The sequence below is a fragment of the Haliotis asinina genome, chromosome 7 (assembly GCF_037392515.1).
Source record: "Haliotis asinina isolate JCU_RB_2024 chromosome 7, JCU_Hal_asi_v2, whole genome shotgun sequence".
Taxonomy (NCBI): domain Eukaryota; kingdom Metazoa; phylum Mollusca; class Gastropoda; order Lepetellida; family Haliotidae; genus Haliotis; species Haliotis asinina.
Genome location: NC_090286.1, coordinates 53,738,724 through 53,877,879, shown reverse-complemented (window position 1 = coordinate 53,877,879; position 139,156 = coordinate 53,738,724). Strand labels below are relative to the sequence as shown.

General features: G+C 40.6%; 6 protein-coding genes across 7 annotated transcripts; 2 read left to right on the top strand and 4 right to left on the bottom strand.

The window, feature by feature from the left end:
- Positions 1-41,103: 41,103 nt before the first annotated feature.
- LOC137290301 (uncharacterized) lies at positions 41,104-59,583 on the bottom strand. Its single transcript, XM_067821108.1, has 2 exons — positions 58,942-59,583; positions 41,104-44,544 (listed from the first exon to the last, which is right to left on the bottom strand). Exons 1-2 carry the CDS (start codon positions 59,249-59,251, stop codon positions 43,514-43,516), a joined length of 1,341 nt encoding a protein of 446 aa, XP_067677209.1. The 5' UTR covers positions 59,252-59,583; the 3' UTR covers positions 41,104-43,513.
- Positions 59,584-67,608: 8,025 nt separating this feature from the next.
- LOC137290302 ((3R)-3-[(carboxymethyl)amino]fatty acid oxygenase/decarboxylase-like) lies at positions 67,609-73,974 on the top strand. Its single transcript, XM_067821109.1, has 4 exons — positions 67,609-68,290; positions 69,183-69,322; positions 70,588-70,743; positions 72,621-73,974. Exons 1-4 carry the CDS (start codon positions 67,684-67,686, stop codon positions 72,762-72,764), a joined length of 1,047 nt encoding a protein of 348 aa, XP_067677210.1. The 5' UTR covers positions 67,609-67,683; the 3' UTR covers positions 72,765-73,974.
- Positions 73,975-93,267, bottom strand: LOC137290299 (serine/threonine-protein kinase Nek8-like). Of its 2 annotated transcripts, none has more exons than XM_067821105.1 (17): positions 93,092-93,267; positions 88,877-89,082; positions 88,189-88,244; positions 87,058-87,234; positions 86,490-86,539; positions 85,462-85,543; positions 84,538-84,746; positions 83,705-83,781; positions 81,654-81,826; positions 80,309-80,453; positions 79,586-79,662; positions 79,367-79,484; positions 77,713-77,863; positions 76,621-76,763; positions 75,842-76,000; positions 75,489-75,647; positions 73,975-75,057 (listed from the first exon to the last, which is right to left on the bottom strand). In XM_067821105.1, the coding sequence occupies exons 1-17, from the start codon at positions 93,136-93,138 to the stop codon at positions 75,026-75,028; spliced, it is 2,061 nt and encodes a 686-aa protein (XP_067677206.1). In that variant the 5' UTR covers positions 93,139-93,267; the 3' UTR covers positions 73,975-75,025. The 2 variants fall into 2 exon arrangements, with proteins under 2 accessions (XP_067677206.1, XP_067677207.1); XM_067821106.1 differs by having other exon boundaries at positions 81,654-81,823; positions 93,092-93,226.
- On the top strand, positions 93,259-110,163 carry LOC137290300 (lipoamide acyltransferase component of branched-chain alpha-keto acid dehydrogenase complex, mitochondrial-like). Its single transcript, XM_067821107.1, has 11 exons — positions 93,259-93,336; positions 94,398-94,530; positions 94,961-95,033; positions 99,095-99,276; positions 100,307-100,446; positions 101,305-101,401; positions 101,707-102,008; positions 102,335-102,412; positions 103,070-103,261; positions 103,717-103,788; positions 104,607-110,163. Exons 1-11 carry the CDS (start codon positions 93,280-93,282, stop codon positions 104,772-104,774), a joined length of 1,494 nt encoding a protein of 497 aa, XP_067677208.1. The 5' UTR covers positions 93,259-93,279; the 3' UTR covers positions 104,775-110,163.
- A 4,731-nt stretch (positions 110,164-114,894) lies between these two features.
- LOC137291849 (uncharacterized) lies at positions 114,895-126,665 on the bottom strand. The gene is made up of 6 exons (XM_067823395.1): positions 126,618-126,665; positions 125,980-126,035; positions 118,360-118,434; positions 115,950-116,034; positions 115,504-115,652; positions 114,895-115,094 (listed from the first exon to the last, which is right to left on the bottom strand). Exons 1-6 carry the CDS (start codon positions 126,638-126,640, stop codon positions 114,895-114,897), a joined length of 588 nt encoding a protein of 195 aa, XP_067679496.1. The 5' UTR covers positions 126,641-126,665.
- A 7,127-nt stretch (positions 126,666-133,792) lies between these two features.
- LOC137292072 (uncharacterized) lies at positions 133,793-134,695 on the bottom strand. The gene has a single exon (XM_067823616.1). It carries the CDS (start codon positions 134,693-134,695, stop codon positions 133,793-133,795), a length of 903 nt encoding a protein of 300 aa, XP_067679717.1.
- Positions 134,696-139,156: the final 4,461 nt, after the last annotated feature.

The following is a 139,156-nucleotide window of genomic DNA, read 5'->3' as shown; positions in this document are numbered from 1 at the left end:
TAACACTAGGACCATTTCATGGCAGGACTGACCAATCTCAGGCATCTTTAAACCCATGGGGACTAATGTAACGTGATTTTATCGACAGACGCCCTCGGGGGTGCGCACCCCCATTTTGTCCTGGAATTCTTAATTGAAACTTCCCCTTTTCTCAAGGTGTATCCGCCCCTGTTCAACATACCAAGATAACAGTTCGGATGTAGAATTCGAATCTAAGGTCAGTCGATCCTGACAACTCTTCACCGCCATGCAAAACCGTCTACCCGCGTTTCCATGGTTATGGAATGAGTGAGTATTGTTTAACGCCGCTTTTTGCAATCTGCCAGCAATATCACGACAGGGGAACCAGAAATGGGCTTCACACATTGTGACCATGTGAGGAATCAAACCCGGGTCTTCGAAGTGATGAGTCAACGCTTTAACCACTAGGCCACCCCCATCGGCGATGCTGGTTGTGTCATACAAACACAACCTCCGAATAGGTAAATTCTGACAATAAATTTAGAGCGACACATCCTGATCTTACTGAAAATCTGTGTGAACTGGAAACATGCATATCCTACCCACACACTTCGAACAACTTCGTTTATGTAATGTCGTGGCAACTGTTTTCACAATGGTCTGCAGAAACAGGGACGCCAATGAATGGTGGTTCGTATTTTGCCACAGGGGTAATCTCCCGAGCCACTGGAATGCATTATGTGAATAGCATGCATCTTTTATACGACGGCGGCATTAGTCAGATATGGATCCGGCAGAGAGCTGTATGAGGTTGAATCCACGCCGCCAGATATGCTGACGGAAACGTTATTTCTTTGCGGATTTGTCTGGTGAGTTAGAAATAGGGTCGTCCTGACTGACTAAAGATCAGATAGACCACAGGACGCATACTCCTCGTGACGGCTGTGCAGGGGTTTGAGTGAGTGAGTGAGTATGGTTGTGCACCGCTATTAGCAATATATTCCTGTAATATCGCTGCAGTTCAATAAGAAGATACACACCTCTCCCCGCCCATCCTCCATTCTTACGGGGCGGTGGGGTATCCTAGTGGCGTCTATGACCCGGGTTCAATTTCCTCCTTTGGTACTATGTGCGAAGCCTATTTCTGGTGCCCTCCACCGTGATATAGCTGGAATATTGCTAAACACGGTGTGAAACCACGCTCGCTCACACTCCACCCTCTCAACACTCTCCCCTCCACTTGTACCCCTATTCCTGAATAACATCTGTGCCTCCCCATAAACTGTTTAGGTTTGCATAAGATTTCATATTTACTTTTCATAATACAGCATTCGTAACTCATCGGAGGAACATCTGAGGAAAGCAACAATTTCCATATGAAGATTACGGATTTCACTGTTAGAGGAATTGCTTGCAGTGCTCCACGAAATGTCTGTATTCTACCAAAGCACTTGGTTCAGGAAATGAAAATGGTCAGCATATGATATAGTGAGTGTGTTCAAATAAATGTATTTGGTTTCTAAAGCATTTTTTTTTTCATTTTTAGTGAAATGCCTGGGGTTAAATTAAGAGCACAATAACTATCTTAGAAATGTCTGGATAATCTGATCTCAAATTACATAATACATAATGGGTCATTTTTCATAACCGCCTGATTCCTTACGCAGGCCGTATTATATACTGAAGTCATTTGACGGCTGATTTTGGAAACTTCAAAACAAAAATCCGATTTGTGTTCGTTTGATGTGAGAATTATGGTAGGTGTCCTAAAGAAGGCCAAAGTATTTTATACAAAGTGTCTCTTTCATCATTTGAAACCCGATCAGGTGTTTTTGAAACCATCACAGCAACAGGAGAACACCGGTAGGTTTGTGTGGTATTAGCGGGCACTGTCTGCAGACTAAGTGTAACCAATGGAAGCCGAAATTATCCGACTGTTTTCCAGGAAAATCGATGAGAACCCATGTTGTGGAGATTAGGTCTAGCGATTTTAAGAGCTGCATCCAAAGACGACCAAAATAGGACTCGAGGGGAGATCTGCTATTTCTCCAGGTTGGTCGTGTCAGGGCTTGCTGCACGTGCCCCTCATGTTCCGCCATCTTCCCGCGGTCTGCTAATTTACATCTTGATGAGCCTCCAAATACTGGTGCTAAAATTGAGATTGATCTGTGATCTGCTCTTTCTAAAACTGTTGTTCGGCATGCGAGCATCGGATCTGTTCGTGGCATCGGTTGTAGCAATTCCGCCGTTTCTTTTTTCCAGTTAGAATAACATTCATTGTAATTAGCCGTCGATCATGTGAAAGCGTTTTAGACAGACGAAACTCGTCTAATGGGTAAAAAAACGTTAAGAAGAAGTTGATGCCTTTCTACGTGAATGTTGCAATGATATTATAAGAACAAATATGAGGATTTGGTGGAACATAATTCTTCGAACATTAAAACGAATTAAAGGCATTATTTACGAAGTCATGGTCGATTTCAATGAAAATCGATTATATGTTTTATAAATTCGCTTTAAAGACGCAGATGCTATTGAAGATACTCAACGAAACTGCAGATATTAAATGTAGTAAGGGAAGTTGGGAGACTGAAACAGACACCGCCGGCGGTAGACACGCAAGCAAAATGCTATACTGTTTGAATTCCTAGACAAAATGAATGTCGAAGCCGAAAATCTATTTTTTAAAAGTTCCGCAGTCAGTCAGTTCCCGTGGCTTCCACTGGGGAAATATTGTCTTGGATGTTGTTGACAAATGTAAATCTCAGGATTTATTGTTGAATGACCGAGGTAGTCGAATAATCAGCCTAAAGGGCACTTACATCTGGTATCTATAAATTTATTTAACGATGCGTGATATGTCATATCACGCTTACAGGAAATTGCATAATTCGTTTGTTTCACCAGTTATCACTTACTGAACATCTGTTTTTGGGAACTACAGAATATTTTTACATATTTAAAGCCAAAATGCAGAATATTGCCTGTACGTACTTTGTAGGAGCTAGCGAGTACACGCATGTTTGTCATGCTTGTTTTACAATGGTTCAGTCTATTTCAGTTTTATTTCAGTAGCGAAGAACATTGGCAGTATAAAGGAACAAGTATATTTTATGCCGTGCAAACTGTATATTTACAATATGACAGAATTAGACTCAATTCTGCTTTTCACTGTACAATATATAGCTGAAATATGCAATGGTCGTTGTTTTGTTTATCCGTGTCAAAAGCCCATGTTTGTCGTGAAATGCGACTGATGTCATCATGTCTCAATTGCGAAGATAGATGCTCATGACTTCAAATAGCTGGAATGTCGACCAGTATTTTTATTAATTGAAAATACAAAATTCTGCCCCAAATATTTCCACTTTGTTTGTATTCTTCTAGTATGAGTAAGGTAGGGCTCCATTGCAAAAGCTTTTTTATCAATGTATACATGTCCAAGGAGGAGCTGTTGTTAGTATCAGTACAATCGAAGTATTACAATTTCATATTCTCAGAAAAGTAAACAGTCCTTTGAAGTCCAGAATGTGGGCTCTTCTAAAACTACACGTGTAGGAGTGAGTGAACAGTGGGCGTCACGTTTTCTGACTAGGCTTTATCGACACAAATATGTAACGCCATCGCTTGAACCACGAGGATTGCCTCGAGATTATTTCCCCAGATATTGCACAAGAAATTTACAGTGAAAGACAAAGGACGAAGAAGGTAGCGGTTTCGTTTTCATCGTCCATTGGGGATGGTAATGTACCTCGAATTCAAGGCCAGATATGTCGAAGACAAATTGCCTCTTTGATTTATGCGTCATGACCACACATTAATTGCGGTAGTCAATTTGTCTACTGACCGCTGTGGCCCTTCTAATTGCAAGATGGGACTGGCTTCTAGAGCCATGCCCATTAATTAGGCTCTTGTTCTTGATGAGGTATACGATTATTGGTATGTGGGTGGCGTCACCTAGGCTACCAGAGTGCAACACTGGCTAGATAATACAATTCGGTGATACATCTGGCCCCCTTGGTTGTTCATGTTGTGGTAGTTCCATTGTTCGAGGAACGTTTTGAGGTAGCGGACAACTGATAATGATACAATAGATTCCGATAGCGATTCGTTTTGATTATTCTCCATATGTACCGGGCAAAGAACGCATGTACTTTATAATTGGACTGAACCCACCAATTGCCAACGTTATAAGGTTGAAAACATTCGCTGCAAATCTAACGTCTGAAACTACAAAAAACAATATATGCGTGTCATTATTTATGGTTTTCAATAACATTGCAAAAGTGACATGCAGCATTCGGGCTGTCTTCCATCACCTAACTGCAAAAATCATCATTCAACTTCAGCGTTGACACAGATTACTCACTCCATCTAACTTAAATCGACAGTCATATCCCTAGGCCTTTGACAAAGCGGTTTGTAGCATCAGCTACACACAGTCTCCATACCTTCCAACGTGGGCAATATATAACGCTGGAGAGGTGATGATACTATCTTCATCAAGGAATAAAGGGATCTGGTTAAAGTAATGTTTAATATATGTAAAAGCTTCTTTTCTGATGATGGGTAATCCCACTGGAATACTGATTTGGTCAGAATAGAGTGGAACCGCTGTGTCAGGACAGATATGAGACGAGGCAAAGCCGACAGACAGACATACCAGATTTGTACAAGGGACGATCTGTTTGTTTGAAATCGACTCAATAAAATCAGCTGAACACGGCCGTTGATTGAGAGAGATGGCTTTAGGCCAGCTTTAGTGGGTCTCTAGGAGCTAGCCATCGACACGATCTGACACTTGGGGCCGCAACAATATTATTCCGATGGACGACAGGCGCCTCACCTAATCTGTTAAGTGCTAAACTCTGTCTGCCAAGTCCAGCGTTGCGTTTCACCAGCTGGCAGATGGTCTGCGAGAGTTCTGGCCTAGCGGGTACCAGACACTGTCGGGAGTGATAGAACAGCAGGGAAGGATGTGTTCTTAGTGTGGCGTTGGCTGAACCTTGTTAACATTGGTATTACATACTCTGTAACCTCGTTAGCCCAGACGTCGTGAGTGAGAGAGTGAGTTGGGTTTTACGCCGCTTTCAGCAGCATTCCTGCAACATCACGGCGGTAATAGTTGACTCGCTTACTCAGATCCTTAAAAAAATCAGGTTCCCGTTCGTACTATTTGACAGCCACATTCAACGTATATCGTGAAGATCAGTTACAAGTGATTTTTGTGTTCATGCTGATGTTCGACAAATGATTTCTGAGCAAACTACATTTGTGACGTGGGCTAAAGGTGTCTGCTAAAGAGTTTTGAAAACACCATTTACACATCTAGGTCAGTGGCGAGGACGATTAAGGTCTTCACATGCCCTTGATCTCTGAGAGCCTACGGCGTCCATGACTGGTATTCAGCTGGCATTGATCATTGAGAGTCTGCAACGTCTATGGCGAGTCTTCACATTGCGTTGATCTGTGATAGTCTGTAGCGTCTATAACGGGACTTAATGTGGCGTTGATCTGCCAGAGACTGCGGTGTCTATGACGTGGTTTCACATGGTGTTGATCTATGAGACTCTGCGGCGTCTATGACGAGACTTCACATTGCGTTGATCTTTGATAATCTGCGGCGTCTATGACGGGACTTCACATGGCATTGATCATTGAGAGTCTACGACGTCTATGACGGGACTTCACATTGTGTTGATCTATGAGAGTTCGGTGAGTGGAAGGTTGCAGCATTTACCAACTCATGATCTCCGGAAGTAAAACTGATGAAATTGAAAACTTTCGTGAAATTGATTTTTCTCATTTTATACGACTGCAACCATTCTCTGTATCAACAATGGAATTAATGAAACATATCAAATACAAGGGATTTCCGTGTTTCTGTGTTCGTGATTACAGGGCGACCGTGTTCATTCGGACACACTGCAATCTCTGATTAACGCTTGCCTGCAAGGCAGAGATTTCTAAACAGTCTATTGGAAGTATAATTATTGATTTTGTGAATTTTGTGTTATATAAGCGTGACATCCCATTTTCAGTATAAGGGATGAATAAGGGATTTGATTATCTTTATCCGTCATTTGACTTAACCAATTTACATTTTGTTCGCGTGATTGAGAAACATCTTAAACTGATTCTAAGCATCAATAACTGAAAAACTGTGAGGTGGGTCTATCGATCAACGTATTTCCATTTCTTACATGTACTCTTACAGGGTTCAATTCTAAATCAGTTTTCCTTTAAAACTGCATTAATAATAAGCTTTTTTATATCATCGTTACATCGCGATGTACTCACACAATAACCGTACGTTAACGTTTATTAGACATGACTGCAGGAGACAAACAGCTCCCGGGAAACACGGTTTCATACATACAATAGTGCGGACTTGTGCAGTTCAAACAAACTCAAAGGTGTTAGTTGCTGTCATTTGTCGAGAACACTGTCCTTTTTTACTGTTAGGGCAAAAATCCTGCAAAAATCTCACAGAGTTTTTATGATCTTCTGAGCATGATCAGCGTTTCATTGAGTATGTTATGTTTATTAGTTTTCGAGCGAGATTGCAATTCATCGGTCCGCATCTGAGCCAAACGGACTATAGTTACATTAAAATTTTCGTTTTGTGTCCACTGAATATTTCGATTTTTTCAATAATTTTCCATCTTGTAAAACCATCGACAAAACTGACTAGTACATAACTACTTAGTCTCCCTGACACTGATGCTTGCTATGTTATTTGCCCAGTCCGCAATACGTTGATTCGTGGCAGTAGAGACAGACAGAACATGACGTACTTCTACTTGTAGCCCGTCAGTGCCAGCCACCGATACAAATCCCCTCAGTCGGAATGTGAAATGATTCTCCACATTATAACACACGCTACCTCAAGATGCATTTGGCAAATAAATAAAACCTTCGGTAGCCTCGTGGCCCGTCTATAACGGCCAGGCAGATTTCGTGAATGACATGGCTTGACGTTCATGTCGTCCACTTTCTGAGTTTGATGGGATATGAGGAGGAGAATGATGTGGAACTAATGAGAAGATTCTACAATAACAATTCCACAGACGAGTTATTGATGTGATTTCTTCTGGTATAAAACATCCTTGTACTGTTGGAGCCTTTACCGTATTTACTGTTAAAAATGCATCAGTGAAATACGTGCAAAGTTACACCCATAAACTCTCACTCAGGGAATTTCAAGCTTTTTTGCGTAATGTCCTGAACTATCACTAACGAGGTATTACATGTTTTATAGGGTCATGAAGACTGCGGTGTTGGTCGCTGTTTGATCAATGATGTATTTTCCATGGAAATTACGTGTGTAAATAGGCTTACATTGACGTCACTGACTGTCTTGATCATAAAAAATGTGGATATATTCATGCTTTTATTCACAATAGTTAGTGATTAAGTCTGATCATATTTACATACTCGAGTGTGCTGCATGATGTATTGGTATTTAGAATTATTTTCTGCACATTTGCATCACAAATATAATTGTTTCAGAAGAAGGTCAACGATGACGATGCTTGAGGCGGTATCTCCTCAGTGTGTATATTGGTGATATCTTTATATCTATGTTGCTTCCTGAACAAGAGTAATTAATTCGTTATTCATTATGAAATTAAATCAAGTGTGACAAAACTACACATGCATACAGAAGAAAGAAACCAATATTTTGTATTGAACTTATTCGTCTCCGGCGAAGTATAACTGATTACTCCTATAAAAACGCACTTTTCTGTTAGGAATATGCTTCACATCACAACGTTTTCTTGTTGCAGTTGTCTTCCATTATGGCAACTAGAATTGGTGAACAAACATTTGCCATCCACTAGCAGAATGTTTCAAATGGAATCTTTCATCATGAATGATGGCATATTGTTTTTTCCGTTTTATTCATGGATTGAATACCAGTGCTGGAAGAACTACCCGGAAGATTAAAAGGTTGGCTCTTCATGGCGTTCATTAGGAAAAAGAAAACATCAATTTAACAATCAAACTAATCATTTAGATAGCGTCAGTTTCCTGTCTGAGAAAGTCGGCTCAATGGCGCGTAGAGAAGCTATGCCACAAATATTTCAGTTGTATGCCATTTCGAAGAAGTGAGCTTTCAAACTGACTTAAAGTTGCTTAGTGTCTGAATGTTCCGGGAGTTGTCTTGGTTTAAATTCCACACAACAGGGTCACCCTTGGAAAAGCTTATATCATCATAACAACGGGTGCTTGTTTTTGGAACATACGGGAGATTCTTCGAACCTAAATATAAAGATCGAGATGGAATATGATCTTTAACAAGATCGCATATGTATGGTGTTTTAATTTCAAGACCGAAGTCAGAATCTTGAACTGAACTCTGAAACACACCTGCAACCAGTTGAGTTTGAAAGTAATGTGGTCACACATCTGTACGACTGACAACCGCATTCTGAGCTCTTTGAAGCTTTAGAAATATGTTTTGAGGTAGTTTCCCAAGTCAATGAGTAGCAGCACTCCAGCTGGGATAAAGCATATGCTTGGACATGTGTAGCCGATGTTGTTTTACAGATCAGATGACGTATAATGTTGATACTCTTGATGTGAAAGAAAGCTCCCTTGCAAAACGTATCATTATTTTAAATTTCATAATAGCTTTCACTGATGGTCAGAGTATTCAAATTGAATTGATGGAAATCTTAGCTAGAATTTCTTCTAGACGCACTAAGAAAGTGAAATCCCAAATACGGCATGTTGTACACTGTTGAAGTTGGTCTCTCCTCGCTGCGGAGCGAACGACGAGACTACATTAACAATTCCCATCCCGCTGGCCTCAAGGCAGCAAGATATCACAGGACTTCATCTTTAATGTACCAGTCGACTACACAGATACCAGGTAGTAGTAAGCCCACTTAGCTTGTGACTGGCTGTACGTCAATGTTGATTCCTTTGCTTCCAGACACTGATTCACACAATTTTCACAGTGGATAAACCATCATGTGCCACGGATGGCACTAAACAACATTCAGACATTCACATATTTTATCCATCAGTGACTTTGCAATCTGAATACTAAGCACTTACATGCATGTATGAAATCCGTGTACACAAAGCATGGAGAATTCTAGAAACATGGCGTGGGAGTGAGTGAGTTTAGTTTTATGGCGCTTCCAGCAATATCACTACTAGGCTACTCCATTGGGCTCGTCTCATAGGACCCCCTAGAAACAACACATGTGAAATCCCTGACTAAAACCTAGGACGCTGTAAATGGGAAAGAGGAAACCCTAGACTCATTTGATTGGAAACCAAAGACACATGTGAGGACGTCTTGACATCGAGTCTAAACTGACACTGTTTTTAAGTCTTTAAGGGTATTCATTTATCCTTTGAAGTCAACAACAAACAAACAGCACACAATGTGAGCATGATGATTCGTACATACCCACGTCTCGGTCTAGGATATTTTATGAAGCAAGGTTCCATTACTGTCGGAAAATAAACCCAAACGTTTTCAGTGTTTAAAGATACTTTCAAAATATTAAAAACATATTGTAAAAGTTGGTTTCTCAGATCTTCTGATCCAGTATTTCTTGCTGATTCAGCAAGAGTCAAGTTTGGCGGTCTGTTTGATGTACATGGGCAATCCCGTATATTTCACAGTAGACTAGGTCTGGAGAACGTCAGTGCTTGATCCACATCGGAAATCAATGGCGATTTCATCCAAGACTAGCACGATGTTTTTTAGATATGATTATGAAGACAGTGAAGTGTGCATGGGTTCTATCAGTCTGATGGTAGCATTGCCTGGATGGGCCGCCTTCTGGTTGGGAATGACACCGTTACCGTGATTCCGGAAGATCAAATGAAGAAAATTTGCATTAAGTAGCGGATTGAATTTCTCTGGCTGACCCAGTGATCATGAGAAGCCTTTTACATACATTGTCCTCAACCGTTTGGTTTGACCTTGTTCTCAGACTAATTTGTATGATGCATGCATTTGCAAGTAAACAGTTTAATTGCTCATATGAGGCCATGAGTAGATTATGTTTCTAGTATGTTGTTATATTTTACTGTTAGCCTTCATAAAGTTAATACACGGTCAAACTCTTTGCCTTTGCTACGGTTTATAGAGCTACACAGTCCTCATTCTTTCATTCCGCTGAAACAGAAATCGGCACCAGGTGATGACGCCGACGAATAAAATGTTATCAGAACAATATTTCGATTCGTTGACTCAGCTTTTAAGTCCTTCAGCTTTCAGTTGCGGCAAAACATAATTGCAGCTTGATTACCATTTTGACTCGAAGGGCAAGATCTGCTGATTGTCCACGTTTGCCGATGAATTGGTTTGGTTGATGGGTCAATTTGTCGGTAACTGTGACACATTCCCGTTTGCTGACAGAATCCCTCTTGGATGCCTTGTCAAATGTTAATTCATCTTAATGGCACCCCCAAATGGGCAGCACTGGGCCTTCTTCCTGGACGCCTCCGGTACAATTATGTTTTGCAACAATCGTTTTTAACACAAGCAATGAGTTTGGGGACAGGTCGCGCAGCAGAATTTCTGCAAAATAAGAACACATTGTAATCGTGCTATCAAACTACTACTAAAGCGTATTAGGGCCACGGTGAAAATGTTTTTTAGTCTCATCATCTCCTACGACGGACTTATTATCACCAACTCAGGGCTTACTATCTCCTACGTATGATTTAGTATCTCCTACGTATGATTTAGTATCTCCTACGTATGATTTAGTATCTCCTACGTATGATTTAGTATCTCCTACGTAGGACTTAGTATCTCCTATGTAGGACTTAGTATCTCCTGTTGGAGATGCTCGATATATGTTAATATACATTAATCCGAAATGGTCAACTTAGTTCACCCAGAAACGGAAACCATTTCCTTTTGACTGTTTCAGTCACTGGTTTAGAGTTTACAGCCATGTGTTTCATTTACATTTAGGTTCTACAGATCTGTGTTATATATACCATTGAAGTCTACTATCATATGTTTCATTTACTCTAAGAGTCTACTGTTTCCTTCACCATTAGACGCTTGTGTTCAACTATACTACCCATCAAAAGTTTAGGCTCACTAGTGTACGCTTAGCCGCATACTTCAATCAACTGTTCTAAACTACATTTTGTAAAGTATTCCATACTGTTTACACATGAACTGACATATAATAAAACAAATTCGTAACGTTGACAAGATTAGTGTCATGCGTTCAACAAATGATTAAACTCGGTGAAAATGGCAAATTCTTATCAAAACTTTACACCAAAACACAGCAGTTCACATACACGATGTTTGCATATGCAATTGGATGAATCATCCTCGTGTAATCTACATAAGGTATGCAGTTGGTTCCCCCAAGATGGTGGAGATATTCATCTTCGTTGTAACCATGTATACATATATAACATATAGTGGGTGTTTTAAGTGAGTCTAGACTTTTGATGGGTGGTATACTTGTTGCATATTACTTTCATGTGTTGGACCGACTGTTGTACTTTACTGCCTCGCGTTCAGTTTGCCCTATTGTTAAGCGTTGCAGTTAATTCACTGTTACATGTTGCACCTCGTTACATTTTTCTATTATGCCCTGGATATTTCAGAGGTCGTTGCATATCAGTCATAATCTGCGTGCACAGACGTGTCCGTCGGTGGCAATCTATGCATACTTCTATCCTTATACTTATGCAAACAACTCTTTTGCCTTTTCACTTCCGTATTGCTTTACGCCGCATTCAACAACTTTTCCACCTTAGTCAAGTCAACTTGTAGGCAATTACGAAAAAACAAACAGCAAAGGAGCGTTATATCTGATCCAACCTAGCCTCATATGAAGACAAGCAAAACTTCTGGAGGAATTCATATCAGAAACGTTTCTAAGTCCTACGTAGGAAATAGTGACACCCCAAAAATATTTCACCGTGGCTCTATCTTCCGTAGATAATTTATGTCACAGTCACTTTTCATACAGAAATCGTGAAGTATGTGATTGTTTGCTTGCAATCATATAACATGCAAGATTGTCTTGGTAATGGCCAGTTTCAGCTCAAGGTTGGTACACATTGTGGCCCTTGATAGCACAAGGAAAGTGCTATCTTTATTATTAAGATGTTAAGGGATACACATGATCTGAAAATAAAATAAAAAATGTATATTAAGAAAGACTAAGCAGCACTATCCTGATATGCAGTGATAGTTCCGTCCTTCACAATTGCAGGACAAGAAATATACTGCTGTCTCCAAGGTATCAGTGACTACAAAGCATCTAAACGTAGGTAAACTTTATAAAAGAAATTAAACTAACCTAAAATACTTCCTCCAGTCACCTCCTAGAGCCGTTTTAATAGCACATGTCCACTGATAAAGATGGCACTATGGGGAGGAAGATTTACCACTCAAGGGCAAACTGATATCCGTGGTTTCATTATTATAGAAAAATAGTGGTTCAAGTAAACTGGCTTCTCTCCGGAGATATACTTTCCCTTTAATTTTGTAGGCACATTAGTCGCTTATGTAAAAACATCTTACTCCTATTTATCCCAGTGAAATAATATGAAATAATGTATTTTTGACACAAGGAGATTCGTCAGGAATTCGAGGTCTATGTTTTACCACTGACCTCTACAGGATGTATTTTCCACCCGGGAGAAATTCGAAAGTAAATATTGACCAATAGCAATATCTAGTATGACGTCAGTGTCCACGTGGGTTATGGAATACACGCGGGAGAAAATCTTGACAAGTCAAAACGAGGTATTAAACGCAACTCACCCATTAATCATAACCAGGTCAGTTTCACGATCATGTGACCGGCCTCTTATACAATTAGAGATCCACATTGAGTGAATGTCTTGTAAACCTCACTTTTAAAGCTATAACTGTCTTCAGTGTTACTGCTCCTAGTAATATAACTTTATATTCCAGTGTCCGTCTTCCATGCCCACTGAGGGAATTTGGATTGTATCCGTCACTTGAGACAACTCTGTATTATTCAGCAAAGAGAGAAGACTGAGTCAAACAGTTTTCAAAAACATTACTCCCACTAATGTGCGAGTTTCCCACGGGTCACCATGTGGTGCTGACTGGTGAGAGTCTGACGAGGAGAAGGCTACAACATCCCCAACCTATGACCTCCGGAACCCAACATTGCCCAAGGAACATTCTCAGTTAAACTGATTTTCTCGAAATTGCATGTCTTTTTCCAATATTCCCTGACTGCAAACATTCTCTGTATCAACAACAGAACTAATGTAACAGATTAAATACAAGGGACTTTCGTGTTCCTATAACCGTGATTACAGAGAGGTGGTCTTCATCTGGGCACATTGCAATCTCTGGTTAACGCTAGCCGTAGGGGAAGCGTGTTTTAAAGATTCTTTTGCGAGTACATTTATTGATTTTGCGAATTTCGTGTGATGCAAGCATGCCATTCCATTTACAGTGGAACTGGGATCAGAAATATTATCACATTTTAGACATTTAATAATTGAAACTCATAAACAGATTTAATGCATTTCCTAATTCTCTCGCGTGATCGCACTCATTAATTCATTGTCTCTTCAAATCATACTGAAAGGGTTTTACAAATAATGATTTTGTAAAATCTTGTTATTCTAGAACTAAAATCAAATGGTGGCCATAATTAGACAGGATTCATAACGATATCCGAAACAAGACGTTGAAAAAATTAACAGCTTCTCATGTTTTAATCCTAAAGGTTTTTTTCAGTATACAAGCTCCCGTACGCTAATATACTGTGTATAAATGGTTTGGGATCAAAATAGAAATTTTGAAATAATGAATAATGATCTGTCTATTCATTGACACACTGATAAAATATCTATGATAAAAATGTCAATATCCCTTACTTATTTTGTCCAGTATGTATATGCGCAAGGAAGTTAGCTGTGATCGACACGTTGTCAAGCTATATGCCGAAACCACTGTCCTGACTAGTCAGATCTGGCTATACGAGGGCTGGTCAAAATGTTCTAAGCCTATTTTCTAGTCTGGTGACACCAGCTAATCTTAGGAGTGTTGTTGGACAGTGTTCTTCGTCAGCATTTCCAGTTATGTTACTCAAGTAGATCAACTAGTAACAGGCCCTTGAAGCATACTGGGGTATACATACGGGTACAGCAGATTTGAGCTCGTCATTACCGGCATAGCGTTTTCCACGGAGATGTTCCTTCAATTCTGTAAATAGGTGAAGGTCGCTTGGTCGCCAGGTCAGGTGAGTATGGAGGTTGAGGATGTTTTTCGAAGCCACATTGATGTACTGCAGACTTTGACAATCGAGAGGTGTGAGACGAAGCAAGGTCATGTAAAATCAGAAAAAATGCCCCCTTTCCATGGATAGAGCGACTCGTGTGCACATCTTGGACATCGCGTGGCAGGTGGGTTTCCATATTGACAATTTGAATTAGAAATGTGCCATTAGAACAGAATGTATCGGATATTAAAGAACGTGATAATATCATCTCAACAGCTAGATCTGTTTTTCCATACTGTTACGATAGTTTGTAAATATTTACAATATCAGTACAGGCACAAGTGTCACTTAAAACCAGTGTCCTATATGAGGGATGTATGCAGTAAAGAGACCCCACTTTCATGCGTTCAATCAACGATACTGTCTATATCCCGAGAGCTACTTTTCTTGTAGCACGCCCGTGCCAGGCACCGATACAAAATCCCCCAGACAGAATATGAAATGATTCTCCACATTAAAGCACACGCTACCTCAAGATGCATTTGGCAAGTAGTTAAGCCTGTTGTTAGCCTCGTTCCCTGTGTGTAACCGCCAGCCTCATGTCGTGAATGGCATGGCTTGACGTTCATGTCATCCACGTTCTGAGTCTGATGGGAGATGAGGAGGAGAATGATGTGGAACTAATGAGTAGATTCTACAATAACAATTCCACAGACGAGTTACTGATGTGATTTCTTCTGGTATAAAACGCTGAAACATCCTTGTGCTGTTGGAGCCCTTACCGTATTTACTGTGGAAATTGCATCAGTGAAATACGTGCAAATTTACATCCATAAACTCTCACTCAGGGAATTTCAAGCTTTTTGCGTAATGCCCTGAACTATCACTAACGAGGTATTACATGTTTTATAGGTTAATGAAGACTGCGATATTCGATCAATGATGTATTTTCCATGGAAATTACGTGTGTAAAATAGGTTTAAATCGATGTGACTGATTGTCGTGATCATAAAAAATGTGGAATTATTCATGCTGCGAGCCAAGTGTTTTCAGACCTTCAGTCATTTCAAGGACACACTTTGAGAAACTGTTCATTTCCAAATTTATTGTCTGCAATTTGCATAAATACTCAACAATATAAATTCAAGTCAGTGACTAAGTTGAAGAAATTCACAAACTCGAAATTTGAGCTGCATTATGACGAGGATTCTGTTCTGGCCATTTACATATTAGATATACACTTCCCAAGAAGAAGCTCATAGATGTATTTTCACGAATTACATCTTTAAGTGGCAAACGTCAAAGGTTAAAGCACTCGCGGCATAAAGATATTCATTACTTCGCTAAAAAGTTGCCAGTGACTGCCGTAAATCAAAACTACCTTATATTGGCCATGTTATACTCACAATTCTTCAGAAATTCCTCGCTATTGCGAACCACTTTTTCACCAGAAGATTTCATCCAGGACCTGCATGACGCTTTCCAGCATTATAATGGCGAAATCTTGACAATCAAGCACTAACTAGTAGTTACTTTATCGAATCACTCAATTGGTATATTTAGAATTGAACTTGTTTTGAGAACTGATGTAGTTCCATTCTCAAGTCACCGTCTCTTTTTAGTTTGGAACCGAGCACTTCTACTTTCTACTTTTGTTATGATAGTCTCATTGATTAAATGACCTGTTCGTCAAGGAACATCATGGCACCAGTCTGGGTTCTTGGACGTCAAAGTCGTCACTAAAAGCATCTGATTTCAAACGTACCGTATTTGCTAAATTAGGCGGTTGGAAATCTGTTGGGCGGGGTTTGTCCGCCATCCGGTTGGGAATGGCACCATTTTCGTGATTCTTAAGAAAATTAAGGAAAGTCGCTCTTTCTCTACCTTCTTGACATGTTCAACACATGCATGCCAGCGTGCAATGTCAGTGTCACATATATCAGTGTTGACAATCTACTTGACATCATTCAACTTGAATGACTGATTTTTACGGCCACTGTACTTTTCATTCCACTGGGTTGAGATCACAGTGGTACGGTGGTAATCGCAAGACCGTATGACCGTGTTGGCGTAGTATGTTGGCAATGATATATGTGGGTGGAGGCTTTAAACAAAGAGTACAACTGTGGCTTAGTGGCCTTAATTGAAATTGTATATTGTTATTTTATAGTCATTGCTGCATATCTGACTTCTTTGTATTGGAAGTTGGGCATCTATTGTTGGGATCTTGAACACTGTGATAGGGAGCGTTGTCCATGACAACAAGACCTTTGTCAGGCAGAGCTAGCAACAATTGTTCCTCAACACACTTTGTGAAAACCGTTGAGTTCATTTCTGCATGATAGTCCCTACCATCTGTGCTCTACCTAAATACCAGTTCACACCAAGATCACACATAACAAGTTTCTGGTTTGCTACCTTCTCGTACTTGTATTTGAGCAGTAGTTTGCTTAGTATAAACCTGGAAACATTAATGTCGTGATCCTCTGCAAGGATGTGTTTTAACTTTCTTGTGGACAGCTGTTCATTACTGGCAAATAGCCGGCGAATGACAGCTCTGATGACCCTGATGCCAAAAGAATCTAACTTTTGATGGCCACCTTTTTCGTACAAGGTTTTGTTTATTGGTTGTTGGTGCATTTCTGACAATTTTTCCACGATGTTCGTTTTCATGCCAACAGCAAAAATTGTACGTTTCATGTAATCCGACACCTTATAAATCGGTTTGGTGCGTTTAAACACCTTTCTAATTAAACGTTCACTATCACCTGAATAAGCCTTCATGATGACAGCTGGAAGTAGTCAGTGTGAATGATCCAAACGGTCTATCACTGTGCAGTGAACAGGTAACCATCATGAACTTCACGTGCATTTCCCATTTCCCAACACTGCAGCTGTTACAGGTTACAGGTTGCACAAACAATCGATTATTTAACACGTGGGATTCTTTAGCTCCGTTAATTATACGTGAGGACAATTTCAATCCTGAGCTCTGTAAAGTGGATCTAAAATGGTGAGCCGCGCTTCACACAAATAAAATCCTTTGTGTGTGAATGGGCACCAGGTGGGTGTAGGTGTTTTTAAACGGACCTCCTAGAATTTGGTATTTGTTTTTTCTGAGACATTGAAGTTTTTTTTTCATGGAAACGATTTCCAGTTAGTAATGTCTAAACACTTTAAAGAGATAATTCAGATCCTGCATTCCACTGACCTTGGTATTCCCAAGAGCAGAATTTTCAGAACGTTACCTTACAACCCACTATCGCAGACTTCACTGAGGTCCAGCACTTGAAATCAACCATGCACCTCTTTGAGTGTGGTGAGTTAGTGAGTGAATGAGATCTCTCAACTCTGCTTCCTTAGGTACTAACGTGGCATGACTCCTCTACTTTATTAGTAATCCGTTTAAAAGAAATCCTTGATTCCTTTTACTTAGGTAATCCCAATCGGAGGCCAGGTGCTAGAAATCAACCGTCCGTTTCTTTGAGTGAGTGAGTCAGTCAGTGAGTTCTGGGTGGATGAGTGAGTGAGTGAAACCTCTGAACTGTGCCTCTTCGGTACGTGACTACGAACGTGACATGATTCATCCAAACGTCTCTTGAGTTTAAAACAATGCGATTGAGGAAGCATAAATGGGTGATTTGAACGACATGTATCATGGAACGGCAGACAGAAAACGATGCAGAGTCATAAACAGAAAACGACGCAGAGTCATAAACAGAAAACGATGCAGAGTCATAAACAGAAAACGATGTAGAGTCATAAACAGAAAACGATGTAGAGTCATAAACAGAAAACGACGCAGAGTCATGAACAGAAAACGATGCAGAGTCATAAACAGAAAACGACGCAGAGTCATAAACAGAAAACGATGCAGAGTCATAAACAGAAAACGACGCAGAGTCATAAACAGAAAACGACGCAGAGTCATAAACAGAAAACGACGCAGAGTCATAAACAGAAAACGACGCAGAGTCATGAACAGAAAACGACGCAAAGTCAGACGATGCAGAGTCATAAACAGAAAACGATGCAGAGTCATAAACAGAAAACGACGCAAAGTCAGACGATGCAGAGTCATAAACAGAAAACGACGCAGAGTCATAAACAGAAAAAGACGCCGAGTCATAAACAGAAAACGACGCTGAGTCATAACATTACCTCGAACATTTCTCACACACTTTAACGATTGCAAATCACCGACATCGCCTTTTGCAAGTTAACCCCAATCGCGAAACAGAGATAATATTTCAACAGAAAATACAAGAGATATCTTGGTTTTTGTTCGTCATTTGAGAGAAAGAGAGAAAATTGATTCAAATGAGTCAAATAGTTTAAAACATTACTCCCACTAATGTGCGAGTTTCCCACGGGTCACCATGTGGTGCTGACTGGTGAGAGTCTGACGAGGAGAAGGCTACAACATCCCCAACCTATGACCTCCGGAACCAAAATTGCCCAAGGAACATCCTAAGTTAAACTGATTTTCTCGAAATTGCATGTCTTTTTCCAATATTCCCTGACTGCAAACATTCTCTGTATCAACAACAGAACTAATGTAACAGACTAAATATAGGGACGTCCGTGTTTCTATATTCCTGATAACAGAGAGGCTTTCATCGCTAACTGTAGGGGGCCAGAGTTTTAAAGATTCTTTGATTTTACGAATTTCGTGTGATGCAACCGTGTCATTCCATTTACAGTGGAACTGAGATCAGATTTATGATCATCTGTCTACTTATTTAGCAATTAAAACTCACACACATATTTAATGTAATTCATAATTCTCTCATAAATCCATTGTCTTTTTAAATCTTTTCCAAAGTATTTTCAAATAATGACTTTGTAATATCTTGGTATTCTAAAACTAGGACTAACACCAAATGGTAGCCATCACTAGACTAGACTCCTGACGCTATCCAAAACAGGACAGTCAAATAACAACTGCCTGTCGATATCACGGTTTTTATCCTAAACGCGTCTTGTAGTACAAAAGTTCCAGGATGCTGATATGTGGGTTCAACGAGGCTAGCTGTGGCCGACATGCTGTCAAGCTACACACGAAATCACAGTTCTCATGAGACGGTATTGACCGCCAGTCAGAACATAAAATAGACATAAAGGCGCCTGTGTAAAAATCCTTTGGAGAACGGCGTTTCCACTGAGTATTACTGACTTTTACACAGATGTTTCGAAAATCCATCACCAAAGTATACAAGACGTCTTTGATAAAGGGTCAAATGATATATAGCACATGTGAAGAAAAAGTTCTCAGAAATATTAGAACTGAAGACTGTCACCGGTATGATTAATGTATTGACAAACCTGACACATCGTGACTTACAGATAAAAGGTTCAAGCAGTTCAATCAAAATATCATTTTTATAAACCATTCAATATCTTGTGTACCCTCTGGCGCTTCCAAGATACAAGCACACCTTGTTCTCATGCTCTTTATCAAGTTCATAAAGGAAGCTGAAGAAACGCATTCCATTTCTATACTAGAACTCTGCGAAGTCCTGTGAGATTCACTGGTGCTGGGTGACGAGTGTACACATGTCGACCGAGTTCAGTCCAGGTGTGCTCAATTGGATTGAGGTCTGGTGAACATGCGTGGCCACTCCATGGTGGAATTATAATATCAGTAATTTGAAGGACACACTTGTATCACTTGTACCAAATGTATCGTTTGCAATTAGCATAAACGCACAACAATATAAAGTCAGCGACTAAGTTGGAACAAATTCACACGCTCGAGATTTGAGCTGATGAGGATTCTATTCTGGTCAGTATTAAATATACTCTTCCAAAAAGAAGAATCTTTAAAGTGAGACAAAACATGTAATTCTGGATCAGTTTTACTGGAAATTTTAGACTATTTCTAGACTTCCTTGATATATTACCACGTACAGCTAAAAGAAGTGCAATAGGTGAAGGAGGCTGTTCCTAGTAAGACGTTGTCTTCAATATCTGCCACCATTTACCCCAAAAACTGCTCGGCACCATCTCGGCATGGACTGAATGCGTCTTTGTGGGCTTGTCCCACAAATGCCTTTCTGGTACGAAGTCCAGCTTTACGGATCGTTTGCGCCGACACTCCAAACCAGGCACTGCACTTGCTGTTCCAGTTGCTGTGACAGTTCGAATCCTCGAAATGGAGTCCCCGGATGTACCTTTTATGCGCTACAGGGATAAAGCGAGGCCAGTCTTGCGTAGATATTGGTTTGTTGATATTCTCCCGTTAACGACTGATTATTGTCTGATGAACAGTGGTGACGTGCAAAGGCACATTGAGACTCCCAGGTGTCCTGGCATAATGATATTCTTTATTTAGATAAATAATGCCAATGACCAGTCTAAAGCAAACAATACTGACCAATACCTCAGAACTATACAGGCATAATGCGAAGCAATTTTTCTCCAGGACACATTTTCATGCAAGTTGACACTTTCTGTGTACACAAGCCAGCTTTGTAACAGCGAAATCTTGACAATCAAGCGGTAACTATTAGTTACTTCATCGAATCACTCAAGACTGGTCAAAATACACCACGGTCTGTTCGCTGACGATTGGTCTGTGAATTACCGAGGGCGTAGATGCTCTAGAAAAGCCACATGGGAAACCCTAGAAACAAACAAGTAATAATACATGGGAAAATTCGGGGCAAAACACAGTACAGGGAAATTCTTGATGGCAGACTTAAGCTGTACCCCCTTTTAAACCAGTGTGTAAGTAAGAGTTATACGCCGCGGTTAGCAATGCTTCAGAAACATCACGTTGAAGCCAACTTGAATAGACTTCACACACTGCATCCATGTTGGGAATCGAAACCGAGTCTGAGGCGTGACGAGTGGACACTTTAACCACTAGGCTATTCCAATGTCAGAGTAACGAGATCAACGAGCAATGATTGAGAGTAACTTGACCCTCAAGGAAGAGTAGCTTGACTTGTTGCGTGATGTGTGACGGTCACAACAATAGGCTCCTAGATAAGTATGACGTCACTGTTGGCCGCATGAGTGATGGTCTAGGTCAGAGACGAGCTGTTAAGGAGATAGATAGAAGGGTTGACGAAAAGCGAGGTTGATGAAAACAACGTACACACTTGTATCGTCTTCTATCTGAGAATAATGTAGTTTGCATAAACCAGTGAACTATAGGCCATTGGTGATAGAACTATTTATTAACACAACGAACCGCAAAATCACACGAACGAGAGGAAAGAACGCTCGTTGGTCATGCTCATCTTATAGAGGAAACCATTTGTCATATATCTGTTGACACGGAAACCGTCGTTGTCTGGTATGTTTCATGAAGGAGTTCATTTGTCTGATCCTGATCCGAGTGGTGGGCATTTGGAAGAATCGTCAGGTCGTCTGACTGAAATTTTCTATTTGGAACCCAGTGCTTTAGCAGTGAGCGAATTCTTCAGTAACACGGTAATCTAATGAAGACTCGCTCTGTGCACTTCGTGTATCATTCGGCACACATCGACCCCAGCTGCTGTCACCGCGTCTTCCCATTCATCAGTCAATGTCAGTTTTATATATGTCTGAACTGGAGCTACTGGTCGCTCTGTCTCAACAAATAGTCTGTGCTATTGGAAGTGTTTTTGTGTAAAAACTGAATAACAGATTTTATACGACAGTGATCCCCATGGCGCGATGCAAAGTTAAAATTAGCACCAAAATACAGTTGCATTATCGTGTTAAGACTAACATAATCCCAGATTACGAAAGACCAACTTATTATTTTATTGAGAGCATTGTGAAAAACAACAACAACAACAACAACAATGAAACGAACAGTCAGTTTCGAAGCGGAGTGGACAACAATATGATCTGATATGAATAATGTTTCAGATGTTAGGCTATATTTTTATTCAGCGAGACTCCGGTCTGTCGATAGTCTGTCATGGAATTACGATTGTGTCATCACTCATATCACCTGTGCAGCAAGGTTTTGTTTCTTTCAGCATACATAAACTGAATATTTCAAATGGGTCTTGACATGCCTTGAAGTTGATTTCCCCGATCCTCCGAGTCAATGACTTCCACGGAATTCTGTCCGAGTCAAGTGGGTCTGCGAGTTTGATGTACAAGGACAGTTTGGTATATTTAGAATCGAACTTGTTTGGGAAACAGATGGAGTTCCGTTCTAAAGTCGCGCCTCTTTTTAGTTTGGAACCGAGCACTTCTACTTTTGTTATGATAGTCTGAATGATGAAATGACCTGTTCGTCAAGGAACATCATGGCACCAGTCTGGGTTCTTGGACGTCAAAGACGTCACTAAAAGAATCTGATTTCAAACGTACCGTATTTGCCATATTAGGTGCTTGGACATCTATTAAGTTCACGCCAGTTGTTGATTCGGCGTTTGATATATACCCAGCTTTTAACAGAAAGAATGCGGTATAAACTTCTGATGGGTTATCAACAAGCAGTTTTTATGAATCTATATGCATGCTAATAACTTCCTCCTGATTCAGCAAGAGTCAAGTTTGGCTGTCTGTTTGATGTACATGGGCAATCCCGTATATTACACAGTAGACTGGGTCTGGAGAACTTCACTGCTTGATCCACATCGGAAATCAATGGCGATTTCACCCATGACTGGCACGATGGTTTTCAGATATGATTGTGAAGACAGTGAAGCGTGCATGGGTTCTATCAGTTTGATGGTAGCATTGCCTGGTTGGGCCGCCTTCTGGTTGGGAATGACACCATTACCATAATTAGGGGAGGAAAAAAACAAAGAAAATTTACATTAAGTAGAGAAGCAATGATGTACAGTTGACCCAGTGGTCCTCAGAATGCATCTGCATGAATTGTTCCCTGCTGTTCTGAATACTGTAATAACCGGTATTATTTCGTATATGAAGTCAGAAGTAGTGTGTGAATTGCGTTAACGCTGCGTGGCACAATATTTCTGTATTACAAGTTTTGTTCACCCAATGAACCCTAATATGACCAAGGATCATATTATGTGGGATTCGAAGCAAGACTTAGCGGATCCTGGTGGAGCAGGCAACTAACTTAATTGTAAATGAAGCGGAAAATGTAATGGAATCTGAAATTGTCAGAATAGTCTGAAAGTCAGAATATACCCAGTGGTATGGTACAGAAAACAGCTATTATAGCAGAATATATTGTGTGTCACAATGTTAGTGTTAAAACTAATGATTTGGTTTTCTTTTCTTAAGCCGGTTTCATAGTGTTATATCGACATTTCATTGTATGAAAAACTGGCTCTAAATAATGACACACAAACACAGACTGTGCTTTTAAATGAACCATTTTTCAGTGTTCACAGAAAATCAGCTGATTGTCGTTTTGTCTCTCCAGGGATGATCTGCCGCGACTATTGACATCTGTCGATGAACTGGTTTAATTTACGAGTCGGTTTGTCAAACTTGTGGTGCATTCATTTCCGACAGAATCACTGACGGAAGGAAACCCTCTCAAATGTTAATTCACCTCAAATGTAACTCCCAAACGAGAACCCTTAACCCTATTTCTTTGATGCCGCACGAGCCAAATAAGTTTCACAATGAGTGCTTGTCATTTACGACAAACATGGGGTTTGATGTCTAATTTTGTCCTTTTGCGTCAAGGTTTGTACACTCAGTAATTCAACAGTAGCGCGCTTTATGTGACGGCACAATCCTACGGTAGAGACGTTTCCGTCAAGTCCTTTTAGTCTTCCTGGATGGTTCCTGGGTTGGATGTGTATTTTTCTAGTCCTTGTTCATTGAAGTCTGAATCGAAAACCCGCAGTTTATACTTTTGTGGCAATCCCCTATGCTGATGGTTCACCAAGTTTTTCACCCGCATCCGTTCATCAACCAGTTCGTCCTGAACGACTTAGTGTATTTCAGGACAGAATGGTAAGTGAAAGTTGTAAACGCTGCAGTAGGAGCCAGCAGTGACATCTCTGAAACATTTCCCACGTCGTAAAACACAATTCACATTTTCTTATTTAATGAAGAACGTCTGAAGGAGACGTTCCCAGCCTCATTCCATGCACTTGATACAATCTACTCCAGATCGCACCTCTTGATAGTGTCTCATAATTCTGTCTACAGAAAATCTATGAACCCTCGGGAATATAAACGCTGTGAAAAATCTATCCTCAATATTATCCCCATTTTTCATTGCGTCAAGGACCTCGATAACTAAAGCCATTAATCTGTAACAGGTCACAAAGACGGCGTAACGGCATTACTGCGCTATTAACTGACCACTCCGTGGTGTCTCAGGAGACGGCGGGGCTACACAAACAATCGATTTTTTAACACGTGGGATTGTTTAACGCTGTTAATTATACGTGAGGACAATTTCAATCCTGAGCTCCGTCATGTGGATCTCAAACGGTGAGCCGTGCTTCACACAAATGAGAGCCTTTGTGCGCGAATGGGAACCAGGTGGGTGTGTTGAAGGTGTTGAAGGTGTTGAAGTTCTTAAACGGCCCTCCTGGAGTATGGTATTTGTTTTTTCTGAGTCACTTAACTTTTTTCATGTGAACAATTTCCAATTAGTAATGTTTAAAACGCCTTAAATAAATAATTCTATTTACTTTGGTAATCGCAAGAGCAGAGTTTTCATAACGTTGCCTGGCAATTCACTAATGCAGACTTCACCGAAGTTCAGCACTATACCAGACCGCGAGGTGTCTCATGAACGTGATGAGAACCTATTAATACCAAAAATACAGGATGTGCTTAATTAAGTTCTCTGCGTATAGTTCCAACTTGTGGTTGCGTCTCTTTTATGAGTGAGTGAGTGAGTGAGTGAGTGAGTGAGTGAGACCTCTGAAATGGCAAACAGGAACGACATGGATCATGTGCTGACAAACAGAAATTCGAGTGTGAATTCGTTCATTGTACTGACACTATTAATGTTTGGATCATTATACCTTGCACATCACCTTGAATTATTAAGCTCATCTCATTGGTGGCTGAAATCAACACTAGTTTACACATATGTTATAAATACAGCATGAGCATTTCAGTATTTTAGCTATATGAGATGTGTCCGCTCAGTTTGGAAGGATGGCCCACAGAGGCATGGCGAAACCCTTGACCATAAGATATGGCGCTGACAAAAGATGAATCATAATCACCGTGAATGGCGCTGAAAAGAGAGGAACCATAGTCACCGCGATTCCAACCTGCAAATGAGAGGGTTCCCTCAAGCCAAACGTCGATGTACTAGTGGGCTTCCTGTGTCACTGTGCGGTAAATGAACGAGTTCAATTTGTTAAAATTATTGGAACAATATTACACCCAGCTACTGGAACTTTTAATGGATTCATTTGGAACCATGGAACTGGTACTTTTAAGTCGCTTTCAGCAGAATTCCAGGCACAGAATTCCAGGTGCGAGGTGTTTGGCTGCATTTTTCTTGGCTGATCGTACCATATACTGCGAGTATCTATTGGCTCTCTAATCGTATCATTTTGCTTTCAGTGTTGTACTTGAAACGTTAACTGAAATGAGTGGCGTCACAGGCTACTGACAGGGTAAATGAGTGCACATAATTTGCCAGAAGTATTGGAACAATATTACACCCAGTTACTGGAACTATTAATGGATTCTTGGCTGTGATACATCGTACCAATCATACTGCAGTCTAGGCGAATACCTATTGGCTCTCCTACCGTACCATTTCGACTGAGTCATAGTTTTCAAAACATTAAGCCAACTTGTGTGCGAGTTTCTGACAGATCACCATGTGGTGCTGGTCGATGCGAGTCTGACGAGAAGGCTGCAAAATCTCAAACTCATGATCTCCGGAACCATTACTGCCCAAGGAACATTCTACGTTGAACTGATCATCTCGAAATTGCATGCCTTTTTGTTACTACTCTCTCACAGACATTCCCTGCATCAACAATGGGACTAATCTAACAGATTAAAGGCAAGGGACTTCCGCGTTTCTATATCCGTGACTACAGGAAGGCCGTCTTCATCTGAGCACACTGCAATCTCTGGTTAACTCTAATTATATTTAATTCTTCTGCGATGACATTTATAGATTTTGCGAATTTCCCGTGATGTAAGCACATCTTTCCATTTACTGTGGAACTGTGATCAGAATTATGATCACATTTTAGTAATTTAGTAATTCAAACTCATAAACAGATTTAATGCAGTTCTTAATTCTCACGCGTGACCATACTCATGAATTCATTGTCTCTTCAAATCGTATTGAAACGTATTTGCAAATAATGACTTTGTAATATCTTGGCGTTCTAGAACTATAACCAAATGGTAGCCTAAGAGTGTCATCATAATGTTTCATGTGTTGACACTTCGTGACATAGAACCACAAAGTTGAAACAGCAGCAGCAAACATCAGTAACTGTTGTATAGACCATTCAATATCCTGTGTACCCACCTCTTGCTTCCAAGATACAGGTGCACTTTGTTCTCATGCTCTTTATCAGGTTCACAAAGGAAGCCGACGAGTGTACACATGTCGACCAGCCCAGGTATTCTCAGTTGGGTTGAAGGCTGGCTTGACATTAAGCGGCAAGTGGATTATCATATTGATAATATGAATGCGTCATTTGCTACAGAAGGTACTGGACGTCAAGAAACGTAATAATGGCATTTCCACGGACTGGCGTATTTTACCATACTGTGAAAAAGGTTTGTAAAACATTCAGATATATTGTAAACGAAAATCGAGGATATCACTACTTTTAAGAAACAGTGTTTCTAACAGCGTAACCCTGCTTTAATAACGCCGAGCATGTAACAGTAATTTTCCTGACTGGGGTCATTGGTTTATTTCTTGCCCAGAGTTTGGATTGCTGTATTAGAGTCAGAAAAGTTGGTAAAAGTGGATGTGATCTTCACGGTGTGTTACTCGGGTGAACATTTAACAATCAAAGATCTGGTAACGTTTTAGAGACTGAAGATATTTACAACTGGTACATGTACTGCTGTCACAGTAGGGTCCCAAATGATAAAGAGACCTCGCTATCATGTGTTCAATCAATGATATTGACTGTATCTGAAGCGCTACATCTCTTGTAGTCCGTCAGTGCCACGCACAGATGCAAATCCCCTCAGACGGAATATAAAATGATTCTCCACATTAGAACACACGCTACCTCAAGATGCAGTTGGCAAATGGTTAAGCCCGTTGTTTGCCTCGTGCCCTGTGTGAAATGACCAGTGAGATGTCGTAAATGGCATGGCTTGACGTTCATCGTCCACGTTCTGAGATTGGTGGGGGGTGAGGAGGAGAATGATGTGGAACAAATGAGAAGATTCTACAATAACAACTCAACAGATGTGTTATTGATGTGATTTCTTCTGCTATAAAATGCAGAAACCCTCTTGTGCTGTTGAAGTACCGTATTTACTGTGGAAATAACATCGGTGGAATCCGTGCAAATTTACATCCTTAAAACTCGCACTGAGGGAGTTTCAGGCTTTTTCAGTAATGATCTAAACGATTCCTCACAAGAAAATGCATGCTTTAGAGGGTAATGAAAACTGTGATGTTGGTTGCCGTTCGATCAATGATGTATTTTCCATGGAAATTACGTGTGTAAAAAGGTTTAAATTGACGTCACTGGTTGTCGTGATTATAAAAAATGTGGAATTATTCATGCTGGGAACCAAGTCTTTCCAGACTTTCAGCAGTTTCAAGGACACACTTTGAGAAACTGACCATTTCCAAATTTATCGCCTGCAGTTTGCATAAACACACAACAATATAATTGAAGTCAGTGACGAAGTTGGAATATATTTGCAAACTTGAGACTTGAACTGCATCGTGATGAAGATTCTGTTCTACCCATTTACACATTAAGTTATGTACTTCCAAAAAAGAAGTGCATAGATGTATTTTCACGAACTAGATCCTTAAAGTGAGATAATAATTCATGCATTTCTGGATCAGTTACAGGAAATGTTGCAGCATCAAATATTGTTAATATGCACAGTTAATAAAACGTACAATAGGTGAAGGAGTTCGTTGTCTTCAATATCTGATGTGGCCACTATGACACCCCCAAACTGCTCAGCACCGTCTGGGCATTGACTGAATATGTCTTTTATTTCGTCCTTGTGGAACTGTGGCACATACCCGGCGTACGTCATAGGTAAATATGACGTCACTGCTGACCTCATGAGCAACGATCTAGGTCACAACCGAGTTGTCAAGGAGACAGAAGGAAGAAGGATAGGGGCAAGAAGTGAGGTTGAAAAAGCATCGTCCACACTTCTATCGTCTTCAACCTGAGAATAATGTAGATTCTATAAACCAGTGAACTATGGGCCACTGGTAACCAGTCATTAACACACGCACAGCCAAATAACATGAGAGGAAAGAACGCTCGTTCGTTATGTTCATGTTATAGAGGAAACCATTCGTAGTATATCTGTGTGACATGGAAACCGTGGATGTCAGGTATGTTTGATGAAGAGGTTCATATGTCTGAACCTGATCCAAGTGTCGGGCATTTTAAAGAAAAAAATAGTATGTTGAAATTTCAGGTCGTCTGACTGTAGAATCTATACCTTTACACATGGAATGTGGAACCGAGTGCTTTGCCAGTTATTGAATTCTACAGTGTCACGGTAGCCTAATTTAGGCTCGCTCGGAATACTTCGTCCATCATTTGGCACAACCCGGCCCCAGTTGATGTCACTGCAGCTTCCCATTCATCAATTAATGTCAGTTTTCTACATGTCTGAACTGGAGTTGTTCGTCGTCCCGTCTCAACAAAAGACTGTCAGTGTGAACTGTGATAACTTAGACTGCCTGCAGTATGGTCTTTTTCCATCATCAAAGCAAATACATTCTGTTTATAACACATACATGTTTCAGAAACAGGGAGTAAAACTACACGAACTACAGGCCTTAAGGGTGGGCGAAACGCTTTTCCCCATCGTTGAATTGAAAGGGGGTCCATCTAACGAACGTGGATTCTGAAATATGTTGTCTGTGCTACAGAAAGTAAGCTGTAAAATGAAAATAAACCATTTTATCTAAAAGAGGTCACCTCGGCTGTATCCAAAGTTAAAATTAGCACCTGACAATACATGTGCTTTTTCGTGTGCAGAAAGATGTAGATCCGTTCTATAGGGATGCCTCTTTTTAGTTTGGAACCGAGCACGTTTGTAATGGTAGTCTCAATGCGGAAATGACCTGTTCGTCAAGGAACATCATCAGACTGGGTTCTTGGGACATCAAAGTGATCACTAAAAGAATCTGATTTCAAATGTACCGTATTTGCTATATTAAACGGTTGGACATCTATTAAGTTCACGAAAGTAGTTGATTCAACGTTTGTTAGATACCCAGCGTCTAAAAGAGAGAATGGTATAAACTTCTGATGGGTTATCGACAGGCAGTTTTCTAATGTATCGATATGCATGCTAATAATTTCCTCCTTATTCAGCAAGAGTCAAGTTTGGCTGTCTGTTTGATGCACATGGGCAATCCCGTATATTACACAGTAGACTGGGTCTGGAGAACTTCACTGCTTGATCCACATCGGAAATCAATGGCGATTTCACCCATGACTGGCACGATGATTTTCAGATATGATTATGAAGACAGTGAAGTGTACATGGGTTCTATCAGTTTGATGGTAGCATTGCCTGGTTGGGCCGCCTTCTGGTTGGAATTGACACCATCACCATAATTGGGGAGACAAAAGTGAAGAAAGTTTACACTAAGTAGAGGAGTAATGTTGTACAGTTGACCCAGTGGTCCTCAGAATGCTTCTGTAGGTATTGCCCCTGGCTGTTCTGGATTCTGTAGAAAGTTGAATATTTTCTCATATAAGGCCATGAGTGGCGAGTGAACTGAGTTTATTTATTATTCCATTATTTTTGTATTATCAGCCTTGTTGAACCGATGAACTCATAAGACCAAGGGTCACGAATGTGGGATTTGACGTTAGAATCAGCGACTCCTGGCGGAGCAGGCAAATAACGTAATTGTAAATGAAGCGGAATAGATGATGGAAATTAAAATGGCTGAAATACAGAATATACACAATGACAGGACACAGAAAACAGCTTTAACAGAATATGTGATGTTGTTAATTGATTTTGTTCTTTAAAGTCCCTCATTTTTCAGTTCTCACAAAAAATATCAGCTGATTGTCGTTTTGTCTTTTTTGAGATGGTCGGCCGCAACTATTGTCGATTCTCGATGAAGTAGTTGAATTTAGGGGTCAGTTTGTCAAATCTGTGTTGCATTCATTTCCGATAGAATCACTGACGGAAGGAAACCCTCTCAAATGTTAATTCACCTCAATGTTGCCCCCAAACGAGAACCCTTAACCCTATTGTGTTACACGATCCAATTAAGTTTCACAATGTGAGCTTGTCATTTACAACAAACATGGGGTTTGATGTCCAGTTATGTCGCAGAATTTCTGCAAGCATGAAGACTCTTGAATAGAGCAAAGGCTCAAGTTCGTTATCTAGACATCAACATCAGACTGAGAGTATAATGGTTTTCTAGTGAACAGTTACGATTTTTTTAAAAGTCCAAGTGTGCAGACTGTCTGTCATTTGAAAGTGCCTGATATCTTTGTCCCGGCTGATCACAATCCAATTGCAATTTCGTCTCTCGATGGGTAGGGTGGCCTAGTGGTTAAAGTGTTCGCTCGTCATGTAGAAACCTCAGGATCGATTACCCACATGGGTACAATGTGTGAAGCATATTTCCGGTGTTCTCAGAAATGATATGGCTGAAATATTGCTAAACGCGGAACACAACTAAACTTCCCCACTCACTCTGTGGCCTCCTGCCTTGACTTACAAGCCGTACAGACTTTGTTAAACACCACCATCCGTTTGTCTCAAGGTTTGTCTAGTAATTCAACGGTAACCTGCTTTATGTGACGCCACAATATGTAATCCTAAAACAGGGACTTTCACTAACTAAAACATTTTAGTCTTCCTTGGTATGTGTAATTGTTTCTGGTTAAACTGATATCATTGTTTTTGTTTATAAAATATGGTAATGATTGACTGTTTATTTATTCTAGTCTTTGTGTATGGACAGCAGTTTTACTTTTGTGGCAATCCCCTATGCTGATGGTTCACCAGGGTTTGTGGACCAAGTTTTTACCCACATCAGTGCATCAGCCAGTTCATTGTCTCTCCAGGGATGATCTGCCGCGACTGTTGACATCTGTCGATGAACTGGTTCAATTTACGAGTCGGTTTGTCAAACTTGTGGTGCATTCATTTCCGATAGAATCACTGACGGAAGGAAACCCTCTCAAATGTTAATTCACCTCAAATGTAACTCCCAAACGAGAACCCTTAACCCTATTTCTTTGATGCCGCACGAGCCAAATAAGTTTCACAATGAGTGCTTGTCATTTACGACAAACATGGGGTTTGATGTCTAATTTTGTCCGTTTGCGTCAAGGTTTGTACACTCAGTAATTCAACAGTAGCGCGCTTTATGTGACGGCACAATCCTACGGTAGAGACGTTTCCGTCAAGTCCTTTTAGTCTTCCTGGATGGTTCCTGGGTTGGATGTGTATTTTTCTAGTCCTTGTTCATTGAAGTCTGAATCGAAAACCCCTTAGTTTATACTTTTGTGGCAATCCCCTATGCTGATGGTTCACCAAGTTTTTCACCCGCATCCGTTCATCAACCAGTTCGTCCTGAACGACTTAGTGTATTTCAGGACAGAATGGTAAGTGAAAGTTGTAAACGCTGCAGTAGGAGCCAGCAGTGACATCTCTGAAACATTTCCCACGTCGTAAAACACAATTCACATTTTCTTATTTAATGAAGAACGTCTGAAGGAGACGTTCCCAGCCTCATTCCATGCACTTGATACAATCTACTCCAGATCGCACCTCTTGATAGTGTCTCATAATTCTGTCTACAGAAAATCTATGAACCCTCGGGAATATAAACGCTGTGAAAAATCTATCCTCAATATTATCCCCATTTTTCATTGCGTCAAGGACCTCGATAACTAAAGCCATTAATCTGTAACAGGTCACAAAGACGGCGTAACGGCATTACTGCGCTATTAACTGACCACTCCGTGGTGTCTCAGGAGACGGCGGGGCTACACAAACAATCGATTTTTTAACACGTGGGATTGTTTAACGCTGTTAATTATACGTGAGGACAATTTCAATCCTGAGCTCCGTCATGTGGATCTCAAACGGTGAGCCGTGCTTCACACAAATGAGAGCCTTTGTGCGCGAATGGGAACCAGGTGGGTGTGTTGAAGGTGTTGAAGGTGTTGAAGTTCTTAAACGGCCCTCCTGGAGTATGGTATTTGTTTTTTCTGAGTCACTTAACTTTTTTCATGTGAACAATTTCCAATTAGTAATGTTTAAAACGCCTTAAAGAAATAATTCTATTTACTTTGGTAATCGCAAGAGCAGAGTTTTCATAACGTTGCCTGGCAATTCACTAATGCAGACTTCACCGAAGTTCAGCACTATACCAGACCGCGAGGTGTCTCATGAACGTGATGAGAACCTATTAATACCAAAAATACAGGATGTGCTTAATTAAGTTCTCTGCGTATAGTTCCAACTTGTGGTTGCGTCTCTTTTATGAGTGAGTGAGTGAGTGAGTGAGTGAGTGAGTGAGACCTCTGAAATGGCAAACAGGAACGACATGGATCATGTGCTGACAAACAGAAATTCGAGTGTGAATTCGTTCATTGTACTGACACTATTAATGTTTGGATCATTATACCTTGCACATCACCTTGAATTATTAAGCTCATCTCATTGGTGGCTGAAATCAACACTAGTTTACACATATGTTATAAATACAGCATGAGCATTTCAGTATTTTAGCTATATGAGATGTGTCCGCTCAGTTTGGAAGGATGGCCCACAGAGGCATGGCGAAACCCTTGACCATAAGATATGGCGCTGACAAAAGATGAATCATAATCACCGTGAATGGCGCTGAAAAGAGAGGAACCATAGTCACCGCGATTCCAACCTGCAAATGAGAGGGTTCCCTCAAGCCAAACGTCGATGTACTAGTGGGCTTCCTGTGTCACACGCGGTAAATGAACGAGTTCAATTTGTTAAAATTATTGGAACAATATTACACCCAGCTACTGGAACTTTTAATGGATTCATTTGGAACCATGGAACTGGTACTTTTAAGTCGCTTTCAGCAGAATTCCAGGCACAGAATTCCAGGTGCGAGGTGTTTGGCTGCATTTTTCTTGGCTGATCGTACCATAATACTGCGAGTATCTATTGGCTCTCTAATCGTATCATTTTGCTTTCAGTGTTGTACTTGAAACGTTAACTGAAATGAGTGGCGTCACAGGCTACTGACAGGGTAAATGAGTGCACATAATTTGCCAGAAGTATTGGAACAATATTACACCCAGTTACTGGAACTATTAATGGATTCTTGGCTGTGATACATCGTACCAATCATACTGCAGTCTAGGCGAATACCTATTGGCTCTCCTACCGTACCATTTCGACTGAGTCATAGTTTTCAAAACATTAAGCCAACTTGTGTGCGAGTTTCTGACAGATCACCATGTGGTGCTGGTCGATGCGAGTCTGACGAGAAGGCTGCAAAATCTCAAACTCATGATCTCCGGAACCATTACTGCCCAAGGAACATTCTACGTTGAACTGATCATCTCGAAATTGCATGCCTTTTTGTTACTACTCTCTCACAGACATTCCCTGCATCAACAATGGGACTAACCTAACAGATTAAAGGCATGGGACTTCCGCGTTTCTATATCCGTGACTACAGGAAGGCCGTCTTCATCTGAGCACACTGCAATCTCTGGTTAACTCTAATTATATTTAATTCTTCTGCGATGACATTTATAGATTTTGCGAATTTCCCGTGATGTAAGCACATCTTTCCATTTACTGTGGAACTGTGATCAGAATTATGATCACATTTTAGTAATTTAGTAATTCAAACTCATAAACAGATTTAATGCAGTTCTTAATTCTCACGCGTGACCATACTCATGAATTCATTGTCTCTTCAAATCGTATTGAAACGTATTTGCAAATAATGACTTTGTAATATCTTGGCGTTCTAGAACTATAACCAAATGGTAGCCTAAGAGTGTCATCATAATGTTTCATGTGTTGACACTTCGTGACATAGAACCACAAAGTTGAAACAGCAGCAGCAAACATCAGTAACTGTTGTATAGACCATTCAATATCCTGTGTACCCACCTCTTGCTTCCAAGATACAGGTGCACTTTGTTCTCATGCTCTTTATCAGGTTCACAAAGGAAGCCGACGAGTGTACACATGTCGACCAGCCCAGGTATTCTCAGTTGGGTTGAAGGCTGGCAAACATGCGTGACCACTCCATTCCGTGACAATTCTGGCCCTCTTCGGACCAACGTTGCCGTCTTGCATAAAAGAGCGTCGATCATAACAGCCATGCATAACTTGCAGGAATGGTGCTGCTAAAGTTGCCAGAATGTCTACGATGCCTTCTCCATCTCAGGCACGACTGCCTGTGACGTGGTGTTGGTGGTGTACAAACTGCAAGTCGCCTACAGCGGAGTCCAGCTGCCCCTAAACGTCGACGAACGGTGCTCCCATATACCCTTATAATGTTAACATTGATGTGTTCTGTCTGAAGATCTGTTGCTGAGTTTGTTACGTAATGTTAATCAATGCTAATCATGTGCCTATCATCTCGGACTGTTGTGACTCGGGGGCAACCTGGTCAACGTGCACCACGGACCCATTGGCTTGAAATCTCTGCTACAGTCTACCAGTAACGCTCTGACTCATATTAAAGCGGACAGAAACCTGCCGCTAAGTTTCACCATTTCCAAAAGGCCCATAACCTAACCCCTTTTACCAAGTCTCAAAAACAGCCTCAGTTTAAGCTGTGATTTCAGTGAAAAAGCATCAGCGCATGTGTATTGTGCTCCACTTTCCATTGACATTAAGCGGCAAGTGGATTATCATATTGATAATATGAATGCGTCATTTGCTACAGAAGGTACTGGACGTCAAGAAACGTAATAATGGCATTTCCACGGACTGGCGTATTTTACCATACTGTGAAAAAGGTTTGTAAAACATTCAGATATATTGTAAACGAAAATCGAGGATATCACTACTTTTAAGAAACAGTGTTTCTAACAGCGTAACCCTGCATTAATAACGCCGAGCATGTAACAGTAATTTTCCTGACTGGGGTCATTGGTTTATTTCTTGCCCAGAGTTTGGATTGCTGTATTAGAGTCAGAAAAGTTGGTAAAAGTGGATGTGATCTTCACGGTGTGTTACTCGGGTGAACATTTAACAATCAAAGATCTGGTAACGTTTTAGAGACTGAAGATATTTACAACTGGTACATGTACTGCTGTCACAGTAGGGTCCCAAATGATAAAGAGACCTCGCTATCATGTGTTCAATCAATGATATTGACTGTATCTGAAGCGCTACATCTCTTGTAGTCCGTCAGTGCCACGCACAGATGCAAATCCCCTCGTGCCCTGTGTGAAATGACCAGTGAGATGTCGTAAATGGCATGGCTTGACGTTCATCGTCCACGTTCTGAGATTGGTGGGGGGTGAGGAGGAGAATGATGTGGAACAAATGAGAAGATTCTACAATAACAACTCAACAGATGTGTTATTGATGTGATTTCTTCTGCTATAAAATGCAGAAACCCTCTTGTGCTGTTGAAGTACCGTATTTACTGTGGAAATAACATCGGTGGAATCCGTGCAAATTTACATCCTTAAAACTCGCACTGAGGGAGTTTCAGGCTTTTTCAGTAATGATCTAAACGATTCCTCACAAGAAAATGCATGCTTTAGAGGGTAATGAAAACTGTGATGTTGGTTGCCGTTCGATCAATGATGTATTTTCCATGGAAATTACGTGTGTAAAAAGGTTTAAATTGACGTCACTGGTTGTCGTGATTATAAAAAATGTGGAATTATTCATGCTGGGAACCAAGTCTTTCCAGACTTTCAGCAGTTTCAAGGACACACTTTGAGAAACTGACCATTTCCAAATTTATCGCCTGCAGTTTGCATAAACACACAACAATATAATTGAAGTCAGTGACGAAGTTGGAATATATTTGCAAACTTGAGACTTGAACTGCATCGTGATGAAGATTCTGTTCTACCCATTTACACATTAAGTTATGTACTTCCAAAAAAGAAGTGCATAGATGTATTTTCACGAACTAGATCCTTAAAGTGAGATAATAATTCATGCATTTCTGGATCAGTTACAGGAAATGTTGCAGCATCAAATATTGTTAATATGCACAGTTAATAAAACGTACAATAGGTGAAGGAGTTCGTTGTCTTCAATATCTGATGTGGCCACTATGACACCCCCCAAACTGCTCAGCACCGTCTGGGCATTGACTGAATATGTCTTTTATTTCGTCCTTGTGGAACTGTGGCACATACCCGGCGTACGTCATAGGTAAATATGACGTCACTGCTGACCTCATGAGCAACGATCTAGGTCACAACCGAGTTGTCAAGGAGACAGAAGGAAGAAGGATAGGGGCAAGAAGTGAGGTTGAAAAAGCATCGTCCACACTTCTATCGTCTTCAACCTGAGAATAATGTAGATTCTATAAACCAGTGAACTATGGGCCACTGGTAACCAGTCATTAACACACGCACAGCCAAATAACATGAGAGGAAAGAACGCTCGTTCGTTATGTTCATGTTATAGAGGAAACCATTCGTAGTATATCTGTGTGACATGGAAACCGTGGATGTCAGGTATGTTTGATGAAGAGGTTCATATGTCTGAACCTGATCCAAGTGTCGGGCATTTTAAAGAAAAAAATAGTATGTTGAAATTTCAGGTCGTCTGACTGTAGAATCTATACCTTTACACATGGAATGTGGAACCGAGTGCTTTGCCAGTTATTGAATTCTACAGTGTCACGGTAGCCTAATTTAGGCTCGCTCGGAATACTTCGTCCATCATTTGGCACAACCCGGCCCCAGTTGATGTCACTGCAGCTTCCCATTCATCAATTAATGTCAGTTTTCTACATGTCTGAACTGGAGTTGTTCGTCGTCCCGTCTCAACAAAAGACTGTCAGTGTGAACTGTGATAACTTAGACTGCCTGCAGTATGGTCTTTTTCCATCATCAAAGCAAATACATTCTGTTTATAACACATACATGTTTCAGAAACAGGGAGTAAAACTACACGAACTACAGGCCTTAAGGGTGGGCGAAACGCTTTTCCCCATCGTTGAATTGAAAGGGGGTCCATCTAACGAACGTGGATTCTGAAATATGTTGTCTGTGCTACAGAAAGTAAGCTGTAAAATGAAAATAAACCATTTTATCTAAAAGAGGTCACCTCGGCTGTATCCAAAGTTAAAATTAGCACCTGACAATACATGTGCTTTTTCGTGTGCAGAAAGATGTAGATCCGTTCTAAAGGGATGCCTCTTTTTAGTTTGGAACCGAGCACGTTTGTAATGGTAGTCTCAATGCGGAAATGACCTGTTCGTCAAGGAACATCATCACACTGGGTTCTTGGGACATCAAAGTGATCACTAAAAGAATCTGATTTCAAATGTACCGTATTTGCTATATTAAACGGTTGGACATCTATTAAGTTCACGAAAGTAGTTGATTCAACGTTTGTTAGATACCCAGCGTCTAAAAGAGAGAATGGTATAAACTTCTGATGGGTTATCGACAGGCTTTTTTCTAATGTATCGATATGCATGCTAATAATTTCCTCCTTATTCAGCAAGAGTCAAGTTTGGCTGTCTGTTTGATGTACATGGGCAATCCCGTATATTACACAGTAGACTGGGTCTGGAGAACTTCACTGCTTGATCCACATCGGAAATCAATGGCGATTTCACCCATGACTGGCACGATGGTTTTCAGATATGATTATGAAGACAGTGAAGTGTACATGGATTCTATCAGTTTGATGGTAGCATTGCCTGGTTGGGCCGCCTTCTGGTTGGAAATGACACCATCACCATAATTAGGAGAGACAAAAGTGAAGAAAGTTTACACTAAGTAGAGGAGTAATGTTGTACAGTTGACCCAGTGGTCCTCAGAATGCTTCTGTAGGTATTGCCCCTGGCTGTTCTGGATTCTGTAGAAAGTTGAATATTTTCTCATATAAGGCCATGAGTGGCGAGTGAACTGAGTTTATTTATTATTCCATTATTTTTGTATTATCAGCCTTGTTGAACCGATGAACTCATAAGACCAAGGGTCACGAATGTGGGATTTGACGTTAGAATCAGCGACTCCTGGCGGAGCAGGCAAATAACGTAATTGTAAATGAAGCGGAATAGATGATGGAAATTAAAATGGCTGAAATACAGAATATACACAATGACAGGACACAGAAAACAGCTTTAACAGAATATATGATGTTGTTAATTGATTTTGTTCTTTAAAGTCCCTCATTTTTCAGTTCTCACAAAAAATATCAGCTGATTGTCGTTTTGTCTTTTTTGAGATGGTCGGCCGCAACTATTGTCGATTCTCGATGAAGTAGTTGAATTTAGGGGTCAGTTTGTCAAATCTGTGTTGCATTCATTTCCGATAGAATCACTGACGGAAGGAAACCCTCTCAAATGTTAATTCACCTCAATGTTGCCCCCAAACGAGAACCCTTAACCCTATTGTGTTACACGATCCAATTAAGTTTCACAATGTGAGCTTGTCATTTACAACAAACATGGGGTTTGATGTCCAGTTATGTCGCAGAATTTCTGCAAGCATGAAGACTCTTGAATAGAGCAAAGGCTCAAGTTCGTTATCTAGACATCAACATCAGACTGAGAGTATAATGGTTTTCTAGTGAACAGTTACGATTTTTTTAAAAGTCCAAGTGTGCAGACTGTCTGTCATTTGAAAGTGCCTGATATCTTTGTCCCGGCTGATCACAATCCAATTGCAATTTCGTCTCTCGATGGGTAGGGTGGCCTAGTGGTTAAAGTGTTCGCTCGTCATGTAGAAACCTCAGGATCGATTACCCACATGGGTACAATGTGTGAAGCATATTTCCGGTGTTCTCAGAAATGATATGGCTGAAATATTGCTAAACGCGGAACACAACTAAACTTCCCCACTCACTCTGTGGCCTCCTGCCTTGACTTACAAGCCGTACAGACTTTGTTAAACACCACCTTCCGTTTGTCTCAAGGTTTGTCTAGTAATTCAACGGTAACCTGCTTTATGTGACGCCACAATATGTAATCCTAAAACAGGGACTTTCACTAACTAAAACATTTTAGTCTTCCTTGGTATGTGTAATTGTTTCTGGTTAAACTGATATCATTGTTTTTGTTTATAAAATATGGTAATGATTGACTGTTTATTTATTCTAGTCTTTGTGTATGGACAGCAGTTTTACTTTTGTGGCAATCCCCTATGCTGATGGTTCACCAGGGTTTGTGGACCAAGTTTTTACCCACATCAGTGCATCAGCCAGTTCATTGTCTCTCCAGGGATGATCTGCCGCGACTGTTGACATCTGTCGATGAACTGGTTCAATTTACGAGTCGGTTTGTCAAACTTGTGGTGCATTCATTTCCGATAGAATCACTGACGGAAGGAAACCCTCTCAAATGTTAATTCACCTCAAATGTAACTCCCGAACGAGAACCCTTAACCCTATTTCTTTGATGTCGCACGAGCCAAATAAGTTTCACAATGAGTGCTTGTCATTTACGACAAACATGGGGTTTGATGTCTAATTTTGTCCGTTTGCGTCAAGGTTTGTACACTCAGTAATTCAACAGTAGCGCGCTTTATGTGACGGCACAATCCTACGGTAGAGACGTTTCCGACAAGTCCTTTTAGTCTTCCTGGGTGGTTCCTGGGTTGGATGTGTATTTTTCTAGTCCTTGTTCATTGAAGTCTGAATCGAAAACCCGCAGTTTATACTTTTGTGGCAATCCCCTATGCTGATGGTTCACCAAGTTTTTCACCCGCATCCGTTCATCAACCAGTTCGTCCTGAACGACTTAGTGTATTTCAGGACAGAATGGTAAGTGAAAGTTGTAAACGCTGCAGTAGGAGCCAGCAGTGACATCTCTGAAATATTTCCCACGTCGTAAAACACAATTCACATTTTCTTATTTAATGAAGAACGTCTGAAGGAGACGTTCCCAGCCTCATTCCATGCACTTGATAAAATCTACTTCAGATCGCACCTCTTGATAGTGTCTCATAATTCTGTCTACAGGAAATCTATGAACCCTCGGGAATATAAATGCTGTGAAAAATCTATCCTCAATATTATCCCCATTTTTCATTGCGTCAAGGACCTCGATAACTAAAGCCATTAATCTGTAACAGGTCACAAGGACGGCGTAACGGCATTACTGCGCTATTAACCGAGAGCTCCGTGGTGTCTCAGGAGACGGCGGGGCTACACAAACAATCGATTTTTTAACACGTGGAATTCTTTAACGCTGTTGATTATACGTGAGAACAATTTCAATCCCGAGTTCTGTAATATGGATCTAAAATAGGGAGCCGTGCTTCACACAAATGAGATCCTTTGGTGCGAATGGGCACCAGGTGGGTGTGTTATAAGTGTTGAAGTTCTTAAACGGCCCTCCTGAAATTTGGTATTTGGTTTTTCTGAGACACTGGAGTCTCTTTCATTTGAAACGATTTCCAATTAGTAATGTTTAAAATGCTTTAAAAACATATTCAGATCCTTAATTCCACTCACATCGGTATTCCCAGGAGCGTTACCTTGCAACCCACTATCGCAGACTTCACTAAACTCCAGCACTAGAAATCGAAAGCGCACCTCTGGCATGTGAGTTAGTGGGCGAGTGAGTGAGACCTCTGAACTGTGCCTACTCGGGTACAGTAGCAATGCGGCTGAGGAGCACAAATTGCAAACAGGAACGACATGGATAATGGAACAACAGACAGAAAACATCGCCGAGTGTGAATTCGTAAATTTTATTGACTCTGTATATATGTTTTGTTCATTGACCACATAACCAACATGAATAAAGACATATCAATGTTAGTAGCAATTATACCTTGCACATTACCTTGAATTATGCTCAGGCAATTTGTGGGTGTGAAATCAACACTAGTTTACCCATACGTTATATAACATGAAGAGCTACACTTTGTGGCTCACTGTGAGTGAGGGAGTGGAGTTAAGGCTTGCTATTAACATTAGTACTTCAGCTATACAAGACGTGTCAGTTTGCGGGGATGGTCCGCAGATGGAAAACTTTGAGCATAAGATATGGCGCTAACAATAGAGGAATCATAATCAGCGCGAATCTGGTATTCGAACCTGCAATGAAAGGGTTCCATCAAGCCAAAGTTCGCACATCCATGTGTGGCGTCAGAGGCTACTGGGCGCTAAATGAGTGTGGACAATTTGCCAAAGGTATTGGTACAATATTACTCCCAGCCACTGGAACTATTAATGGATTCTTGACTGCCATACATCGTACCAAACATTGCAGGCTAGGCGAATACCTGTTGGCTTTTCTACTGTACCATTTCGCATGGAGAGTTGCATTTGAAACCTTAGCTCGAATGTTTCTCACACGGTTTAACGAGTGCAAATCACCGACATCGCCTTCTTTAAGCGAACCTCCATTATAGCACACCGAGAGCAGTATCGGGACCTGGACCTGGTATTTCAACAGAAAATAAAACAGCACAATAATTAATCTTCAGATACCATACACAGAGAACTTAGTTAAGCACCCCCGACATCTCTCACGACTGAGTAGCCACGGATCTTAATCCTTTGGTGTATATCTGGGACATTATAATTTGTTCACTGGCCACGAGGCGGTGAGTGTGTTGATGTACCGTCGATGTTTGTTTATGTTTCCTGAGCCCAAACACCTCCATGTTAAGTTTGAACACTTTTTTAATCATGTGTATCGTACTCTTCACCCAGTCTGTGTGAATCAAACGATTCGAATCTTGCATCTTGCTGTTTCTCGCACGGGTATTGTCTTAGTAATTCCCCTTCTTAATATTTACAGTGACAGCATTTGAACGTTTTGTCCAAATTTATTTAGGCGTGGCAAATCTTTTTGTAGCCATCGCAAGATTTTGCAGACGGCACAAGAAGAACAAATTTAGAGTTATCTCCCTTCCGTCGACTTGTATTCGCAAAACAAGCGTAATAAAATGTTATTCGAGACAAAGAAGTACTACCTCGAAGTACCAAACGAGTTGCCATTGGCAGCGGGGTGCATTGCTATGTACCTCGCATGTAAGAGGGGTACATTGAAAATAATAGAAGAGCGCTTAGCCAGTCAGAAAAGAAAATTTATGTATGAGGTAAGATAAGATTGGTTCTCACGTGCAACAAGTTCTCCTGTACAGAGCCAGGCCCAATCAGAACCTGCCTTACAAGAGAAATGGGGAAGACCGGTCCTTCACAGGATAAGGAGACTGACTGGGTGTATAAGGAGGAGAGTGTTCACGTGGAGGTTACACTCAGTATTGACTTTGAATCGTGTAAGATAAGCCAAATGACATTTTGAATGTGCACATTAAACAATAATTCAACACTAAACATAACACGTCCATACTTGCTCATACATGGTTTTGTATGAAAACCAGTGTTTTCTGATTTGTGATAGCAATCATCATTATAAAATCATCATGGATTTCAAACATTTTGTCTTTGAATGAGTCAAAGGAAGATACGGATCGGAGAACCTTGTCTTTTTTCCATCGTGGTCACCACGAGAAGTTTTATGTACGTGTTGAAAACCTATCATTGTAGGAAATACAGGGGTGATTAATTAAGTTCTTTGCGCATTGTTCCCAGTAGTAGATTAGATAATTTTCACATCCTTATCTTAAGACAAACACCAATATTTAGGCGTGTACATGTATATATAACTTAAAAGCACCGCTTATTACTTTCAAAATTACATCCTGTATCAATTCATTGACGAAATACAGTTGTTTTCTAAATGATACACATTTATGTACAAACAGAAAATCACAAGTGGCTAAGTGGTAATGACTTTTAGTGTTCTGTGGCAACAGGCAAACAGGCAAACGACGATCTTGCTTCAGTCAGCACTTGTGACCAACTTGAGACTGAGACATTTCATCAGGTATTGAATGAATCGAAGTTAGATCAATGTTTCATGTATATAATTAAAAACAACATTCATGAAAGTTACTAATACATGGAATCAGGTAAGCATGACATTTTTACAGGCAAAGGTAGTCTGTAGATCGGTTTACAAGAAATAAAGTCATGCGTAGTCTATTTGATTCCTTGCTGTTCATTTGGCATGTGGGTAATCACGCTCGGAAATTATTGCACTCATACACGTTGGGTAAAATCCTGCTCACTCACACGATCTCTTCTCGCATGCCGTCCAAGGAAACAGTGTTTTTCAATCCACTATCAATTATAAACATGTCGGTTTTACGAGAACGCGTCTCATGTGTCTGTAACTGTTGCGGTTCTCTTGGCTGTTCATTTCTGTCCGCAAGAACAACATCAGGTTTTGGAGGCGGGCGTAGTACTCCCTCCGTCTTTTCCGCCAAATTAACCACACTGTTTGTCCTGTCGGGATCCCAGTCTATCTCAAATTCAGACTTTGCGTCCACATCCTCAACATCCTCTGTGTCACTTCCGGCTTCTGACATTGACCAATCAAGTGGATCCAGTGGTACCATTTCTGGTTGCAAGGTGAAGGAAGCTTTCATTCCAGTGAGATATTTATCTCCAAGCTCCTCACATGCACTAAAGGCATCGTTGTAATCGCTTGTCCGTTTGATGTCTGCCTCATTTAATGCAATAGTAAACCTCACCATGGAATCTGTTTTAATTTCAAGTGGGAATGGTGCTTCTTTGTCAAGGGTGGACGCAAGAACGCTGTCTTCATAAAACACCCTCTCCAGTCTCAAGTCTCCCGTGAAACAATACGAAACCGCTGGCAGTTCACCGAACATGTGACGTAAAACTGTCGGAAATAAGGCCTCCCCAGTATCAATCACGTGTCTAATGCTGACCAATCCGCCTGAAGTAGGTGACGTTTCGTCAGACACTTCAAACATCTTGGCTCTGTGATTGAACGGTATTATCAGTTCGTCATTTTTCTCATCCGTGCACCGTAAACACGGTTTTCCTTTCTTCAACATCTCCATGACTTCCGCCATGGCCTCGTCGCTCTCACAAATACCGGTCTTGCGCAGTACCCCTCCTGGCATGACGTCACTCTCCACGTACTGGGCCTCGCCGTCATAGCCCGGTGTATGGATAAGTACCGGGAGCTGCGTGCCCACCAAGAAGCGCTCAGAGGGACACCCTGCGATTGTTTCTATCCGAGTGTGCCGAGGCAGGGTGTCTGACCCCGAGTTGACAACGGTGAACCAACCTGTAAGACAAAAAGAGAGCCGATAAGTTTGTAAGGTCACATGTATTGGGATTTAGATATGTTGCACTTATGTATCATTCATATGTGTGTTTGGTGAGGTGACGGGGCTTGAGGAAAGAAGCGAGGTAGGGGGAGAGGGAGGGAGCAGGCGGGGGCTGCTGGTCATACCCAAGATATAAGAGGTTTAATCGTGCTAGACAGAACACCGTCCTTGTTTTATCTTCGTAATGTCAAGCGCCAGCCATGACAGCAACAAGCATAATCTTTTCCGTACAGTTAACTATGTTAGTAAGAAACAGGCTTAGAGCGAACTGACATATATGAAGAACTGTGTTTTTGTCCCGATGAATTAAACAGTATTCACTCATATCACTCGTAACTGCTTAATGGAAGGAATGCTCGGAATGCAGGCAAAGGGAAACATTACTATGGCTGAGGCTTGCTGCTTCAGCTTTGATCTTGATTTTCACTCCGGTGACTAAGGCAATGTAGGTTTCGATCTGACGACTAGGGTATCCTAGCCTGAATACTGTCAAGACTGAATAAAACCTGTACAAATTTAAGTAAAAAATTCAGCTAACATCAACGTCATCTCGACCAGCATTGTTGGGTACCTACTAGGGGCAGCCATGACCTCATGTAAATACTGATAGATATCGACAGGACTTCCGTAACTCTTTTCACGACAAAATTTTTTCTCAAAACCGGCGTCACTGCACTTGTTGGTTGAAGGATGGGTATTCGCTTTGAAGGCATGCACTCTCGCTACTCCACCGTATTATGTAAGTAACAGAATTAGACGTCTGAACTTGAATTAATTCAGTATCACACACTTGGAAAACCTCCCAGATATCTGGCGGCGATGATCTATATATTCTGCGGCCTGACTGGTCGTGATTCCCATGAACAATGTGAGGGGCACATAAATTCCATCAGCTTACTGGGTCTGTGAAGTCACAGACCTGGTGTATGTTTTCGACCTATCTACAACATCAATCTACATACAGCGCGTCGTCGAGGGTCGGAGAGGACGGCGTTACTTGCTAATGGAATTCATCTTTTCTGAAGCGAGGTTTCGCATTCGTTTCAACGTAATAGTGATCTGGGTGGCGTGGGGCGTGTTGTTATTCCATCGGGTTGTGCATAACATACACAGGAACAGTTCCATAGTGCCCACATGAGACTCCTTGGTAGGGACAAGATCGCACATCTTTCAGGCAGTTCCTTAAACAAATGCTGCAAGTGAGTGAATGCTAACAAACGCTGCAGGCAATGGTATTTCAGGTTTATCGCTACGGTTTGAACCCTGGACGAGACAAACCAGTGATTTAAAGGATGGGAGTCGGTACAAGCTATTGGGGAAAGATGACAAAACAGATCAAATGCCAGTATAAAAATACCATTAAAAACATCATTTGAGTATGATCTATAAAATACTACCAACCCAACGAGCATGAGAAGCTTGGATCGCAAGGGATATCAAGGAAGAACAAACCACAAAACCATCAGCTTATCAAAACACCAGACCGGAAATTACATACTGCGCGATTACGCCGTGACTTTAACGGTGACCAAAGTGTATGTCACACAAACATTTACAGACTTATTGAACTGTCTACACACAAGTATCATCTGTGTAAAGACCGACTAAACGTTTTACTTTGCATTACATTCCGTTACAATACACTGTACCATGACTGTACCATACAAACCAGTGACTGAGATACGGTATGCATGGGACACTGGAGAGAAAGCACAACTAGAATGGCAACGCCGATGGTGTTCATATTACATTCCATTGCTAAAGCCCAATAGGTAGTACATTTGGCAACCATTTCGATCAATATATCAGACTGTACAACTTAAGCCCAGATGATGGAGAAAATACACACTAAAGTGGACACGATGTGATCTCTTACTCCCGTAAAGCCATTCTTCCTGTCCATGCAGCTTAAACGTTTATCAACCACCCTCCGTGCTAAATTGTTTCAGGAGAAGACTCAATACCTCATAAATATCTACTTTATCATGCAAAGTGACATTAGAATATGTATTTCGCGTCCTAGGAGTGACTGGGATGATCGATCCGGCCTCAGCTAAAACCTTGCCTAATGGACGTTCCGCCCACGTGTCTTTGTGGAGCGAGGGTCCTTAGTGTACGTCATGCTAGGTCAAGTTGACCCAGCCGTTGTCCCGGGCCACAAGGCTCCCTCTGAGACTGTCTAGGTCAAGGCAGGGACCATATAATCTATTATGGTCCCTGGTCAAGGTACAGGGCGAGGGACGTAATTTGAACGGTGCTACACTTTAGAGGGTGATTCGAATGACTTAAAATCAAATAATCTGTTCCTGAAAGTCCTCCTGGAAAATTGCCCTGAGGTTTGATAAAGCTATAACTCGAACTATGGACACGCTGAACATGTATTAGGAACAATCACGAGTGGTGGGCTAAAACTGCCTCATTTCATTGCGTATTTGACGGGCTGGGTGAAAAATCGTGCCCCTTGGGAGAAGAAATGGGCGAAATTAGAATATGTAGACAACACTTTGGTATTTATTTCAGATTGCTCAGGGGTTTGCAAAAGGTTGAGTGTGTTATTGTAAAAAGACCAGTAAAATAACCTGAGCCAACTTTGAAACCATTTTTACCTTATACATGTAAAATGACGAAAAAAGAGAATGGGTGTGGAATTTTTTCGTGTAGATGAGTAGACCATTAGGATTGCTGATCCAAGCATTTCTGATGTATATCTTACACATGGGAGTAATTAACACACTGGAAGTGACACAGGAATACACATTCTATACCATCTGTATGAGGATAGGAGACAAAGGATGCACACTTGTATACTGTACCATCTGAATGAGGACACGTGATCAAGGATGCACACTTTTATACTGTACCATCTGTATGAGGACACGTGGCCAAGGATGCACATGTGTGCAACGCGTACAACGTCTGATATAGCTGTACCGATTACGACAACGACAATGTGATCGGAATCAGTTGAAGTTTCAGACACGACGACATTGTTTCAGAAAAGCCACAGTCATGAATCTTTATCGTGTAGGAACCTATCTCTAGTAGCATTGTCACTCAGCTCCTCTCGACAGCGTCAGTGCACTTAGCGTATGTGTGGGATATGCGCTGAGAGCTGCATCCAGGCAACAAATGGATATATCCTCCCACCAACCTGTCGTCTAGCTTCTGATTTCAACCTCACAAACATGTCAGTCAGTGTTATTGATTTGGTGTCCAAAATACCTCGCCATCTCGTCAATAAACAGCCAAGTTTTCCGGAGTCTGTAAATCATCCTTCTTTTGAAGCCCCTGAGGAAACGTTTTCGTTTTTAAAGTCATACATGTACGGCTGCCAATTTCAGAAAGTGCCGTGATGAAATGCACAGAGACCGAGGAAAGCACGGACACGACGTTAGTGACAAATGTCTGACATATTCAATAATGAACATAAGACGTATGGATAACAGCTTCTTTATTGCATAGATCGACGTTCCTCTGCTCAATGGAATAAACAAAGAGTTGTTATCCTTGGAGTCCTATGCTGCGTTATCGACTCACCAACTTCTAGAATGCTGATAAAACAATTAGGGTCCCTTCATATGTTAACCTCACCAAATGAGATGCTCCGTATGTATTGTTAACGTCACCACCTGCACCTGCAGTGCTCTGTTTGTGTCTATTAACCCCCGTACATGCAGTACATATATATAAACTAATGCTCAAAAGAAAGTATACACCTAAACAAGTACATAAAAACTTTGCAAAGTGAAAACTTAAGACATTATCCATACTGAGCCATGTTACCGATGTAAATATCCATCCTTTCAGAGAACAAACTAAACTAAAAAATTACGATTCGCATAAACGCAGCATAAAATCGAAAAACGGCATTTTCGTGTGTAACACGAAATGCACGTGCATTGTGGCGGTATAAATCAGTCGATGGAACACGTTCGGGACACAGTGATCAACAAACACAAGAGGTATGCCACGTTTGAGCCAAGTTCAACGCGAGAGAGCCGTCGGAATGGTGGAGCAAGGAGCGACCAACACTGCCATCGCCAGAACCGTTTGGATGCGCAAGACCGATACAGGCAGGCAGACAGGCAGCACATCTGACAGGCCTGGAAGCGGTCGACCACGCGTGACCAAAGCCCCCATTCCCCGACGAGAGCAGGTTTTGCCTCTACAGAAATGACGGTCGGTCTTGGGTACAAAGACGTGTAGGAGTACGGTTGGCGCCAAATTGTGTTCAGCAGGTTCGAGAATTTGGAAGTGGTAGTGTGATGGTGTGGGGAGGCATCTGCGGCGATCTGATGACGAGGCTGGCGGTGATTCATGGGAACCTCAATGCTCCCAGAAACAGGGATGAAGTGTTACGGCCGGTTGCAGTACCATTCATCAACCAACGGTCAAAAGGAATTTTGTTCCAACATGATAATGCAAGACCTCATACTGCACGACGGATGAACAACTTTCTGCAGAACCCAACATTGGCCAGCATGTTCTCCAGACCTCAATCCAATTGAGCACTGGTGGGATTACCTGGATAGACAAGTCAGAAGACTGCCAGCGCCACCTGTGACCGTACAACAGCTGGAACAATGTCTCCAACAGGAATGGCAATGAATCACACCTGACGTCATTCGTCGCCTGACGTCATCCATGCGGCGACGTGTTGTGGCCTGCATCAACGCCAATGGTGGCCATACACGCTATTGAGCTTGATTTCAATGACATTTCCAGAGAGACACATGTTTTTATCTGACTTTTGGTAATGTGTAAATATTCTTTTGACAACTCTTTCACTGACCATCAAACCAAACCTTCACCATTTCATGCACTGCATGTATGAACGTTTGATGTGCAATTGAATTCTCTTCTTGAATTCAAAATAATTTCAATGATATTTGTTTCCGTTTTGATTTAGTATCTCATCAAAGAGGTGTATACTTTCTTTTGAGCATTAGTTCATATGAACCTCGTTACGTGGAGTTCCCTGCATATACGTTAACCTCCGCACGTGCAGTGCTTCGTATATATGTTAACCTCACCGCAGACTATGCTTGCCGTAAGAGGCAACTAACGGGATGGGATGGTCGGGGTCGCTGACTTGGTTGACACAGGTCATCGGTTCCCAATTGCGCAGATCGATGCTCATGTTGTTGATCACTGGATCGTCTGGTCCAGACTCGATTATTTACAGACCGCTCCCCTATAGCTGGAATATTGCTGAGTGCGGCGTATAACTAAACTCACTCACGCACTAACCTCACCGCATGCTACGCTCCACACGTGCATTGCTCGTATGCTGCTGTTAACCTAACCAAGTGCAGTGCTCTAAATATATCTCTTAGCTTCCCCACCTACAGGGCTCCGTATCTAACAGTAGACCTATCTCATATCATGAAGATCATTTCGTACAAGCATAGTCACTAAACACTGTGGGAAAGTTTTACTTAAAATCACAATGTCAAACATGCGTCAAACACAAAAAGCAGATTTAACGCCCCATAAACAGCACACAAAGCTTCATGGAAACACCGGTACCACAGACAAAACACAACAGTCCCTTTAACAGAACTCAGAACCGTCCCACAAAGCAAGCTGTGTTCTGATGCTGTCGTGTCGACCTTTCTTTAAATAAGGCGTAACAGTGAGTTTTTGTTTAACAAATTACCAAATCAGACGATCCGTTCGATTGTTACGGCTGTATAAAAGTGAATATCTGAGATATTGATGAAGAAATGGCTTCCCTTTGTTACCAATGTCGCATTAAATCGACTGGTGATTAGTAGTGTAAACAACCAGATGGTCTATAAATCAGGAATTACACTTTCTCAGCATCATTATAATTTATTATCCGATGTCACCGCTGAACGCAAACCGAAATATCCACAGCAATCGAAAAGCCTCAACACATCCGCCCCAACTAAATCCCAAATCACCCACGCAGCCCAATGCAATCCAAACTTCGAATTTCAAGCCGAAACATCCAAGGACAATTTGACACAGTGCGACACTATATCCACCAGGGGCTACTTTATGAAAGTCATTCGATTCGTGGAAAATTTCATATTTGCGGTCTCTCCAAGAGATGTCGACGGTTCGCAGAGGACGGGTTCTACTGGGTGCATTTGTACCGAGATGCATTATTAAATGTGAACCCTACATCCGTGAAAAACACATCTACGAGAAAAAAATAAACAAAAACACAATTTTGTCCAGTGCAAGAATAAAACATACACCGGTCTATGCCAAAGAACTCTGTCGAAAGAAACATTCTCCTAACAGAGTTTTCAAAGAACCAAATTACGGCTTCGGCCTCGGAGGCGCCGTTTCTTTCGCTATCTATCATTACATGGCCGGCTTTCAATGCAGGGGTGCCTTGATTGCTGTACGGCTTTAGAGCAATTTGAGTGTTACAAATTGCTGGAATGAACTCAAACCTCTTAAAGCTAATTCGGGGTTCCCTTCCATGTCAAAGGACATTGAATCAAAATTTAAGTCCGGGCTTTCGTTGAATGGAAGAATTTATTTGAGTTTGATCGATGGCAATGGTCAACGACGTAGAGAGTTGTGTAAACAGGTTAGTGGGGTAAGCGGGAAGTCGAAAACACGTTTCAATTCTGATCGTCCTTCTTGAAGTAATGGATCCTCTCTGATTAGGATTTGGGAATATTGATTGGGAAAGTCGAACATAGTTGGATCATGACGTGGAAAATGTGTAAATTGTTGTGTCCAAGAATGAAGCATGTGTTTTGATTAGACATAACGTCGTCATTTTTTACGCGAACCTTGCTTACGATTTAATGTAGTTCCATTTCACAGAGCATGTGTTCAGATCACAAACGAATTATACTGGCAAGGTGTGCGACTGAGTGTTGTCTCTTTCGGAGCGAGCTTGCTTGTTTTCACGCGTTGCTTATCCTGATGGACTCATGGGTCCCATGTTCTCCTTGAATTTGGATGTTTGGTTTTCAAAACCACATTCGTACTCGTGGAATCACATAGGGTAAACATCCATAATCAACACCACGTTCCTCAAAAACTGAGTGGAGATTGGGTAGCCAAGCTCGTCTGACCAAGGGTCTGGGTTTGATTTCCCAAATGTGTACGTGTGAATCACATTTCTGGTGTCCCCAGCGTTGATATTGCTTGAATATTACTAAAAGCGGCTAAAAGCTAGCCCACTCTTATTAAATGACCCGCCAAAACTGTAACATGTAAGAGTATGTTTAACCCTTTGGGTAGTCCGGGTACTAGGATGATATAAAATGTTAATCTGTACGTCTGGGACTACATTTCAGTACCCAAATGTTTTCTAGCTAACTATTTGATAACGCATCGTCGTGAATTCTACTCGAAAATCCCTGTCTGGCTCACTCGCACCAACTCTCTCCACTAATATGACTCACAAATTCTTGCCAAAACAGACAAATTGTGCGGAATATCAAGCGACAGGTGGTTTGGAGACTCCTTTTGGAGCGTCGGTAGACCAAACAAATTTGCCAGTATAGATCTAGAATAGATTCCAGAAGCCAATAATTTTTAATCCAGGCACGTCGATGCAAATGAACCACAACGCGGTGAAACTTCGTATAGCCGAACTCAGTTATGTCGACTATCGTGTGAGGGATAATGAGAAATTCAACCCAAACACAGCTGTCCGATATCAGTATTCGACCTACGGAGAGCGCAGCATTAATTCGACCGTCTCCCACGACTTCGACTTAACATGATTCATTTTACACCAATCTAGAAGCCCAGAATCAGGTCAGGACGACGATTGATGGGTCAGGTCGACGATTGATGGGTAGTTATATCTTTATCAAACAACTTCAAAACCATTCAAGACTGTCCTCATTCCTCCTTATAACGAGGGCAGGAGGGTATAGTGACATCGCGAGCACACCCGGACCACGCGGGTCTGTAACCATAAGTGGCGATATTGTTGCTTCACAAGTGATGGTAGGCGTGCTTATGGAATTTGTATCCTACCGTTGAATAATTGTTGTCTGTATGTAGGTCAAATGTAGGGACCCTCACTCAGCGTCGAAGATGGGTGGGGGAGATTGACACACATCCTAAACCATCAAGCACGCAACTCAACTATACATTGACGTTCTTACAGCTCTTTGTCAATATCGATGTACATTCTTGGCGTGCCTGAGACGGTGTGTCGTGACATTGTCAGTGAGACGTGGACGATTGCTTTCTGACTTACATGAACTGCCGATAATGAGTCATGAATATGTTGCCCTACTGGACACTCTGACCATTCACAGAGGATTTGCCACTCAACGACGAGGCGGCCAACTACGTGGAATCCCAAATATTGTCTGTTCGGCTCTGAATGCAATACACAAACGTTAACATATTCCTTTCTTGCATTGCTGGAGAGACCGTTGGAACACCCTTGTCAGTTGATAGTACTGACAATCATTTGATTAAATTCGGTAACACGATCCGGTTAGAATTGGTTTTCAGCAACCCATGCTCGTCCTAAGAAGCATCTGACGGGATCAGATAATCAGACTCTCAGACTTGGACGACACGTCATCTTATCTCATGTGCGTTAATCGATGATAAATGAAATTAATCACTGGATGGTCTAGTCCAGATTCGATCACTTACTGACCGCCGCCACATAGCTGGAATATTGCTGAGTGTGGCGTTAAACAACAGACTACGTAGTATAAGCAATTGATCAGCTACCATCTGAGTGAGTGAGTATGGTTTTACCGTTACTTGTAATCCAGCAATATCAACAAACAATAAGTGAGTGAATTTAGTTTTACGCCGCACTCACCAATATTCCAGCTATAATGGAGTCTGGACCAGACAATCCAGTGATCAACAGCATGAGCATTGATCTGCAAAATTGGGAACAGATGACCTGTCAACCAAGTCAGCAAGTCTGACCACCCGATCCCGTTAGTCGCCTCTTCTGATAAGCATAGTCGCCTTTTACGGCAAGCATGGGTTGCTGAAGGCCTATTCTACCCCGGACCTTCACGGGTCATCAACAAACAAGCAAACTTCGGTGGCACTTATTTTAATGTTAACATTATTTCAGGTATTTATGTACACAGCGTGTTATCTGGACGTGGGAATACAATCCCAAACGATGCAGGTCCTCATGGGCTGTAATGATGCTGCCGAACCATGTAACTGAGATACGACCGACGCAACTTAGCAAATGGCCACACCTTATACTGCTTTGTTATCCGTGCCTCCGACAAGAATGTCGATTAGAATTACATACGGAATATATAATCGTAAAATATCAACATCTAGTGGTCGGGACGAGTGGGTAAGTGTATATTTCTTGAAGACTCTTTTTACCTAGGGAAGGAGCCTTCAGCAACCCATGCTTGCCATAAAAGGCGACCATGCTTGTCGTATGAGGCAACTAACGGGATCGGGTGGTCAGGCTCGCTGACTTTGTTGACATATGTCGTCGGTTCCCAATTGCGCAGATCGATGCTCATATTGTTGGTCACTGGATTGTCTCGCCCAGACTCGATTATTTCCAGACCGCCGCCATATAGCTGGAATATTGCTGAGTGCGGCGTAAAACTAAACTCACTCAGTCACCTATGGAAGGACGTCAGGAGTAGGTCAGACACTTTGTACCTGGAAGATAAGTGTATGTCTGGCGTGAAATCAACACCGTAGGGTGAGCCGCCTTCACCTCATCAAAGACATCTGAACTGACCAATAAACCAAAATCAAGTGTCTGCCAAGTTGGTATATATTTAATCACCTACACAGCTGCATAGCAAGATACACATCTCATTGGGACCAAAGTCGCTGGTACACACAATGACATATTGTTCACTGGGCGTGACACAATTTGATATTTACAGCCTTATAACTCAATGACTGGTTAAACCGGAACAGTTTAACCCAGGAGAGAATTCACTTGTTTTGTTTATCGCCATTATCCACTCACCGTCTGGTGCCAAGGCATACTGTTGATAGGATCACCCCCGGGCAGGGAGCGTATTGTTGAAATATATCCACGTTTACGATCTTTACGAGGAATTCACCTCCATGTGCTTTTAAAGACCGTAACCATTCTTCCGTGGATGCGTTCCATTATAAGTTAATGTCGAGTCACCATACCACGTTTTATGAGATTCAGATCCAGCTTATCTATTTTGTGATTTCACTGGAAAACTAGCCATGCGTGTGCATTTGTGTCTTCTGATACCATTTGTAATTCCTATATTCGGAGAAGAATGAGCAACCATACTGTCTTCTGAAGAAAGCGTGTTGCCGTGTCGAATGAGCTTATCTGTTCAATGTATGGTCATGTTAATATAAACTCAGCCAGCTAGTTATAAATAAAATGACAAATAAAATGAGTATATTATGTTGAATAGTGGGTCGGGGTGGAATTCGACAGAGTTGTGTCGACCTGTAGCACGAAGCAATCTCAGCACAAGACTAAAGCAAGACATTATTATTATTTGGTCCTCTTGGTGCTAAGAGCAATTTGTACAGTGTGCCTCTAAGGCGATCTTAGCGCTTGAACACCACATCTCTATCACCGACAAGCACCTGTATGATCGTATGGCGAAACTGGCAAGTCACGGGACATGTTCCTCATACTGATCACTGCCCAATGTTTGATTAAATTATGTTAGTATGGAAATACAAGAACAGCGGTCAAAGCTGTCGATCCTGTGGTGGAGATGTGGTAGACTCACTAGCATCCGGTGTTAAACCCACATCACTCATCACCCACTCTGCCAAAAGTGAGTGATCATGTATCGCTTCATCCTGACAGTTCTTCAAAAGTTCAAGGGAACTCTGTATTCCCTTCTACCATAATTATCACCTGCATGCCAGAGAGTATTGGTTTCTGCCGCCGCGGCAGTGGTCAAGCAGTGTCACGGCGAGAAACGGGGGATTGAGTTCCACATACTTCTACAGGGAATCGAACTTGGGCCTTCTTGGGCGAGGTTTTAATCCCTAGACTACCCAAGCACCCCAGTGTAGCGAATGGCCAATTGCTTTCATACAGATTTCGTGCTCAACAAGAGATCGGTTTCAGTGTATAATCTATTCATGTGACTCTGTGCATTCCTTAACTTCAATCACTGCTGTCAAGTGTCAGAATTCTAGCACACACATAGATTTCTAAATACACAATAATATGAATGTGTTTCCTTTATCGTGGATGGCACATTAACACATTCCATGGAATGCGCGACGGAGAATTTTTAATCCACTAGAAATGAAGAAGTCGTCTTTAAGGAAAGTCTTAAGGAGAAACATGAGAAGATAATGGCGTTCCAGAAGTCACGGCTGAAACACAGTTGGTTCCGTCACAGCCATTAAAACAGAACACACAAACAAATCAGCCACCCAATCTACACAAGAGCAAACCGTATCATGTTGCCCGCCAGTCATGCAGTACAGGGCGGGGACATAAAGATAGTACACAGGGCAGGTCATGGAATTCTACACTAAATATACAAGCTATTACGGAATGTCTCGGGTCTTTCATTTGCTTGCAGTAAATCCTGCGAACCCTTTTTAATATTTTAGCCTGTTTGGGGTGGTGGGGGTAGCCTAGTGGTTAAAGCGTTCACTCTTCAAGCCGAAGACGCAGAGCTTATTCCCTACATCGGTAGCATATGTGAAGCCAGTTCCTGGAGGCTCCAGTCTGTAATATTATTGGAAGTTTGCTAAAAGCGGAGTAAAACCTCACTCACTTGAATTATTAAAGTACATTATAAGTAGCCGTCCAATCAAATACTACTAACGTGCGAGTGACATTCTGTGCAGAGTCACGAGAAACAGGTAAGATGATGTCACATATTGTTCTAGGATATCTATAACACTGAGAAATCATCGTGAGTAACAGAGAATAGCAGAGAGAATGTTTGACAAACTGCGAGTTTATATCCACCGAATGACCGTCGTTTTAGTCTATTTAATCAGCCTTGTTACACGAACGATTGTGTGGAATGTATGGCCATGCTTTTGATCACTGGATTGTCTTGCCCATATTTACAGACCATAGCCATTCAGGTGCAATTTGCCTGAAAACGGTTAAACAATAAACAACTGTGACACGAACAGGTATCTTCTTCGCCTGGCTATCTGGCAGCAAAGAGTATGGAGGTGCAACAGGAAGACAGCTGAGTTATGTAAACGATCAATATTTGATCAGTATGTCCACAGTCTTCGAATATTCGTATTACACAGCAGCGATCGTTTTCGGAATTATGGAAATGTGCCGAAATGCAGGAGAAATAATTAAAGCATGCCGCTACATGCAAAGAAGATATGGTTGTATCGTCATTGTTCAGAAATCTTAGTGAATGAATGATTTTTGCCGGTTTCCGCCTCCTTTGACCCTATTCCAACAATATCACCTCTTGGGTCATGATAAGTGAGTGAGTTGGGTTTTAAGCCGCTTTTAACAATATTCCAGCAATATCACGTCTGGGGACACCCAAAATGCACTTCACACATTGTATCCACGTGGGGAATTGAACCCGGGTTATCAGCGTGACGAGCCAACGCTTTAACCGCAAGGCTAACCCACTGTCTCTACTAATGACGAAAACCACATTAACCGGACTACCAATATCTCATAGTATCAACCAGGAAACACACACCCCCCTTCCCCCCCCCCCCCCCACCCCCACCCCCCCCCCCACACACACACACAATATACTCTAAAGAGATGTATGCAATTAAAGGTGCTCGAGATATTGATTCGTATGACTGTGCTCAATATTGTCTCATGAAAAACTTTGACCTTTGAAACCCGGTAGTCGAAACTAAAGAAAATGTTATCGATGGTTCTTAACTCCTGTGTTGACTCTGTCACTTCTTGGTGGGATACCTGTGACTGGATGTAGGTGTGTGACATGGTAATTACAGTATGTATTGATACGCGGAGTCATGACAGACCTGCCCTTCCATTGCAGACACTGCTGAAGCGGATACATTTCGTAGTTAGAAATGGACAATTTAAAACATGAAATGTAATCTCTTTCAGGCGCCTCCCTTAAACTGAATAATGTAGAGAGTTTTAATAGACTCGATTCTTTCAACAACTCAGTCATACTTGACTGGGTTTTTGCGCTTGACGACGTCGCTTTCGATGTAGTAGGTCAATAAACTGTGTTTCCTCGTGTGCACGGCCCTACAAACATTGCGCCTCAGTAGGTTTCCTATCACGGCCACAAAGGAAATACCATGTGAACAGATTTGGGTTGGCGATCTTACACTGATGGGGACATACAGAAATGTTCCCAATACCCAACTGCTAACTGCGGCGTGAAACTATACTCACTCACTCTTTACCGCCCCACTAAACAATAATCTTGTTATATGTCTGCGGTCTGTAAATAATCGTGTCTGGACCACGCAAACCAGTGACTGACATTATGGGTATCGATCTAAGCTATGAGGCACGATAACATCGACAATCACAACCTTTAAGTATGTTTTAATTTATTGTAGTTTATTGTAATATATTGTAATTTATTATCGTTTATCCTTTAACGCCCAAATCAAATAATACGAAAAACATCAAAACACCCAGCACGAGCATTTAATGAATAAATAACTCTACAGCATGTTGACTTCTAAATCTATCCTATCTCAATGTGTATGACGCCCCTGTGTTGTATCTACCCCACTGTTAAACATCTAAAGGAACAAAACGCTGCTTTCTCTTGTCAGTCTGCCCCTATTGTGGGACTCTCGATACTGCTCTGTGCACACAATGGCTGTCTCGTGTTATCATGCTGCGGGCGACAGCTGCCACTGATTTACATGTATTGAGCTATTTGTAACAGAACCAGACGGCAACAAGCTTCAATGAACGCATGTTCTGTTCAATTAAGAGGTGTCTTTGGAGTATTAAGGCTCTTTGTTTCTACATCCAGTTCACCATTCCCCGATTTCAAGCAATACCAAATTCTGACCGACAAAATTTAGCATAAATAGAAGATAACTTTTATCTTATAAAATTATTTAACAATAAAATATATTGTACAATGTAAACTAATATGCATGTCTCGCATTATCTAATATTTCTATTTGAAAATAAAAAATTGTAACTCATCCAACAATAATTAGTGCATTCAGCAGGATTATTTAACAAACGCTAAGTTAAGTCAATAATCTAAGAATTGCACGTATATTTGTCAAAACGCATCCTTCACAACTGTATTAAAGTTTTCGAGGTTTCTCAAGTTTCAATACTGTGATGGAAGACCCAACACAAGTGGTTGTTGATTTCAATGATCAACGTCGTAACTACACCCCTAAGACCCGTCTCCCTCTTCAGTGGTGAGAGTTCATTATACGGAGAAGTAAAGTTTTAACATTCCACTTACCATCGTAGTCCTCTGGGATGATGACGGGGGGACCCGACTCCATCATCTCCTGCGACGTCTCGTCATACTTGAGATTCCGGGCGTAGGCTTTACGTATATACCGCTTGCTGTAGATTAGTAATGGTTGCTGTAGATCGAACTGAAACTCGGACAACTGTACTGAACACTGAGACGCACACCGGACAACCCTGGGTATCTTGAACTTGTTCACAATCTCCCTCAGAGTGTAACTCTGGCTACTCCATTGATACTCCACATCAGTCAGAGGCTCGGGTTTTGAGGAGCCTCCAAGTTTGCGCGACAGGCCCATAATCAACACGAAGTCTTTAACGTTTCCACCCGATCATGACCCCGTTCTGTAGCCACCATCCTCCCAGGGCGTTGAATGAGGAAAATCTTGCCTCCCTGTCGCTGTTATTTCTATCCTGCTTCAAACATGGCTGCGGGTACGTAACAGATCGTGACTTAAGCGGATAGTGTTTAGTTACGTCTCTCTAGGTCACTGCTTACGCTTCACAAAAGAGAGAGGAGTCTTCCTTGTTTTGAAGAGCCACATTCCCGTCTCGTTACTGATTTCACCACCCTGAACCCACCCGTCCATGAAGGATTACCTCCCTTGCACTCACCTGGGCAGGTGTGAGTAACGCGAGGCTCCAGTTAGGGGGTCTCTGTTGACCTTTTCCAGCATAGGCGTGTTTATGACTTTATTTGCTCTACGGCACATATTTGACTGTCATCGTTTGCAGAATTCATTTTGTATTTGAATTTCAAGAGATAAAATAACGCCAAGTAGACCATATAACGTAGACTAGTCAACCTTTTGGAACATTAATCTTTTCGTAATCACAAAAAAAGTGAGAGAGTGAGTTTAATTTTACGCCGCTTTTAGCAATATTCCAGCGATATCACGGCGGGGGACACCAGAAAATCGGCTTCACACATTGTGCCCATGTGGGGAATCGAACCCGGGACTTCGGCGTGACGAGCGAACGCTTTATCCACTAGGATACCCCACCTATACAATACAAACAAGAAGGTGTATAAATATGTAGGGGAATGTGAATCTTGTAACGTGTAGGAATAATGTTTCCATTCATTATCAGATTTACTTGTGATTTTCAGACGCTGAATCCATAGATCAGTATCAAGATATCTAATGTATATCGTATATGATGATGATGATGATGATGATCATCATCATCATCATCATCATCATCATCATCACCATGATATTCATCCCAAACGCTTACAAAGGCTGTAACATTTAACAGATCAATAAGAGAGTTTAAAGGACGCTCTCTAAAACATTCCGTTTGTGGACAAAATAGAAGTAGGTTTTACAATGTCATTAGCATATACATCCTCGATATCTCCAGGGTATACGTTCCGATAAGTCTCCACTATACCCTGGACGCATCTACGGCTCTGCAAGATAAATTTATTACCTCCCTTGACTGTCTTTTCATCCAGTCAGGTGTCTACGCTGGGATGTTGAGCGAACCAATCACAACTCACTTTCGTTTTTTGAATTATCTAACCGATTATACTTGGCAACAGAAACCATGCAGAGGTTCTCTGGAAGAGGTAGAAGGCGTTCTTGCATATGTTATTTTAAAGTTTCGGACCTGTCAATTTGTTTGTATGATTTCCCTAAAATCTGGGACGCACTGTGGGCAAACCTTCGCAGTTGCGACCGCTACCTTTGTTGACACTGGCAAGCTCTGTTATAACGGCGGCCTAGCTGATTGGCTACTGTGAGAAGGCGGAGCCAGCAAAGGGAGGTAATAAATTTATCTGGCAGAGCCGTAGATGCGTCCAGGGTATAGTGGAGACTTATCGGAGCGTATACCCTGGAGATATCGAGGATGTAGCATATATGTCACACAAGCATTCTTTATATTGCATTTTAAAAAAGTACTGACACGGATAAGATAGGATGTGTCATAGAAATAATCTCAATAACTAAGATTTTTTAACCAAAAAGCTTGATACTAGCAGCTGGATTGCGTAAACGAGAGTAACTCTGGAGATTGACTCTGTAGTTAAGTTCAGACGTAACGACGCATGTTCAAACTTTGAGGCTTTATCTTTTACAAGATTTGACCATTGATTATTATTAACAGATGCGGATGAGTTTCGGTAAATGTCAACATGCTCAGTAAGATCATATTTAGAAGTAAGATATAACATATAGTGTAAAGGAGAGGATTTACACTTCAGCATGTTTCGCATACTACCAGTGACACCATGTTGAGCTAATCCATAGTGAAGAGTCCGTTTGAAAATGAAACTAACATCAGTGTTAAGCAGTCTTCCCAGGAACAATAAGGCTCTCTGGTCAATATACGCACGGAGTGAGAGAAGTTCAAGACAATCTCTGACAATGACCACGCAGGTGTGTGTTTAAAGAACCCTTGCACCTTTTTACACTTTTGCACACATTCAAGCATATCGTATACCTTTGTTGATATTACAGGCAGATACCCCACAGGGTAGTACAATGAATTCCACATGCATACAGTACGCATTGGGTGAAGACCAGCTAAATACAATCCATGACTGTGGTTAACATTGACCAGCTTTCTAAGCTTTTCACATATTATAAACAGTAAGTTTATGATAATCACCAAACAATAGGAGGGCACCTTCGGTTGTCCAGCTTTCTATTCTATATAAAAGCAATATTTCAAAAAGTCTACGTAACACTTGAGTAAGTGTACGTCGAGAGGACACTTCTTGACCACTTTGACCCATTCCAAGCCGAGTGCCAGGCAAGTATCATTAAGTAACATAATTTCATGGTATTTTGGTATGACGAAACCATGGTTTCAGACCTGCAACCTTCTGCTAAATGATCTCACTGAACAAGGACAAATTAAAAAAGAACCAGAGACGCATGTGAAAGTTCTGGTAACTAGTTTTCAAACAGAAATCATTTTCCAATAATTTGACTGAAAATTCACTGCAATGTGGTCTTGCATTTGCTGCTTTTCCTTAGAAAAGAGTCTAGCAGACAAATTAAAAATTCATTTAAAAGTACATAGAGTCACATGACACAGGATTTAGGGGCACGTCATCAATAGCGAGTGTGTCCACCACGTCTCCCCATCGTCAGTTGTAGGAATGAGTCAGGAGGAATCCTGGCTAGCTATTCTCGAAACTTTCGTAGCCCTACGAACTTCTTAAGCCCATTCTTAACACATTGGCTACCATCAAAGATAGAATTCTTAGGGCTACGAACGCTTTGAGAATAAGTCCAAGAGAGTCTGCCCAAACTAGCGGCAGGTGGTCTCAGCTGGCGGTGTTAGGCCTTGAGTTGTTGTGATGCAAATGTGCTCCTGTTTGCTGTTGTCGAATAGAGAGCACCACCAAATGTTTCAGCAATTCATCCCTGTAACTTTATGAATGCATATTTCCTCGATTCATGGCCACAAATGCCGCCCCGTCATCGAACGGATGAATTTCTGGAACACAGTTTGGCGCATGTCATGGAAAAACTCGAACTATGCCAACGTGTCTGAACAGACTTTCATTTGCAAACATCGCTCTCCTTGTCGCGTCGCTGCCACGAGCCTTAAATGAAGCAAGTCTAGATTTCCTCAGGTTCAGGAATCAGGTCCTGAATCAATCTCTGGTCTCCCAGTCGCTCCTTTTCAATTTATATGGGTCAGTTTGTTATTACCAAAATTACATATATTCAGAGACTAAGCATTAGTCTATTGCCGCCGCCATGACTATGTTTAGGAGATGGATCTGCCAGATGTAGCTTCTTCGGCCGGTGTCGTGACTCTTGGTATTCCCAGTCTTGGACGATCTTGGGTCTGGCCTGTTTGCTGGTAACAGTTTATGGATTTGCTGATGATGGCCTGCCTGCAGTTAAAGGCTCTTGCCAGCTGACGTTGCAGAGCATCCATACTGGCCATACCGATCATCTTGTCAGTTGCTCTTGCCCAAGTCTTGGCATATTCATGGTGTTTTTTTCGGTTACCGCTTGGTTGCTCTGTCCAGCATCGGCATTTATGCCACAACCACGTACGTGCATTTGGACCAATGTCCCGCAATTAAGTTTAGGATAATGCACTATTCGTACGAAGTTTTCGCACACCTGCGTTGTCATCGGGTTGCGATTTGGTGAATGTTATCTGCTTGGGTCCAAACCTGTACCAGCCTTTTTGTTTCTTGTACAGTTATTTTAAAAGTGATCAATTTCTTTTGTCTGGTAGATGAAAATAGTGATAGAAGTTCGAAAAAACATATGTTAATCCCCGAGCAATTCAAGCAATATCGATTCAAAAGATGTGATCCAAGCAATATCGATTAAAAAAATGTGATCCAAGCAATATCGATTCAAAAAATGTGATCCAAGCAATATCGATTCAAAAGATGTGATCCAAGCAATATCGAGTGAATGAGTGAGTTTACTTTTACGCCGCACTCATTAATATTCCAGCCATATGGCGGAGGTCTGTAAATATTCGAGTCTGGACTAGACATTCCAGTGATCAACAGCATGAGCATCGATCTGCGCAATTGGGAACCGATGGCATGTGTCAACCAAGTGAGCGAACCTGACCACCCGATCCTGTTAGTCGCCTCTTACGACAAGCAGAGTCGCCTTTTGTGGCAAGCATGGGTTGTTGAAGGCCTATTCTACCCCTGACCCTCACGGGTCTCTTCTTTAAATGTACCATATGAACATCAGTGAACGAATGAAGGACCCAGTGTGTATAATACTACAGAGTATGGCAAATCCCTAAATTCTGATAGTCACATATAAACTTAAATATGGTGAGGCCATTTTTTGTGTGCTTAATGGGCACTTTAAACAGCATCTTAGAACATGCAAGAAGTAATTGTTTCAATATTTCTGCACCATGTTTGATTCAAACGCCTTCACACAACAGCCTAGTGCATGTAGAAGACAGACTTCCTATGCAGCTTGTGACAACTGGGCACTGGCAGTTGTGAATCGGTCCCAAAGGGCTTAGAGCACAACATATCGGCCATCTGCCCTTGATGTTTGTCTGGGTCTCCTTGAGAAAAGCCTGTCCCTAGTCTAAGAATGACAGAGAGAGACACCCGAGCAACACCTCTGATCGATTCACCATCCTGTTACCATGCAATGGCCGGTCGTGAGCCCTTAACGGTCTGAGCTGTGGGACGATGAATACCTTGAAAGCTTTCAATGTCTGTAGCTGTTTTCACGGAAACGTTCCCACAAGCTGCATGGGAACGTCATCACACGCACTAGGCTGTTGTGTCTGGGCATTGGATTCAGTCATGGTGCTAGTGTTTCACGTTTCTCGACAATGTTTCATTTCACTCAAACTAAACAAATATTGAATAGGCTGCTTCACTGCGTGTTCTAACGCTTAAAGCAAGTGACGCTTAAAGTGCCAACTAAGCACAGAAAAAGTTGCATCTACCCGCGAATATGAATTACCTCATCATGTTTATATTTACGCATGACTATCAAATTTCAGGGTGTTCAGATACTTTTTGTTTGTAGTATATTTTCAACAATACAAGCCCCTGTGCTCACCAGTATACACAACTAGTTGGTGAATCGTGTGGGAGAGTCTGGTTTTACGCCATTGTTAAGAACATTCCAGCAACGCCAGACACGGAGGACCCCAGAAATGGGTTTCACACACTGAACCCACGTATGGGAGTCGATCCGCATATCTGGTGTGACGAGCAAATTCTCTAACTTCTACACCACCCCATATATCGCCTAAATGTGATATATCAGAGTCCAAATGACCATTCGGGTCCTTTATGCAAAATTGAAGATACCTCCATCCTTCAGTCCGTGCCCTCGGCGAGACTGCATGGTGAGCACTAAACTACCGTGCCTACGCCAGATGGGTTACAACTAGTTGACTGTTCAAGTCAAGAAGTACAGCTTAAACCACTCCTCGGGAGCCCCGCGGTCGTTCCACTTGGCTAGGCGCGGTTTGTTGTTGAAATATGAAAGTTATTATTATTCAAAGCGCGTGGCAAGGTTCGCCTGGGAACCTATAAAAACTGAACGCAACGCGGCTCGCTGTTGTGTCGGTCATCCGGGGCCGCTGCTCCAGACGAGGTGGCAATTACGTCTGTGGTTGCAGTGCTCCGTGCACGACGGCCAGCTTGCTTGGTCTTCGGGGATTGCTGAATCAGAAGAAGTCGAAGGAGAGAGAACATTATGTGTAGCTTGGGGATGCAGAACACATTCAATAACCATTTCATGAAAATTGGGAGCACTTTCCCAGACGCACTCCGATAAAATGCACAGATTACTACTGGCTCGATATTCAAGTTATCTAATCCATCTATCCCCCGTACAATTACCAACTGACGTGGTCAGTCGTCCTTTGCTTTCAGTTGGCACTTTCTATCAACGCCAACGTGTCACCTTTCGTTGAGATGTCTCAAGTGCACAGCCGCTGACATATCTCTGAAGACCGAAATGGGCTTTGCTGTCATCTGCTCGTGCAGCACGTGAAACACGACTGTCATTTGTCACGTGGGGATTAGACTTTGGTTCAGGATGTAGTTGGGATCACTGCCACCTGGTGATCCATAGTTGTGTGTCATCTCTAATGTAGGTCTACAGCTCTTAGCCATGTTTACAGCACCACAAGACGCAGGTGTGCAGTGGTTGATTCGTGCCAGACATACAACATGGAAAATGTCACCGTGGATACCGACCTTGCGATGTGATGATGAGGACTAACTGTCTACAAATATAACCTTATCACCACCATCAATTTTGCATATGACTCCCTTGTTTAGTGCAACTATATTGCGTCACCAGGAATATACTACACCATGTGAATATCCTAGCCTCATTCAGAGCCACAATACCACAAACACATGCATTATCATATATTATCCCATGCATGGTGGCACTATGACATATCCTTCCATCCGGGGGCGGTGGGGTAGTCTAGTGGTTAAAGCGTTTGCTCGTCACGCCGAAGACCCGGGTTCGATTCCCCACATGGGTACAATGTGTGAGGCCCATTTTCTGGAGTCCCCCGCCGTGATATCGCTGGAATATTTAGTCCCATGCCATTATACTATTGCCGCTACGAGCGTATTGTCCCATATTACCTCATACATAGTGCAACTTTATATACTTTAGAGTTGCATGAAATGTATTCTAAAATTACGAGGTTACAATTCAGTAGAAATTAATGTTTTCACGTGCCGATTTCCAACTTGAAACAGAACCAAACGATAAATCAGTTCGGTGTGAAACCAACAGCTAGGAAAATGTTGTGCATTTGGCTGCTGTGTGTCAATACCCAGTGGAAGTAAAATATTCATGCTAAAATATAGTGCCTTTTGTTACCATGGTAACTGAAAAGCGCAGATGTCATAACGATATCACTGTTTATGTTATTTTAACAACAATTATGATAAATGTATGGCTTCTTGAAGTCGCGATAAATGCACTACAATATGGAACGCGGTCTACGCTGACGTTAACAGTCAAAATTTAAATATTTCGCAGACACTTTCGCCGAACCTTTCGCTTGTCGCTGAAATCTGCGGTAAAAGGACCGTCAACTCTCAGCAGTTACCATGAAAGTTCGTGAGAGTCAGTTTACGCTTGAATATGGTATGTAAAGTTTTGTGACAGGAGCGTCAAATATCTTTGCCAAGAAAGTATTTTAAATATTAAAACGTTCTTCCCATGTAGGAAAATCAAGCTCATGGAGAAATACAATTCACCGCAAACCGTCCGGGCTAACAGGCTCACGGAATAACGTGTCTGAGGAAAGAGTAGTATGTCCCAGTCTTCCGGAACGTGGAGTGTCAGTGTTATATACAGATACATATGCAAGAAAGGGAGTGAGTGAGTGAGTTGGGTTTTTACCTACATGGGCAATCGAACCCAGGTCTTATAACGTTCGAGAGCAACATTTATTGCCCGATGCAATAGGTGTTATACGCTTTGAGAGTGACTAGTCAGCGTGGAAAATACAAACTGAGTGTTGTTATTGTTTAAGATGATGTGCCTTTCCTTCTAGACTGTTGATGAAACTAAATCCAGCTATTTGGTACACATGCTGCTTTATATCTTCCTGATCTTAATATCATTTAGAAAGTGGTCAAATATAAGATATGTTATATCAGGGATTATCTACAACATATATGGAAGCTCCCTGGTTACATATTTGGGATTACACTGTCATAGTGAAGTACAGATTCCACAGTAGTACTTTAGTTGGGTTGAGTCCCATCTGGACCAAGGCCAGCACACATAAACGCCTAGTTTTCCGTCGGATGAGCGGTCTTGGCGACTGTCCTTGTGTGCTGGCGATTATAGGTGCCAGACTCTGATGGTGTATAGGTTCGAATCCCAGATGGGACTCTACCCAACAAAAGTCCTAGAATTTTTACTTTACTGTGAAGGTTTAATCCAAAATATTACACATGTTACATCTGTTCCTCCGTAAGGAAGTTGTTAATCCATAATGTTTGTCCTAAAAAGATAAGATAGTATACATATATATTTTTTCTGTTCATTACCTAGATCAATGTTGGTTGTAAATTCTATCAAAAGCTCATTGGATATCAAATATTCCACCCAAATTAGTTTTAATTGCATACCGGTATTCATAATCAATAATAATTGTGAAGGCAGTTCGGAGAGGTTCGGAAGATTTGCGGAACATACCGAAGTTGTCCAAAGGGAGATCACTCTAATGTTCCATCAGCGGCTGTCAGGTGAAAGTGCCTAAGAACTTCATGAGTTTCTGTTTTCAGATTTTGCGTTTATTTAAGCGGAAACGTTACTTGATCTATATACAGATAATTTCAAGTTTGACGGAGGGTGGAATTACACGACAAACACACTCGAACTTGCATTGTATCAATGTAAACGACATCAGACAACTTATTGAAAACCAAACCTGTGCGAAGTCAACAACAACAAATCATCTACTACACAGAATCCATTTAGATTCTAGTCATTATAAAATGGCGTACGATGTAAAAGAAGCTGCCATCGGAGTAGAAATAAGAGGAATAAATCTGAATGATCCAGTGTCGGATGATTTGATTAAGCGGTTCAAAGAGGACGTTCATAAACATAGACTTCTAATCTTCAAGGACCAAGGGGTTGTGGCAGCGGATCGACATGTCGAAATAAGCCGCTGGTTTGGAGAGTTGGAATCAACGTTCTACAAGCATCCTCGATCCACACATCCTGACGTGTTTCGAGTGTCAAACGATGAGCGAGAAGGATGTCGGAACGTAGGACGGACTGGCTGGCATATAGATGGGAGCTTCATGAGGGCACCATTTGCGTTTGCCTTGTATCACATGGTTTCAGTGCCCAAGAGTGGCAATACGGGTATGTAGGAATGGAGTGAGTCAGTTTAGTTTTATGCCACACTCAGCAATATTCCAGCTATATGGCAGCGGTCTGGAAATAATTGAGTCAGGACCACACAAGCCAGTGATCAACAGCATGAGCATCAATTTGCGCAATTGGTATCCCATGACCTGATCCTGTTAGTTGCTTCTTACGACAAGCGTAGTCGCCTTTTATGGCAAGCATGTTTTGTTGAAGGTCTATATTCTACCCCGAACCTTCATGGGTCATGGGGAAAAGCAGTAAGAGTCATAGTCACTTGGATGTTAAGTGAGTTTAGTTTTACCCCTCACTCAACAATATTCCTCTCCATGGGGGAGATGTTAAGGAAAAGATCTGCAATTTCCGTGATGTCTTTGTTTTGGGTGAATATATCATGACATGTAAGCAAAGGTTATCAGTTATCCAGCATCCTACGTTCGTCTTGATCTGTGTTGGTATTAAATAGTGTAACTTTCATAGTGTAGCAAACCTTTGTTTCTGGCTTACAGTGTCCCATTGTCAGCCTCTGAAATTTGAAAACAATAGAAATTTTCATAAAAAGAAACAGGAACAGCTGTAGATATTGACAAGATGATATTCATTGGAACCAGAATGCTGACACATTGGTTTTCAACGGCTTTCCACTCAGGTAGCAGTGCAGCATCCCTTAGCATGCTAAAGCCTGTCTGTGACCTAAGAATTTGGGTTTGAATCCAAGATTCACTCAGATTATTTCATGGTTTGCCAACACCATGCATGTGCTTAAATGGGACTCAGCCAAGTACCAAACATCTCACACCTGCACATCATTATGTATGGCTTGTCTCCCACATCAAGTGGACAGATGTTCAGACCATGTCAAAGTTAATGTTAAAGCATTTCTATGTAGATTTCGTCCCGCTGAAGGAGCTTGTGGAGAGTTTAAGCTCAGAGACACGGCAGCGGTGGGAGCGACTGTGGATGGTCAGCGACCGTCGTAGTAATCTTGTCCATCCTCTCATCTATCCCCATCCTGTTACCAGGCATCCAGTAAGTCTAGCTGCAGAAAGCACTGAGGGAATGGGTAGTGTAGTGAATGTAGAGAGTGAACATTGAATCTATATCAGTATTAAGTTGTTGTGACTACTTATGCAAAGACATGTAGTGTAAGAGTATATAAATAAGTGTACAGAGATATTTTAATTTTATTTATGCTACTGGACAAGTCATTTCAGCTTTTAAGGTGGTTTAAGTTATTATGTTCACAATAGTTTGTTTCCAGTATAAATATGTTTCAATTACCTCATATATTGGTATAGATAAATCTTTTCTTATTGTCAGGTAATACCTGATAATAGTTTAGGGCAGATACTATCAGCTATTGAGAAATGATTTCCTTCCATCCATAATCGTTTTCAAGTTGCAATTTCACATCAGAGGATGCAAAGTTCCAAGGTAATATCTTTCAACATAAATGTATATTCTATCATTTCATGCCACCTGGTTACTGGGATGCTTCTACTTTTGTGGTTAATGTGACATCAATGTATTAAGAATGAAGAGTGAAAAACAGTTTTGTGAACTTCTGTTGGACATACTTATCCTCTCAAACACTTGTGTTATCATTTATTTTCATATGGGCTGTCATAGTATTTTCAGCGGCAGTTTATCAAGACAGAATATCTTCAGGCATTAAATGTTATATTTATTGACCACCATAAGTTCTTACTAGCAAACAAGGATATATTGCAGAGAACATGTTTATGAGAAAAAGGAGGCGCACCCATTTGGTTTGTGAATTGTCAAGCAGATGTAGGCTAGCACAAGTGCAGTGCATGAAGAAATTTATTCTGTGTGTAGCTGCTGAGATAGGCCACATGCTTCACCCTTCGCACTATACTTGACTGTGGACAACCTGGGGCCCCATTGCTCACAATGACAAGCACCAATGAGTGGCACCCGTACATGGTATTGGTAATACGGGTCAGTGTCTGGTTGGTGCTCAACTTATCCTTTTTCAACATATGTCATATTTGGGATTTCACTTTCTTAGTAAAGTACAAATTCTAGTACTTTTTTCGGTTGAGTCCCATCCGGGATTCGAACCCACACCCTCAGAGTCAGGCACCTAATCGCCAGCACACAAAGTCAGCCGCCTATCCTTTTTCGCCAGTAGACATGTATTGAAAACCATGTTCATTTTTCCACTATCAGAATTAATTCATGTGTGTCTACAAACACCATTTGCTTTTAATTTATAATGTTACTTTAAATAGTGTTGTAACAAGTTTCCAGCAAGAGTGTTTCATTTCCAGACGCTGTGTTTCCACCTCGGAATGACAGAATCCTTTATTTGGGACTTGGGAACGAAAAAGGCGAGAGAAACAGACATGAATGAAACAGTGCAGATCCTGAAGGAAATCCATCGTGAAATCATTAAGGACAACCAACAGCTTGTGTATTCTCACAAGGTAATGCTCATGAACAGGCCGGACCGGTGAAGATCTGGGGTAAAATAGGTCTTCAGCAACATATGCTTGCCACAAAAGGTTATTATGCTTGTCATAAGAGGCGACTACTGGGATCAAGTGGTCGGACTCGCTGACTTGGTTGACATGTCATCAGATTCCAAATGCTCAGATTGATGCTCATGCTGTTGTTCACTAGATTGTCTGGTCCAGACTCAGTTATGTACAGACTGCTGCCATATAGCTAGAATATTGCTGAGTGTGGCATATAATTAAACTCACTCATATATAGACCAGTGCTCTAAAGTCATATACTCAACCATTGGTTGACTTATACCACATGCATCCATGTTGGGGGCTGGTGGGGTAGCCTAATGACTAAAGCAGTCACTGATGATACCAATGGCCAGTGTTTGGTTTCCCACATGGGCACAATATGTGAAGCCTATTTCTGGTATTACCTCTGTCATATCTCTGGAATATTGCTAAAAGCAGCGTAAAACTAAACTCACTCATCCATGTTGCAGATCAGCACCACAACCTTTTACTGTCACCGTAAGCAGAACACCAGAGTAACAACATATAAAACTGTTATATTGTTCTATATAAAAAGGGCACAATGAACCTAAGGACCAAACCATGTAATACTTGCCAGTCACCTGTATTCACTAGTCCACAGTGGTGGTAGACATTTTAATAAAAATCTGTTCTATTCAGCTATATTTCATCTCTTTCATGTGTCTGTAAACAAGTGAGTCTGGACAAGACAGTCTAGTGACTGATATGATGAACATTGATCCATGCAGTCAAAAGTGTGATATCAAGTCACCAAGCAACCAATCAGTGTGTCTTACAGAAAGCAGAGATTGCTGGGTACCTGTATTCCTATCAGGAATCCCAGCTGTGTGAACATGTCACAGTCACATTAACAGACACACCTAAACATATGGAGAACGACATTTAGAAACCGACAGGATTGATAATATAGAGTCAAACAATCAAATAAAGAAACTTTTTTTAAGCATATACGTGTAAAAAGCATTTATTCCAAGAGATCTGATTTTAGTTGCAAGACTAATGTTACCTGATTGTACATACTGTGTCATTTTGCGAAATTGACAATTTGTAGGCCAATTCCTATACATTTTTCACTTGGGAGTCACAATGTCTGTGAGAAGCACCTCAATGTCAGTGAAAGAAACCATTAATCAGTTTAAATGAGTTACAGCCTCACAAGTGCAGATTTGTCACCTGTATGTTTCATGCAGTACTGTCCAGCCAAGTTAATATTTCAATTTGTTTCAAACATTAGAAGCTGTCAAAGACATTTTCTTTTGGCTTTTGGGGCCATTTTTTTTCACATGAGTGAAATGATATCATGTTGATTATCTTACCATGAATCACGTTAACATCCTTCCTTGCAAAGACATTTTAGTGTTGTAATCTCCATACTATATTAGACTGATGTAAATGTTCATGCAGAAATACAGTCTCACAAACAAATGGACTGAAAATGAATGAATGCATTTGGTTGGCGTACAATTTGAAGTTATGGCAATCTTAACCATAAGATAACGGTGATCTCCATACTTTGAAAGACTGTTGAAAATCTATGGCTGAATTACAGAATAATAAACAAGAGGTCTGCAAATGAGTGAGTTTAAATCTAATGTCACTTGTAGTGAGAGGTGACCGCCTGAAAGCTGTTAATGCTCATTGACTGGCTGATGCATGTCACTGTTGTCCAGCTGAGAAAATTGATGCTTATTATGCCATCCAGCGGATTGTCTTTCCCCAACTCAGTTAGTTAATGAGTTTGGCATTGTGCAACAAAATACAATCAAATGTATTAATCAAACCTGTATTGTTGTTTTCTCCAGTGGGAAGTGGGCGACTTCATCATCTCAGACAACCTTTCTGTTGGTCACGAGGCTACCCCAGAAACACAGCATCCAAGGTCAGTGGTTGGACTGAGAGTCTTACATCGAACGACGGTCAAAGGAACTCATGAACCAAAGAAGTAGCCTGTGCGTTGTGCGTTTCTGTCACATCTGAATATTCATGCTGCCATATTTGAAGCTTATTGATATTATTATGTTTAGATGTGCTTGTTTGAATCTGCGATCTCATTGCATCAGAACAGTGCCATGGACCGTGTAGGACATGATTATTATAGTACTTCCATGGTATTTTTCGATGCACTTGTCCTTTTTATGTACTTGGTCTGAATTTCACAAATGAGATATCAAATACAGCACACTGAATTCATTTTCCCATCTGTCTTACCTGGTACTGTTCTTGATTCTGGAACCTTTTTTTTAAAGAAGGCAAATGGTGCAATTAAACAGCAATTGTCATTATACAAAAACTATATTGCTTTTTATTGTTTTCTGTTTATTTTACATGACAAACAAATGATAACAAATAGTTGATATCTATGGTTTGGGAGGGAATAATCAGTTGGTATCATGTTATCAGATGATTACGAGGTCCAAGGTAACATATTCAGTGTATATGTATTTGTTATGTTTTATGAATTTGTTGATTGATTAGTAAATGTGTGAAAATGACAAAGCATATCAAATGTTATCTTTATTACATGCATCTTCTAGTGTTGATCCTTGTTGGACTGTTGTCAGAAGACTGTTTGTTAAAGGAATTATTTTATGACTTCCAGAAGTGGGACATGTTTTAGCAGGCGAGTAAAATGGTTTACATCCAGATTATTACATATATATAGCATATTGTGGATATACCAGTGTGACACAGTGTACTGATCCAACCATGATGCTGAGCACCAGGCAGGGTATAAACAAGTACTGTCTGTAGTCAACACCAGTCTTCTCCCCCTTCTTTGGATCTGGGACACCGTGGCAAAGCCAAGACTTATGATATGGTTCCTTTTTACAGTCATAGTAGCAACAATCTGGATGACCCACTGATATAATCCACCTCATGACTCAGTAAGTATTTATCCCTTGGAACATTTCTATTTGACTGCTATTCAACAGCACCCAGGGTAATGTTCCACCTACATGATGTCAGTATTTAATAAACTGAGGCTGACAAGCCAATCCACGGACTGTGACACTCAGCTGTACAATGAGCTAAAGCTGCTGACTCAGCATCTCTACAGCACTGCAGCTGGGGACTTAGCTTTTCAATGCTTGGCTAACTTCTTCCACAATAACATTTGTTCTTCTTGTTGATGTTATCAATAAAGACAGACATAAATTGGGTTATGAATTATTTTTAATGGTGTATTTCTACCAATATTGGTTCTGATGATGAAGTAAATTTCCAAAGCACACTGTTGTATGTTACTTTCAGAGCCTTTGACCTCATATGATAACAATATCCACTAAATTTAGAAATAACATATATGACAAAAACAGTAACAATTTTATATGCATAAAACAAAAATGATGATGCTTAAGTTAGCTAAAAATGGACGGTATGTACAAGTTCAATCTGTAGCTTGAGACTATATGGTACTGTAAAGATACTGCCAGTTGTCCCCAAAAAGGTAGACAGTGACATATAAAGGATTGGACGGTAAACCAAGGTACATGATGAAGATGCCTCTTAATCTGAACATACATTAAGTAATTACCTGTGCAGGGAATCAAACCTGTGACATCCACATAAGCAAGCGTTCCATCCACCTACCTCATGACTAGGAAGCATGTCTTTTCCTTCTCTGACACACAGTAGTTAATATTTAACACTGAATGCTTCGCAGTTTCTAATTGATAGCTCTCCGACATTGCAATTTTCTGGTTTTCGCTTCACAAGGTATCACTGGTATCTAATCTAACCCATGCAAATAGTACGATTTTTTACAGAAAATCTTTCCAGTTATCGTTTGCTGTTGGGTTTTATCACCTAGATGAGTGTTGAGAAAATTATGTTTTCCTGCCACAGTAATCGTTGTTGGCATTATTAAGTTAATCCAGATCACAAGTCCCTTGATTGTGTCTTGTCCACTTCATCACAAGTCGCAAAATCCTCCTTGCACTTTCGTAGACACTGTTGCCACTGCTTCAGGGATGAGCTGGTTCTGTCCTGGACCCACATGGATCCATATCATCTGGACCATATTGGATCAGATAATAACACGTATAAATCATATTCTCGACAAGATCCGTCCATGGCAGTTTCGAGCTGTTCTTATTAATCCATTACTAATGACAAGTGTCCTCGGATCTCAGACTCCTGGTTACATGTGACCTGCATCATGGCTGCGCACTGTCTCAATGCCATGAGGTGCAGCTGATGAATTGTTTCATTCAATGGGACTACCAGATCTGTGGAAAGCTGAAATGCAGTTAACGAATGAGTGAGGCACGGGTAACTTTATCACAAAGATAGACTCTTTCATATGTTCATATATTTTTGTTTCAAACCTTCTTATATGATTAAATACTTTCTGGTGTTATTACATACTTAAAAGAGAAAAAGGCTTTGCTTAAGGTACCCAATTGGGGTTTCCAACCAGGGGTTTGCCTGTGAAAGATGGTAGCTACCATACATTCCCCTAGAGGCCGGGAAGGTCTTTCCACCACAGTGATCAGTTTTTGAAATGTGGGTATTGAACATCTTGAAATGCCTAAGTATTATTAATCTCAGTAAAATAGATACAGAAGCATTGTTCTTTGTTAAAGCTCCAGTAAATTTAATCTTCATGAACAGTCAGGCTACAGGTCTGCTTGTATTGGAAGTAAGATTGAGTAATATGAAAGACTTACGCCTTGTGGCAATTACTGTGTTGCCATGGCTGCATGATATTGAGACCACAGAAAACACATCTTCCCCAGGAAATATCACTTGTCTTGGAACATTTGTCTCTTCATCAACTCGTCCAAGCCGACCTCTCGAAGACTTTCCCCAGGAAAAAACCTCCCCATCTGAAATCACAAGATGTTGCTTCCTGTTGCTTGAGTTTAATGCAACCATTTTCTAGCTATACAACAACAGGGTACAAAGAAATGAGCTGAAACATTGTATCCACAAGTGGAACTGTACCTGAGTCTATCATGATACTGAAAAGGCTTGCCTTAATCTAGTCTAGCCGCTAAACATATTTTACTGAAGCTCTTACCCTCGGACACTGCAACAGTAAATGTATCCCCACAGGCAACCTGCCTGATGTTACACGTCTGCTGAAACTGCACCTGGTTTGGACGTCTGGTGGGGAAGTCTGACTCATAGCCAAGCTGACCAAATTGGTTGGCACCAAAGGTGAATACCTGTCCCTCAACTGAAATTGGAAGTGTAATTTAGGCTATGTTTTTACTCTTTGTGAGCACTGAACACTCCGGCAACATTGCATGCGAGCTATGCATGACATCATTACACAGTGTGATGTGTAACCATGACAATACATTTAGACATACTGGGCTGTAGTGTATGTACACATACATATGAAATGTTGACGAAACATTTCCATGGACAGTATGCAAACTGTGGTAGACAGATGAAAACTTTCACACTGTCTGTCTCGATGTACTCTGACCGACCTGTTTTCAGAAACCCATGCTGCCACAAGACGCTACTATATTTGTCGTAAGAGGCGACTAATGGGATTGGGTGGTCAGACTAGTTGACTGGGTTGACACAGGTCATCAGTTCCCAGTTGTGTCGATGATAATGCTGTTGATCACTGGATTGTCTGGTTCAGACTCAATTATGCAGTGTAAAACACTGTGATCTTAAAGGGAGTTGTTTCTGCTGAAGACACCTGACAATCTTACTTGTTACCATCACAAAGGGGAACCTCTTTCTTTTGAAAACAACTGCCATACTTACCTGTGACAAGCATTGTGTAAGAGTTCTGTCTGAATCAGATGTGTGAGTTCTGTCTGTACAAGCCAATCTTACCTGTGACTAGCGCTGAGTGGGAAGTGCCTAAAGCAACAGTCTTAACAGGACATTTTGTGATTGGCTGAGAGGCGACCAGTGTAAAGATGGACGTCTCTTCAACGCTTCGCCCATCAGTCTCATCCAGACCCAGCTTGTTGAATCTAGCCAACAGTGAGGCTTTATACATTAATACAAATGCTTATGTCATCAAGATAGTGAATGTTTTCTTGACACTTTCAAATCCCAACTTGAACCTTATATATATGAAAATTGTTGACAATAATGTAATATGGTATTGTACACTTATAAACCTAGCAGCATGAACAATGCAACTGTTTTATATCAAACTATCAGTTCACAACATACATGTATTCAGATTACATACAACATATTTGTTTTTTCCTTGCAGTGTTTCCATATCCATAATTACACCTAATTCAAATGTGTGAATCAAAGATTTTCTCAGAGCTTTTTCACTCATTATTTTCTTTCAATTTGAGGAATTCTATCCTAAAAAAGGTTCTGAATTTTTCATAGACATTTCATTTGTCACATAAAACATACAGTATTTTTTCTCTGACTTCACGTATTGATTGTTACAAAAACATGAGCAACAACAACAATGTATACATTGAGGATTACTCCCGCCATCCTTGATATCTTGATAAATTTCCACTATACCATGGATACATCTACAGCTCAGCCAAATCCTTTTTTTACCCCCTTTTGCTGACTTCGCATTCTCACATTTGCCAATCAGCAACCAATCTTGTCAGTGTCAACAAATATAGTGGTTGCAGTTTTAAAGGTTTGCAGTGCAACTCAGATTGGGGACATCATACAGACAAATTGTCTGGTCCGAAACTTTAAAAAAAATATGTGCAAGAACTCCTTCTACCTCCTTCAGAGTAACAGCTTGTGTTGCCGGGTTTAATCAGTTAGATAATTTAAAAAGTGAAAGTGAGTTGTGATTGGAATGCTCAACTTTCCAGTGTAGACACCTGACTAAATATAGAGCCAGCCAGGGGAGGTAATAAAATTATTGGGTCAAGCCTTAGATTCATCCAGGTTATTGTGGAGTTTTATCAGATATCAAGGATGGATGCCCACCTGTTGCTGCCAGTACACAGTAGTTTGTTGTCAAGGGTGACAATCATGGAACAGTCCACGCCGCAGTGTACAGAGCATGGGCGGAGGGTGTCATGGATCTGGACAGGCATGGGGTTATTGCACGAGTCTTGGGTACCCAGACCGAGGCGACCTGATCAGGACATACACAGCTTGTACAAACTGATCATGTGAAATTTTGAAACATATTTAAGTCATTTCTTTGTAAATCATAAAGATGGTGTATACAAATAAAAAAAACTGCTGTTAGTTGAGAAAGAAGAATAAAAATGGTGGGAACTTTTGTCTTTTCATTATCCAAACAATTATTCACTAATATACCCTGGATGTGGAATAATGTGAGGCGTATTTTGAATGTTGCAAAGTATGTCCGTATATTTCTGGTTACATCACAAATGTCTGTCATACAAATTCCATGGGACAAGTGATACACTCAAACCATTTAAAAAGCTTCTCTTGCAGGTCCACCATCTGACACTGTTCTCAGTATTATTTACTTGCTGATTGGTTCATCTTACAGGACACTGTCTTACAGTTATCCGAAATGCCCTGAACATTATAGTTAAGACGTCCAAGATGTATTATTGGTAACCAGACTTTCAGGCTTGAAGCCATACAAATGGAAAAGCAAATGTCTTTAAACCTCACGATTTCGTGACTGGTGTATTCTGTCTGTATGGCTTCTGTTAATACAGAATATACTGCTAGACACATATTGGATGATCCTGCGCACTAAACGCATTTGTGACAAGAGACGCGGTACAACGAATTGGGCGAGTACACTTGGCTGCTACAGGTAGCTTGACGATTATGCACGTGCAATACATGCTAACCTTGACATGAAATCAACACCGCATATTCCTTCAAATGATAAGACTGCAATTTCAGACATAAGAAACTGATATTCCACGCTAACCTTTAGTTAAGACGAAGACAAATAGGTGATTGGGGCATTGACAAGCATTTTAGATATTCAACAATTTTGTTAAAAAAAACCCCAGGAAAATGTCATTTGCTTCGTGAAATGGATCGGTGTTCCTAAACATATTTGCTCAGTATATTGTGTTGATTCAATTCGTTGGAATTGTAGTGTGCTATAATAATTCATGCGTGAAACGCACGGGGAAAATGAACTTCTCGATATTTATCAGACAACCCGTCTCCCTCTTGTTTCAAGTGGATCGTTCTGTGGGGCGTTCCCAAGTATGCAAATTGGGGTCATTTGTCAGGTCGTGGATCATCTGTGTTTACCAGTAGTCGGCATCATTCAACTGCCATTTCAAGCTCACTCTTCTCAAAATACAAGTCACTTCTGTTTGTTAAAAATTGGAGACTACATTGTCTGTCTCAGTCCCTGTCTCAGTTATATGATTCACCCTTCTGCCTGGCCCTCACTGTTATGATACAACCTTATATGAAGCAAGTCCAGATATTCTTCAGCTTCTGAATCTCGTAACTGACAAACTCAAACTACTTTTCATTTTTTTATAGAACTGCTTGTTTCCAACATAATAAAAATAAACCAGACTATGAGCCTCCAAGCCCTGGCTCTATCAATTTTAATATGGTTGTTCAGTTTAGTTTGGACAATGCATCAGTTTTATATTACTCTAATTACACATCATCGTGTACCTACCGTTATCGCCTCGCCCCCAGGAGAACACTTCATGCTCATTGGTCACAGCCAGAACATGTGATGCACCACATGACACCTGTATCACTTCGTAACCTAGCAACGCTTCCACAATTTTGGCCTTGAAGTAGAAATATAATTATTGTTACAATAAAGGGTACACATTTTTCTTGTAACATCTACCAGTAACTTAACACCAAGATCAGTGAATATACTACTCACATGAGCGACATCGTTTAAGTTGCCATGTCCCAGGCAGCCATTAGCACCACTTCCATACGTCATGAGTATGCCACGATCTGGTGAAAACAATGGTAATGTGACACACAGTGCAGCATAAAACTAAAAACATAATATACACTATGTGTTACAAACACAGAGAACATGTTATGTGTCACCAGCTGGTGTACTGTGATGGACTAGATAATCTGATGGATAGTATAAATTCATGGCCAGTCAGCACGACGGTCTGGTAATAATTTTAGATGTTCCACTCAACTGGTTAAATTCACCATATCTTGGTGTCTGGTCTGGTTAAATCCTTTTTGGACTGTAACATTTTGAAGTTACCAGACCTGATGTCTGTTTGGTTTGGGGCGTATTTCAAACACTAGTTATATATAAATATCAGAGAAGTTACTTCAAGTAAACATGCTGCAAAAAATCTGACAGAAATCAACAATTTTCATGCTTTGATAACGAACAAACAGCATCCTGATAATAATTTAGAAGCAGTCCATAAATCAGGACCTAACTTTGTGTACTGTCCGAGAAAAATTCCATCACAAAAGTTTATAAACAATGTTATTAATGACACAATTGTCATAATCGTTAATGTTTCTGACTATTGATCATTTTTTGTCAGCTCTAGTGTCAGTAATGAAGGACCGTTGTTGCATTTTGCAAGAGTGACGAGACATTTGTGAGTCACAGCAAGCTACTCACCTGTGAGGCAGGCCATGAAGAGATCCCCACAAGCCACATGTTGGATTGTGACAGCAGCCTGACCCTCCAGGTAACGGGGGACGTACGCTGGACTTGCAGTGTCCACACTGCCTGGGATGGACATCTCGGTCCCAACACCGGGCGACTAAAAGGAACAACTTCACATGTTGGTACATATTTGGCCTGGAATGGGTGAGTGAAATTCATGCCACTTTTACTAATATTCCAGCAATATTACGGTGGGAGACACTAGAAATGGGTTTTACACATTGTACCAAAGTGGGAAATCAAACCCGGGTTTTCGGCATGACAAGTGAACACTTTAACCTCTATGCTACCCAACCACATTGTAGGCACAGGGTAGTCTTCAGGTAAAAGTAAGAAGGTGACTGTGTGTGATTTTGCAGCTCTTTTAGGCATCAGTCCACCATAACTCCAGCAATATCACAGCAGGACACCAGAAATAGGCCACATAACAGGGCACTAGGATAACAGGGCACTAGGATAACCACTAGGATAACAGGGCACTAGGATAACAGGGTACTAGGATAACCACTAGGATAACAGGGCACTAGGATAACCACTAGGATAATCACTTGGCTATCGGCAACCTACCAAAGGCTACAGTCAGAACTTTCAACCAACATTCAGCTGATTCTGGCAGTACTCGGGGAGTTAACACTGCATAGCCAATCTGAATTATGAAGACCACTGGACCAAGGGTCTTTGAATCTCTGGGGCACAACATACTTGATATTCATGATACTCATAGGTAGACATGGTAGACATGGTAGACATGGTAGACTGGTGATGACAGTCTACAACCTGTGCCACATCTGTGGCAGATAATACAACTCACATGATGCTCCTGTTGACTGTGTATTATTGTGGCTAGTAATAATAGATTATAATAATATGATAAGCAATACCCTATGCTGATGGAATTACACATTTTGCTGCCAATGACCATCAGTGGCGTGTAAAAATCCATTCTATTACAAAATCAGGGGGCACACATACTGTTTATACTACCATGACTGTAGTAAATACTAGACTGTGATTTGTTAATTAAGTCATTCAGAAGTATATAATAATGTTATTTACCTCTGATTTTCTAAAACAGTGTGTATTTTCTAAAACTCTTAAAAACGCGGTTAAGGTAGAATGGAGATAAAAGTACTTTGTTGAAAAATCAGAGGCTAGGCATTTGGTTTTAAATACAATTTAGAGCTATCATAATTTCATTATATACCTCTGATTTTCAAACACTCTATGATTATCTCCTAATTATATTTCATTCCTTCTCAAACAGTTATGGATTATGTGGCATGACCAAGTGTCTTACCTCCCACACGAACAGCCTTCCATTCTTTGTAATGGCCGCCTTCTGTGTCCGACCTGTGGACACCTCTATCACCTGCGTCTCAAAGCTAGGGAGCGGGAGCTTTACTGGGGAAGTCTTCCCCCCTCCCCAGCAGTACACAGAACTCAGGGCAGCAGGCTTGGCAGGGAGGCCTTCTGATTGATTCAAACCATGTTTTCTTAATAACCAATAGAATCAGACAAATATCCAAGAACTTGCTCAATCAAACCTTTCAAAAAACACAGAATATAACTCGGCATAGATGGATGAAGTTAAAATAATTTTGTAAGCTAACTGCAGGGACGAGAATTTTCCACAGATATGCAGAATTCCATGGATTTTATTGTATTTGGGTAATTCCTGTGAATCGTCTAAACCTACAGCCCCTAAGACTTGCGGCTCATTTTCCTTTTTTTAACTCGTACCCATTCTCATCCCTGTAACTAACAAACTCAGGTCCCAATTATGTATGATTAGCATGTTCAACTAGGTTATCCATAATAACCACCGAAATGGTCAGCTCCAGGGTCCAGCAAAGAGGTGTCTGTGATAGATCCATAAACATAATGTTGCGTAGAATTTACTTCAAGCAGCCATAAATAAAACACCTCCACTTACAGCAATTTCTGGAATTTTGCTGATAAATGAATGAAACAAGAGTCATCAGAAGATGACATATCCCCCCAGCCCCCACATATTTGAAAGGACAAATCATCTGACAGTTACTTGATGTTTTCTTAGATGAGTTTGAATCGTTTCCATGGAAGTCAAGAAAAGTAGAAATGCCATATACAATGCATCTGTAAACAGCAAAAGGCACCACTTTAAGATCTGTCTCATATATCTGCCAAGTTCTGTTGAAAGATATCAAATGGTTTTCCTTTTGTGCTCTGGAAACAAAGCCTATCCCTCCATTTTGAAACTAAGTCACAACTGTTTCCATGGAAACCAGGAAAAATAAAAATCCAAAAACATTGTAAACAGCAAAAGGCACGACTTTGTGGTCTGCCTCAAATATCTGCCACGTTTTGCTGTAAGATATTGAATAGTTTTTGAGTTCTGCTCCAGAAACGAAACCCATCCCTCCATTTTGAGACTAAGTCAGAATCGTTTCCATGGAAACTGAGAAAACAATATATCACAAAAACCTGTCAGTAGCAAAAGGAGCCACTTTAGATTCTGACTGATATATCTACCATGTTTTGCACAGAAATCTTGAATGGTTTTTGAGTTCTGCTCCTACCCCACCATTAGACTAACACCAAAATGTTCCATGGAAAAAGAAAAAAAAAATATAAATGCCAAAACTCTGTAAACAGCAAAATGAACAACCATAGGCTAAGATTACTATATCTATCAAGTTTGGTCTAAAAATATTGAACGGTTTCTGAGCTATGGTCCGGAAACAAAATGATTACAGACGGACGAGGCGTCAACTATATCCCCCGCATTACATGCCACGGGGATAAAAAGCCAAGACTGGCACCTGTCTAATCTAGTGCAATGTCAAAACTAGCATAAAAGTTCGGTCACACCATATTACAATGTGTGACTGTGTGGTGAATCACATGCTCTAAGCCCACATGGGTAAAAGCGGTCCAATCAGAGACACATAACCCACTTCACCACTTCATCCTCTGATTGCGGGGGGAATCAAACACTCTGAGCTGACATGGGTAAGAGCGGTCCAGTCAAGGTCCCTTAATCCAATACACTCCTCTTGGCACTCTAGGTAATGAGGAAGTAGTGACTACATGGTGAATCAAACACTCGTAGGATTACCGCGGTTATGTTTTATGAACACTGTTGAAAAATTATTATCACTGCCTACTAATCTGCATATTATATTCAGGTCGTGTGCAGTGCTGGTCTAGACAGGTTTCACAGCATATCTAAATATCAAAAACTACTGTGTGATCTTAATGTCATGTCACTGTCTTATCTGGTACACCGTTCAAATCTGGCACCTAGAACTGAATCATTGTAGACTGGAAATAAGTGGCAGATTGTGAAGGTGTAACTTGTCAACTCACCTCGGGATGACAGCATCCCCCTGGCTGACACTCGACCCCTCCCAGTACCAGGGATGCTGGATAGAGGTCTCTGTATTCTGAATGACAGAGGAAATGCCTGAAGGACTGACATAAGCACAAGCAGCTGTTTTAGTCAACAGTACATAAACAAAGACTCTCCTGGTCTTGCCCTTATGACAGGCTTAAACTGACTTTCGCAAACAGCGCCCAACACAACAAACTCAGGTGGTGACTTCAAGAAAGAAAAGTGTGATCTTAATTGTCCTCAATCATTTTTCTCCATTCATCCCAAACTTCCTTATGTATACACCAAAACTGGGCTGGAAAGTTATCTATCATTAATTTATACTGATTTCCCTTTAATACAACCACATAGACTAAGGTTTACATACTAAGGTCACGTGCTCGCTAATAAGTGCAACTATTGTAGTGGTCCACAAACCCAGTTGTTTATATTACTGGGGCTCCTTTCACAAAGCAACCTTTACTAAGGTTAACCGTAACTCCCATCCCTTAATACTGCACGAAGGTTACCTTAGACTTCGGTAACCTTAGTGCAGTGCTTCAGAATGGGAGTTAAGGTTAACCTCAGTAAATGTTGCTTTATGAAAGGAGCCCCTGTTTAGTATTTAGGCACAAGTAACTCACCTGGTACAACAATGTGTGAAGCCCAATTCTGGCATCCCTGTTGTGATATTGCTGGAATATTGCTAAAAGCGGTGTCAAAGACAACTCACTCACTCACTCACTCACTCACTCACTCACTCACTCACTCACTCACTCACTCACTCACTCACTCACTCACTCACTCACTCACTCACTCACTCACTCACCTGGTACAAGGGACCTTGCCCATGTCTGTGTGGAGTGTGAGAAGAGCATTGATGACGATCGGCTGTGCCATAATCTGGTTGATGTCAGGTCGCTTGTTAGGGTCAAGGTGAAGCATACTAAGAATAAGGGAACGTAATTCTTCACTGTAGTGGTCAGAGATGGGTGAAAATGTCCCTCGCATAATCTTTAGAATGAGGGCTGGCAAGTTCTGGAAAAAAAGTTTGCTCTCATGTGAAATGAAAATTTGTTTTTTGATCTGGCGCTACTGTGATATATTCTCCTTTTGCAGTACTAATGGTACAACTCCTTACAGTTAAATAGTTTTTTGTTTTGTAAATATTTGTATTCAAATATTGTTACAACTGTCACAGGAATTTAAAATGGACATCTTAATGCTTATTTGTACTCTCTGAAGGACGTTTCAAAGAATCTGCAATCTCTACAGGTTTGTTCAAATTTGTCCCCACTGTAAGAAATTTTAAACTTGGTAGTACCAAAATATTACTCAAGAAAATCTGGGTTAGAATGGATCTTCAGTTTCCCATACTTGCAAGATGCAACTAACGGTTTCAGGTGTTCATGCTGTTGATCACTGGATGTTGTCAAGTTCAGTCTCGATTATTTACAGAATGCTGCTATATGGCTGGAATATTGCTGAGTGTGACATTAAACAACAAACCAACCTGATTATTAATACAAAATAGGTTTTTGTCTTGTTTGACCAACCCTACTGGCTAGCGATCACTTATCACTACTTTTTAGCAGTTTTCAAGGATTTGCTCCATTGTTTCTCAACATAATGAAACAAAATCACTAATCTATCATGGAGTTAACAGGTACGCAGTGATAACCGGTTGCTAGCCAGGGCACCACCAAGCACTCACAGCCAAGATAGACAACTCTATAAAATGAATCTTTTTTACCGCAGCTTCAAAAGCCCTCTTGAGACTGGCAAGTTCATACAGCACACAGCCTAGAGCCCAGATGTCACTCTTCTGGTTGTAGCTGACAATGTTAAGCTGGGATAACATGTGCAACATACCAAATATACAAATAGCTTCAAAGTGACAGATAACATAACTGTATGCAGCTGATACTAATGTGAGCGAGTTGTTTGTAACTACTCGTGTCATTCTGGCAAGCCTACACTTCCTGTAGGTCACGGAAAGAGACGAGTAGTTACAAATGTATGTGAGTGAGTGAGTGAGTGAGTGAGGGAGGGAGGGAGGGAGGGAGGGAGGGAGCAAGCGAGCGTGGAATTTCGAACCCATGGCCTTAGGTGTGATGAGGAAATGCTTTAACCACTAGGTACCCTATGGCCAACATGGCAGCCAATGAAATATACTGGACAAAATAAGTTAGGGATATTGGCATTTTTCTATCAGTCTGTTCATTAATAAATAAATATATCACTATTATTGATTTCAAAACTTACATTTATCCCGAACTATTTTTGTCCAGTATATGTAATGTGTGTCAGCTTGAAGCAATCAATAATGTCGCATGTTGCTAAATTCAAATTTCCATTTTATCTGAAATGATGAAATTTTGCACGGATAATGAATACTTAATTTCAAAGTACTTGCACTGTATACCTGCCCAATATTAACAAATTATGTTCATACCAAGTCAAACATACAAATGTGTTTGGAAACTATATGTACCAAATGTACCTGTCCATTGTTGCAACAAAGCTGCCATCCTTTCATCCCTGGCCTGTACACTGCACGTGCAGCATACAATAATGTTTTCCTGACAACTAATCACATAATAGCATCAGGCAGTGGTAGTCTAATGAACTAAAATTATTAATTCAAAATAATTAATATTCACAACAATTCCCATAAACTGAAGAGCTGGGTGACCTAAACAAGTATCCCCACATGGTATACTTTAGTAAGAGATACTTGTAACATTCCTCAGTTACAATTCCTCCTCAATACAAGGATACGGCTTTCCTTCACACAACTCTGGGGATATGTAGCAAGGGGTTCCCACAACCTGAAAATACATTAAACAAGACCATATTTATGCAAATAAACAAACAGCCCAACACATTTATGATAACCTAGATCCAGTCATTCAATGTTTAGAAGGCATGGACTTCTGTTGACGAAACATACAACTGAAAAAAATATCTTACACAACAATATCCCAAGAAATAACGAATTTATTCCATTTAAGAAATTCAGAAAGTCTCAGAAAATTCCATTCTTAAAATTTTACAAATTTTACTTCTTCACAGTCACTGATGTAATATCTGTATACGGTGGAAGCTTTCTAAACCGGCACTCATCAGGACTGAAGAAATAGTCCAGTTTAGACAGCATGCTCAATTGCAGAGCTGATGATAAATGTACAAGAGAGGGGTAGAACTGAGACTTTATGCTGGTGTTGACAACTTACCAGATTGGACATTTGATTTTGACAGCTTCCACTGTATATAGACGCAGTTTTCTAGAGTGAACTTTTTCCTTAAAGGCAGTGATTAAATTATTCTGTCATGTGAACACACGTACAGTAAATGCTTTGCTTTTGCTGCTGAGAACTTTGGATATCCCAAAGTCACCAATCTTCACTATCTCCTTCTTCTTGGCCAGGAGAATGTTTTGTGTCTTCAGGTCTCGATGCAGGATATTCTTCGAGTGGACATGTTGCAGAGATAACAGCATTTGGGCAAAGAATTTCAGAATTTCCTGTTAAAACATACAGAGCACATAACTATGATTACTTTCAGGGTTACAACATCAAAATATCTCAGTAGTGCTGTTAGCAATATTCCACCAAGGGACACAAGAAACAGGCTTCACACATTGTACCCATCAAATTCAGGTGTTCGGCTTGATGAGCAAACACTTAAACCACTGTACCATCCAAATATCTCAGTAGTAGATATGAACAAAACAACATAACATAAAACATGTGTCTTTATCATTTCATTTCAGGCTGATAAGTTACTGATCAGCAGTCTCAGTGATGTGTTCATTTTATTTCAATGATCAAAATACAATGAAATATTTTTATAGTTTCCCAGTTCAATCAGGCCCATTCTTGTTAACATTACAGTGTATAGTCTGTTTGGCTCAAGAACAGACGGATGAATGGTAATCTAGCATTACCTAGCATTTCTAAACATAACATACTCAGTGAAACACTGAACATATTCAGAACATCATACCAACTCTGTGAGGTTCTTGCAGAATATTTTTCCTTGAAATAAGAAAGTTGTTAAACAAATATTGACATAGTTCACTATTAGTTACGAGCGAGGAGTGCTGAGAAAGGGACAGCAAGGTGTGCAAGAAAACATGGAGACAGCACAACACAGGTTAATGAATAAATAACTTTATCGGCACTTGTGCACATGCTTCTAGAACATGTGATAGTTTATTAAACAATTTATTTATTATTATGACAGAAACCTCACACAGTTGGTACAATGTTTTGAATATGACCAGGGTTTCATTGAGCATGTTATGTTTATTAGTTCTTGAGTTACACAGCCATTCATCGGTCTGCGTTTGAGTCAAACGGACTATAATATCTGCACTCAGAGCGGACATACTTCTGTTGGTCCTGATCATGTCAATGATGATCCACTGTCGAGAAAGAAATCCGAGAAGGAACATAAGAATAAATGATGATCTTACCTCTTCTTCCAGCAGATTTGAGTTTCTGCTTTGTAGATAATCCAGCAGTGTTCCCCCTGTAACAGTGATGACAGTTACCATGGTAACATATTGCTTTAGCTGAACTGAATAAGGGAATATAAAATTGGGTAGAGCAAGTACTGCATTTCTAAAACACTGCTAGTACCTCAGGTACCTTCTTAATTTGCAAACATGTCCACATATTACCTTTTAGACAAAAGAGAAAAGGTCAATCGATGAATCTTACACTTCCATTAATTTGTATGTTCAAAAGGTTAAATGATGTCAAAATTCAGATGAATCACTGAATGTATCAAAATTGTTTTCTGCATCTCCCACTGTTCAGTATATTATTGTTCAAAGAGTTTGTGAGTGAGAGAGTGAGTGAGTGAGATAAGTTTTACGCCGCACTCAGCAATATTCCAGCCATACGGCGACAGTCTGTAAATAATCGAGTCTGGACCAGACGATCCAGTGATCAACAACATGGGCATCGATCTGCACAGCTGGGAACCGATGACATGTGTCAACCAAATCAGCGAGTCTAACCACCCAATCCCGTTAGTCGCCTCTTACGACATGCATAGTCGCCTTTCATGGCAAGCATGGGTTGCTGAAGGCCTATTCTACCTGGCCCGGGACATTCACGGGGGTCATTGTTCAAAGAAATAATGACTTTATGAAGCACCTTGAGCATATTCCATGACAATCATTAAAGCCTTGTCTTCCAGGAAATTCTCATAATATTCTATAATGTTTGGATGATGCAGCATTGACAGCACTTTGACTTCATTCAGGGCTGACTGTCTCTCTTCCTTTGTCATCTGCTCCACAGGGATTTGTTTAATTATCACAAGCTTGTGGTCGTTAAGTCGACAGCATAAGTGAACAGTGCTGAAGTAAAGCAGAAAGTAGTACATTGAAAAAATGTCTCTCTGATAAATATAGAATAATCAGCTACTTTGTGCTTTGTTAAAGTCAACATCCTAAAGCATGTACCATTTGGTGCCCCCCCAAAACAATGTGTTTTCATTATCCCCAGCTCCCTAGGAAGTTTACAACATCAGCTGTTTGTCAGGTGCTTGAAGCTCAACAGTTACATTATCATCCCACCGGGTACCCAGTATGTTCTGTGTGGAAAGAAGTATACCTAAGCACATGCCGCAAAAGTCACGTGTTTGTTTTCTCTGTTTTTTTGTGGGGGAGAACAGGACCAAAAAGCACAATCAACCAGCTCCACTCCTTGACCAACATTTCCTAATTTCATCTGACTTGTGACCTGGATGTGTTGTATCAATTCTTTATTAACTAATGATAAACTCTAACGATACATTAAATCTTTAATGGTCACACGCAACCAAAATAGACAAAAACAAACCTAATAAAATCACAATTATCTCCCATTCACGACACATAATTTACACTTATGATTGTGAGAAAACACATAAACACACAATCGTGAATCAAAGTGCAATATTTTGCACTTGGGTTTACTTCCCTCAAATCAAAGCAGACTGGAGACTGATCTCAGACTGAGCAGGTGGGTGTGCATTCCACTGTGACAAGGTCTTTTCATTGGCTGGTTCATTTGCCAATACCATGAGTGCTCATTATGTGTATATAGAAACGATCTAATTGATTGGCATTTTAGAAGTATGGTGAATAATAAGAAAGTAAGATACTTTACGGATAACAGTTTCTTTTATTGTATGTGATGCAACGTTTCAGAATGGATTCATATCAAGCAAGAGTGACAACAATATAATAATCCATATCGAAACATTGTTAGAGTGATCTCCCTTCCATCAATTCGCATTCGCAAAACATCAGTAATTTCTGTGCATCATCATTCAATGTTATTCGAGATAAAGCAGTACTACCAAATGTACTGAACGAGTTGCCACTGACAACAGGGTGCATTGCAATGTACCTCACCTGTAAGTGGGGGACATTGAAAATAATAGAAACTGATTAGCAAATCAGAAAATGACATTTATGCGTGAGGCAAGATGTCATGTGTACAAGTATCACACCAGTCTGTCTGTGTAACTACATAGTGTGACAGAGACAGAACTCAGGAGCTCAAGCCATAAATCAATGTATTCTGTATACAAAGTCTTTGAAGGGCATTTAGAAGTGAAATACATAAGAATGAAGATTTTTTATGGATATCAACTTCTTCATTATGAAAACACAGCATTTCGGGGTTAATGCTGACTCCTTCATTGGGTGAATGAGAATGTGAATGAGAATGTTTAGAATATGCATGGAAAGAGTATGGTAGCAAAAACTAGAAACTTAAAACAGACACAATACAGTACCATAATTTGATGTAATCATTCAAAAGTTCTATGCTTCATGGTCCCATGTCAGATAACTTCTTTGCATGGCATTATTTAGAAGTTGGAGAGGAATATAAGACAAGCTTTATGGATTAACAACTTCTTTATTCAGATGATGCGACAGTCCAATACATATTCTCGTATCGTTATCAAGCTAGTAAAATCCATTTTCAACATATATTACTGGTCACTTTTAAGACTAAGTACATACCACTATACATAAGCACACAAACTAATTTAATATACACTTATGTCGTTCAGATATCAGATAGTATTTTGTTAATTCACACTTTCTGTAAAATGCCAAATTAAAATAAATTTAGTAGCACAGTACTTTTATCAGTGCATGATAGACAGCAGAGAATTAACTGTTTTGAACACTTGTCAAAATTTCGGGATAACATTAAGCAGTGTCTATTTTTCAAACAACAAAACTGAAAAGTATTTGCACTTTGAGATAGCCAATTTAATCTTCTACATTTGTGTGTAACTTTAGAGCCATAGGTAGGTCGACCCGGTACTGTGCAAACAGAATTCTATCACAATGTTTACTTTTCCTGGAAGTTAATGATGTTCCAATGATACATTAAATGGCATGGTATTGCTTCATTAAAGTTTGATACAACTGACACATGTATGCTGTACACAGGATCTTTCAAAATGAAACTTAAAATCACATGATTGTGTTCATAATCAAAAATATACATCAAATATAATTTGCGACCAAACTTGTTTTTCTGTAGATTCAACATGAAAAGTGGAAGATGCAATGTTGTGATGCAGTTACTACATCTCCTGCTCCATTGTTCATTATCATCTATTAGTGAGAATGCTGTAGCTACATAATGGTGGTCTGTAAAACTATCAGGACTTCAACATAAAAAAACTAATGGTTGACATCATGAGCATTGATCTATAGTACAGATATGATATGCACCAACCAAGTTATTGAGTCAGTAACTCTGATCCCATTAGTCACATCTTATAAGAAGACAATTTCCAGTGTGTGAAATTTAGGCTGGTCTTGAGGTTCCTGGCTAGTAAAAAAGGATCAGAACCATTAAATGATCAAATTCAGTGGTCCTGGTTACCAGTCAATTTTGTATTCATAGTTAAGTAAATCTACGAATGTTATTTTGGACCACTGAAGTACAAACAGGACCGCTAAATATTGTCCACTCTTGTAATCTAGTTGGAAAATCTGAAAGGTTACTTGAAATGTATTTCTAATAGGTATCTTTGGAGGTCTTTGCCTATCAGCACAGGTTCAGGCTAAAACGTCACTACAGCAAAACAGCACCTGGCGAAAACGGCACCATTTGGACATAACGGAACCTCCCTTGGAAAAAACGGCTACAAATGTTATGGCACAAAAGGCACCATATAAAATTTGAAGGATGAACATTGATATGATGACTTTAGTGTTTTGTGAAATAAAAAATATATATTAGGTAAATAGACTTTATTGTCTTGTGAAATAAAAAAAATATATTAGGTGAAAAAGAACATAAAAAATATATTAGGTAAGTATGATCAACAAAGTAACAGAACACTCACCACCCGCCAAAGATTATTATTGTTATACTGCAAGCAGCTTGCAGTATGTTAAGATAATAAATGCTTCTACTCAGCCCACAGTGATGGGAAAGTGATAACATCGCACTCTTCAATGGTTTAAGTACATTTACTCAACTGGATTCACTCAAACAGTGTCAAAATGAAACTGTATTTAAAACAAAGAATGATTATAAATCATTCATCACAATGTCTCATGACGATGTGCAGCTATCCATGGACCCATCCTTCATTAAGTTACCAACACTCTTTCTCAACAGTCCTTTTCAGGACAACAACCAAAAAGAATGCTTGATAACGTGATGTAAAATGAATTAAAACATGTAAATAAAATATTAAAGCAATAAAGTTAACATAACAATGTTTTTATGTATGGTGCCATTTTATCCCATAAATCAGTAGCCGTTTTTGTCAATATGGTGCCGTTTTCGTCAAACACCATAGGCAGTTTGATTCAATGATTGTGTCACCATTCTCTGTGTTAGTGCATTGATGTTCGTGCTATAAACAGTACGTCTTGCAAAGCTTCAAACTATAAGTCATTACATGCTGTTCAGAACATTGTTGAGGGCAGTGTGAAACAATGGTGAGATTTCCGCCTGTATACCCTCTAATGTTTGACAAAGTCTCTCAGTTATACATGTTCTAGTTTTCTGAATGTATATATTGGGTAAGGTATGCATGTCAGTTTGTAATTTTGGCTTTCGACTGGGGTGTGGGATATGGGCAAAACTATTACCTTTTCCGTATGTTAAGATACTATGTTAAAACTCATTGTTATCAGATGAGGAATATATATTCAGATGATATTATCTGACTAGAATGAAAATTAAGGGCGGGATACGGAGGAAGTCTTTACGAGACATTTCAATCACTCATTTTTGCACAGAATATGAATAAACATCACTATACATAGTGTAACACTAACAGGTGCTCAGTTAGACAAAAACTCAATCCATGTTTCAGTTAAACAATTCCGATATTACCCATAGGCACCGCGTCCCACAACTCTGATCTTCTCGTATTTATCCATAGTTTTTGTTTTTTTTCGTTTCACATATTTAACTGTCAGAACGTATTGAGACACTGCATCGCTCAGACAACATGTAAACGATCAGCTCCACCTCTCGGTTCGCCGGAAGCGGAAGTCGCGCACCTGAGTGAGGAGAAGAAAATGGCTACCATCTCTACAAGACTCGTCAACTCAAGCATAAGAAAGCTTCGTTTAGTAGTGTGTATTGTGAATGACTATGAACTGCACCATGCATGTCCTCTTTCTGACAACTAATTGTATTTTATGCAACTGTCAAATGAAAGATTCACACCATATTTCCATTAAAATTTAGATCGAGACGTTTCATGCCGACAATTTGGACACGGGTCATTTTATGCTGAAACAGTGTTTGTGGATTTCAATTTATGAATGTGTATTTCGCTTGTTATATGACATGAATGAGGCTGAGTTAAAGAACTGCGTGAAAATCGGTATAAGTGAAAACAGAATGACAAGACAGGCGATAAACATGTAAAGGATTCAAAGTTATCTCCTCTTGTGTCTTGAAGACATTTGATTGGTCAAGAATATCACACCCACGACAAACCCCCACGGTCACGGTGCCCTCATAAACATGTTTCATTTTCAGTTCTTGTTTTTTGTTACTTGTTTCTGCTTATACATATCAAATCATGGTCATAACTGAAAACTGTTTTGTATTTTGCTATTCAGCAATTAAGTTTATTATTGAAGGTTCTTGAAAAACTGAAAGGCACACTATGTTTTAGCTGCGGCTCCTTAATGATAATATATGAATGGGAAAGAACCTGGCAGAAATAATTCTAAGAATGATTCCCAAATGTTTGAGAAAATAGGGTAACAAATAGTAGGTGGTAAACATGGTGACTTGTCACACTGACAGACCATGGGACCCTTGAAGGTCCAGGGTAGAATATTGATTTTCAGTCGCCCATGCTTGTTGTAAGAGGCAACTTGCAAGATTGGGTGGTCAGGCTATCTGACTTGGTTGACATGTCATCAGTTCCCATATGCGCATATAGGTGCTCATGCTGTTTATCACAGGATTGTGCGGTCCAGACTCTATTATCTACAGACCTCTGCCATATATCTGTAACATTGCTGAGTGCAGCGTAAAAGTCACCTCACCCACACACTCACTCATATGAGAGATTCCAAATACCATGCTGAGATACAAGTATCTGAATGCAAGACAACATAATGTTATTTCAGTTAAATATATATATATATAAAAAGGTATGTTACTTATTTTCAAACAGGTGTGTGGTGTTGCTAAGCGAAGACTGTACCAGACTGTGTCTGCAGCAAGGCACATTTCTGGGATTGGTGGTGAAAACAAACAGAAGTTTATACCGACAGCTCTTCAACCAAGATATTTTCAAACATCTTCAGGTATTTTTCTTTGTGTGTTTTGTTGCTTTGAACGTATTGAAACAGCTTTATTCAGAATTGATCATTACTGCTTGACAAGGATTAGATGAGCCATGTCCTGACAAATGACTCCAATTTGCTTATATGGGAAAGCCCTCCAGAACATTCCATTTGAAACAAGAGAGAAACAGGTTGTCGTCTAAATATTGAAAAGTTCAATTTCCTTCTGTGAATCGTGTCATGATGGTGTTTTGCTGAACTAAATCCCTCTACAAGACACATGTTAAACAGTAGCGGTATTGATTTCATGCCACGGTCAGCATGTATTGCACATGCTTAATCGCCAATCTACTTGTAGCAACCAAGAGTATTCGTTCAGATCACTTGCTCTGCCTGCTTGTCACAAATACATTCACTGCGCTGGCTCACTCACTCACTCTTGTTGTTTCAGCACTTCAAGAAGTTGTGCAGTTCAAGTTGTCGGACATTGGTGAAGGGATCAGAGAGGTCATCATCAAGGAATGGTATGATGGTTCTCAGTCTCATGCATTGTATTTGAAATCAGCTTCGTTGTATAATTTTGTTCTTAAAGCAGATGCATGTTGTTGGGTTAATGACTTTTGAAAATACATTTCTACCTCACACAAACATATGGTACTTCTACTCATTATCTCATTATCCCCCATCGCACATTGAGAGCAAAGTAGGGGATATAGTATTAGGCTCTGTCCGTCCGTACATACGTATGTGTGAATTGGAATGTCTTAAGAAACATAAACTAGATTCTTTTGATATTTGGTACCTAGGTTTATCACAGTATAAGAAAGGTACCAGTCAAGTTTGATGACCTTGACCTTTATTTCAAGGGCACAGAGGGACTTTAATGTTTTGTCCTTGTCAGTGATATGTCTAAAGAGACGTTCACTTGATTTTCTTCATGTTCAGCACCAAGCTTTATCTAGGGGAGGTGCAGGTGGAGAGCTTCACTTAATTCAAGGCTATGCCAAAACTGTTCAGATTTCAGCCTGTTAACTTGCATGTTAAGCTTGTCAGCGAGATATCTCAAGAACCATTCTCTGGAATGTCTTCATGATTGACACCAAGCCTTATCTTGGGAAGATGCAAGTCCCAGTTGATTTTGGTGACCTACACATAATTTTCAAGGTCATGGCGACACTAAAGATTTCAGAATATTAAACTGCATGTTATGATTGTCAGCACTATATCTCGAACAGTTCACTGGATTTTCTTCATAGACTTTCAAAACGTCTCTTGAATGTTTTTCAATAAGCAGTTTCTTTATTACTCTATTTGCATATTTCATGCATTATCACATTCATGTCAAAGTGATACTTGAAAGTATTTGTGTGTTAGAACAAATCAGGAGACAAGACATCAGGAGAGGTTGCCTGGTCATGTTTTTGATGACACATAACTTCATCTTCAACTACGACCTTCACTTTCATTACTTTTAAGCTTGATTTGATGTCACCTTAGTTTTATGCAGTTTCATCACAGCCATGACTTGTGCTTCATGCTTTTCCTCCTACATCATAGAATAATTTTCCAGCTGACACCCTGTATCCTAGCAACCTATTACAAACTACTGTCTAAGGCTGTTGTTATGGTTAAGAATTTACCGTAACAAAATGGGGGGCTCATCCGGGAGCGAATTCATTTGACATTTGAGACCATTTGTGAAATATATTCCAAATTTCTGCAATTTTGCAGCAAGTTAATTGTGGAACCAGCAAAATGGTGTTTGAACTTGAGAAATTTGTATTGTCCCCTGACTCTGAGACAATTAGTCAGTTGGGGAAATCAGATTTATTGCAAATTTCTTCACATCTTAAACTTGATGCCAAACCTGCAATGAGGAAATTTCAGATTTTGAAAATAGTGTTGAATCATTATATTGATGAGGGAGTTTTTGAAGATGATGTTTTGGAAATGGTGCCAGAGGAATGTTCGGACCAATTGGAAATAAAGAAACTTGAAATTCAGTTTCAAATTCAAAAAGAGGAAAATAGGAAACTGGAATAACTGAAAAGGTTGGAAATAGAAAAGGAAAAAGAAAAGGGAATGAAAAAGCTTGAGATGGAGAAGGAAATAGAAAAAGAAATAGAAAAGGAAAGAAATAGAAAGGAATTAGAATTGAAGAAATTGCAAATTGACAAAGAAATTGCTCTGAAAAAACTTGAAAACCCTTCTCAGACCTCGGATTCTTCCTTTTTTGACATTGCAAGGCATGCTAGACTTGTACCCCCTTTTAATGAGAAAGAAGTAGACAAACATTTTTTACATTTTGAGAAGGTTGCAGAAAATCTCAAGTGGCCAAGGGAGTCATGGACTATGCTATTGCAAACTGTTTTGAAGGGTAAAGCTCAGGTTGCTTATTCAGCCTTGTCAGTAGAACAAAGCTCAGATTATGATCTTGTCAAGAGTACACGTTTGAAAGCATATGAGTTAGTGCCTGAGGCTTATCTTCAGAAATTCAGAAATGCTCACAACAGCGACAATGAGACTTTTGTAGAGTTTGCTAGAGAAAAGAAGACATTGTTTCGAGGGCATTCTACAGTGTTGGTGATGGCAGTAAGTGCTCATACGTTCAGGAAACGACTGAAAATGTATATAAATGCTAGCTGCCATGTTGTGAGGGACACACATTCATTGGAGTTTACATCATTGCCAACAATCATCTACAAAGGACCTACATTAACCGCTGTCAGACCGATCGCTGTGTTTACATTCTGCTTAGACTTTGGTGAGTTTACTATATTATACTTTGTGACCCATTGCCATAGATTTTGTCTCACTTGTATTGAATTTGTAATCAGCGTTGTGAAATTGACTTGTGACCTTGTATACCTTGCTCTTGTTGCATAATAATGCATAATTTTAATGTTTATGACTTGTCTTTGTTCTGTTTCGCTGGTTCACAGGGGGATTCTCACATTGTTTGTCACGGTAATTTCTTAACCGTAACACTGTTGTTATTGTTAAGAAATTGCAGCGACAATAGGTTTAAAAAATCCCCTTTGAGGCAGCAAAATATAACACAAACAAGTCTAAAATATTCAATAAAATATTGAGCAAACAATGAACAAGTTACAATGAATCACAATACAGATATCTAGTACAATGCAACTGAACCACAAATCTAAAGTAATGGGTCATAAATGTTAGTTGTTAACTCACCAGAGTCTTGGTATTCACAGTCAGACCTGATATACTAAACGATGCTTGTTTACACAGAGACCGGTTAGGCATGAAGTGTCAATCTTGAACGTAGATTGTAGGTCTGATGATGTTGACAAGCAGAGGATGACAGTAGGCAGATGTACACAACACCAGTGTAATCCCGAGTGTTTGTGTGTGATCCCGTTAACACAACAACCAGCCATTATGTATACTGAAACAGATTCTTGAATTCACTTAGAATTTTCTAGATCGGCCTCATGTTTACCACTGGTCAAAAGAGATTCTTTTACAAAAGATTGCCTCAAGGGAGGCAGTTCTGATGTGCTATCTTAAAACATGTATGATGCAAAATGTGACCCATAATAACTATTACCTAAACTGATTGTGCAAATTATAAAAAATACATTCTCGTAACAATATCTTCCTTTTGTGCCCTCTATCAAGGAATATATGCTGGTTAGGGAATGACATTACATCATACCGATTTTGAAAGGGGCATTGACATAATGCTGTGACATTAGATTCACTACTAGATTCTTCAGTCCTGTCAGCTCTTTATCTCTTTCTCATATCTCTAAATGTAGTTTACATATGTGACCTTGTCCTTCCTGAATCTTACTAGTCTATGAGCATGATGTGTTGAGCCACAGTGACAAAATTGCTAGATTCAGGCTTCACAAAAGAAGATTTTATTTCAGACTATGTAAACTACAGCTCATCCCTCACAGCACTATTTTCTGCTAATGGGCAGGAGTCAGCATGCTCAAGAATACAAATGTGTGGGAGCAGGGTTGGGAGATGTGGTTTATACTTGACCTCATTAACAGAATACATCTGTATAAATGGTATGTGTGTCAGCTTGACCTAAAATACAGAGTACTGCTGTATGAGGGTCAGCGTGACCTTGGTAACAGAGTACAGTTGAATGAGAGTCAGACTAACCTTATTTACATAATACAGCTCTATAGGGGTCAGTGTGACCTTCAGTACAGAATATAGTTGTATTGGGATCAGCTTGACCTCAGTCAGATTTATCTCACATAACAGGCGACTATGCGTGTCGTAAGAGGCGACTAACAGGATCGGATGATCAGGCTTGCTGACTTGGTTGACACATGTCATCGGTTCCCAATTGCGCAGATCGATGCTCATGTTGTTGTTGGGTACCCTAGGAACGCATTATCAAATCTTGTGATTCTATCTGTAGGCTTTTTTGCATCACACCCGTGTTTACAAGTTTCACCAAACCCTTCGAGGGTCCTGTATCATTTCTAAGTTTTGATAGAGCATCATAAACCAAACTCACTCTCTACCTGTTACTGAATTGCCAAACAAGATTATATTACCGCAATTGATGAAGAATCTCACTCCTCCTGTATTTCAGGTATGTTTCTGAAGGTGACAAGGTCTCTCAGTTTGACAGCATCTGTGAAGTTCAGAGTGACAAGGCATCTGTGACTATAACCAGTCGCTATGATGGCATCATCAAGAAACTTCACTATGACGTGGATGGTACGGCATTGGTGGGTGAACCACTGGTGGACATTGAGACAGAAGGCGCTATCAGTAAGTCTTTTGTGAAACATTTGTCTAAAATCATAAATCTTTATGTTTTGCGAGATCAGTTTATTTACCAAAACTGGTATTTGGGGAGATTTAGATGAAACATTGCAATCAGTCTGTTTCATTTTCAATAGGGGTGGGGCGGGTAACCCACATACCAGGGATGGATTGGTTATGAGTTAGACCCGGGTACCTGTCTCAGTACCCAGATCTGTTATCATCATTTCACTATGAGATTAAACAATGTAATGTTATTCTTTCTTGATTGAAACACTGAATTATCTTTGAGTGAGTGAGTGATTGAGTGAGTGAATGATTTAAGTTTTACTCCACACTCAGCAATGGTCCACTCTTATGGCAGCTGACCCTTTTTCAATATAATACCCCTGAAGGTCTGGGTTAGAATATTGGCCTTCAGTAGCACATGCTTGTTGACTTGGCTGACACATGTCATCTGTTCCCAATGGTGCAGATTGATACTCATGCTGTTGATCACTGGATTGTCTGGTCCAGTCTTGATTATTAGACTTCATTAAATTTGACTACTACCAAAAAACTGGAATGAGTGAAGTGAACTAAACTCACTTACTCTTTTGAATATAATACACAGTTACAAAATTGAAAAAACTCAACATTTTAGCCACCGAGCTGAAGAATATTGCCAATTCGTATTTCAGGAATAAACATTATGGGTATCCGGGTAGGGTAGGGTAGGGTAATAAGGGGTGGGACACCTGGGAAGAAAATGTGGACCCATCCATGCCCTAATTTTCACCCCTATGGGTTACCAGTCTCCTTGTTATCTGAGGCACCACAGTTCCTTGTACAGAGTTGCTTCCCTTGAACACCGCTGAAACTGACAATTGATTATTGGAATCATGTTTCTAGCTTTGGTTGTACCATACCCTTTCTCACTGGTTCGCCAAAGAGTTAAACATATGGCACCTGCATAGTTTTCACTTATTAAGCTGACAGACCAGTAAACTATTCAAAGTGACACTGAACCCAACCCACCATCTTTCACTTACCCCAGGTCACAAGCAAGAGGAAGATGTCGAAGTAGACATCTCTAGCAAGGAACAGCGGCTAGAGGACCATGCCATGCAGATGACCACATCTGGCCGCAAAGTGCTGGCAACACCTGCTGTTCGACGACTGGCCATGGAAAATAAGGTATGTGACAGCACCACAGAGGACACCTATACTTTGACCTTGACTTTCAGTGACTGTGGACAATATCTCTACATGGTGGGAGGCAGGGTGTTGTCATGCCTCAGAAGCCAGTTTACGCCCTTGCTGTATCTTTAACTGTGATTTGTGAGTGGAGATTGGGAGAGTTACAATTGTTTCTTCCCATTTCTTTGCACTTTGGCCTGTGACGATTCGGGATAGAATAGATCTTCACCAACCCATGCTTGTCGTAAAAGGCGACTGTGCTTGTCGTACGAGGTGACTAACGGGATTGGATGATCAGACTCGCTGACTTGATTGACTTATGTGATTGATTCCCAACTGATGGTCAAGACTCAATTATTTACAGACAGCCGCCATATTGTTGGAATATTGTTGAGTGTAGCATAAACTAAACTCACTCACTCACTCACTCTTTGCACTTTGTTTCTGTCGTGATTCAGATACCAGTATCTTGACAGAATGAATGTTTCTGTGTTATTTACATTAAGATAATGACCATGTCAGCAAAACATTACGAGACTGGACTCTGTTTACCAGGAATGACTATTTGCAGAATTGTGACAATCCTGAGTAGAATTAGGTTTAGCAAACTGACTTGGTGAGATATGTCATTGTATCCCAACTGCATAGGTCAGTGCTCATGATGTTGATCACTGGATGGAATGAGTATAGACCACCGCCATAGCTGGATTATGGTCGAGTGCAGCAAAAAGCAAAAAGCATGGAAAACTATTTAGCAGAATCATCTGCTGTCTTGATTCCTGGAAAAAGGTTTAACGGTTTACTGACTGTAAAAAATTCATCTGTATCATCTTTGCATTTTTTTTACTTTTCCAGATACATCTGAAAGATGTGGAAGGCACAGGAAAAGATGGACGCATCCTTAAGGAGGATATCACAAGGCACATTGAAAGTCTGGATCATGGTGTTTCTGGTTAGCTTCAGTTGTATTATCAGTCATCATATTGCTTACATAGTTTTTACACTACCCATGACATGGATTTGGGCAGCTCATGAAGATCTAGGTTGGATTTGGCCTTCAGCAAACCATTCTTGTCATGAGAGGTGAATAACAGCATCAGGTGGCCAGGCTTGCCGACTTGATTGACACACATGATCATGTTCCAAATGAAGCTATTCTCTCTGAGTTTTAGATGTATATTGGAAGTCAGTGATCAGTATGTTGCAGGAATGTAAGTTTTCATCAGTATGCCAGATTGTTTTGTCTATTTGTTGCAGCATTTACAGGCAAACAAGTTGCTCCACAAGCCCCCATTTCACCACCCAAGGCAGACAGGGCACCTGCACCCACCCCAATCCCAATCCTGAGAGCCCCTGCTCCAGTGGGAAAGGACTACACCCAGCCAATCAAAGGCATGCAGAAGGCTATGGTGAAGACTATGAGCATGGCTCTCAAGATTCCACATTTTGGGTATTATGATGAAATTGATGTCACCACACTTGTCAATCTCAGGAAAGATCTTAAGAAGGTTACAGAAAAGAGGGGCATCAAGTTTTCATACATGCCTGTGTTCATCAAGGTATGTGCCCTCGTAAGGCTTTCTTGAATGGGGAAAAGCATTTAAGGGAGATAACTTAGTACCTAATTATTGACTCACTCTCCAACAGTTTTGTGTTACTTTTTTTTTTTGACATTATGGTCATTTACTTAAATTTGGATTCAATTAAAAACCTTGCACAAAATTAGTTTCATGTTGATATCTTATGAATCTATACTCTGAAAGTGAAAATAAGAAACACGTTGAAAAAAAACCCTGAGCCTTTTTATTGTTTTGTTTGTGATTACATCACTATGTATCATGGATCTTGATTAAAACTTCATTCCTGAATATTACTTCTGTTCCAGGCAGCATCCTTGGCCTTAAATCAGTTCCCGGTTCTAAATTCCAGCATTGATGACAAAGTAGAAAACGTCATTGTCAAGGTACCTATCTAGTTCTGTATTGACTGTTGCTCTCATCCCTGCAGTATTAGTATGCTTACTGTATTGTACAACATTATGTTGCATTGGAACAGGAATATATTATGTTATTAATCTCTGGAGACCATTATCAAAAACAGATAGTACTGTATACCTGGAAATTCTTATGAAACCATCATCATCTTAAATTCCTGAAAGTGTGTTCATTACTGGTGGAATCAGGGGTGATAACTTAGAATCTCCTTTTTAAGAAGTGATTACCTGACATATTAGGGCAAAATGAGAGCCACTTTCCTGTCTATCATGCTGTCTTTATGATATATTTCTTTCTGGAACACTTTTGACGGAAGTGTCTAATAACACTCACTCATTGAACTTGGTAGAACCATAATTATAGAGCTGACGGTTTAGAACTGCATTGCAAAGTTGTGGTCTATTGCCAATGTTTCTTCAGATATGAGGGGGAATTAATGCATTAAGCAACTGAAATCAGTGAGAAGGTAGAATCCAGGCCATGACTAACTAGGCAGCTGGAATTTATGAATATATACAGAGTTCTGCCCGTTTGTGATGCCATGATCTACTTTTACTGGTTAAACATTCAGATTCATCGTATGTTTGGTGATACTGGTCAGCTAGAGCAATTTTTCTCTTTCTCAGGCTTCTCATAATATTGGTGTTGCTATGGACACAGCAGATGGCCTAACTGTTCCAAACATCAAAAATGTCCAATCACAGAGCATCTTTGAGCTTGCAGCTGAATTGAATCGGCTACAGCAGTTAGGATCAGCAGGAAAACTTGGCACTGCTGAACTCACTGGTGGAACCTTCACCTTGTCAAACATAGGATCAGTAAGTTGCATTCGTGTGTGCATGCTTTCATGTGAGAAAATAGTTGCAGCCAAGTCCTGTTTATTTCAACAATAAAACATCTTGTTAAATGAGTTCTCTGACATGTGTCAGTCATGGCGTTAATTAGAACCTGATCATTTTCAAAGGATATTGTTATCTGTCTTAGAGGCACAAAGCTGAAAATGCTGTCATTATGTGAAGTAGTAAAGAGGATGAACTTGTTGACATCTTGATAAAATACTATCGATACAGCTTGCAAGGGAAAACAATTTCTAACTTCTGAAATACTTTCATTCCTTCAAAGAAAAGAGACGGGACATGTATTTTTTAGCAGGACAGAAAATCTCTTGCACAGAATGTGCACAGAAGCTAAGAGCTTTACAGTGTTTATGTGTCAATGAAAGTCACTTGTCACCAAGGAACCTCAACTCATTAGCTCTCCATTTTGTTCACAGATTGGAGGGACCTATGCTAGGCCTGTGATCCTTCCTCCTGAAGTTGCCATTGGTGCTATAGGCAGGATACAGGTGAGTACTTGTCACTGTGTCATGACTACACTGGGATTCAGGGGATGAATAGATCCTCAGTGTCCTTATCATGAGAGATCCTCACTGTCCTTGTCACAAGAGATCATCAGTGTCCTTTTAAGAAGAGATCCTTGTCAAAAGAGATCCCCATATCCTTGTCAGAAGAGATTTTCAGTGTCCCTTTGAGAAGAGATCCTCAGTGTTGTCATAACAGATCCTCTATGTCCATGTCATAATAGATTCTCAGTCTCCTTGTCAGAAGAGATCCTCATTGTCTTTGTCATAAGAGATCCTCATTGTCCTTCTCAGAAGAGATCCTCAGTGTCCTATTTGTCCTAGTCTTCTTGTCTGAAGAGATCTGGTCTCCTTGTCAGAAGAGATCCTTTCATCCTTATCATAAGAAAGTCACTGGGGCGGTGGGGTAGCCTAATGGTTAAAGCATTCGCTCGTCACGCCGAAGACCCGGGTTCGATTCCCCACATGGGTACAATGTGTGAAGCCCATTTTCTGGTGTCCCCCGCCATGATATTGCTGGAATATTGCTAAAAAGCAGCGTAAAACTAAACTCACTCACTAAGAAAGTCACTTTTGTGACCCAAAATGGAGGCTATATAATAGATAAAATGAGTTTCCTAAAATGTAATTTCTGTGAATGGCTGCTAGATTGCTGAGCATCATTTACATTGTATTATCTACCTGCGGTTCAAAGGTATGTCATGCTCCATTTGTGTGTGTATTTGTTAGATAATTCCTGACATAAATGTTGCATATTTGACATATATAAAATATCAATTAAAAGTTGTTTAACTTTCTTGCAGGCTGTACCTCGTTTTGACCGAGATGGCAATGTTCGTAAAGCCCATATCATGCAAGTGAGCTGGTCTGCTGATCATCGAATCATAGATGGTGCCACCATGGCAAGATTCTCCAACCTTTGGAAGATGTATTTAGAGAACCCAACAACGATGATATTAGATCTGAAATGATGTGATATGTACATAGTATTCACATAATCTTACTCATGGCAACTCAGACACGTCACTTTTCCAAATTCAGTATGGGCACAATGTAAGCTGTGTGAGTATAATCAAAAAAGCTAGGTATGCTCCATCACATTACTCAGGAATTGCAGTTACTTGTGGAATGGCATCTATAGAATTAGCAGGGTCAATGAAGGTATTCATGAGAAGACATCATGCAGAAAACTGTCTGGATGCTTTCTGAACACGATTCGGTGTTCCAAATGCCTGTGATATGGCCATGAAACTGTTGAGAGTACAGGGAATAGTTAGGTACAAGGGTGGTAATCCTGAAACTTCCAAATTACTTCCCCTGATATTGTCTCAAAAATATTATTTGTACATCCATATAACAGAACAAGCCATGTTTGTATATAGAACTTCCCAATATGTATGTATAGTTTGTATATAGAGTGTGTGTGGCAGACTGTTTCATTGCCATGGTTACTGATAATTAAAATGGGTTAATCTGTCTGGAATACCAGACTCACCTGTCTCACAGAGCTATGTCATACTGATTCATTAGAGCAGTCATGCATTGGACAAATTGATCAAATAGTTGCTAATATTTGTGTTGTTCTGTAACTTTAGACTCTCTTTTACTGTAAACCTGTGAAGATCCAGGTTAGAATTGATCTTCAACAACCCATGGTTGTCGTAAAAGGTGACCCTCAGGATCGAGTGGTCAGATTTGCTGGCATTGTTGACACATACCACTATATCCCTATAGATCAATGCTCATGCTTTTGCTAACTGGGTTGTCTGGTGTAGACTTTATTATTTACAGATCACTGCCATATAGCTGGAATATTGCTGAGTGTGGCATAAAACTAAACTCACTCACTGACTCTTTTACTGTATCCAGACAAGCTACAAAATCAAGTTGTACAGTTTCTATACAAGTTCCAGTGATCAAGTTCTATGATACCTTTAACCTTGTTACCAGATGAACGTATCATTTTAGCCTGGATGCATGTATTACTTATGCTAGCTTCCGATCTGATCTTTTTGTCTTTGCAATGCTTTGACTTATATACACAGGGTACTGATGTGGCAAAAATGTATACGTATTTGTAAATTGTAAACAGGTTCTGTCCAGACTATTATGTTGTTATCTATAGATCCTGATACAGTTATACAGCATCCAGTGTCACTTTTTGTTGCATAGAACAGTCACTGACCTTATTCAAGACATACTGTTTGCTCTACAACCTTGCGTAGTGTGATAAAGTACAGTTTTGCTATGAACTATTATTGTTAAAGTACAAGGACACTTACATTGCTGAACTAAGAGAGAAATTTGCTGCTTCAGCGGTTTCCTTTACTGCAGGTAAAATTTCTACAGGTGTTCACTTTTCCTTAAACACGTCCATAGACTTCTCTTAGTTTTCAAAATGTATTAATGTGCAATATTGACAATTCCTGGTCTTTTACACAGAGATGTAGTCAGCAGAAGACAATTATATTTTAGAAGAAATATCAGTTCATACCAAATGTCTATCAATTTTAGTTTTTGGAATAGCGATTACAACAGGCCTAGTAGATTAATGCTTAGTCTCTGAAGATATATATAATTTTTAAAGTAACAAATGAACCTGTTTAAATTGAAAAGGGACCCAGGGAGGCCAGAGATTCAAGATCTAGGAAAGTGTAGACTTGTTTCATTTAGGGTTTAGCACTGCAGAGAGGGCCAGACTATAGGGAAAATTATGTGGTTCAGTGACAGAGAGACAGACTACAAGCCTAGTTTAAGTCAGCCTTCCTTCCTGCTTGAAATTGTTTCTTTTCCTAGTATATGACATAACAAGGCATTTCATTGGATATTTTTACATGAGGAGGTCTACCACATATCTGAGGACATGCCAGAACTTTCAGAATGTGTGTGGCAAGTACTTCATGCTCTCAGTTTTCAGTTTGTTGTTAAATGTATTTGATCTTTCAAGATGACATATTTTTTAACTCATAAACACAAAACTAAACCGACACTTCATTCTGTTCAACAATGGATATATAATTTGTTGACAATTATCAAAACAATTTAAGCCACTGTTATGGGTACAATGCACGACGCCCATTTCCGGGGTCCCCTGCCTTGATATTGCTGGAAAATTTCTAAGAGCATTGAAAACCCGAATCACTCACTTTTAATTGAGAACTGATCACAATACCCCCTGTGAATATTAATACATGGAAATATATGTTCTTGGCTAATTATGAAAATATCTTAGTTTTAACCATGTGACTGAGTGTCCCTAGGAATTATGGATGTTATTTTACCCCGCGTTGGTAAACGAAGCCCATCACTACGCAAATACTGCTCTTGTTGCTAAGATCACATCAAAAGAATCTCAGCTGTGATTGTATATGTGTGTAATTATTGTGCTTTTGTTGTGGTCTGATATGGGAAGATGAGTCAACTTCACTTTACTGTTCGCTCATTTGAAAGAACATTTATTTATTGGATAAACTATTAAAAGGTGCAGGAACAGAGGAATGGTCGATGAGGAATGGTAGTTTGTGTCTGATTTTATCTTAGTTTTTCGGAAATATGTTTATTTCTTAATCAGGAATTGGCTCTTTTTCCAGATGTTATTTCAATTACACATTCATTCAGTTTCTGCATATTTTGGGGAGAGTTGTTTTCAGTATTTATGATGATCTTCTCCCAACCAAATCTTTAAATGCAAAAATGCATGAGACACCTCTCCTCATGTAGACTGATTCCATGCCATATATAGACTATATGGATAAAACCTTCTGTGTTATTGAATTCATTGTTTTGCTGATGATAATATTATTTTTTAGTCCTTCACATTCAACTTCTAAGATGCTAACATATGCTATCTTTAGATTACACTTTCTTTGTAAAGTACAGATTCCTGTACAGTTTGCTGGGTTGAGCCCCATCCAGAATTCGAACTCACATCCTCAAAGTCAGGCACTTAACTGCCAGCTCACAAAGTCAGCCACCGAGCGCACTCCACCACTATGGCTCCCACTAGAAGTTGATGTTGGTGACTAGATGCCTGACTCTGAGGGTATGGGTTCGAATCCCAGATAGGACTCAACCCAACAAAAAGCACAAGACTCTGCACAACACAAATACCCTTGTGTAATCACAGCTTTCGGTTCCAGGCTGCTCCTGTCTTTGGTTCAAGTCTTTTTGTATCATGTCAGTTTTAGAAATGGTCAACATGGATCCCTTTGTTTTTTTCATGAATATTTGGATATCACAGGCATGTTTAGTTTCAACATGCTAAGATTATAAAGCTTACCTGTCTGTCTTACACCTTTTCAGAAATAGTTTGTGCCGGTTCTGGTTTGAGTGTACTTGAAGTTGAGTTTGACATATCAGTATTATTTTCTACCTGTGTATCCTGTGTTATGTGAAACAATGTACTTAGTCTGAGGTGAGATTGGGAAACAGAGTGAAAATACAGGCTTTGATAGTCCTGGCCTACCAGAACACATTGTGTGGTTGATGTTAGTGGTATTCGATGTTAGTGGTATGGTAAATACCCCAGTGGAACCCTATGTTGGTATATGTTACTGTGATCTCTCAACAAGACACTATCTGTCCAACTGCTAGCTACACTGATTGTGGAATATTCACAAGCGCTTCTTGGTATCATTGATAAAACAGTACATCGAGGTCATGATACAGATTAAATATTGGATCAAATTGTAAGGTGTAGACATCAGTTTTAAGACGGTTGAAAATGAATAGCTAGCTATAGAAACATGACCATGGCAGCTATTATAAGGTGAACTTCAAATGGCATTTACCGCATGACTGGCAAAATGGCTTTAGGATTACTGAAAGAGTAGCAAGTAGTTGTTTTAGAAAGTGTATCTTGTACTGATACAGAATAAATATACATCAAGTACTATTGTATTGAAACAAGGCAGTAATTGTGCATCGAGCCATTGATGGATCGTTTTTGCCTGAAACACTTCATAGAAGGATACAACCCATCTCTCACTCACTCAGGCATGGCCTATGGGGATTGTGGGGTAAAGGTACCAAGGAGCCTCTTGTTGTAAAAGGAAACGAGATGAATTGATTGGTCAGTTGGTTACCTGGTTGCTTGGTGCAGCATACCCATTCCGCTTGGTCCAAGTACTGTTATTCCTAGATGGTCAGTATACAGCTGACTGACTCAAACAGCCACTGTTGTCATATAGACTTGAAGGAGGTACCAGGAATATACTTCTCTGTAATCAATTTATAATGTTGAACATCCATTCCAGATGCAAAACTAAGGTTGCTTTTAAATTTTGACTAATGAATAATTACTTTTTACTGATGTATTACCACATTGCCAAAAATTAAATTTGTCAAAATCTTCTTTTTTGTTTTTGAAATCAATAGTGCTTTCTTTCCCATTTTGCCAGTGATATTTGCTAAATATGGAGGCACATCTCTTCAGTTACTCAGAACACCAGTTTTGTGGTCCATTAAATAAGTATGTTCTATGTACATAAAGTGAGCAGCTTATTACATATTCAAGACAGTCTGTATGCTGGAAGGCCTAGGCTTGTTCAAACTTTACATATGGTCGGAATTATCTCATTGAAACAATTGGATGGGAGCCTATTGTATATTTACCAATAGCCCTGAACTTTCATGTGATGAGATATGGAAACCTCTTTGGGCCATTTTCCACGCCACGGAAAGGTGTGTGTGGTGGCTTAGCCTTGAAGTCCACAAGGCTATGATCAGGGTTTTTACCCATGTGTGAAGCAAATCAATGTTGTTGTACTGATATTGAGATTCTTCAAAGGTATTTGGAAGTTGGTGTGGTTAAACAAGACAAATCTTATGGATAACAACTTCTTCATTTATTGTTTTCTCAACGTTTCTGGGCTAGTTCTTGCCCCTTTGTCATGTGGATGACATCTGACCTAGAAACATTGTGAAAAATACATCAGAAGTTGTTATCACATAAGATTTGTCTTGTATTGTACTGATTATGTCTGAATATCTATGAAAACCAATCTCACCAATGCACTCACTCACCTTTCCACACTGTAAGTCATCAATTTGATGGATGGTGGACTACAGGAATATGATTGTCATAAACAGAGGTACTCCATCATTTAAACAGAGCTACAAGACAGAACTGAAGGGAATGGATACTGGAGCTTTGGTCTTTAGGAATACCACAGACACTCCAATATCTTTCATTATTCCTTTGTGGCTGTGGTAGAACTTTTTTTGTTGATCAGGCTGGTGAGTTTGAATGTGTAGTCATGTGAAGGGAGATAACTCCAGTTGTTTGATCTGAGACGTGTGTTATGTGTTATTTGAGGTCATGGTACTGGTATGCTGATAATAAAGACAATGAAATGTAAATGTGTGTTGTATTTGACCCAGATATTAATGACATTCAACTGTCAGTTGAAATAATACTAAGAGTGATCAGCCAGAGGCTGGTACTGAAACACAACCTGAGCACATGAGGATGTGTTTTTCAACACCCACCCTTCTGGATATTTGGAGGGATTTCATCCGTTGTGTCCTTTGCTGACCCAAACGACTGACCATGACGAGAATGTCCAGTCATTGTTAGAGACAGACTGAAGTCTTAAGCAGATAGATCATAAAATAAGGCGCCACAGTTTTGATGGAAGAGCACAACTTCCCACAGCTTCTCATTTAATTTTGTCTAGTAAATACCTCAGACGTGCAACGTTATGTGTACCCATTATTGTTTTGATTCCTTGAAGATAGTCGCGATGGACTTAAGTAAAATCATTTTAGCTGCTATGCTGGCGCTTCCGACTCAGGGAACCGCGCGTGTGGCATCACTTCTGGTGCCCCTTCCAGGAAGATTCTACGATCATGCCACACTGACATCATCTCAGATAACACGCACTTATGGTTATTTATCCCGACGTAACCGGGAAACTGTCCCGTATATGGTGGATGTTGTGTCATGATATTGTGAAGTAAAAGAAAAACATTTCAAGCAAATGTAAACCCGCGGAGAAGGAAAATACCGAGGGCTGACTCCAAGGGTTTAGCATTCGCTAACAAAACCTAGGAGATTTATGAACCGTCGTGAATGTAAAACACAAATATGAATTATTTTCAACTTGTGCATATGTTGTTTGTACAGATACTGAGCAGTAAGCGACTGGCAGCCAACGCCTTGCTTCTAGGCGTAATGCACGTAGCCTAGTGGATGAACCCGCCAAGCTGGAGTAGTAGAGAGGGGAGTTTTGCAGGTTCGAACCCAGTTCTCGAGACTATATAGTGGAAGTTTCCAATAATGCTGTAATATGTTACGCTCAGTGTTAGCAACTGGGAAGCGACTTGATGGAGGGTCCAGATATAACCTGATATGAGGTTTCGAAACGTGTACTTCAAAACCTGGCTTTAGAAAGTATCAGTGCAAAGTCTCAGCGGAAGTCTACCTGATTCTGGAGGGAACCTACCTCACTTCAGACAAATTCGGGGATGGGTTTATTAGTCCGCTTAAACACCCTGCACAATGATAAGCTGTCAAGATCACATGATGCTTCATTCAAACATCATTAACTGCCCGTACCAACCGAGCACCGTCTAAATAATCAATGAAATAAATTCCTTGGACAGTAAATTAACCTTGATTTGGTTCATCCTGGGTAATACGGTAGTCAGCCTTTGCAAATTCGGAAAGAAAATGTCCGAATATGAGAGCAGGGATAATCTGTATATAGTCTCCCTGATGAGAGAAACAAAAACGTTGATTCTGCAACTGGTCATGCCAAATTACATCCTCGATATCGCCGTGATATACGTTCCGATAAGTCTGCACTAATCCTGGATGCATTTACCATACCTGTATTACCTCTCGTTGCTGGCTCCGCATTCTCACTAGCTGTAGCCAATAAGATATACTACCGACAAGAAATAAGGGAACTAATGAAATAATAGCGAATTTGAAACTGCTTTAAATATCAACATTAATCAATTTTAGGCGTCAAGTTCAATATCTGGTGTGTCCACCATGTTGGGCAACACATTCACGGCACCTTGATGGCATGCTGTTAATCAATTTCCGGATGGTTGCCCGTGGTATTGCCCCCCATTCCTCTTGGAGAGCTGCACCAAGCTGGGCCAGGTTGGCGGGTCCTGGGTCCCAGGCGTACACCCTTCGACCAAGAACGTCCCAGAGATGTTCAGTTGGGGACAGGTCTGGGGACTTAGAGGGCCAGTCCAATGTCTGGATACCTTCTTGTCGGAGATAAGCGGAGACAATTCGGACCCGATGTGGTCTGGCATTATCATCTTGGAATACAAAATTTCGGCCGATAACTCTAGCCAATGGAGCCACAACAGGACGCAATATTTGGTCAACGTATCGCTGACCAGTCATGGCTCCGTTAATGATGACCAAATCTGATCGTCTGTCATGTGTAAACCCACCCCACACCATGACACACCTATACCTCCATATCGATCATGGTCAAGAATTGCTGCTCTGGCATATCGCTCCCCGCTCCGACGCCAACAACGTTTTCTGCCATCTGTGAATCGTAGGCAAAACCTTGACTCGTCAGAGAACATGGTGTAACGCCAGTGGTGCATAGCCCGTCCCTGATGCTGCCTAGCCCATGCCAATCTTTGGCGCTTATGGTGAGCTGAAAGGGTGACACCCTTAAAAGGCCGTCTTGCTTTCAGACGAGCTTGATAGAGTCGGTTTTTAACGGTTGAGGTTGAAATGCGTCTTCCAGTGACTGTGCGGAATTCTGGCAGGGGCCGATTTAAACCTATCGCGTAGAGCAATTAACGTAATGAGACGATCCTGTCGTGGTGTCGTTGATTTTGGTCTACCACGCCCAGGTCTCGTTGCAACCCCACCCGTTTGACGGTACCACAGGCGTGAAATTACACTTTTTGATTTACCCATCTGCCGGGCAACTTCACATAATGATGTCCCCACATCTATCATCCCCACAATTCTCCATTTTGTTGCTTCACCGAGATACTGCCTCGGAGGCATTTCTGTAAGTATCAATCTCTATTGCATCAGTGATTGCGACTTCTCCAGTACATTTACAGGAGTTAACTTCTGTATGCACGTGTAGCACGTGCTGGGCATGCATTATGGGAAATTCCGTTGTCATTGGATGTTGCGTTTGGGAGATACGCCACGATAACGGACCCTCAGTCAAAGTCATCTACATTCAATTTCTTGGTTCCCTTATTTTCTGTCGGTAGTATACAACCGCGACAGCGTCAACAAAGATAGCGGTTGCAGCTGCGATATGTTCGTAGTGCGACTCATATTCTGTTGAAATCATTCAAACTGACAAATCCGAAACTTTAATACAATACATGCTACAACTCCGTCTACCTCTTTCAGAGCACCTCTGCATGGTTTGTGTTGCCAAGTTTAATAATTAAAGAAGTGAAACTGAGTTGTGATTGCTACGCTCAGCTTCCCCGCGTTGAGATATGATTGGATTTTAAAAAGTGAATTTTAATTTTAGACTAGAATATCACCGTATTTCTATATTTTATGCCGAGGTTCAGGCGGAATACCTTAACCAAGAAAAATCAAAATGCCCCTGTTTGATGAGGTCGTAACACTGCTTACGCGTGTTACGCGTTTCTTGCGCTTATGAAGTGTAGTCCTGTAACGCACGAGATTGATAATTATAATATCAATTTCGTACCAGTACCGTATCAATGTTTTCTAGCGGCAGAGCCTCGTTTTGAGATTCCCATGATTTCCAGACTTCTGTTTGTTTGAGCTGGCTGTGCGACAGAAAACGTTGTATAGCGTGTTTGCAAGGGTTAGAAGGAGCGTAATGTACAAGTGCTTAGATGTATCAGATCATACGTATCTATATTTGTGTATCCAGGTAAACGAATTAGTCTAAAACTTCTTGACTGCTTATCGCACTAAGTTGCGCTACAGGACGGAACTCAGTAAATAGAAAACGAGACTGTTCAGTAATCAATGTTTTGACTTGAGAAAGTTCACAATATTCAGTGACAAACTTAGGTCAGTTTAGGTCGCAAATATCTACATGACAAACCAAATTCTTTCATGAAGAAAAATGCAAACAATAAAATTGTACGAATTGATTTATTAATAAAATATAAACTTTGAACGTGTAAATTCATCATACCCATATTAATTTGCATCGTACTTGTGTAATGAAACCGCTGAAAAGCTTTTCGAATCAATATGTTTACGTGACTATGCTTCTTTTTGTTTGAAAAGAACATGAATCAAAAGGGCTGTCAAATTGCGCTAAAGAGGCATGTGACATACAACTATACTACACATTAGCACATTAATGCAGAAGGTGTCTCGACCAATCATAAGTCAGACATTGGAAATTTCAATCACATTAGGGTATATCTATTGCTTTTCTCACTTGGCACGGGAGGGTACTAGATGTTGTATAAATAAAATAAATATGAAAATATTCTCTGTACAGGCACTTAGACTATCACTGATGAACCCTGTCTGCTGACGTAAGCATTTTCCATTCAAATCAGTGACCATGGTAATACAAAGGTAATACTGGGGTCAACTGAGAACAACTTGGGAAATAAATAAGCAGAGGTGGGTTCATCAGTATCTGTATCACAGGAGGGCGGGGGCAGTCCATGATGGCTGAAACGGTTTATGGAACCTGCATCTCTCCTATATTGTTTCAGGAATGATGATATCTTTGAGAACTCACAGGAGCATCGCGGAATGTTCATCAGCAAACATTCCTTTGCTTGTTCTGGGAAACCTCGTGTTGTTGTCGGGAGGTCCACGTTTTAGCCGTCATAATGCTACATTTATGACTGAGTTTGGCATCACAGTACCTCGGTGAAACAAGGTTTTCATGTGTGTCGACTTCAAGCTAGTTGGAGGTAGTACCCTTGAAATAATGGGAACGCGTTTGAGCTTGTGTCACTGACACACAGATGATCACGTTTGAGCTAATTAGTGTCCTTGAATCATTGCGGACCACGTCTGAGGTTGTGCCCTTGAACCACTGCGGGCCACTTTGGAACCTGCGTCCTTGGACACCGTGTAACGTCAACACTTGTGGGAGGCCTTGTACTAAGTCCTTACAACGAGGTGAAGTTTCAGGCGATCCCGATGCTGATGATGAGGGTCACGAGAGTCAGGAATGTAAGATGAGGATGTCGTCTGGCCACAGATGACGCATTGCTGGTGTCGTCTGCCCAGCTGTTTTCTAAGCTGGCCTCATCCTCCTCTAGACTGAATATCTTTACTATGTTCGAGGGGTCCTCTGGCTTGTAACCCTTCCTGGATATTTTCTCAGCTGAAGACGAAAAATATTCATGCATTACCATATGGGATGGTTATGAGTAGGGACATGTTTTTATCATTTTACCTGGCGTGTATAATTCTTACAGAGAAAACTACGTGTGTTTTTTGCTATAAAACAGATAGGGCGTGGATTTATGTCGACTCATGTTGATTTTCGAGCATAAGTCATCCTTTTTCGTGCTTTGAAGAAAACATTTGCGTGATGGTATCAGGGGCACATTAGGAAACGATGACAAAACTTTATGGATGATCAGGTTCTATATGTTGACAATGGCGACGATTTGGTATAGGAATCTGTATCAAAACGTCGCCATTGTCAAAGTAAAGAAGTTGATCATCCATAAAATCTCAATAGCACCCGCTTCTACAATGCCACTCAAACAAAACATTAAGAAACTTACAGCAATTCCCGTAGGCTCCGTCCATGCAGATGGACTTTCCCCTGTAGCAGCGACAGAGGCTGCAGTCAGACCGGAACCACTGCCCATGTTTGACAGGGCCGCACCAGCTCCGCTTCACTTCATACTGACAGTACCGACCATAAAACTCTCTGAAACAATAATCGGAACTGTTTGCATTTTGTACCCAAGGGACCTTAATCTAATTTTCTAACTAGTGTGACTGGAGTATTCACTGAATATGACGACAAGTGCATAACGTTTCACTCAATTTGTGTGTTCTTTCTTTCTATCTAATTGGGTTTTTTATATACTATATAAATACAGACGTGTTGTATTTCAGTGAACACATGATATATTTTAGAATCAAGTTTGTGTATCAAAGAATGAAGTTCTGCTATTTCGAAAGGCAAATTTATATCTTAAAAGTGTTATGCGTTGCAGCTTACTTTTTACATTGACAAAAGCTTCCAAGGACGCACAATCCGTTATTCTTACAGCAATCTTTGAGATACTTCTCTGGTGATTGGTTCTCTGCAAAAAAGAACATATGAGTTAACCCACAATAAGTCTCTGATAAGATGCAACTGTCCGACAATGTCCGTGATAATACATTCCTTCAAATGATTAACTTTCTTATTTCGGTCAGTAAAGAAATGATCAGTAGCCATTTGTAAGTGAACAATGGGCAATGACGGGTCTTAAATTTCTCGCCCGCCTTTATTAAACCTTAAGTACACTCCTTCAAGATTAAATGGAACAGATAGCCACAATTTAGTATTATCAAACACCGTGTTCTTCCACACACGGCAACGACGACAATAGAGGTAGCGATTAATGTATGCCTATTCACAATAGCTTACGGAAACGCCCGGGGGCATCCGAGTAGGGGTCAAGGTAACTGTGAAGGTTGGGCACAGGAAGGAATGGCGTCAGTTGGGGTCCTAATTGCAATTATGGTACCTGGGTTGGTTTGATCGGGAGCGTAATCTCCTTCTCTTATGTGAATTGCTAGGTTACTCGGGTCGTAATATTCCACAGTTGCCCTTGATGGCTATAAGGAGCATACTTTCACGAACGTTGAATGTATATAACACATGGTTGTTGTGTAATGCCTATGTACCACATGTATGGGGAAAGCTACAAAACAAATATATAACCCATTGCGTTTATGCAACAACTCTTGAAGCAGATCGGCGGTAGGTCTTGAAGGTAACTTTTGAAGCAGATCGGCGGTTTACAATTGTATCTTGAAAGGCATCTTCAAAAGACATGGGTCATCGCAAACTTGTGCATTGGGAAGTGTAAATCTAATGCCTTTGGTGATAGGTTAAGGGTGGAGCTACTCAACATTTCTTATATAATCTAGCGCTTATGTCACTTTCAAATCCTTCTAACTGTGATCAAGCCATGAACAAACTAACAAAATATTTGATAACAGTAACGCCTGAATTAAGATGATGTTGTGAAAATCGTATGATTTAATACATCATATTATAGAGATCATATTATACCACCGCATTCTCATCTTTAACCTTGGTCTCTTTCAGCTCTATGATATTGACTTTAGGGTTTCTAAATGCTAGAGGGGCGGTTGGGGATCCAAGTGGTTAAAGCGTACGCTCGTCACGCTATAGACTCGGGTTCGATTCCTCACACGGGTGTAATGAGAGAGTCCTCTGCCGTGATATTGTTGGAATATTGATAACAGCGGTGCAAACCCAGCTCACTCACTCATAAATGCTAGAAGGTTCCTAAACAAGTCAAAGAATATCCGTTCTTTAAGAAGTAAACACTTATTTTTATTCATGCATATTGCATCACCAATCTGTTTCAACAATGGCGCTAGTTTCGTTGTAGCTGCATAAGCTGGGGCAGTACCTATGCATTGTCCCGCTCATCCTTGCAGCGTCTTTACCATAAACCTTAGGTCAACTATGGGTCGAATTCGAAACAGCGCACGCGTTATGAACATGCATACATATCTGTAGGATCGTTGAACCAACACAAAAATTCATTACCTCATCAAAAGCTTTTAAAAGGAATAAAAACAGAGATAAGAAATCTCTGTACAAACGTGCCTTCCTTTGACTCCCCTGAGTGCAGTTCATTATCGGAGTGGGGCATTGCGACATACCACAGTTTTACAGATGTGAAGCTGGTAGGGGTTTGTGGGTAATCGTTAAGCATCCTTCATCCGAACACACTGTATCAGTTCAAACACTCCGGCTTGCCCCTCTGCAAGATTGTCTTATCTTAACTGATCACGCGCCAGTGATGAAAGTTAGCTAACACGCGGCTAACGCTTCCATCATTATCATCATCATCATCATCATGCTACGAATGTCAAAATCAATTAAACCAAGCAGCAACTTTGTATTCTTATCATATACTCAACTCTGGGCCCTTATTATCGAAACGTTCGTAGCCCTAAGAATTCTTATCTTTGATCGTAGCCAATGTGTTCAGAATGGGCTTAAGAAGTTCGCAGATCTACGAACGTTTCGAGAATAGCTAGCCTGGTTCTTTGTCCAGATCCTAAAAAGACATGAACGCTTTCTTATATGAGGTTTCGTTTTTCACAGCTTGCGTTTCTTTTGCTGTTCAGTATGGTTCAACTCGTTACTTGTGTCATGCAGCTTGGGGTTTTTCGAACTTTAACCTTATGACGACTTAAAATACTGTAGGAGAGGCGGGGTAGACCAGTGATTAAAACATCCGCTTACGTAAGACTGAAGAGCCGGGTACAACCTGTGAAGCCCACTTCTAGTCCTGTGCTGGAATATTGCGGAAAGCGGCGTATAACCACACTCATTCAATGTATTGTTAAATAAAGACCTCTCTTCCTTGATTGCTTACCTGCTTTGTAACCAAAGCTGAAGCGTTTGTTTCTTGTGTTTGAATTTATTAGATTCTTTAACCATCGTGGAGAGTCTGAAAAACAAAAGAAATGTACATTTCAATGAGTTCAGCACAATGTTAGGTTCTACAAGATACCAGGTGTCATTAGCATGGTAGCTAGTGAGCGTCCTACAGCGTGCCTTTGCATGTTGTCACTGACAGACGTTACTGACAAGGTTTAATAAAGGCGAAATAACATTAATAAATCTACAGAGTTATCAGTCTATATATCAAGAATACACACAGCTATGCGGAGACATGGTTTGACAGCGTTGCTTCGTGACTGACAAGTGACAAGAAGATGGCGCCAATATGTACACCGCAGACTCGCAAATTGCCCTCTCAACCTTAGCAACCACCGGTCATATTTACAAAACTTTCATCATTTACGATCTTCCCGAGACTATATCCATCTAATATATCTCTCAAGGAGATGGTTATTTATACTTCGCACTATTTCATTCATTTAGCACCAGTGTGATATCACCGGTATCTTTCTGGTTGCGCGATCCAGCTTTTAGTAGCCTCGTTATCGCATCTACTGCATGCGGACAACCACTGTACTTAAACAATCAGAGCAGCGACTTAAAGGATTAACCTCACAACAGAATGAGCGTTAAAGCTGTAACCTTGTGATCCAAGTTAATCCTTAAACGGGCGTGCGGGGATTAATTGAAATCTCGGGCTACGAGAGTATGGTCCGTCGATGGCGTCGAACAATTAGCTTCGTTAGCGCAACTGTTTTTCTCAGCAGAACTGCTGGATGATTATGGGGAAAAGAATATTTAAAATCGAGTTTACGATTTAAGCCACATGTAGTATAAAGCACCTGTAATCGTACCCTTTCTTGAAGTGGTAAGTCAGCATTAGGTGAAAACAGGTGCCATAAATACGTCTGTTGCTTTTCACTGTGCCCGTTTAGTCCCAACAAGACTAGTGGTCCATCTGGTCCAAACAATACTGAATAGATACAAGTAGCCATAGAAGAGCGGTTGGTAGCTTAAAATGTTACTGTTGTACCTCCTTCTGTCAGCTACAAAAGATTCGTGTTATTTGTTGCGGATTAGAACGAAGGCTTTAGAATCTAAAGTAATCACACATAACCCATCGCAAATATGTAACACTGACCGCGCGTACAAGTTGGGCATTTGGAACGACGAGATATGGACCTTATCGTATCTTCTTTGAAATGCGTTAGAGGAAACAGAATAATTCAAAGAAAACAAATTAACATCGCCATTTGATTAAGGTGTGAGAATTGGTCACAGATATTGTTTACTTTCAGTATGGAAAGGCATACACACTTTCACGGCAGTTTCGCGTGACCTGCGACCTTAAGTTAAATATTAGTCACATAAGCAGTGGAATGGGGGATATGCACAAATGTAAATAAACAAAGAGCTTTCCATCGACTACCACAACAAACAGGCTGATAGAGAGAAACCTTTACAGCGCCATCTGACACGGGGTTATCTCCCATGACCTCGGTCAGCGAGGTCAGGTATACTGACCGTGGTCTTCATATGAATACCGAGTATAGGATGTCAGTCCAAGCCTACAATTTACCTACATGTCATGGGGCTGGACACTGCTTTCTCGGACAATGCACACTGGTGTTCATTTATCACCTACCGATAGGACTGACGTCCATGGCTGATATACGTTAATATTAGGTTTCCGCGTCACTGGAGATATGTATCCGTTCCGCGTGATTGATTTGGTATCAGTTTGATCGAGGGAGGTTATATTTGGGAAAATTAGTAAGTGCATGGACAGGTTTATGAATACACAGACGACATCGCCATCAGACTGCCAGCCATCCACCTTTTCTCGGTGTTGGTTTCTGTGTATCTTTCACTGCTGTCCATGTTCCCAGAGAAGCTACGCTGGTTGACTGGACATGCTTCTCCTCGCGAACACCTGGTGTCACCACTGATTTTCTTTAATCTGTTCCTATAAGTTTCATAACTGTTTTACCCTTTACACCAAACGGAATTTCTTTCTGAGGGTAGCCATAACTTTATTCTTTTGAACTGATATTCTGATTCTGATCCATAGAATTGAATAAAAACTGCCTAACCAAGGTCTCATCAATCTGATCAATATAGATAACTAGTCCCATGTTCCTAACGGTTCATAAATTATAAAATATATCTAAAGAAAACAAGTCCAGAGCCATTTGAAGAAACTGTGGTAATCTTGACTTGCATTGACTTTGCATTGGATATATTTATTTCAGGGTGTGAATGACAGACTACTAGCTTCAAATGTACATGCATTATCATTGCCCTCAACAGTATATGTATCTCATGTAATCTTAATGTATGCTGATATATCTATGCCCATATGACACGCAGTGTCCCTTGCATGAAGTCTTGCGTTATTGCCCATTACACGGTGGGGAATATAATATGTAGCACATGCCATGCTCTTCAGCTGCCATCTTTATTGTTGGGACGAATATTCTGTTGGAACGGATAGTATAACATTTATCTCTAGAAACAGTTAACTATTTATATACATTGTTCATCTAAAATAGCCAATGGAGCCCAGAACATTTTCCTAAAGTTGAGCTAATGTAGTCATTCCAAATTATCGTAGACTGGACTCTGGTAGTTGAACCATAGAAAGTGACCATCTCGTTAATACCCAGCTGTTGTGGTCATGTATATTATGGCGAACCGAAGAAAAACGCACTTTGAACAGTCGTAAGTTCAAAGGAAATTCTACTTCCTACATGCCTCGCTTGAAAGTGTGCCTTTGGTAAAGGTATTTTGGTCTACTTTAACTTGGCAGTAAAGTGCAAAACGATCTAGCGTACATAAATCATGTCCTCCCAGTTGGCGGCGGATGAAATCGCCCTCGTTTGGGGTACTCGTGAATGGACGTTTATGACCACTGACTGGCTTAGGAGGTTCCTGCTGCAGGGTTGGAGTGACCACTTGGTTTAATGTGAAACACATGCCCAGTTATGGGTTCGCGTAACAAGCTGAATACGATTTATTATTGTTCTAAATGATTTGAAGAGTCGGGTCTGGATGGCAGAGTTGACAAATGGATTCGGTACATATACTGGTACCTTTGTCTAGCAAGACATAACAAGGTCCAAGCATTTGTAGGACTCACAGAACAGCTTGGACTCCATTAATTATACAACTTTTAGAAACTAAACTAAACCTGTACTGTCCTCGTGACTATCGTGTTAAAAGTGTTATTCGTGTTGGAGGAAAACACGTCATAGGAGGTGAAAAGTTGTTAACTAAGTACTTAATAAGTCAAAATAGTTCCGTTAGTCAGCAAAGCACTACTGCATTTCACGTGTAATTACATCTCAGTTAATGTGGTCGTTTTATCTTATTGCGCAGTGCATACTGAAGACCCCATAACGTTCCCATTGCTCTGCGTCACGTTTATGTGAAAGCACCTGTTTCTTTCATTAGCACACCATTGTGATAAGTATGTAACCTTTATATGATAATCACGAAACAATTAACATGATTCCGGTGTTTACCAAGTCGCACAGACGCTGATAAGACAGTAATGGAATGAACTCTACGGCTAAGGGTCACTGTACTCTAGGAGTAGGAGCTAGGAGGTATCTATGAGAAATGCTCTACGGACATTTGACCGCAGCTACTGTCGACTAAATCTACGTCTGTTTTCGTGCTGTGAATACAACTACCAAAAAACTCGTAAACAGTGACTTGTACGCCGAGCCAACGAGTCGACGCTTAGCGTCTCTTTAATGGGTGAGTGAGTGGCTTATACGCAACGTATGCTTGTAGCCGTGGCTTGTCGACTGAAGTATTCTGCGATGTTAACGTCAGGTTACCCTACCGAAGAAACGAAAGCTAAAGGACCAGTTAAATTGGACCAGTATAGAAATCGGTCGCATTCATTTACTTCAAACCAATTAATCTTCTTTTAACTTCTTGATGGGGAATTACTTTGAATGCGTCTCTTAAGGTGTGGGCAAGCAAGACATAGATCCGTCCCGCAAATCTGTCGTAGGGCTAAGAGGTCGTAACTCCTTCCACGTAGCGTTACGATCATCGCAAGGCTAAGATCACTTAAGCCTGGGACAACAGATGTAAATGAAAAACATGTTACCATTATCCGTGCCCAACATGTATACACCATATGTTTACAATGATGCCTGCAATTCTTCAAACGGCTTCACCATATTAAACACGGCGTCCTTGACATATTTCCAGTGACAGTTGCAACTACAACATCTGCAGCTGTTGCCTTTCACTCGCAGCTTCATGCGAACATAACCCCTTGACCAGATGGGAGGACCCTGGGATGTGCGGGTAAATGGACAGTGGCTTGTTACAGATAGCGCATTACTCCGGTCCTGGTTCCCGCTGGCAACAGGCACTATAAACTTCCCCGTGGGCCACAAGGATCAATTAGAACTACGTTTATCTCGCATTACGATACTCTCGCGCTTGGTTCGGGCTTCAAGACACAGGGGAACTTCAAACGCTTTGAGGGGACATTATACTGGGCACGACGGTACCTTGGGGTGTTTTAACATAATAATTGGGGACAAATGTTTTCATTATCAGATAATTAAAAGCACGAGCAGTGATTGTATCTGATATTGTATAACTGGGCTTGTGTTTGGCTTTGGTGTTGACACAGGGCGTTTATGTAACGTAATCGAAGATCAAAGATTGCGTTCTTTGACCCAATCGTTGACGCTTGGGACGTTATGCATTTAACGTGGGTTGTGTTTTAAAAAAAAGCACCCGTTTGCAAAAGAAAATCTTGAAAGTTTGATGTGACAAGATAAATATGAACGTAAATATGAACGTATACTGCAAACATTCCAAAACACCCTTTCTTACCGTAACCTTACACCATGGACTGACCACTAAACGCTTGTTTACATTGGTGTATGCTTACCTATGCCCGGAGACTTAGCTGTTACGATGCCTCACGGGTTTCGATATAAAGTCAATGATTGCTTAGTAACCTAAATCTGACCTTAACTGCTTTTCCTATTTTGTATAGATGAGTGAAAATGCTCCACTTCTTGTTATCGTGGTATCTAAATCTAGAATGGACATCTCATCTTTACTACGAAACACCAGCTAGGCGCAAACGCCAACTAATATAATTCTAAAACTATGAACCAACATCTGTCCAGTTCTCTTTGATGTGGTCTTATGTTCAATCAGATATACATTGTTAAACTTAATACCCTGTTAAAACAAAGTTCTTGACCCCGGCAGCTATTCTTTCAAAGTAATCAAAATTCTTCGCGCGTTATAACGAGGCAAAGAGAGAGATGCTCTACCCTTCTCAATATGGATGGACATCCATCAAAACCCATGATAACACGTCAGATTGACAGGCGATAAAACCCAAGATAATGACTCTCGCCTTGTTTACACCATCCTGCTCTTCCTCGTCTTAATAACGACACGCCTACCTACAGGGTGAGTTGAGTGGTTCACGCTTGCACATGCACGTAATGTCGGACGAAGATGCTCTATTGTCCGTGAACTGGAATTAATGCGCTGCTGCTACCTACATCAGGGTCAGTTTGACCTACACGATGGGCCCTGGGAGAGTTCACGGATAATATACTCTCTTTGAGGTCATGAGTGAAGTAACAGAAGTTAGGCTTTTAACAGTAGTATGGTGCTAATGTACACCACAAGCTTCTCCCATGCAGGTAAATCACATGTACAAGTGTGCTTTACTTACATCCGTCCCAAATGCCCTACACTGATCTATACGTCTTTTGTTTAACACTTTAGAATGCTGTATTACACAGATCAATATCAGGTTTTTTAAGAGGGGAATTTGATACCCAATAACCGATTTCCTAGACTGTTTGTCATCCCCTTTCTAGACCGTCGTTTGATACTAGTATATAAACTACCAAGCCTTCAGTGAACAGTGTTTCATTCGTCCAGAATTCACACAAGCATTTACTCGTACACTATTTAATGCTTGACCTATAGACCTCTAAAACTACGGAGTATTACATATGGTCGAGTTTATTTCTGCGGTCCGTGTTTTTAACCGAATACGTGAGTGTCATGTGTTAAAATATGCAAAGGTGCATAACAGTCAACGCTTTATGTTATGTTTTGTAGCCTAAGCCTTGTTATTCTGACAAATCGTCAGAACCTGTTGTTCAACCTGTGCTGTCTGTGAACTATTTACTTAATGTAAATATATTTTAACACAAACGGTTCTAGTAAAATAACATGGGTTGCCATGTTGACTCTGATCGATTCACTCTTACATAAATTTAATTTAAGATTTTTCGTAAGATTGTTCTCAGAGCATGCCTGGGGACAGTGTTAAACTGACGAGTTGTACAAACAGCCCCTCTCGGACAACGCACCTGTTACTGACAACAGAGGCGGATTAAATGGAATGATATTTATCTGATTTTGAGTCAGAGGCATATATAAGTGTCAATCGTAATTAAAGACACCCTGAGGGCCCAGAGGACAATGTGCCGGACCGGACCGTGTCCGGTGACAGGGATCGGCGACAAAACGGCTGGTCACTTGAGGAGTTAGGTCTGACAGGCACTTGCTGACCAGAGCTAATAACATGTTTTCTTACAGAGTTTTCTGTTTAAGCAATATAGGGTGGTGTTACGTTAAAAGCTGGAAATAATATTATTAATAATCTGTATATACGATAATGGGTATTTATTCTGTGTAAAGCTAAGCTGTTTATGTTACCAATGGTCTAATCCTTAGATCGTGGGCTATAACACAATGTTGGTACATAATGCCTGGTAACTAATGCCATTCCTAAGAAAATCGGGTATTACAAGAGAAAACACACATACTGCTTATACATTCAACCATGGTTTGAGCTACGACTATCGTAAGTCACAGTTTGTCTTGGATGAGAAAATTCGTCAATTCACGCTCAAGAACCGGTAAATCATTTTAACCAAATAAATAATTTATCAACATAGGCTATAAGTGTGTCGAAATTATGTTCTAGATGATATCGTCCATTTTAAGCTTGAACGTCGTCAGTTGTGTCTGACAAAAAGCTGTATTACATATGCTTTGCATAACTTCCACCTATTCCACTCTACCATTACTTTGGTACATGGCAACACGCGGTAGTTGATGGAGTGCAAGCACCTTAGCTGGTCCTCATCAAAACCCACGACCCTTACAATCCTGTGTAATTAGGGCCCACAGTGGGTATAATGTTGATACGTGAGATCCCCCTCCACCATAAACCCTCTATGTGGTATCATTATCACAGGTTCCCGAATAGGGAGGATTACGTCATAACGTCCCCAGTGTATAGCTATCGGGGATGCTGTAAGGAGCTTACAATACTTTATACTTTAACGTAACGCTGTACCTTGGGAAGTAGCAGTTGGAGATATACTTCGAAAAAGAATTTCCATGGCAACGAGTTAATGCAGTTACCCTTTGGTGACTCTTTCATATAGGTGTATTGTGATGTGCGTTGGACGAAGTTCGTCGCGTTGTTCAATATACGATTAAGCTTTCTTTTAATAAATAAAAACAATCCACAAAACGTGTTGAATAGATAAAGTATTAAACTATTACTTACCTTGTGACATTGTTTCTGTGAAGTATGTAATCCAGATCAGAACGGTACACAGGTATCTGAAAACCATTATCCCCTTTATTGGAGTTGTATTGGTAAAACAAGACCCAGGCAATATACGACGGCATCTGCATACGATTGCATTCCGACTCATCCTTCACATGTGTCCTGTCCGATTCTGTATGATGACAAGAGCATGACATGTGACAGATTGCAGTCACACGTGACTTACTCTTTGATGTCAACAAATAATAACAACAAATTCCTACTGCCCTATTCCTGACCTCTGTATGATATATGTGGGAAATATTAATATTTCCACTGTTAGTTAAATATACAAGACAGCTGAGCTGTCACAAATATATACAGTGTTAATGTGCAGTATCTTTAAGTCCAGTTGATCTATACATGCTACAGTGATTAACATTATTGTATATTTAATAACATTCATTATAAAAAGTCATCATGTATGCATTCCAGTAATAACATTTGTCATGACCGAAAGAGTTCGTTTAATATGTATAAAAGAGAAAAGAGAGAAGAGAGAAAGCGTACCTCCACTCCTAGCTGATGCCTATTTGTTTTCAGTCATGGTCAAAGTAAAATTGAATTAAACATAAAGAAGAACAGCATTTACTTACCTGACAGCTGTGTATAAATCCATTTATGTTTCAGTATATCCCGGTGTATTGTAACTGAATCCCCTCTCAACGTTTCCCCTCGCACTGACTCCATCCAAATCCCTCCAATGTTTGCAAGCTTATATTTCCCACGTGTTGCAACACCGATTTAGCCATTCCCAGGGGGCAGGACTTCTTGATTGACATGGTCACGTGCCGCGATAAACCAATGAGCTGCTCGAATTGTATTCCGCAGGGTCTAGTTGTCATCACTGTACAATGAGCCTGTTTTCACTCGCCGTTGCGCACCATTTAAGTTGAAAGATTGGGATTAGGAATTAAATCAAATTACCGGGCGTTTTCAGTTGTTAAGCTACTGTACCGCGTCACTGACTCACACGTGTGAAAAGTGTGAAAGAAAGAACAATAAGAAATTGGTCCAATCGGCAGTGTATTTTTGACATGTATGTTTTACTTACGACATGAATAGCTGAGGTTAATTGTTATGAACATAGGTGTGAATATCAAAGGCGGCGTACTCGGATGTTTGGTTATGAGTGAGCAGACGTTCCCGTCTTTTTGTCGTCAGGGTTAATATTTACTCGCTCCGCCTTACACCTTGTATATCTGTGATGGTGGAAATTAGCAAAATGTGTTACCAGCTTCAAAGGTACTTTCCGACGACTCCGATATCAATATTTGTTTAATTAAGTTTCACATACACAAGTTCATTAAGTTGTATATGCCACTCTTAAGAGTAAATATTTTATATCTACAAAAGATACCTATCTGTGTTCGTACTGAGACAAAATTACCTGAAGATGATGAGATGGTTGAATCAGAATAAACGATGGCAAAACATCTACTTCAAACCTATTACCTGACGAGTTTTATGTTTTTAGTTTACAGAATATGCATACACTAATGTGTATATAGGAATGTAGGTAATTGCACCTGTGTGACACAGATCAGGTGTGTTATATCGATCGTCTTACTATGTTAATGCAAAATTAAAAAAAAAAAAAACATTAAAAAAAAAAACACTTTGGCTTTGATGAGCCTCTTAGAACTTTAGGTGATGAAGAAGGATGATATTTTTTCGACATAGATTCCAGTGTCCTTGTCAAGCAAGCAACGATATTAGAATCTGTGTTGAAACGTCGGTTTCCACAGGATAAAAAAATTGTATATCAATAAAATTATCAGCATTTTTGTAATCACAAAAGTCTAGCAATTCTAAGATTCTTGACTTTGTTTGCGTGTTACTTTTGAAGTTAATATGTATTTCATATTTTGTTTATTTTCTAGCACTTTTATCTATCTGTTTTTTCAAAATTAGCAAAATCGATGTTCTCATTCTTCATGAAATCATGAATGGATTGGCCAGCAAGCTCCGAGGAGCTTATTCAAAGACACTCTCTTATATACAAATGCATAAACAAGTAAATGCAGAAAGAGATGGGACATTGTTATTTATCAGCAATCAAGAAAAAGGATAATGCATGCACATCGATTCATTTGTTTGACATTCAAAATCAGCATTTATGAAACATGAAATCGATCAGAGCTTGTGATGGAATCATGAATATCTTTTAATAATTTATGTAGATAATTGTTACAACCCCATACATGCACAACCCCATAGTACAGTGTTGATACTAAACCCCTTTAAGTAGAAATATGATTTTGGTCTTCATTCTGTGTATTAGGTGCTGTATCTCCATGTCGTCATTATCGTAATGTTGTGCTACATGTTCAACAATTTGAATTTTCAGACTTACGACATAGATTAACGGTAATTTTGACTGGGCTCCCATTACAAAAGAGGAACATTACCGACAGCCCTTTCAAACATAAATATAAAAGGAAGAATCTATCCTTTTCTACACTCACACTCATTATCAAAACAGAATAAGCTGTTTGTACAGTAGAATTAGAAAAATGATGTACAAATTACATAAATACGTATGTACGTGACTGCCTACGAACACACGCATATAGAGATTTTTATGCGCTTATGTTGAATATATATACTGCAGTTATTGGTCTTTGGAATGCATCCAAATGGACACAATGGATATGTGTGCTATTCCGTATTAATATAACGCATTCGTTAAATCTCATTCACTGGACACTAGCAACACTTTACTCGCATCTAAATGTCCATTTTTACAATTCATCAATGTCGGACAAGGATACTACTAAAAGTACTATTTTGTGTGATCGTACAAAAAAAAGGAGAAGAATAAACACCCCAAAATAAAAAATAGAACTACTGTTCAGTAATTCCAGACAAGTTTGATAAACACTATCAGTATAATATATACGTCAATCTATGCGTCTGTATCGTCAACGAATAATCAAAACAAACATGTCAGTTTATGGGTCGTCAATGACGGCAGTTTTATGACTTGTTTGCCTAGACAAGTGTCTGTTCCGGTCATTCACGTGCAGAAACGAAAATGGCGTCGAGTCCTGTTCCGGAAGACGATGGCCGTGCTGTGAGGAATTATAATGTTTGTTGCTTCTCAGTTTTCCACTTTATTCCGAACAGATGAACGGGTTTAGTCTCATGCTAATGTTCGATGTTATTTGTTGATTTAGACACTGATACTTCTGGCCAATAGGACACGGGCGACTCTTTCTGGCCATGATATTCGCAGATATAGCCACATTCCCGCCAATATACGCATGTCAGAATTACATAAACAATGTCTGGACCTGTCTGTTTGAAAGATTAAACCATAACGATTTTTGTTGCTATTTCGTTGTTTTTAACATTTTGTGAATGAGTGGATCCGATTTAAAGCTGCCTTGAGTGGCATTTTGTGTTATATGACAGTGTGTCTAATCGAGACGTTTTGAAAACGGACTGATGCAGACCTTAGAGATTTATCATTTTTGAAAAGATATATGATGCTGAATGGCCTTGTATCATCATCGGGACCAACTTTGGGTCCAAAGATGTGATCAGGGTGCTATATTGACCTCTCCAAATTTCACGTTCTCTCAACTTTGTGCCATTACTTTACCAATCTACAGCCTTCCCACAACGTTGCGAAAACGTTGCGTGTTACCAGGGATAATCAAGATCTACAATCTGTTAGAGTTTCCCTGGTTATAGCTGGGTCAGGTTCGTATCGTCCGGACACCTTTCAAGTTAACTACATCAAAATTATATAATTAACATGGATACCCCACACAATGAACAGTAACCGAACAGACCTCTGTGCCATTTCCTCAATGCAGTGCTCAAGGAGCCATGGAGATCCGGGTTAGAACTGGTGTTCAGTAACCCACGCTTTTTTTAAGTGGCAGCTAGCGGGATCAGGTGGTCAGGACTCTAATTTGGTTGGCACATGCTATTGCATCCTAATTGCGTAGATCGATGCCCATGCTGTTGATCACAGGATTGTCTGTTTGAGATTCGATTATTTACAGAGCTCCGCCATTTAACCAGAGTATTGCTCAGAGCGGCGTAAAACAGCAAACCACAAACCAAACCGTGATCCAGGCAGGGAAACAACAAGTGCCAGCTTGTAACGTCTGTTGGTACGACGCAGCGTAGAGCATACACGGTAATCGCAGACCCTCAGAGACATATCTTTGGATCATGTCGTAACAATCACTGTTCCCAGTCCACAGCGGAAGCCTTGTTGGACGAAGAGGTGTACCAGCGGTTTACACAGGACGGGCGGTATAATGTACTATTGTATACTATTAGACAATTAAACATTATAAATATCATAATTATAAATCTTGTTATTCCGGGAACCTATCTTGACAGTGAATTCCATCCATATCTCACTGCCTGAGCGACAAAATAGAATACTTCGGATTTGACAATCTAAACATTATTTCACATGTTTTGATATGTATGTATAATCAATCCTTTATTTACAGTACTGAAAAGGCCATAGACCTATAGCACATTTGTACACACCGTAGCAAAGGGAGCAATAGAAATAAATATATATCATGAATATTAAATAATATCGCATCTGTAATGCTGAGGATCTGATATTCATTGCATGGTAGTGTATACATTGATTTGTTTGATTGGCATTACTATAAGCTGGTAAGTGATAAGAGGGTAAGATTCTTTATGGATAACAACTTCTTTATTGCATATGATGCGGCGTTTCGGTATGGATCCTTATAACCGTTGTCAAGCAAGTGTGTATACATTGCAAGACACTTGTACAATGATATGGCAGGTATATTTATTTTACAATATGACTGAGGAATAGCGTATAAATCGTGGAAACAAAAGAAAAAAGTATCTGACACTTTGTAACTTTAGGAAAATAAATCTGTAATAAAAGTTAATTAAACCCCCAACGAGAGACGTCGCCAATTGTCTGCCACGTCTGTCAGCCTACGCAGGATTCATTTCTGCCATGGATAGGCTATTAAACCCAGCGTCTCGCAAACTCGCGTCAATTGTTTTATTGCAACCAATTTTAGTTGTTGTGAATGAGACAGATAGGTAAAGACAACAAACTGACCACATCTACCTCGGTTATCTCCCTCTGAGTGATACTTGAGAAGCACAATTATACTTCAGCTATTCTGGTTAGCGTGACGACGTTTAATGATACTACTGGACGGGTAAATATATGTTAGGGTTACAATATGGACACACTGACCCCTGGTCACCATTCAGCGGGCACCTGTTACAAGATAACCACCCTTGAAAGAGCTTTTCAAGATTCTACTTGAATTGGTATGAGGGCCAATATAAACTCGACGGCTTTAATCAGTTTCCGACAAGCTTTTGTCAACAAAGAGGTCAGGAATGAGAGGACAAACACTTCTTATAAATGACTTTTTGAAAACTTGCCAGCCCCACAAAGTGGCAAAGTAACAAACTTAAAACTCTAAACTAAAATTCAAATTAAAAACAAACAAACAAAGTAAACTCTACCATAAATCTAAACATATTGACAGGGCGGTAACCAAATTACAAAGAGGTCACTCAAAATGAAATTATCATCTACACCAAACGGGAAAAATGTACGGAAGCGTAGTAGGGCCACGGTGAAATTATTTTTAGAGTCACTATCTCCTACTTAGTACATACTATCTCCTACTTAGTACATACTATCTCTTACGTGGGACTTACTATCTCCTACGTATGAGTTACTATCTCCTACGTGGGACTCACTACCTCTTACGTAGGACTTACTATCTCCTATAAACGTAACTTCTACGTAGCAGATACTAAGTCCTACGTAAAAGATAGTAAGACCTACGTAGGAGATAGTAACCCCTACGAAGGAGATACTAAGTCCTACGTAGAACTTACTATAGTAATAGTAAATGGTATGCCTCTCATCGCTTACAATAACCCAGTGCCAGACAATCGGATGATTGATATCACAATCCATGATATAAACCTGTAACACTTAAAGCACAGTGAGACTGACTGTTTCTGGTTTAAGGCTGCACTCAGCAATAATCCGATATGGTGGCACTAAAGTCTCGACCAAACAATCCGATGCCATTATGCGCATCGATCTACGCGGATACGATGACATGCAGTCGATCAAGTCTCTGAGCCTGGCCAAGTGATCAATAATCGCTTCACTGAACACTGATTCTTTTGATAAGACCTTATCAATTGCTGACGTTATTCATGATGAATTATTGGATTTTCCTTAGTCGATCGGTTTTAAAAAAATGCATAATTATGTTCAAATAAACCTGTTTAGTGAAATATATTAATGACCTCAAGCCAGTCTTGTGATATTTTTTTCCTCCATGGGATTGTCAACATTTAACAACTGCATGAGTGAGTGAGTGAGTTTAGTTTTACGTCGCACTTAGCAATATTCCAGCTATATGGCGACAACAACTGCATGATACATATTCAATGTATATCAATTACGATACTAAACAGTATAAACCGTAATCAATAGAGGGTTGTGTGTACACTTCCTTAAGTGTTTTAGATGCTTTTACCATTGAAAACAAACACAGTCATATGATATGAAGAGAAATTATTTGAAGTAGCATACCGCTGAGACCACGTGTGTCCGATTTACTCCCGCCGTACTCTCGCGTTGTCACCCCTGCCGTGTACACGCGAGATCGTAAATCACGTGGAAAGACATCATCCCTGCTCTATGCTCATGTTAACACCGTGCCTGTTCAGATACCGAACACTGCTCTTTGTTGGTGATGGAACAACGCTGAACTGTCCAGAGGCAAAAGTATCTACTATACTCAGTTTGTGCCAGGGATCTTTATTCACCCACAAAATGGTGTAGCCTGCGAACGTTCAAATTTAACTGAACAGGTCAGAGTCAGTTAGTCAGTGAGTTTAACCACGGTTTAAACAGAACCTGTGTCATATGGCTCTCCAGAATGATGGTGGAGGAACGCCCGATTGATGCAAAAACATTCAAAACGTAAATGGAACCGTCCAGAGATAGATAGATGAATGAGTGATTTCAAGTCCGACTTTTGAGATTTATTCGTGATCACAATTCCGTCTATTGGGCTTAGATGCATGATCATAAGCTAGGATAGGTCTCCGGTAAGTTGTGCCGGTCGTCCACGGTGACGGCCTGAGCCGAGTGGTCAGCCTCAAACGAAGACGCATCTGTTAAGACGATGTCTCAACGACTTGTCATATAGATGTCTTGTCACTCACGCCCTCTAATGGCTAGTCTCATGGTTACAAGTGTGGGTCAACGACACGGGCGGTCAGCGGGTCTTGAGCAACACATGTGGACTTGTTGACAAGCGCGACACAAGCTGCATCTGAGTCGCTTGACAAAGGGGATTTGTCTGGTTGAAGAGCGGAAATTCCCACATTCAGGACAGTTCAATATGTTGGTGGATGATGTTGTGTAGACCGCAGGACACGTAACGCTACGACAGTCGTAAGTCGATGAACTTGTACGAGATTTACGATCATCTTAGCGCCACAATCATTTTGAGGGACGGTGCTCCGCCCTGGTGAGGTAATGAGTGTGTGGTGGTGGGTGTTGTTGGTGTTGGTGGTGGGTGTTGTTGGTGTTGGGTGGTGCTGGTGTTGGTGGTGGGTGTTGGAGTGGTGGTGGTGGTGTTGGTGGTGGGTGATGCTGGTGTTAGTGGTGGGTGGTGCTGATGTTGGTGGTGGGTGGTGCTGGTGTTGATGGTGGGTGTTGGAGTGGTAGTGCTGGTGTTGGTGGTGGGTGATGCTGGTGTTAGTGGTGGGTGGTGTTGGTGGTGGGTGGTGCTGGTGTTGGTGGTGGGTGTTGAAGTGGTGGTGCTTGTGTTGGTGGTGGGTGATGCTGGTGTTGGTGGTTGGTGTTGGTGGTGTGTGATGCTGGTACTGGTGGTGCTGGTGTTGGTGATGGGTGGTCATAGTACTCAATGGATGATGATAGCGGTGTGTTATGATAGGCCTGGTGGATGGTGATGTTGTGGTGATGGTGCTGGTGGTGGGCGATGCTGGTATTGGTGGTGGGCGGCGCTGGTGTTGTTGGTGGGTGGTGCTGATGTAATGGTGGGTGGTCATAGTACTCTATGGATGATGATAGCGGTGTGTTATGATAGGCCTGGTGGATGGTGATGTTGTGGTAATGGTGCTGGTGGTGGGCGATGCTGGTATTGGTGGTGGGCGGCGCTGGTGTTGTTGGTGGGTGGTGCTGATGTAGTGGTGGGTGGTCATAGTATTCTATGGATGATGATAGCGGTGTGTTATGATAGGCCTGGTGGATGGTGATGTTGTGGTAATGGTGCTGGTGGTGGGCGATGCTGGTATTGGTGGTGGGCGGCGCTGGTGTTGTTGGTGGGTGGTGCTGATGTAGTGGTGGGTGGTCATAGTACTCAATGGATGATGATAGCGGTGTGTTATGATAGGCCTGGTGGATGGTGATGTTGTGGTGATGGTGCTGGTGGTGGGCGATGCTGGTATTGGTGGTGGGTGGCGCTGGTGTTGTTGGTGGGTGGTGCTGATGTAGTGGTGGGTGGTCATAGTACTCTATGGATGATGATAGCGGTGTGTTATGATAGGCCTGGTGGATGGTGATGTTGTGGTGATGTGTTGGTGGTGGGTGGTGCTGGTGTTGTTGGTGGGTGGTGCTGATGTAATGGTGGGTGGTCATAGTACTCTATGGATGATGATAGCGGTGTGTTATGATAGGCCTGGTGGATGGTGATGTTGTGGTGATGGTGCTGGTGGTGGGCGATGCTGGTATTGGTGGTGGGCGGCGCTGGTGTTGTTGGTGGGTGGTGCTGATGTAGTGGTGGGTGGTCATAGTACTCTATGGATGATGATAGCGGTGTGTTATGATAGGCCTGGTGGATGGTGATGTTGTGGTGCTGGTGATGTGTTGGTGGTGGGTGGTGCTGGTGTTGTTGGTGGGTGGTGCTGATGTAGTGGTGGGTGGTCATAGTACTCTATGGATGATGATAGCGGTGTGTTATGATAGGCCTGGTGGATGGTGATGTTGTGGTGATGGTGCTGGTGGTGGGCGATGCTGGTATTGGTGGTGGGCGGCGCTGGTGTTGTTGGTGGGTGGTGCTGATGTAGTGGTGGGTGGTCATAGTATTCTATGGATGATGATAGCGGTGTGTTATGATAGGCCTGGTGGATGGTGATGTTGTGGTAATGGTGCTGGTGGTGGGCGATGCTGGTTTTGGTGGTGGGCGGCGCTGGTGTTGTTGGTGGGTGGTGCTGATGTAATGGTGGGTGGTCATAGTATTCTATGGATGATGATAGCGGTGTGTTATGATAGTCCTGGTGGATGGTGATGTTGTGGTAATGGTGATGTGTTGGTGGTGGGTGGTGCTGGTGTTGGTGATGGATGGTGATGCTGTGGTGTTGGTGATGTGGTGTTGGTGATGTGGTGGTGCTGGTGATGTTGTGGTGTTGGTGATGTTGTGTTAGTGATGTTGTGGTGTTGGTGATGGGTCATAATGGTGGTGTAGTGGCGGGTAGTGATAGTTCTTATTTGGTGGTGATGGCGGTGTGTGATGATAATGGTGGAACGCGAGGAACAGATGCACATCCTCAATGCTATGGTGAGGATCGTTCTCTTCATAAGCTCAAACGGGAATGTCGCCAACATGCGGAGTTAAACACTAATCAATCCACTCATCTGTTTAGAACCGTTACAAAAGTAATTAAAAATATAAAACGTTCAAATGGAATTGACACTGTAGATCTTTAAGTCTCTCTATTTCGGGTCTTGACCTTGGAAATAACGCAAATTACTCCGCTATAATTGATGTGATTAGTGCAGACGCGTGACAAGGGTGTTTGTGATAAATGTACCTTGTGGGTACACACACGCCTGACTGCGTGTAATCATCTCTACAGTCAGATAGAACAGTCCGTTATCACACTGCAAATGTGCCTCTTATCTAGAATACTTTTCTCTCAGCTTCATCTTCTTCCTTGTTCACAGGTAAATCGTGATATATTCGCTCAGTTCTTTCTGTAACTGCTCACACCACACACGCTCGCGCACACACACAAACACAAAATACTTTGACCGAGCAAAGTGGTCAGCCAAGAACTGTCTTGTGATAATATTCGGAACCCTTCTTCAAAATCCCCAAAGAAGGGGAACATTCGTAATTTTCAGAGAAATGACTTCTGTCATTCTGGAGAAGGGTTATTCATTACCAAAGGAAAATGTAGACTTGCTACCTTAGGAGCTTTTGAATTACGGGTCCCGGCGATGGCAAAATAATGTGGTTCAGGGACTATGAGACAGGCTATAGACCTAAATGCACTGAACAAGGGCAACACGCTTCGCTGTCTCGCGAAAAGGATCCCAATATAAAACGCATACCGCTACACCTCATGGTAGCTTTAATGAGTCAGAGAGAATGTTTTTACACTTCTCACTGTATTCCTGGGAAAATCAAGAGCAGACTTCAAAGACAGTATTCATCGATATGAACACGGGTCTTCGGCGTGAACGAGCAAATGAGTTTACCATTAGCCAGTAATCTTCCAAGTGGTCCTCCTTCAGTGATGTAACGCGAGATTCCAGCATTTTGTATCCATGACGATATGGACTAACTTATTTTAATAATAACAAAACCAAAATGAAAACATATAATCAGCTCTATTCAACATGCTCATCAGCTTTATGTTAACATCTTTGAAGGAGGCAAATGTATAAGGAGATAAGGAGAAGATTTACTTGCTTGACAACGATACAAGAATCTGAAGGAAATGTCGCTTCATCTGAATATGGAAGTTGTTCATTCATGACGTTTGTACTTACCTGGACAACTCAGTGAAAAGTGGACATGAAAACAGTAGCTAAACGATACTGGGATGGAAAATGCGAAACAATGCAAACGTCATATATAAAACACAAATTCGACACCTGTATAAATACACAGCTCTCATGTGACCATTACTAGCATTGCTTCAAGACTGTACTGATGAGCTTATGGGTGCATAGTGATTCTATTCTTTAAAGTGGCAACTCCAGTAAGCGGACAGTACGGATCGCAGTCTGTTATTCAATCATTTTTCTAAGAAAGTATCATTTAATACGTTACCTTTTACGTTAAACACTTATGCAAGTCTGAACCATTACCAAATTAATTCATTCGTAGCATATCAGTAGTCATATATAGGTGTATACACCAGAGGTCACCTACACACATTGCACCAATAGGAATTCAATCCGGTCATAAAGGAGACGAGAAAACGTTTTCGCCATGGCAGACAAGGGTCTACAAACTTTATGGATAAAGCAACCTCTTTATTTGGTGAGTGTGAAGTTTCGATACAAATTCTTGTACAAGAATGTTCCTGCTACTCAACGGTACAGGAATCTGTATCGAAACTTTCGCTCTTCCGAAATAAATAAGTTGTTATCCATAAAGTTGGTCCTTACTGTACTTTCCAAATTTTAAAATGTCTCTCAAAGAAGATATCGTCATTATTTTACCCCACCGACCCTATTGTATTTTGAGACGGTTATAGTAAATATATGTTGCTTGTTGGAGGTGACATATCCTCTAATCACAAGGATTAAACATATTTAGTTTCAGTTGTTTTTTGTTAGAAACATTGTCGCCTTAACACAGGGACACGATCTGCACATGCCAACCCACATGGGGCTCGTCTCTGAGTCCTGCTTGACGTAACGCTGAAACAACCGAGGCCTGCTTTCAGCAAGCCATCAACACTGATATTATCAAACCAGTGCGGATCTCAGTATGCTGGAACTTGGAAATGAGGCGTATCAGAGACATTTCTCAACTGATATCGCAGCATATTGCCATTACAAGGAATGCTTTCAGCTGGAGCGGTGGTCAAGATGGTTATCGTGGAGAATGTTGCCATTGTCAGCGGCGAGATATTTGGCCTGCCTTTCAGTGTGTTATGTGTAACAAAACCCATATGTAAGGGTCACACGGAAACACGAAATATGGCCATGGTGTCATCATGAAACCTGAATATTCATAACCCCGGTATTGGAAAAAGAAAAACACCAGACGAAAAAGCAAGAATTAGCTCTGAGACGTCCTAAAAGAAGTTGTTATCCATAGAACGAGTCACGAAGTCACCAGAAGATATTACTTTGATGAAGACGACATGGCCCATTGTTTTCTCTCAAAAAATGACCTCGATCGGTACCGTATGTTTTCCGAGACATTATGATCGATAGCACTTTTATTGACTTTTTCGTGCCTTTGAAGGGAGTTTGAAGTAGAATACACTAAAAAGGCAAGATATATTTACTTAGTAGTAGTAGTAGTAGTAGCTCTAAACGGAGGAAGTCTAGATTTCCACACCTTGTGCATGAATATCTCTTCTCACTGGTTCTTCTTTTTATCAATTAAAAGGAAGGAAATGTTTTGTTTCTATCAAAATGATATATATACAGAGACTGTGTGTTAGTTTACATCATCATTATCATCAGCAGCAGCAGCAGTAATAGCAGCAGCAGTGACTGAGTCAGTCCAGTTATATGGCGGTGCAGCAGCAGCGGCAGTCGTCGTCGTCGTAGTAGTAGTAGTAGCAGTAGCAGTAGTAGCGGCAGCAGTAGTACTGGGAGGAGGAGGAGAGAGGAGAGAGTCCATACTAAAGACTTGTAACGACTCCTAGGGCCTGATGTATCTGATGTTTACGGTGGGGCAGCAGCTGACAGAGACATCACTGACTCTCCCCACCAGCCGCTGTCCAATTGTCTGGTACCACGTGGTCTCTAGTGAGATAACGATTGACCACTTGTCATCAAGGCTGATAGAAACTGATACTCCTTGTTACAGATTTGACGCTATCTGCTGATTTCAGGGTGCTCTATTCCAGCCTAAGAATGATTAAGATACCAATACATTCAGAATATTTTTAAGTACGAAACCTGCCTCAGTGAGCACTTTCTAGATTTGTGATCTTGGTGATAATTCACAAGGATGAGTGAAATAATTTTCGTGTTGGAACATGGCAGTGTATAATATATAACCCTCCCAGAGTTTATTTTGGTGGAGGACGGTCTGTTAAATAAGCAAGGCAGTCGTTTGGTCAGGGAAAATATTGGAAAAAGAAACTTAACTTGGTATGAACTTGTGATCAAAACAACATATGTTGA

Bases quoted from the DNA above. Each gene is read 5' to 3' on its own strand.
- LOC137290299 (XM_067821105.1), bottom strand. From the start codon at position 93,138: ATGGATAAATACGAGAAGATCAGAGTTGTGGGACGCGGTGCCTATGG. The intron at 77,864-79,366 runs GTAGGTACACGA...TGTCCTGATCAG, and splicing joins CTGGGGGCGAGGCGATAACG to GTCGCCTCGGTCTGGGTACC. The intron at 76,764-77,712 runs GTGGGCATCCAT...ACTGTTGGCTAG, and splicing joins CTGTGTACTGGCAGCAACAG to ATTCAACAAGCTGGGTCTGG.
- LOC137290301 (XM_067821108.1), bottom strand. From the start codon at position 59,251: ATGGGCCTGTCGCGCAAACTTGGAGGCTCCTCAAAACCCGAGCCTCTG. The intron at 44,545-58,941 runs GTAAGTGGAATG...TTTGTCTTACAG, and splicing joins CATCCCAGAGGACTACGATG to GTTGGTTCACCGTTGTCAAC.
- LOC137291849 (XM_067823395.1), bottom strand. From the start codon at position 126,640: ATGGATTTATACACAGCTGTCAG. The intron at 118,435-125,979 runs GTAAGTAATAGT...TTTGTTTTTCAG, and splicing joins CACAGAAACAATGTCACAAG to ACTCTCCACGATGGTTAAAG. The intron at 116,035-118,359 runs GTAAGCAATCAA...TCTTTTTTGCAG, and splicing joins CAGCTTTGGTTACAAAGCAG to AGAACCAATCACCAGAGAAG.
- LOC137290300 (XM_067821107.1), top strand. From the start codon at position 93,280: ATGGCTACCATCTCTACAAGACTCGTCAACTCAAGCATAAGAAAGCTT. The intron at 103,262-103,716 runs GTAAGTTGCATT...TTTTGTTCACAG, and splicing joins CCTTGTCAAACATAGGATCA to ATTGGAGGGACCTATGCTAG. The intron at 103,789-104,606 runs GTGAGTACTTGT...ACTTTCTTGCAG, and splicing joins GTGCTATAGGCAGGATACAG to GCTGTACCTCGTTTTGACCG.
- LOC137290302 (XM_067821109.1), top strand. From the start codon at position 67,684: ATGAGTTTCTGTTTTCAGATTTTGCGTTTATTTAAGCGGAAACGTTAC. The intron at 68,291-69,182 runs GTATGTAGGAAT...ATTTCTATGTAG, and splicing joins GCCCAAGAGTGGCAATACGG to ATTTCGTCCCGCTGAAGGAG. The intron at 70,744-72,620 runs GTAATGCTCATG...TGTTTTCTCCAG, and splicing joins AGCTTGTGTATTCTCACAAG to TGGGAAGTGGGCGACTTCAT.
- LOC137292072 (XM_067823616.1), bottom strand. From the start codon at position 134,695: ATGACCACCCACCATTACATCAGCACCACCCACCAACAACACCAGCAC.